This window comes from Podarcis melisellensis (assembly GCF_964234715.1).
Source record: "Podarcis melisellensis genome assembly, chromosome: 13".
In the NCBI taxonomy this organism is placed as follows: domain Eukaryota; kingdom Metazoa; phylum Chordata; class Lepidosauria; order Squamata; family Lacertidae; genus Podarcis; species Podarcis melisellensis.
In genome coordinates, this window is record NC_138545.1 from 23,939,699 (window position 1) to 24,041,665 (window position 101,967).

General features: G+C 46.6%; 5 protein-coding genes and 1 long non-coding RNA gene across 14 annotated transcripts; 1 reads left to right on the forward strand and 5 right to left on the reverse strand.

The window, feature by feature from the left end:
* Window positions 1-2,939: 2,939 nt before the first annotated feature.
* On the reverse strand, window positions 2,940-6,321 carry LOC309355965 (tubulin polymerization-promoting protein family member 2-like). Of its 2 annotated transcripts, none has more exons than XM_081887156.1 (4): window positions 6,216-6,321; window positions 5,419-5,596; window positions 4,439-4,592; window positions 2,940-3,198 (listed from the first exon to the last, which is right to left on the reverse strand). In XM_081887156.1, the coding sequence occupies exons 2-4, from the start codon at window positions 5,589-5,591 to the stop codon at window positions 3,016-3,018; spliced, it is 510 nt and encodes a 169-aa protein (XP_081743282.1). In that variant the 5' UTR covers window positions 5,592-5,596; window positions 6,216-6,321; the 3' UTR covers window positions 2,940-3,015. The 2 variants fall into 2 exon arrangements, with proteins under 2 accessions (XP_081743282.1, XP_081743283.1); XM_081887157.1 differs by lacking the exon at window positions 6,216-6,321 and adding an exon at window positions 6,013-6,116.
* On the forward strand, window positions 6,012-7,789 carry LOC309355972. Of its 2 annotated transcripts, none has more exons than XR_014162668.1 (3): window positions 6,012-6,116; window positions 6,151-6,497; window positions 7,407-7,789. It is a non-coding gene; the product is annotated as an uncharacterized lncRNA (long non-coding RNA). The 2 variants fall into 2 exon arrangements; XR_014162669.1 differs by having other exon boundaries at window positions 7,410-7,789.
* A 317-nt stretch (window positions 7,790-8,106) lies between these two features.
* LOC309355047 (tubulin polymerization-promoting protein family member 2-like) lies at window positions 8,107-25,459 on the reverse strand. 3 transcript variants are annotated; one of them, XM_081885433.1, is made up of 5 exons: window positions 25,320-25,437; window positions 21,252-21,341; window positions 11,069-11,249; window positions 9,175-9,325; window positions 8,107-8,372 (listed from the first exon to the last, which is right to left on the reverse strand). In XM_081885433.1, the coding sequence occupies exons 3-5, from the start codon at window positions 11,236-11,238 to the stop codon at window positions 8,187-8,189; spliced, it is 507 nt and encodes a 168-aa protein (XP_081741559.1). In that variant the 5' UTR covers window positions 11,239-11,249; window positions 21,252-21,341; window positions 25,320-25,437; the 3' UTR covers window positions 8,107-8,186. The 3 variants fall into 3 exon arrangements, with proteins under 3 accessions (XP_081741559.1, XP_081741558.1, XP_081741557.1); XM_081885432.1 differs by lacking the exons at window positions 21,252-21,341; window positions 25,320-25,437 and adding an exon at window positions 16,481-16,599; XM_081885431.1 differs by lacking the exons at window positions 8,107-8,372; window positions 9,175-9,325; window positions 11,069-11,249 and adding an exon at window positions 17,126-20,286 and having other exon boundaries at window positions 25,320-25,459.
* A 3,151-nt stretch (window positions 25,460-28,610) lies between these two features.
* On the reverse strand, window positions 28,611-47,680 carry ZNF219 (zinc finger protein 219). Its single transcript, XM_081885816.1, has 5 exons — window positions 47,098-47,680; window positions 38,214-38,322; window positions 35,358-36,759; window positions 32,061-32,180; window positions 28,611-30,802 (listed from the first exon to the last, which is right to left on the reverse strand). Exons 2-5 carry the CDS (start codon window positions 38,217-38,219, stop codon window positions 29,979-29,981), a joined length of 2,352 nt encoding a protein of 783 aa, XP_081741942.1. The 5' UTR covers window positions 38,220-38,322; window positions 47,098-47,680; the 3' UTR covers window positions 28,611-29,978.
* A 1,554-nt stretch (window positions 47,681-49,234) lies between these two features.
* On the reverse strand, window positions 49,235-88,025 carry ARHGEF40 (Rho guanine nucleotide exchange factor 40). Of its 3 annotated transcripts, XM_081885815.1 has the most exons (20): window positions 87,787-88,025; window positions 75,587-75,784; window positions 73,068-74,856; window positions 67,742-67,862; window positions 66,639-66,744; window positions 65,663-65,761; window positions 64,579-64,695; window positions 64,012-64,110; window positions 62,524-62,651; window positions 61,436-61,553; window positions 59,910-60,511; window positions 58,740-58,986; window positions 58,166-58,252; window positions 57,048-57,272; window positions 56,585-56,746; window positions 55,600-55,762; window positions 54,306-54,458; window positions 54,107-54,213; window positions 53,503-53,556; window positions 49,235-52,754 (listed from the first exon to the last, which is right to left on the reverse strand). In XM_081885815.1, the coding sequence occupies exons 1-19, from the start codon at window positions 87,787-87,789 to the stop codon at window positions 53,518-53,520; spliced, it is 4,563 nt and encodes a 1,520-aa protein (XP_081741941.1). In that variant the 5' UTR covers window positions 87,790-88,025; the 3' UTR covers window positions 49,235-52,754; window positions 53,503-53,517. The 3 variants fall into 3 exon arrangements, 2 of the variants coding, with proteins under 2 accessions (XP_081741941.1, XP_081741940.1); XM_081885814.1 differs by lacking the exon at window positions 53,503-53,556; XR_014162459.1 differs by lacking the exons at window positions 49,235-52,754; window positions 53,503-53,556; window positions 54,107-54,213; window positions 54,306-54,458 and having other exon boundaries at window positions 55,625-55,762; window positions 57,182-57,272.
* Window positions 88,026-90,512: 2,487 nt separating this feature from the next.
* On the reverse strand, window positions 90,513-98,519 carry SULT2A1 (sulfotransferase family 2A member 1). 3 transcript variants are annotated; one of them, XM_081885820.1, is made up of 7 exons: window positions 97,613-98,519; window positions 96,252-96,387; window positions 95,225-95,433; window positions 94,499-94,625; window positions 93,559-93,653; window positions 92,040-92,220; window positions 90,513-91,247 (listed from the first exon to the last, which is right to left on the reverse strand). In XM_081885820.1, exons 2-7 carry the CDS (start codon window positions 96,385-96,387, stop codon window positions 91,096-91,098), a joined length of 900 nt encoding a protein of 299 aa, XP_081741946.1. In that variant the 5' UTR covers window positions 97,613-98,519; the 3' UTR covers window positions 90,513-91,095. The 3 variants fall into 3 exon arrangements, with proteins under 3 accessions (XP_081741946.1, XP_081741944.1, XP_081741945.1); XM_081885818.1 differs by having other exon boundaries at window positions 96,252-96,390; window positions 97,613-98,518; XM_081885819.1 differs by lacking the exon at window positions 97,613-98,519 and having other exon boundaries at window positions 96,252-97,419.
* Between the last annotated feature and the right edge of the window lie 3,448 nt (window positions 98,520-101,967).

Below are 101,967 nucleotides of genomic sequence, written 5' to 3' on the forward strand. Positions count from 1 at the left end.
AGCTGACATTCCTCTTTGCAGGGCTAACCTTTCACCAAGAGCCAAAAGTGTAAATCTTTTCCCTCTGCCATTGTGCTCCAGCAAGCAGCTCCAAGACCAAAACACCACTCATGCTGCCAAGTGCTCCCTCTCCCCCACTGCTTCCAAAAAGAGAGGGGAGGAGAGGGTCAAAGCCTTTGTTAGTTGTTAGTTTCAAGGAACAAAAGGAGTATCCATCATTGTGGAATGGGGAAGTTTTGAACCTGTCTCCGCAAAGGCCTGGGCCTTCATCCCAGCTCAAGGCCATGTGACTGTGTCCAATGTTTTCACTAAAAACTGAATTTGGGCCCCATCTCCGCTTCCAGCAAGAAGGCTGGAAGGCCTTTTGTTTAAAAAGGCAGCGGCGCAAAAAAAGTTGAGATTGGAATGCCAAACAACGTCCTCTAAGGCTGAAGCCATGGTACCTTGGGGGGGGGGGCAAGCAGTCCTGTTGGAGACCTTTGAATTAGGCCATGGGTGAAAAACAAGCCACTTTCAGCTTCTTCCCTGACTCTTAGGCTCAATCCATTTCAAGTCAGGCACAATTTCCTTGTGACTAGCAAACCCATAATTTGGGTGTCTGCAAGTGGAAGGAATGAGGGGTGGGGGAAACAATCCTCATTGATCTGCATCGGGCTGCTGTGCACTTGATTCAGGTCTGCGGAAGCACAAAGGATTGCAGGTGTCCTCTTATCTGCATTATATTATCACACAACTATTCCCATTTAACTATGTGCAACTAGAGTTGGCTTGGGCCCCACGCTTCCCCGACTCCCACCATCTGAGTCAAAAAGTGGCACTTCAATATATTTGAGGGGAAATCAGCCATAGAGTTATGTTCTCTTTTAGATGTATTGGCTTGCTCCAGATCCTAGCTGCTCCCCCCCATTAATGTAAGTGGGAGATTATTTCTGCCAATTTCCTTCTTCTCTGCACCTTCCTGCCTAATTCACAAGGGTCCCTCAGCTTCCCAAAAAGCAGGGAAGGAAGGAAGGAAGGGGAAGGTGGGAATGTAATGTTCTGTCAGAGATCAAGCCACTGCAATTCAAAGATGTTTGTGCTTGAAGCCATTGAAATCCATGAGCTTAAACATGCTTAACACTGTATAGGATGGTGGCCTTGATGTTACAGCATTTGTCTCTCATCTGCAGCTGTGCTCAAATCAAGCTAAAGTATCAGCTCAACAAAGTGAAAAGAAATATCATACTCCTCCATGCTCTATCTCCAAATAGGTAGCCTAAGGTAAAGGTAAAGGGACCCCTGACCATTAGGTCCAGTCGTGCCCGACTCTGGGGTTGCAGCGCTCATCTCGCTTTATTGGCCGAGGGAGCCGGCATACAGCTTCCAGGTCTTGTGGCCAGCATGACTAAGCTGCTTCTGGCGAACCAGAGCAGCACACAGAAACGTAGGTAGCCTACATGTGTGTAAATACCACGAGATGAGCTCCAACATGCTTTGCATGACATGTGGAAGTTATGCTATTAACTAATTTTTAATTGATTCATCATCCATTTTCTAAACCACTCAGTTGTTCCTATCTCAAAATAGGTATCTCAAAACTTCAGTATCAATACCTCTGAGATACATATATGAAAGGAAATGTAACCTACAAAGAAACAGCTGTATCTCCCATTCTCATTGAATCTAGCAAACACCTCAGAATAGCTTTATCTTCAAAATATGAACAAGTCCAATTATGGCTAAACATCTAGCCACACTTACATCATGAGACTAAGCCTCTTGGCACTTCTAGTGGTGTTTACTTCTGAGTATTCATGGACAACCATTGACTGTATCCAATGTCAATTCTACTGAGTATACCCACTGAAATTAATGGACTTTACTAATTTAGGCCCCTTAATCCCAATGACTCTAACACTAGATACAACTCATAGCATTTAACCGTAACGGTGCTAGCCCCTTTAGAAAGTCCTCTACTCTTCATTCCCTAGTTTCCATCTTTTCTTGACCTTTTCCATCTTTTCTTTAAGCAATGCTGGCACTCGCTTATATATCTGTTTGAACGGTAAATGTTCTGTCAGTGCAGGAAAAAGCAATTTCCTTATTAAAAATGCTAATCACATTATTGGGGTGGTGGATGATGAGCTGCAGAAGAAATCGAGCTCTAATTAGGGACAGAGGAACTAAAGACTGGACCAGCTGTTCCATGGAAAACAGCTGCTGCAGACACACCCTATGGAGATGAGAGACCAGCACTGGCATGTTTTTTACTTGAGCGCCTATTGCCTAGGGTTATTGATGGTAGGCTGCTGCTCTCTGCTGGCCATGATGGAAACGGCACAGCAAAAAAGGGCAGAGGGACCCCCACAATTGCAGCATAACATGCAGAAAGTTTTATTTGCTGGTGTCTGCTGCACACAGCTTCAGAAAAAGTGACAAGTGTGGTGCCACAGGGTTCTGTCCTGGGCCCTTTGTTGTTCAACGTCTTTATAAACAACTTGGAAGAAGGAATTGAGGAGATGCTGATCAAATTCACAGGTGACACCCAACTGGGAAGGGTTGGAAGGATCAGGACAGAAAGTACTTTTTCATTCAGTGCATAGTTAAACTACAGAACTCACTCCCACAGGATGGATTTGGTAAATTCATGGCTGTTGATGGCTACTAGCCATGATCACTGTGCTCTGTCACCACAGTTGGGAGGCAGTGATGCTTCGGAATACCAGCAACCAGAAATCACAGAAGACGAGAGTGCTCTTGTGGTTGACTCCTGCTTTTTGGTTTTCCCTCCAGCATCTGGCTGTCCACTGTAAGAACAGGATGCAGGCTCAGATGGGCCATTGGCCTCATCCAGCAGGCTCTCCTTAAGTTCTTATGCTCTTAAGATTGGGAGAAGGGAGTTTTAACACTCTCCTCTTTCAGGCACCAGAGGCACACATAAGACGCAGGAGAGCAACAGATCAGGCCAGATGTTTATTGTCTACCCTTCCAAGGCAGTGGGAACAGGCAGAGTTTTCAGAAGGCTGTGCCCCACATCTAGTGGGACTTGTCATAGGTTCCAGCCCCCTTGTAGTTACCCACATAGCCGCTGTTACTGACCAGGTCAGCACGTCCTGCGATGCCCTTGCCCTTGCCGCTTTCGTCAAAACGTTCCTTGTGGGAGCCTGTGTATTTGCTGGTGTCTGTCAGCCGGTCCACTGCACCAGCCGCAACGGTTTTCTGCAAGACAAGCAAGCAGAACACTTAAGTGGTGATGGTTGTGGTGGGTGCTGATTAGTCATGGCATAGGTGCTGGGTGGGCTGGGTGCTCCAGCCCCCACAACACTGGACCAAGCCAGCGGGCCTGAGTCATGGGATTATTCCAGCCTATGGAAAGTTTAGGGATGGGGCAGCACAAACTGTACAGCAAAGGCTCATGGGTAGGATGAAACTATATCCCTAAAGTGGTTAGGCTCTAAGGATTGCATTGAGTCCATTCCTGCTCTATATTGGGAAGAGGTCTAATAGTGGGGAAGAGGTCTGGTGAGGGCCAATTGGCCTGGCTGTTGTGGCAGTGACCCTAGCAGCACCAAGGCATTGGAAGTAGCCATCTGTTCAATTTCCTTTTGTGCCACATATAATGCTTGCTGAGAAGCATTGTGGAAAATTTAAAGAATGGCCGGGGGGGGGGGAATAGAGGTGAATTAGGACACACAACAGTGGGGCCCTGGCAGCTGCCCGATGATAACATGTGTGCTGACACCTGCCAATGTGGAGATAGTAAAGCAGGGTGAATTCAGCCTGAGGGCCATATTACCACCTGGGAAACTTTCTGAGGGCCACATGCCAATGGTTGGCCAAACCAGAGGTAAATGTGGGCACCACAACAAATGTAATTATTTCTTTAAATATTCATGAACCGCACTTTCATCTAAAATATATGGATGAGAAACAAAGCATTACAACAAAAGCAAGAACAATGTTAAGCACATCAGGAGGAGCTGGCTGGCAAATCTGAAAGGTCCGTCTGAATGATACACAGTTTTTAGAAGAAGTCCAAAAATGAGCAGGGATGACTCCTGCCAGATTTCCATTGGCAAGGTGTTCTGCAGGGCAGGGCCTGCCACAATAACAGTTTGGCTGCTGGTAAAGGTCAGCTGGACCTCAGGGTCCCCATCGGGAGAGCTCTGTGATAGTGCAGTTGACTAGTTTCTACACCCACTGCTGCCTGTCCTCTATTCCTATAAGCAAGAGGCATTATCAAAGTTCAAGGGCACAGTCCAGCCACGTTTGACTCCTGGAGCTGAGGTTCCCAGTCCTGCTTCATAGCAACTTGGTTTTGTAGACAGGTCCTTAGGGTCCACCCTTGGCAGTTTGTGTGGTGGTTTTGCCCAAAAGAGCCCAATAATTTTTGGGGGGGGATGGAAGCAGGACAGTTTGGATGTGCTCTTCCTTCGCAGGGGAGCTCTTTGTCACTCACCGTTACCCCCACATTGCCTGGTTCTTTGCCTTCCAGCATCTGGTGTGTAGCTGCCAAAGCATCTTCGGGTGACTTTCCTTTGAAGCGTTTTGTGCTCAGCTCCTTCAGGGCTTCCTGGAACTCTGGAAATGTGATGTTGCGGGCACCCTTGCTCCTGGAGACAAGAGAACGGCATCATCTTTGAGCCACACTTACAGCAGACCCTCCCAATTGCTCACAGATCCACACACAGTGTCACGCCCACAGCTGACATGAATCTTGGTGTAGATTTGCACCACTTTACATTGCAGGTGGGAGAAACCATTTTTAATGGCAACCCAAGTTTGGGGGGGGGGACAAAAAAACCAGCCAGCTCCCTGAATGTAGGAACCAGTAAATCCATGAGGAAAGTTCCAGGCTGGCAGTTTTCCTTATGTGCTCATTTTCTACTTGCATAGTAATTTAAAAAACCAAAAAAACATCAACCCAGAAGCATTCAAAGATCTGTCCAGCTCAGGACTCTGCCGCCTCATTATACTTCTTGTGTAGGATTGCTTATGGGATGTATCCAATGCCAGTCCTACTCAGAATAGACTCACTGGAGTTATTGGGCCTGGCTAACTTAGATTCATTAATTTCAATGGGTCAGCTTTGAGTAGGGTTAACCCTATGGGTTTCCTGCCAAATTCAGGGCCTGATTTTGGGATCCCATAAGCATCTGATCAGCCACTGTGAGAACAGGATGGTGGACTAGGTGGGTCACTGGCCTGATTCAGCAGATTCTTATGATCTTACTGAAGGGTAAGGCAAGTGCTGTTATCTCCATAACAGCATATGGAAAAGGTTGAACTGATTTTGCTTGCAGGATTGTTGAGCCGTTCCACAGTAGAGAGGACACAGGGCTTGGATCAGGACAACCTTCCAGTGGCCCTTAGCTATGGGGTTGGCCCAAAGCGCCTGTCCAAAGACAAATCCACCCAGCCCTCACACCCTCAGCTCACTTGACTTTGTTGAAGAGGATATCCACATCAGTGCTGGTTACGAGCTTCCCATCCATCACGCCACACTCCTTCAACATCTTGGAGAAGTTCTTGCCCGTCATGTCAGTTCCAGTGGCAGCTGTGTCTCCATACACAGCATATCTGTGGAAGGCCTTTTCCAGCTCAGATGCCATGCCTTCTGCAATAGTGGGAAATGGGAATGAAAAGGGACGTGGGTTTCTGGTTCCCTCCAGCAAGACTATCTCGAAAGCCCTCTTTGAGCTATTAAAAAAGGCAGAGGGTGAGCAGTGTTGTAGTGATGGTGTCATTGTTTTATGCTGTGCTTCCTTGGCAGCTGTGTAAGAAGGTCCAGGGGTAAACATTTTGGAGCGAAATCTCCCTCTCTCATGCACACATAGGTCTATCAAACCACACACATGGTTATTCCTTAAAAGAACCTATTTTTCTGAGGTATATTAGGAGGTACAAATGCTGTTGAAATGTACCACTTGTATACAAGGGTTGGCCTTTCGCCCTTGCCCTGAATCTTACTCCCAACAACTGAAACTTGAAGTAGCACCCAAAGCAAAACAAAACAAATAAAATCATGCATACCAATCAAGGATGGAGAACCTGTGGCTCTCTGGATATTGTTGGCCACCAACGCCCATCAGTTCCAGTCGGAAAAGTCAATGATGAATGAAGGGTGGTGGGAGTTGGTGGGAGTATACCAATAGTGGTGGGTGGTGGGAGTATACCAATAGTTTCTAGAAGTCCACATTTTTACCACCCCTGCTCTAATTTGAGCTTGGGCTTACCTGAGTTAGATGTTCTGCTCCTGCCCTGTTCCTCCTAGGAAGGATAGCCTGCTCTGAGCCAGAAGCACCACTGGCTTGATGGTGCAAGTTGTGGTGGTCATTGTGACTGTGTCAAGTTCTCTATGACATCATAGTTTGCTCTGCATTGCAGATTGGCAGGTTGCTGGTTGTTTTTCCATGTAAAATGAAAGCCTTCTAGCTTCCGGATCATCTTATCAACTCTGGCCCAACATCACAGTATTTTGGAGCAAGAAATACAGAGAGGCGTGACCAGAAAGGAAGGTATTTCACATAGCTGTTCTTGTACATACTTGAAATTGAGTTGGCACCCAGAGAGTTGCTGGTTACACAGAGATTCACAAGCTGGTTTACAGACTCTTGAAATTTAGGTACATTTTAGAGCAACAGCTATCAATTTGTTTGTTTGTTTGTTGTTGTTGTTATTTTATTCCATTTAGAAAACTCCTTAATCATTTTAGATTCTAAATAATTTCAGATTGGTGTGCAGAAAATATAAATCATATGTAACAGTTTCAGAACATGATACAACTTGGAGGTCCAGTACTTTACAAAAGCCTGTCAAAACAATGTGCAAAATGGGGACCAAATCTCAAACAAACAAGATCTCAAAATCAACACAGGCATCTTCCCCACTTGCGTGCAATCAGCACACGCTCTCCTGCCAACACGCGTGCCTTTTCGTCATTGAAAGGGGACAGGGCGGGAGCAGAAGAAGGGAATCCCTTATGCGTGTCTTCCGGAAACAGAACCCCTGCGTAAATTGAGATTGCCGTGTGCATGACATAAAAATCAAATACAGTAGAAAGGAATCTCAAAGCAATATGCGAAGTGTAGGTCAATATTAAAAAAATCAAACAATATACCATGTTGGGTTTATAGATGAGAAAATGATGGGATGGTAAACCTTTTGGCCAGGTGGGACAGATCTTAATATCCAACCACCCTGTGGGCCAAATTTGATAACTGGGTACAGCCACCCACATATTAATCATCTGAGATCGTGATGACACCAGGAGATTGATAGGTGGGTGGTCTTGCTTTGCCAGCACACCAGTGGGAATGTTTTGGGGGAAGTGGCATCATTGGCCAAATTGGCCCCCTGACAGGGGTGCTGGATTTACATTGGCAGTGCTGGATTTACATTGCCTTGCTAACAATTTCATTTCCCAGAAGATGGAAAAAGCAACAAGGAGATCACCTATCTTGGACCTGGTACTCACCAACAGGGAGGAGCTGATCAAAGAAGTGGAAGTATTCAGAAACTTGGGAGGAAGTGATCATGTTATCCTGGGTTTCAGGATACAGAGGCAAGGGAAAGCTGAGTGTAGTTGGACATGCACTCTGGACTTTAAGAAGGCCAATTCCAAAAAGCTGAAGGAGCTACTGGGTGAGATCCCATGGTCAGAAATACTCAAAGAGAAGGAAGTCCAAGATAGATGGGAGTTTCTTAAAGATGAAATTTTGAAGGCCCAAACGCAGACAATTCTAACAAGAAAAAAGCAGAAAGCATCTAAGGAAACAAGCTTTTTATCAATGCTAACATTTTGGCAGCATTCTAATTTCATTGAGTAGATAAAGAGACAAGGTTTTGTTTCTCATGAGCAGATGCTACTAAGTTTTGGGCTTCCCGAGATCTCATAGCCCTGGGCCTCCAAGTAGCTTTAATCTGGGCCTGTTGATTGTGGCCAACATTGGCCAGTGCCCTAGAAGTTCTCTACTCCTAATTTGGGGGGCATTACCTTGCAGGCCTTTCCCCTTCCCCCCACTCTCTTTCTGACACCCCTTCCTCCATTCCAGTTTTTTCACTTCTTGTCACCTGCATGAAATTAGGCCTGGACACAGCCAAAAACACACCCAGGGGCAAGCAACATATCAGAGCAGATGTTTATTGCCTTCCCCTCCCAAGGCAAGTGGGAACAGGCAGGGTTTTCAGGAGGCTGTGCCCCACATCTAGTGGTACTTGTCGTAGGTTCCAGCCCCCTTGTAGGCAGAGACATAGCCTGTGTGGCTTTCAACCGGGTCCGTACGTCCAGCCAGCCCTTTGCCCTTGCCAGTTGCATCGAACCGTTCCTTGTGGGAGCCTGTGTATTTGCTGGTGTCTGTCAGTCTCTCCACAACACTAGCCGCGGTTGATTTCTGCAAGACAAGCAAGTGGAAAGTCAGTGGTGGTGCTTGGAAGGAGGGGTTAGCGCTGAGCTGATGCTTAAAAATGCAAAATAATGAGGTGGGGGAATGCATGGATGTGTTTGTTGCCTCGTCCCTCAAAGATAGTGTCTAAAGTCTAAGCCTTTCGCATTTGTGTAGGGCACTGAAAGCGGGATGGCATGCGATGCGCAAAAATAAAAACAGGTACAAGCTATTCAAAATCTGCAGCAAAATTTGCGAGGTCCAAATCATTTCAGGATAAACCCCTCTTCAGCGGCACTTTTGAAGAAGTTCCCATGCTGGTCAGTAGGCCAATGCTTCAGCTTCCTTCCTATCCAAATTCTGCACCATGAGGTGAATTCTGCAGCCTTTATGAATTAGGCAAATCAAGTGGAATTTGAATATTCTCTCATTTTGAATTATTTCTGCTACGGACTTGCGATTTTACATAAATTATTTTGATTTATGCGGAGCGCTGAAGCCTTGTTCCCCATCTTAATTCCTTCTGAGATTGTAGGAGTTATTGTTCCTACAGTTTTTGGCCATACATTCCCAGCCATAAGGATTGTAAACTTTTTTTTTCTTAAAAAAATAAAAATAAAGCTAGGATTCTCAGTACTGCATTCTGTACATTTCCCCTGCCCCCACAGAAATGCAGAGTGTGTATATGTGTATGTATGTGTGTGTGTGTGTATTCCCTAAATGACTTAATTAATTTAAATGCATTATTTATTTATTTATTTATTTATTTAAAAAGTGGTTGCCTCCCATTTCATAGGAGAGCCACACTCACTGTTCCCGTGCTGGCTGGTTCTTTGCCCTCCATCAGCTGGTATGTGGCCAATAAAGCCTCCTCTGGGGACTTTGCCTGGAAGCGCTTTCTGCTCAGTTCCTTAACGGCTTGCTGGAACTCGATGTAGTTCATGTTGCGGGCCCCTTTGGTCCTTAAGGTTGCAGAGGGAGAACGCTGTTAGCTCCTAGCCCCTGCGGCTATTTGATTTGTTCAACTACATTTGTGCCCCACGCTTTCTCTAAGGCTCTTGGAGCAGTTCCTTATCTCATTTCATCTTCACAACAACTCTGCGAGGCGAGTTAAAGAGTCAAAGACCCTTAGATGCTTTGTGGCTGAGAGGGCTGCCTCAGCTCTGCTCAAAACAGTTTCTTCGTACCACAAATCAGAATGGAGGGTGAAAATATTGCCATAACTGGGTTCTGTGTGAAATGGCCTAATAATTTTATATAGTACATTTCAAGTGTGCAAAGTGTTTTGCACAGGAGATTACCTCAGTAATCCTCTCAACGGCCCATTATTCTCATCCCCATATTGCAGTAGTAGGGATGAGGCTGAAAAGCAGAGTGACTTGATTATGCCTGAGGTGATATTTTAACCTAGAACTACCCAAACCATACTGCACATTCTTTGCCACTATATCAGACTATGGAGGAACAAGTGGGCGCTACAACAAAATGTTGCTGCATAGAGTGTTCCTATATGCTGGTCTATCTGTAATAAAGATTTGGATTGGATTAAGAGTGTTCCTGTTCAGTTCAGGGTTCCAGCAAGCTAGCCCACCTTTTCCTAGGATATTCCATTCCATTATTTCCTCTACACAGGGAATTCCACCCTTTTAATAATAATAAATAACAACAACAACAACAACAACAACTTACTTATACACCACGCATCTGGCTGGGCTTTCCCAGCCACTCTAGGTGGCTTCCAACAAATTAAAATACAGTAATGCATCAAACATTAAAAGCTTCCCTAAACAGGGCTGCCTTCAGATGTCTTTTTCCAAAGAGAAACAGCATTTTGTGGCCTCTGAGTGTGCTCAATCTTCAGTGGGCTGGGGTTGTTTGGGGGGGGTAGTTTAACCTCCTAAGGCAGGGATCCCCAGACTACAGCCCAAGGGCTGGATCCAGCCTGCCGGGCTCATAAATCCGGCCCTCAGCACACGGGGACTGACTGAGCAGACCCCGTGCACTGAGGAATTCTGACAAGAGGAATTGAAGAAGAAAGGATTTTCCTCCAGAGCGCATGAGAACTTTGGTACTTTACCCAAGTGGGTTGGGTGGTGCTGTCACCATGTACAAGTCAGTTAAGTATGGGACAAGGCAGAAGAAAAGGCTGATGTGAGAGAGGAGCAATGAGTCCAGCTGCTATGCTACCCGGTAGAGCTGGTTTATCAGCAGAGGCATACCTAGGCTCCCTTGTGCCCTTGGCAAGAAGCTGTATCGGTCCCTTGCATCCTTACCAGAGATGAGCCAGAATAGAGGGGTGCAATTTTTGTGCTCCCATGGGTCTGCGCCTTTTACTGGAGCCAATCCCTGGGTACACTCCTGCTTTTCAGGCAACATAAAAGGGAAGGAATGGTCTCATTGGTTTTGTGCACTGCAAATAAAATATGTGCAGTGTGCATAGGAATTTGTTCATATTTTTTTCAAATTATAGTCCGGTCCCCAACGGTGTCTGAGGGACAGTGAACTCGCCCACTGTTTAAAAAGTTTGGGTACTCCTGTCCTAAGATTTAATACACTGACTTTTTACTTGCAGAGTTTAAAGGCTTGGTGCCTGAGAAAGTGCAGTTTCTGGGCCAGAGCCTTGCAGTGACCACTTAATATAGTGTCCTTGCCCTGTGGTCTCAGCATTCCTCACCAGACACTGCCTCTCCCACCCCATGGCTCACTTGACTTTGTTGAAGACAATGTCCACGTCAGTGCTGGTCACAAACTTCCCGTCCATCACATCACACTCCTTCAACATCTTGGAGAAATTCTTGCCCGTTATTTCATTGCCGCTGTTGCTCGTTTCCCCGTACACGGCAAATTTGCGGAAAGTTTTTTCCAGCTCTGACATGTTTCCAACAACTGCAGAGGAAGGGGGTTGAAGACAGTGGGGTGTTTAGAGGTCTGCACTTATTTCTGCCTCTATATTGCTGGTAGAAGAACTATACCTTCTCAATATGGGACTGGAGGTCCTTGTAGTATATGAAGGTAATGGGAGCCACGGGTAATAAATGGAAGTGACCCAGAATTCTCAGAATTGACTGTTTAGGAATCCCAAACTGATTCAATATACCGTATTTTTTGCTCTATAAGACTCATTTTTTCCATCCTAAAAAGTAAGGGGAAATGTCTGTGCATCTTATGGAGCGAATGCAGACTGCGCAACTATCCCAGAAGCCAGAACAGCAAGAGGGATTGCTGCTTTCACTGCGCAGCGATCCCTCTTGCTGTTCTGGCTTCTGAGATTCAGAATATATTTTTTTCTTGTTTTCTTCCTCCAAAAACTAGGTGCGTCTTGTGGTCTTATAGTGCAAAAAATACTGTATTACCAGATGGTCTCACAACTAGGGGACACACTTTGTTACACCTGCACAGCTTTATAGGTAAATAAATACACCTGTTCCCCAAATGGTTACTTGGTGTGGAAATATTTTATGGTATCTGGTAATCTGTTGCACCTGGCTACCTACTGCAGGTTATCACAGTCCGGCTCCCTCACATTTCTTGTGAGCATGTGGTAAAATGCATCTCAAGATGCAGCCAGATACTAGAGATGACCAGTTCCCTGAACCAACTAAAACTGTGTTCCCAAACCTGAATTCACATAATTTTAAAGTCAGAAGGTATCTTGGAGATCATCTACTCCAGTCCCACATTCAATTAGACATCTTACAACTACAGCTTCCCTGACAGATGGCCACACAGTCTCTACTTGAAGGACAGCTTGCCACCTTCTGCACTGTATGTCACTATTCAGTAGCTCGTGGTATTTGGAAGTTTCTTCTAATCCTCAGCTAGAATCGGCTACCTTGAAAAGATGTCCACCCTCTGCCTTCTGCAGCAACAGAAAGCAAGTCTGCTCCATCTTCTGAGATAGCCCCTTTCCTCCAGATAGTTGAATACATCTGTGAAAGATGCTTGAACAGGAAGATCCCACAATACCAGATAAAGCTTAAATCTGGCCTCTCTCTGTTGAGTATCAGCAGTTATTGGCAGGGCTGTTTTAGTTAAGCACACCTGCATACATTTACAACAAAGATGTATTACGGCATCAGCTTTCACAGCATGTAGGCAGTCAGGTCATGTATTCATAGCAGTGACCAGAGGAGGAATAACCACGTGGAGGAGCGCAGAGAGAAGAAACGCCATGGGGCACCTGCAGCAGCAGAACTGGAAGCCTCAATCTCCCCCAGCTGCAACAAATCATGCATCCCCTCCAACATTTCTCTAATGAAAATAGGGACATCCCATTTCATAATGGTAAGTTTACCACACATTTTACTGGGTTGCCCCAGCCACTCTGAGCAGCTTCCAACATATATAAAAACAAAATAAAACACTCAGAAACTTCCCTATACAGGATTGCCTTCAGAAGGCTTGGGGGCTGGATAACTCCAACATTTCTCCAATGAAAATAGGGACAACCAGGTAGGGGGCTTTCTTGGTGGTGGCGCCCGCCCTTTGGAATGCTCTCCCATCAGATGTCAAGGGAAAAAACAACTATCCGACTTTTAGAAGGCATCTGAAGGTAGCCCTGTTCAGGGATGTTTTTAATGTTTGAAGTTTTATTCTGTTTCTAATGTTCTGTGTAAAGCCGCCAAGAGTGGGGCTTATCATCATCATCATCATCATCATCAAAATGGGACATTCCAGGATCAAATCAGAAACAGGGACAGGGCTTCTCTAAATCAAGGACGTCCCTGGAAAATAGGGACACTTGGAGGGACTGAACATGTCTTTCCAGCATAGGTCTCTGCAACCACAGCAGGTGCTATAACTCTCCCAATGGTTTGACATAATCCCCAAAAGTGCACTCCTCCATTGTCTCACAAGACAGACGGATGCCAACAATTATTGAATAAGCTTCCATGTGGCATTAGGCCTTTGACCACTAGTTCATTTGGGGGGGTCATGTTCAGGTCCTGCTTGCAGGCTTCCCTGGGAATCTGACTGGTCACTATGAGAATGAAGTCCTGGACTAACTGGTTCTTTGGCCTGATCCAGCAAGGGGCTTCTTCTGGTCTCATGACTGAAGTCTACAGTGGTACCTCGGGTTACATATGCTTCAGGTTACAGACTCCGCTAACCCAGAAATAGTACCTGGGGTTAAGAACTTTGCTTCAGGATGAGAACAGAAATCGTGCTCCGGCGGCGTGGCAGCAGCAGGAGGCCCCATTAGCTAAAGTGGTGCTTCAGGTTAAGAACAGTTTCAGGATAAGAACGGAACTCCAGAACGAATTAAGTACTTAACCCGAGGTACCACTGTACTTCATCAGATGCACCAGGAATATATGCACATGATAGTGGGTTGGAACTGTAAGCAAAATAAAAGGAAATGAAATGCTGAAAAGTCCAGTAATGACTGCACAATTAACTGTGGTCAGTCACAAAACATTCACAACTGCTTTGTTTTATTGACCACAGTTAATTATATAAGTCAGTGTTTCCCAACCTTGTGCCTCCAGCTGTTTTTGAACTACAACTCCCATCATCCCTGACTAGCAAGACCAGTGGCAAGGGATGATGGGAATTGTAGTCCAAAAACAGCTGGAGGCACAAGGTTGGGAAACACTGATATAAGTCCCCTTCACAGATCACTGCCTTGCCGTGGCAAAGGGGCTTGAATAACCTGAATAACTCACCTCCTGGCAAATAGAAGGGGAAGAAATGGAGGCAGTGAGATTTTACTTGCTTGGGCTCCATGATCACTGCTGGTGACAGCAGTCATGAAATTAAAAGAAGCCTCCTTCTTGGGAGAAAAGCAATGACAAACCTAGATGGCATCTTAAAAAGCAGACACATCACCTTGCCAACAAAGGTTCGTATAGTTAAAGCCATGGTTTTCCCAGTAGTGGATGTATGGAAGTGAGAGCTGGACCATAAAGAAGGCTGATCACCAAAGAATTGATGCTTTGAATTATGGTGCTGGAGGAGACTCTTGAGAGTCCCATGGACTGCAAGAAGATCAAACCTATCCATTCTTAAGGAAATCAGCCCTGAGTGCTCACTGGATGGACAGATCGTGAAGCTGAGGCTCCAATACTTTGGCCACCTCATGAGAAGAGAAGGCTCCCTGGAAAAGACCCCGATGTTGGGAAAGATTGAGGGCACAAGGAGAAGGGGACGACAGAGGACAAGATGGTTGGACAGTGTTCTTGAAGCTACCAGCATGAGTTTGACCAAACTGTGAGAGGAAGTGGAAGACAGGGGTGCCTGGCATGCTCTGGTCCATGGGGTCACGAAGAGTTGGACATGACTAAATGACTAAACAACAATTATATAAATCACCATCTGTACTTTTCTGTATTCCATTTCACTTTGACCTCACTGCTTGCAATTCCCCCAGCCCTCCAAAAAATACTGTTTGCATCTAACTCTAGCTCAGCATAATGCACATATTCAATGGACTGAAGTCCATGTGCTACAAGAGGTGCATTTAACACCTGCATCTGTGTCCAGAACCCATGTTGTCTAATGGGCACACTTAATATTAAGCCAAGAGACTTTGGGGATCTTTTGCTATTTACAACATGTGTTTATTATTAGGGTGTTTAACCTTAACCTTATACCCACAAGAAGTTCTCACGCCAGAGGAAGGAGAATTGGTTTATTACATAAAATGAAAGCGACAGAATAAATGGGTGCTGCTTTGGACAGCAAAGTTACAAAATAAGCAGGCAGCAAATCTCACAACACAAACACACCATGATCTAAAGTGTAAAATAATCCCTATTCCCAAAAAATTAGAGGAAGTGATGCAAAGTATGTGCTAGTTTCTTGGAGACACTGTGTAAAGTGGAGCTCCTTTATCAACAAACCACTGAAAAATCTAATGTTCTGTACTAATTTTAGCCAATGCATCCTAACAGAAAGGGGAAGGGGTCTTTGAGATGAGTAATTTCTTAGAATACCTATATTTCTTTGTTCCTATCACCCATTTGCTATTAAGTTCCTGCCCAATTCCTATTTCATGGACTCTGCTAAATTGGTAGTTGAAAAGGTATAATTCTAGTGAGCCATGATTAAAATGGTTATAATCTATGGAATCCATTATTTTACAGGAAGCATTGCTTAAATTTTGCTGGCAACTAGTGCATTACTTGTGCTGACCTTTACATAAAAGTCTTAGGAGCTCAGGAAGTCTCCTCGTGAGTGGCTTCCAGGACATGTTTGCACTAAGAACTAGACCAAGCTCAGGAAAGATCATTTAGGGGTATATTTCATATTGAATGATACCAACTGTACTAATGCCATGAGCTGCCAGTAATAAAGCATGTCAAAAGTTCAGATTGGCACTCCTGTTTATACCTAGAAGTGTATAACATATTAAATGATTTTAAGGTACCAAAGGCTCTTAGTTTTTGTTGCAATAGACCAACACAGCTACCACTCTGGAGGTCATGGGGGTGGGGGAGGCATTTTGAAATAATGAAATCTCACACTAGACTCTTGCTAGATATGAATCCTATCTACAATCCTATATGTGTTTATGTAGAATGCCTACTTTGTCCAAAGGGCATACGGCAAGGGAGGTGTGCACAGGATTGCTGCCAAAGTGTATCCGTTGTAATGCATTATTTGTAAACTGCCCTTCAGGAGGCAAGATGGCAAACACCTCAATAATAAACATGTTTTAAAGCATTATAAGAACAGCATTTTCTCAACCTGTCAACAGACACATTACAAATAGCTTGCAGTTTCAGTTCAGCTGCAACACCATTTGGTTTCTCCTCCAAAACGCTTTGTATTACTGTACTTCATACCTATGCCAAAGTAGGAGACTGCCCTATAACAAAGGATGATTAAGCAGCATAAGTCTTAGAGTCTCCAAGATCCATTTGTATGTTCGTCACTTTCTGCAAAGTAAACCCAGAAAGCTCTTGATCCCAAAGTGTCCCTTTAAACTTTGGATCATCTCTTGCCTCAGAGCCATTGCACTGGAGCCCAATCACTACGAGGATTTTTCAGGTCTTTCCCCCTTGAATTTTCAGCTTTCATTTTAAAAAAGAAAAAAAATATTCCTGTATCCATAGAACATAGAAACCAGAAAGTTGAGCTCTTTCTCTCCAACCCTAGCCAGAAGCTGGGTTTACCTGGGCTTGCAGATGGTCGAGGCCCTGTATGTTCTGTTTATGTATTGCCTGGGAGAGGAAGGGCTGCTCTGTTTCAGCAAACCAAAAGGTTGAAGCATATATTTTAAGGTGACGATTATGACTTGTCAATGATGCCAGTGGTGACATCTTCTTGGCCCTGTAGTTTTGAGGACCAGGTTATGAAGAGAAGGAGACAACTTGCTGAAACTAGAGTACCAGAGATGGTACTTTTTAAAATAATGACACTTCTTTTGTATTGATGAACATTCCACATACCAAAATGGAATGGAGTGGGCACTAATCAACTTGGTCTTTCCTTCTGACAGTCCGTAATAAGTCTTTACACCGGGGTAAGCAACCTAAGGCCCATGGGCTGGATGCGGCCCAATCACCTTCTCAATCCGGCCCACGGATTGAGTGTTTTTTACATCAGCATGTTTTTACCTGAGTAGAATGTGTCCTTTTATTTAAAATGCATATCTGGGTTATTTGTGGGGTCTGCCTGGTATTTTTACATGAGTAGAATGTGTGCTTTTACGTATTTAAAATGCATCTCTGGGTGATTTGTGGGGCATAGGAATTTGTTCATTTTTTCCTTCAAAATATAGTATGGCCCACCACATGGTCTGAGGGACCGGCCCACGGCTGAAAAAGGTTGCTGAGCCCTGCTTTACACTGTCAAGTTATCTCACACCTAAAATAAGCTGTCTCCTGCCTTCAGAATCCTCACAAAGGCATCCTTGGTTTTTTGTGGTATGCAATTAATCTGAAGTCAATTAACTTAAGCAGTCCTCAAAGCGGCTGCTTGCTTGCCTCTGTTCCATCTCATCCCTAGTTTGACGGAGGCAAAGAACCCCAACATACTGGGCATGAGTCTGAGGTTTCTCTAATATCCCTCAAGGGGGCTTCAGGGCCATGAAAACAAGGACATATCTATTGACCCTCAGCTGACCCAATCAAGCTCAGGACATGTGTGTTTTCGACCTACTCAGCCAATCACAATGCACCAACAGCGAAGGGAGAGCGTTAGCACACTGCACACACAAAAAATACAATGCACATACTTAGGAGGAGGAGGAGATGAGGCCTGAAATGTTCTGGTGCATCCAAAAGGGGGCCTGCCACAGCTGTAAAGCTGTACTAATTAATTTGCTGCCCTTTAATGATCGCCTGCCACCTAAGAATCGGGCTGGCCCGACCTCCTGTGCCTGCGCATGTGCTTCTTCAGATACGAAGACCGTGTGAAGAAGCTTCCGCAAACGAGGCATTCATGCTCCAAGCTCGCTGTGTGCACCTCCTGGTGCCTGGTCAGATACGAACGCTGGGCAAAGACCTTACCGCAGGTGGAACATTTATATGGCTTCCCCGCCCGGTGGGTGAGCAGGTGCTTTGACAGGTATGAAGTCAAGCTGAACTGCTTTGGGCACTTGGGACAAGCATAAGGCTTGTCCCCTTCCACTAGTGAGGAAGCTCCCTCCATCAACAGGCTTGGAGTGCTCAGGAATCGGGGCACCTTAGGGTGTTGACTGGCCACAGCTTGTGGTTGCCCAGTAGAACTGGTGATGCTTTCAGTTGAAGCCTTCCTCTGTAGTCCCCTTGAGGCGCTTGGGACAGTGCACTCCACAGAGACTGCCTCACGGGAACTCAAAATGGGGGTCAACTCAGTGCTGGGTTTGATGTCAACATGGAAGGGAGACAGCTCGGTGGGCTGTGGGCTGACATCATCATCAGTCCCACAGTACCCACTCTCAGAAGGCTGCATTTGGAACAGGGGATGAGGCAAGCCCTCGACCCCAATTTCCCACACAATGTTTGGTGGAAGCACTTTGGGGTCACTGTGTGCTCTAAAATGGCATTTGCCACACTCACAGGCATTCTGACAGGCAAAAGGTTTGCAAGGTTCCCCAGAACCCAGGGGGGAAAGGCGTTGCAGATACTCTCCAGATATGTTCTCCACAGGGGCATCTTCCTCACAATTACTCTGGCGTTCCTCCTTATTGTTTTCCTGATGTGATTCATTGTTCTTTATCGGTTGCAAGTGGGAAATGTCACAGCCATAAAGTTGCTCTCCAGGATGGACCATCAAATGTTGAATGAGGTCAGAAAGCCATGGAAAGCCTTGCCCACACTGGTCACAAAGAAAGGGCTTATGGATACTGGTGCTCTGTTCTGTTGTCTGGCTGTTGTGCCTGGGTGCTTCAACCTGTTGTTCCCCCCTAGGGTGACTGAGTTTATGTTGGGCAAGACTGTCAAGGCCTTTCCCAGTATGATCACAAATGTCAGGCTCCTTGGAGGCTGTGCTCTGCTCTGTTAACACCTTTCCAGAGTGCGTGTTCGCATGTCGAGTAAGGTCTGAAGGCCACCGGAAATTCTTCCCACATATACAACAGGCGTAGGAAGCCTTGGAGGGGCTGTTCTGGTCAGTCTTTACCTTTTCTCCACAGCAAGAGCGTTTATGATGAGCAAGTTTAGTAATTGACTGGACATTTTTCCCACACTTCTCACAAACGTAGGACTTCTGGGACTGGGTGCTCTTGCCTGCCCTTAATGTTCTCCTGTGGCAAATGAGTTCATGTCTAGCAAGGTCTGAAGGCCACCGGAAGTTCCTCCCACATAGACTACAGGTGTGGGATGCCTTGGAGGGGCTGTTCTGGTCAGTCTTAACCTTTTCTCCACAGCAAGAGCGTTTATGATGAGCAGGTTTAGTAACTGACTGGACGTTTTTCCCACACTTCTCACAAGCGTAGGACTTCTGGGACTGGGTGCTCTTGCCTGCCCGTAACATTCTCCTATGGCAAACGAGCTCATGTCTAGCACGGTCTGAAGGCCACCGGAAGTTCCTCCCACATAGACTACAGATGTGGGATGCCTTGGAGGGGCTGTTCTGGCCAGTCTTAACCTTTTCTCCACAGCAAGAGCGTTTATGATGAGCAAGTTTAGTAACTGACTGGACGTTTTTCCCACACTTCTCACGAACGCAGGACTTCTGGGACTGGGTGCTCTCGCCTGCCCTTAATGTTTTCCTGCGGCAAGTGAGTTCATGTCTAGCAAGGTCTGAAGGCCACCGGAAGTTCCTCCCACATAGACTACAGGTGTAGGATGCCTTGGAGGGGCTGTTCTGATAAGTCTTTACGTTTTCCCCACAGCAAGAGCATTTATGACGGGCAAGGTCAGTAGATGACTGGAAGTTTTCCCCACACTTCTCACAGACATAGGACTTCTTGCTTGTCCTTAACATTCTCCTATGGCAAGGGGGTTTATGTCTAGCAAGGTCTGAAGGCCACCGGAAGTTCTTCCCACATAGACCACAGATGTAGGATGCCTTGGAGGGAGTGTTCTGGTCAGTCTTTATCTTTCCTCCACTGCGAGAGCATTTATGATGAGCAAGGTTAGTAGATGACTGGATGTTTTCCCCACATGTCTCACAGACGTAGGACTTCTGGGATTGGGTGCTCTTGTCTGTCCTTAATCTCCTACGGCAAGCGAGTTCATGTCTAGCAAGGTCGGAAGGCCACCGGAAGCTCTTCCTGCAATTCTCACAGCTGAAGGACTTCTTGGACTGGGTGTGTTGATTCATCACCAACTGGGAACTGTTAGCTGCTGTATTCCTAAAATGTACATGCAGGTGTCGGGCAAGGTCAGAGGGCCATCAGAACTCCTTCCCACAAGGCCTTGGAATAGTTCTTCTGATTAGTGATTGGCTATGAGTTTCACAAAAATTTGAATCTGCCTACAAAGGAATGAGTACTAACAGATTTGGACTGCTTGCTTCTAATTGGCTTCGGCCTTGCGTAGTCTCTTTACCCCTGTAATAATAATAATAATAATAATAATAATAATAATAATAATAATAATAATAATTGTACCCCATCCATCTGATTGGGCTGCCCCAGCCACTCCGGGCGGCTTCCAACAAATATAAAAGCATAAAACATTAAACTCTGTATAAACTTCCTTATACAGGGCTGCCTTCAAATGTCTTCTAAAAGTTATATAGTTCTTTATCTCTTTAACATCTGATGGGAGGGCATTCCACAGGGCGGGCACCACTACCAAGAAGGCTCTCTGCCTCGTTCCCTGTAACCTCACTTCTCACAGTGAGGGAACAGTCAGAAGGCCCTCAGAGCTGGACATCAGTGTCAGGGCTGAACGATGCGTGTGGAGACGCTCCTTCAGGTACACACTTTAAAGGTCAGTGCCAACACTTTGAATTCTGCTTGGAAACGTATTGGAAGCCAATATAGGTCTTTCAGGACTGGTGTTTTATGGTCCCAGTGGCTGCTGCCAATCACCAGTCTGGCAGCCACATTCTGGATTAATTGTATTCATAAATATTTTTTATTTGATTTTACAAATGTAGAATTATAACAATATCAAATACATACTCAAATTTAGAGATTCCTCTGAATCTCATGACTTCCCTCCATCCCTTCCATGGGTCCTATTGTCAACTGCATATTATTTCATCATCCATATTTTAAGTCTCTCTCTATTGTCCAAAGTATTTGTTATGTTACAAGTGTTATTAAAGTCCTGCTAATGTTTTTATTTGTTTACAGTGGTCTCTTAAATACTTTATAAATCTTTCCCATTCTTTGGATTAGTTACAGTTTCAAAGTCACCTTCAAAGGTGGCCCCATGTAGAGCACATTGCAGTAGTCCAAGCAGGAGATAACCAGTGCATGTACCACTCCAATGAGACAGTGTGTAGGAAGGGTCTCAGCCAGCATACCAAATGGAGCTGGTAGACAACCACCCTGGACAAACTCACCTTTTGTTGGTTCAACCTCTTTTTCTCACTGTAGACAGGCCACTGGGGGCAGATTATGCTCCTGATCCTCAAAAGCCTTGGAGTTCAGGTCTGTTGAAGAAATTTCAGGGGGCATTAGAAGGGGGTAATTTAAAGTTAGCATGCTGGTCTACTGATCAGCCACCAGGTATTGCCAACTGAAAGTCTACTATTTGACTTATGAAGAGAAGAATATCTTTGTACTTGTCAGCCTACCTTTATTTTTATTTTATTTTTTTGGTGTCATTAGTTAGCAAGATCAGAAGGGAAGTCTACTCCCTTTGTCATATCATTATGTTTTTATATGTGCTGGAAATCGAGTCAGATGGACAGGGAACAACAACAACATGTCCCACTCAGTAGTCAGGGGGCAAATTTAGCACATTAGCTTTAAAAAGTACACCCTACCTGAAGGAGTGTCTCCACACCTATCATTCAGATAGGGGTCTAGCTCCAAGGACCTTACGGCAGTTCCCTCACTGTGAGAAGTGAGGTTACAGGGAACCTGGCAAAGGGCCTTCTCAGTAGTAGCACCCTCCCTGTGGAATGCCCTCCCATCAGATGTATAGGAGGTAAATAACTATACAACTTTTAAAAGACATCTCAAGGCAGCCCTGTATCGGGACATTTTTAATGTTTGAGGTTTTGTTATTTATGTGTGTGTGTGTGCGCGCGTGTGTGTGTGTAGATGCCTAAAGTGCCTGCGGTAACCCAGTCAGATGCACGGGGCAATAAATTATTATCATCCTACTGGTAAACTGCCATAACTACAGGCATTTCCAAACAAGAGGGAAGCTGTCAGCAATGGCAAACATCACTGGTGACCCCTGTAGGTCACTGTAGGACCCACGAAATTACTTTTTTAACAAATACTTCCTTTTAAAATTTATTTTAAAGAATTCTTTAAAATTCTGTAGCTACTGTGCTTGGTTTTTAATTAATCAGTTAGTTGAAGCTCTTCCATTTTCAAAAGAAATCACAGCTCTTCAGGATTAGCATGGCATTCCATGAGTAAAATGAAAAGAGCTGTTTAGTGAATCATTTCACTTACATAAACCTTACCAAAGATTGTTAAAAATTAAGAACTTAAAAAAGTATTATATAAGTTAATTTCCTTGCCCCACAATAAAATAACATTTTAAAAAGAAATTTTGTTGTTGACAAAGTTAATAAGGTAGTTGATAATAACCTTTAATGGGGTTCTAACAATGTCAATGCTTTAACAATTCTTGGCCAATACAGTGGTACCTCAGGTTACAAACGCTTCGGTTTACAAATGCTTCGGGTTATGAACTCCGCTAACCCGGAAGTAGTTGCTCTGGGTTGCAAATTTTGGCCCAGGATGAGAACAGAAATTGCACGCTGGGAGGCCCCATTTGTGAAAGCACGCCTCAGGTTAAGAACAGTTTTGGGTTAAGAACGGACCTCCAGAACAAATTCAGTTCCTAACCCGAGATACCACTGTATGTCACCCATTTTACCCCAAAAAAAATTCCAATAAAATACCCAACCCAAACACAACCGGGGCCTCCTGAAAAGGTGGCAGTAATAAATATTTTAAATGTTTAATTGCTTACATTGTTATTCTGCTGACCTGGCAACAAATATCACTATCTATTCTGCTGTTTTAATATGGTTTCTACCTTTGCATTTTATGGTAGTATTTCAATGTAATACTCCAAGTCCTATAAGTCATGTTCAGGTTTTTTAAAATGGAAAAGTAGAATAAAAAATATTATACAGTAATGGAAGTAAAATGATAGCACAAACCTTGTGCAAGGATCTGCATGGGAGGTTAAGTTCTGTGGCTGAAGTACCTTAAAAGTTCAGTTTGTCAGCCTGTAATAAGCCTGTATCATATTGATAGCTTGGGGTAGAATGGTGGGGTCCCCTCTGTTAGCCCCAGCTTCACTAGCCCAATAAAGTTCTGGGGGGCAGGAGGCACCCCTTACTGATGATGCATCTTAATTAAGCCCCACAGTTCCTCTACAAGGAAGTGTTGTAAACAAAAATTGCCCTTTTCCCTTATGGGGTATCCAAGAGCCCATATAGAGTCCTTACGTAGGTTCCCTATTGGTAGGAGAAAATAACAGAGGCCAACCAGAGAATATTGAGAAGCAAAGCAGCTACTAAGCTTGATCTTTATTGATCTGTTGCAACAGGGTGCTCCCCTCACACGCAGGAAAAGAGGAACCACCCAGAACAATGGCACGCAAAGCCTTATAAAGACTTTTGAGATTGCCACCCTGTAGATCAAGACCACCCCCAGAAACATCATACATACATCATAGAAGGGGTGTAACCTAAGACCACCCCCCAGATACATCATACCTACATCACAGAAAAAGGTGGTCTAAAACAGAAATTTGAATGTTGTTTTTCCTGTTTGCCAGGTTATCTGATTTCCTTTCCTGGTTGTCTTTCCTGATAGTCTGTTATGCATTAAAATGCTGATTACTCAATTCCTGAGACAATGTGAAGGCTCTCTGACCCCCCTCCCTCCTTGCAGGTAAAACTTTTAGTCAGTTTGGGAATCAAAATGGTTTCAGGTCGGTTTTCCTGTGCTGATCTGTGTACGTGCTTGGTTGGTACACTTATGAACCGCAAAAAGACCTCAAAATTCCTATCACAGAAGCTAGGCCAAGCCAGCATGGAACTGGCATAGCAAAAGAAGAAGAAAAATGTTCCCCCACCGTCTGCCTTGGCCAGTGCAATCTGGCAAGTCTTTGACTGCTAATCTTACATGCATCTACCCGGAATTATTAAATTCAGTCTTACTCCCATGTATGTGTAAGACTGCCACCTGAATTTGAATGTACTCTCAAAACGTCAATAGAAGTTCCTTTTCTTTTGCATAAAATATGCAGACGCATCAATATAATCAATATAAATATGAACAGGTAAAGATTGCTTATTAGATCAAAGCTACCACTTCCTGCTAGGCTACTTGTTTCAATAAAAGGTTGAGAAAGAGGTGAGTGGCTTGTTGATACCATTGTTCAGAGGGTGTAAAAATAAAACAACTACAACGAACCCTCTTTAAAAGGCCCAGCACTTTTGCAAGTTGCATCTTGGCTGAGAGAAGGCCTTTCTTTGGCTGCTGGCTGTACCCACAGTGAAAACTCTTTGTTCTCTACAACTGAAATCTTCCTGTGGAAGAACATGAGCAGGCAGGACAAAAAAAAAACCTTTTCCTTCAACAATGATTCTTTGTGTGATCGCCACAATGAATATTTCATCCATCAAAAAAAGCCAATGAGCCTAATTACACCTTTTCCAAGGAAGGAAGGAAAATTTAGACACTGCCACTAAGGTGAGAAGGGTGGGCCTTGAATGCAGTCACACATCCCTGCTTCCATTTTGTCCCTGGACTGTGAAGGGAAAACCTCCTTTATGGCGCTCAAACAAAAGAACAGGAAGGCAATTGAAGGATATTAAGGCATGGTAATCTCCTCTGATTTATGGACCTTAGTCCAAAATTCAGAATAATAAAAGCAGAGTAAAGCGACTGTGGCATTAAGAAAGATGCGCTGCGCAAAAGGAAGGTTGCCTCTGAAACAACTTCAGCTACTCTGTTATATTTTTAATCAAGGCGATGGGAGTACACAAAGTATTTAAGGCGGATTGATCTTGCATGCATGGCTCTAGAATAAAACACACGTGTATAGTGTGGACAGTCCCAAGAATCACGGGTGTGATCCAGTGGTCTCCTAACCCAACCTCCTGGCTGCCAGGGAGGCGCAGCTATCCCTCACGCCAACAGACCTTTAAAAAATATGCCAACGAATAAATATTAGCAGCCCTATACATTTGTGCACCACGGAAGTAAGAGCTTCAAAGAGAGAAAAACCCTAAGCCTCGCCTCCCCTTCCCCAGAAAAAAACTACGCTACAAATTGACGCAAATCATCAGATCCCAACCAAAAATAGCCCCCTCAGGGGGTGATCATGTCCCCGTCTCTACCTTGAAGATGATCTATAATCAGCATCATCATCATCCGCCCATCTGGCTGGGTTTCCCCAAGAGAATATTATAAAAAACACTCCTCACATGTTCTGTCCAAATGGGTGCATCATGGAAGTTCCTGAATTCAACCGGGAAAGGAGAGGAAGGGGCGGACCAAGATCCTGCTTTCTAACCTCCTCCTCTCGCACGCCCTCTCTCTGCTTGAACCAAGCCCGAGGCTTCCTTCTAAAATCTAAATCACTTCTTCAGCCGAAAGGAGGCCGCTTCCTGGCCGCGCTGCAGTTTAAAAGGCCTGCGGCCACGCCCCCGGCGTGACGCGCCAGGAATCCCCATGACGTAGAGGCATCCCTCCTCCCCCAAGCCGGGTCGCTGGGGGTCCCGGATGCTGGTCCGCAACACAGCCCCCCAGAGAAGGGGAGCGAATTAATTGAACACCGGGTTTCCATTGTTTGCATGCAATATAGGGCGTACCTATGCTGAGCTGTCGTTTTTGCATACCCGCAGTTTATTTCTTCCTTTATTATAACACTATTTCTTAGCATTTCCGTTGCACTTTTAAGGGAAGGAGGTACTTTGCACTCGCCGTTTCACTGCTCCTTACAGCAACCCTGTAAGGTAGGCAAACATTATTATCCCCATTTGCAGAAGTTAAAGCACAGAGGGATTATGATGACTTTTCTAAAATTACTGAGTGAGTCCAAGGCTGAGTGGATATTTTGAACTGGGAACTCCCCTCTCTTAGTCCCTGCTCAGACTGTATTTAAAAGAACAGTGTATTGTAATCACTTGAGCTCTTTGGCAGGCTTTCAATAACTTCTGCAATGTTACAAAGACTTTGGTTATTTTGGAGGACTATAGTGCAGATGAACTAGAATATGCAGTTTTTTAGATATATAAAGGACTCACAGAGGGGAGGAGGGAAGTCCTAAGATTTGGAAGACTCTTGTTTGATTTTAAAATTTAAATGTGATAAATGTGTGATTTGTTTTGTAAAACCAATAAAAATTATTGGAGAGTCTTGGAAATGGCCTTTTTCTTTTTCTCAAAACATGGAGTCCACAGTCAGTTTCTGCATTTTGAACATGTTATTCCCAATACAGTACAGTAAAAGGTTTGGTGTTGTGTCCTCTATGTTTCTTGTTCATTGAGGCCCACATAGCTGATTTGAGGTAGGCATGTGTATGGTCAAGGCTAAGCTGTTAGGACTTAGGAGCACACCTTTCAATTATTATTCCAAGAAAATCCCCATTGTCCTCTCAATTACTCAAGGCTGTAAATAATACTGACACACCATTATTCTAAAACAAAAACAAAAAAACCCAACAATCCCATACTGTGTATCTTGTATCGCCATTGGCCATTTGAGGAAGTTTTGTATTTGGCTTTTATGTGTGCTTATGAGTGCTCACTGGAAGGACAGATTGTGAAGCTGAGGCTCCAGTACTTTGGCCACCTCATGAGAAGAGAAGACTCCCTGGAGAAGACCCTGATGTTGGGAAAGATGGAGGGCACAAGGAGAAGGGGGCGACAGAGAACGAGATGGTTGGATAGTGTTTTCGAGGCTACCAGCATGAGTTTGACCAAACTGCGGGAGGCAGTAGAGGACAGAGGTGCCTGGCGTTCTCTGGTCCATGGGGTCACGAAGAGTCGGACACGACTAAACGACTAAACAACAACAATGGTTTGTTTGCTTTGTATGCTGCTTAAATAATCTATTTTATGAGGCATTCACTCCATAAATCTCAAAGGAATCGTCTCTCACGCTTCATCATAGTTAGCAAGCCTCGAGGGGAGGAAAAGCCGCTGACCATTTTCATGTGTTTCCAAGGCCAAGCCAGAACAGTTGCTCACTGCAATCATGGAGGGCAAGATGTTAAAGGCAAGTTCATAGATCCGCTTTTGGCCTCCATTTGCTGTGCCAATGGAATTCAACAGAAATGGAATAAGGATATAAAATCTTTGGACAAATTGATTCCCTCCCCAATAGACGCTTGTGCTAAAAAGTAATAATTATGGTGAATTGTGGACTTATAGAGATATATTAAGTTATACTGAAAATGGGTATAATCTTTTTTCTTTTCTTTTTTTTTTTGAAGAAAAAGAAATTCAAGAAAGACCTGGTATCAGGTTGGTTTCAGTATCACCATTATATGACTCCTAAAATGACTCTTACTATATAGAACTCCAGCCTATATAGAATAGAAGGGAGGTTTAGAAGGAGTTTTTCAACCTTTCCAGATTGTGCTATTTAGCTAGGAGAGAAGGAACACATTGGGAAAGGGTAGGAAGGAAAAACTTTGCCCTCAGTCACTTCTAGATTGTATTTTTGCAGAAGGGATTCAATTGCACACTGGAAATTTAGGTTTTCAGAGTTACAATGGATTACAGTGCTCTGTAGCTCTGATTATTATTATTATTAATAATAATAATAATACATGAGACACACAAAATGTGGTTAGGAGACTGTCAGTGACGTGCACTAAAAAGTGTGAGTATGGGGACAAATGACTGACAGGAAGGCATGTAAATGAGCACAAACAAATGAGGATGCTTATTCTTGCACTTCCCTGCAAACAAATCAGATCAGATGCTCAATAAATAAAGATCAGACATCACCATAACCTCCTCATATGCTTTGTTCAAGCAAATTAATGCTCAATAAACAGGTCGTAAGGAGCCCAGTGTAGTTTTTTTAAAAAAGAAAAAATCATTGCATGCATCCCCCACCCTCACCCCTTGCTCCTGAATACTGTACATTTTTATTTATTCAAGCAGATTAATCCTCTTCCCACCTTCTTTCTTTTTTTATATAAAAAAAGCCTGACACCTCCAGCATTTGGTGGTGGTTGTTTTTAAGCTGACACCTTCATTCTGTAGGTCCTGGAAAGCACGGACCACAGATCTTTTTTCAGGCTATTTTAAAAAAATGCATACAAATATACTTCTGCATACCTTAGAAATATATTGAAGATGTAGAAACTACTACCGTATTATTTGGTGGCTCTGTTCCTCCTCTAAACTTAGAGGCATCAAGCCACCCAAGAAAGTTTATGCTATAGTAAAATTGTTAAGTCTTCAAGGCGCCATGAGATTCTTTAATATGATTTAGTTGAGCTCAAACCCAGGAACACACAATTTTAGGAATTAGTTTCCAGTTCTCAGATGTTCAGAAACAGAAAATCTGGTAAAACTTATTTTTGCACCATTTAAAGGACAGTCAGCTTACAGCAGTACTACAGTTGTTCTAGGGGATTTTTCTTTTTTCTTTTTTTTTTTAAAAAGGGGGTATGTGAAGTTGCAGCTTTTAAATCTGTTGACAGGGATTGCATTGAGAACACTGATCACAACTCACACAAGCACTGAATGAAGCGTTAGTTGATTCTCATTTTAATTTTTATTTCCAGTTTCAAATTTTCTACAAGAAAAACAATAAAAAAATAGAAAACTCTAGAAGTTGTCAAGCTCCCTGACATGCCAGTTCACTACAGAAACAGGGCTCTGTTCCTGGGTCACTACAGAGATAACATACTGGCACTGGGTTTGCTTGCTTGCTACGCACACAAGAGACTGTAGCACCTGGTTGTTATGGAGACAAGGCCCCAACACAGGTGCTTGAAGTCCCCTTAGGCCAAGAGTGGCTGGTGCGGCCTGCCCTGCCTCTGTGGCACTCGACAGGGTAAACAGGCTAATGGAGACAGGGCCCCTGTGTTATTAAAGGGGGGATTTTGAAAGGGCCAGCTTCTCCCGCCATAGCAGCAGCACCACGGAGAGGGAAAGCTGTGCCCGCAGAAATGCTCCCCTTTTTTTACAAAAACGGTATACACCACAGGTGTCTTGTTCCCTACGGGGCCCATCAACCCTATGTTTGTGCCAACAATGAGGTCCTGAAAGGGCCCAATTTCTCATACAATGGCACTGATAGGAAGCAGCATCAAGCCCAGAACTGAGGCGAGAACAAGGCATTGGAATCCAATGGACTCCAGCCACCTCACCCCAAAACCCTGTTTGACTAAAAAAGACTTTTAACAGCATCGCTGCCCCTTAACCAATTCCACACCCCAGCCGTTATCACAGCTTCTCCCTTCTACATCCCAAGGTTGGCACTTTTCCTGACAGGTCTTCTGTACCATTAACAGCTCCATGACAGAGAAGATCTGCACCTCTTGAATTTCTGCCTGCCTCGCTGCTGTTAAAGACACAGAAACCTGTTTCCAAAAAGACAACCCTACTACTTTCTATTTTGACGCCTCTCAACAGATGGGTGCATGACCCTGTCATTTGTGGAGTGGCATCTTACTAGCTGCCTCTTCTGGTCTCTGCACGTCTATACTACAAATGTAAACAGGTCTGAAATTGGTTCAACTGTCTTGTGAAGCTGCCTTTTATTGCGCAGGACTATTTATTGATCCATCGAGCCCCATGTTTTCTGCTTTAATTGGCCGTGTCCGTTCAAGGTTTCTGGCAGCGGCCTTTCCGAGCCTTGCCTCTTTTGGCTAAAGATACGAGGGACTGAACCTGGGACCTTAATGCATGCAAAGCATGGGCTCTACCACTAAGCTAGGGGCTATCCAAGACCCTCCCCGTGAACTCTGGGAAGTGTAGATTCGTAGGGTGCTTGAGAATTCTTTATTAGAGATTGCTGCTTCATAGAAAGGAGCTACAGTTCCCAGGGTCCCTTGCTTGAGAGCCGCCATGACAGTTAAACAGGCTCGAAACTGGTTTATATATGCAGAGTAGACATACTCAGGCCTGCACTGGCTCCAGCTGCAATTCCATGAGGCCTTGGCCTGTCTTAGATGTCTCCTGGTGTGGGCCCTTTTGGACCTTGGGGGCAGGCAATTCCTCCTCTCCTCTTGGCTCTTCAGAGTCTTGCGACAGGTTCTCCCAATCTTGGTTAGCTGGTGCGGCTCCAGGAGAGAGGCTGGCAACTATTGCTCGATCGGGCGTCCTCTTCCCGCGGGGCAACTCAGGCCGGGGAAGTTCTCCCTGGTCTTCCGAATGCCAGAGGTTCTGAGGTTTGGTCATCTCCCCCTTTGGACTTAGAGACTCGGGTGCTTTCAGCTGGGGGCTCTGGGGTTCGGGCAGCTCCTCCTCCGCCACCCCCCGGGGTTTAGGGGCAGTGTGAGAGCAGCGGCGGGTTCGGGCTTTCCGGCTGTGGTGGACTTGGAGATGTAACTCCATGAGCTCAGGAGCCGAGGTGGCGAAGGGGCAGAACTGGCAGCGGTGGAGGGCTCCTCCCGCCAAAGCCGGGCGCAGCGACAGGTCCAGGGGCTGGAAGTCGGTCTTCCCGTTGAGCAGCGGCTTGCGGCGGGATGGGCGGGACCGAGCTGCACCCAAGCTCCCGAGAGACAGGAAGGGCCCGTGGCTCTTGGCGAGCTGCGTGGCGGGAAAGGCAGGGACTGCGGTGGGAGCGAGGGGAATGTGGCACCGTTCCAGCGTTCCTGCCGCAGCAGCTGCTGCAGCCGCAGCACTCTTCTGCTCCCGGTGATGGCGCTGCAAGTGGTACTTGAGAGAGCCAGACTGTGTGCCAGCATAGTCACAGTGAGGGCATTTGTACGGCCGCTCGCCTGCAAGGAGAAATGGCAGAGGCAAATTGGAAAGGCAGCAAACAAATGCAGTTTCCTGTTTCCTAGACAGTTGACTTTGGACCTGGCAGCCCTTGGTTCAAGCTCCACCTCTGAGGCAAACTAACCGAGGGACTTTGGGTGAATCATTCTCTCCCTGTTTCCCCAAACTATAAAACAGGAATAAAGGCAACCTTGCAGAGTTGTGCAAAAAGCATCAACCATCTACAGTGTGATCTTCAGATCGGAATATTACTATTCACCCAGTGTTTAAGACACATGGGGAACGCCCCACTTCAAGTTCTACCTGTTGAGGAGCTTAAATCAATGAACAGGCAGAGCAGGGCCTTTGGGTTGTGGCACCACAACTTTGCATTTCCTCTCTAAGGTAGAGAGCCTCGCAAGAAAACCAACAGACAAAATATGAAACATCCTTGCAAACAAGTCGGTCTGGTGTAGTGAGTGTTTTCAATCCCCTGCAAGGAAGCTCCCACGGACCAGCCACTGTCTCTTAGCCTAACCTACCCCGCAAGGTTGTCGGGAGAATAAAATGGAGACGACAACTATGTGAGTTACCTTGAGCTCCTTGAAGGAAAGGTGGGATATAAAGTGTAATAATAAATAAATAAATAAATGCCCCCCAAAATTGTTAGCTCAAAAAAAACATTTTATCAGCCTACTAATCTAGTTTACCATTTTAATTGGTAGTTTTATACATAATATATATTTCTTTGTGCTGGCTTTTTGTAACCAGTTTTGAGTTTCCATACGGAAAGGAAAGGCAGCCTAAACTGAGATCAGCAGAGAATGCTGCTCCATGTCTGCACTTGTGTCACTGCTTTGCATGTCTGGTGAAAGCAAAGGAACAGGCAGTATAGTTGCACCTCTGAAGTCGAACGGAATCCGTTCAGGAAGTCCATTCGACTTCCAAAACGTTCGGAAGTCAAGTCACGGCTTCCAATTGGCTGCAGGAAGCCCTGTCGCCCGTTCTGGTTCCAAAGAACATTCACAAACCAGAACACCCACTTCCAGGTTTGCGGCGTTCGGGAGCCAAAAGGTTTGACTCGCAAGGCGTTCTTCAACCAAAGTACAACTGTACAGAGGTCTGAGCTGCCTCAGATGGTATCAGGTTCCACCCGTGTGGTATGCCTCTGCAAGATACAGAACTTGGGGGGACGGGACCTAGCAGGTACCAGCCTTATTGCACATTTCCACCGGTTTAGGCAAACCCTACCCCACTTTTGCAGCATCTTGATCTTACCTGTGTGGACGCGGAGGTGCACCTTTAGATGGTGGGAGGATCTGAAGGACTTCCCACAGAACGGACAGTCTTTCCCAGTGCCCCGCCGGGATCCGTCCAGGCGCGACTGCCCTTGCATGTCTGGGGAAAACACAGCAAGGAGGGAAGATTTTTAGTATGAGGGGACTACAAGGTTTCTTGACCCTTCTCTATATGCTTTACATATGGATTCTCTGCCCGCTTTGCTCTTCTTTAGAGCTATAGAAACATAGTTTTTACCCCACCCACCACATCCATAAGTGCCACAGGTGTCTCACTTTTTCACCCCAACACAGATCATGCCTTCGAAGACAACCATGACAGCTACATTGCAAGGTCTGGATCTGTAGCTAATTTGTCACCTTTGTTTCAAAATGTAGCCCAACATAGTAGCTGCAAAAAATGATGACTGCTCTAAACGGGGGTGGTTGGGTTGTGAATTGAAAATAAACACCAATGACAGAAGATTGGCTGCCTTGGGTAAAGATTACACGGAATGCTTTAGAATAAAAAAAAAAAAATCATTGCAACTGTTCACAAACATCACACACACCATGCAGTGATGTGTCAAAAAAATTGTGATTTTTTTATGTTTTTAGAGATGGAAATAGAAAAATAATAATTTGTGACAACAGAAGTTGACTTTGATAGGTTGGTTTGATTTTTAAAAAAGAGATATTCTGTTTGTTATATTAACATCTGACCGTGTTGTCATCTTTTCCACTTCTTTTTTCTTAGTCATATGGCGCGCATATATATATATATATATATATATATATATATATATATATATATATGCAGGTTTTGGTGTCCTCGGGTGTCTTCCCGTGTAAAAGTTGGGGTGTCTAGGCGACGTTTCGACGAGGTCTCACTCGTCATCTTCTTTGAAGATGACGAGTGAGACCTCGTCGAAACGTCGCCTAGACACCCCAACTTTTACACGGGAAGACACCCGAGGACACCAAAACCTGCATTCCTGTACCCGTGAAAATCTACGAAAGCAAATATATATATATATATATATATATATATATATATATATATATATATAAAAATTGACTGGAAAAATTGATACTGCACCCTCATACACCAAGTCTAAAATAAAAGCCATTTGGTCAGCAACATGGTTTCACATTGGCTTGCTTCAAACAAACCATAATCAACATTAACCACAGCTTGTCAGTTTAGATGACAAGTGTGGTTAGGCAAAAGCTTTCAAACTCATCCTAATGGAAGAGCAGGAGAGGGAGAGCACAGCCACAAGACCCTGAGGCTCACTTCAGCTCATTCACATCACTCCAAACTATGGTTTAGCTCAAACTTTTGCATGAAGAAGCGAGGGGTGGAAAGCACAATTGCTAGTTATTCCATTCCAAGTTGCTAGGCAACCTCACCATGCTTCCTTCCCTCCTCTTTCCTGTAAAAGGTTCTGCCAAAGGACAGAAGAAGTAATATTTGTGGGTAGCTGAAAGTGAGAATGATGGAAGTATTGGGTACTTGTTAGTACTGAGGCCCAAGTTAGCTGCCTGAGTGTTGGTTCATGCTGGTCTTGTGGGGAAGAAGAAATGCACACACAAAGCAAAAAATGAGGCCATTATATTTTTGGAATGGTGAACATGTTTTAATGCACCCTCAGGTGGAAAGAGATGGAATTTACTACACTAAACATAATAACCTCAAAGCCTAGTTTCCAATTATTCTAACCAGTGTGGTAAATCCCAGCTTTCGCCACCTGAGGGCATATTTAAGCAACACATCCACCATACAAAAATGACATGGTAAAAAATCACCTCATGGCGGTGACACAGCATGTGATTCATGCCTTACGGTTTTTTTTAAAGAGCTAAACAATGTGGCAGACTTGAGAATTAGGACATTTCTACATCATAGGCTTAAAATGGCTTAATAGCCCTTTTCTCTAATCAGGAATTGGTAGGAACTGCTGTTCTGTGGAGGGAGGAGTTACAGGTTCCAGAAAAGTTCTCAGCACAATATCACAGCTCCCCAGGTTTACTGGGAGAACAGCAAAACAGTATGGCTTCTAGAACAGTGGAACAGTATAAAACAGATATGCATTTGTTGTGCGGATATGTGCTTTGAAGGAATGTTGTAAAACCACTTGGGGAAGTATTTATTTGCATCAATGCAGTTTATTTCCTTCAAGACACAGAGTTTGAATTTTCCTCATGCAGAATCTGGGTGTGGGTGCATGTGGGTGCTTATGCAGAAAGCTACAAGGTCTCATGACACCAACATCCCCTTGCCCAAACTTGTTTTAACTGGGAGGCAGAGGTGAGACACCGTACAATCATGCAAAACTGTGCAGAGCAATGCAGAAATGTTTCAGTTACACCAACTAATATTTTGAATACTGAGAGCTATTGTTTGGGTATCACAGAACTCTTGCTCATTCTGAGGTAAAATTTGTAGATAACTGCATGCCAGGCTTGTTGCCCTTCCCAGAATTCCAGGCATGGTAGCTTTACAAGGTTTTTGTTAGTTGGTTTATTTTGTATTTTATATTATAAGCACTCCGTTGTTTAGACCAAAGTGGTGTCCTGTAGATATTTAAGGACTACAGTTCCCATCACGCCTGGCCACTGGGCCATGCTGGATGGGGCTGATGGGAACTGGTGTCCAAAAGCAACTGGTCAACTCCATGTTGGCTATCCCTTTAGGCTAGTTACTTAAATGTTTTAAAGAATTTAGTAGTATCCTATTTGGTGGGATGTGCTCTGATATCCAGTGGCATCATCAGCCTCCTGTGCAGTCCTGTTAGAGGGCTGAAGGAAAGGTGGGCATCAGTAAGTACATGGGTCTTGCCCTGCTTCTGCCTTGGCTGCTACCCAATAGTGGCAACCATGTCCCACCACACAGGCCGCTGCTAAACATCATTATTGTAAACATATGGTTTTGTTAAGCATTTTCCATCCAGTATGTTGCTTCCTTTGCTGGGTTTGGCCTACCGATACAATTCTATTAGTTTATTCCTGACCTTTATTCATATCCATCAACTGGACATATCCTTCCACCCCTCACACATATCCTTTTGTAAAACAAAGGGGGAAAGCAGTTTTCAGTTAAAACCAGCCTAGCTATGGAATGTAACCCACCCACATCCTCATTTTTTTATTTTGCTAGAGGAAGCAGCTCAAAAGCACGGGTTGATCTAGAATCTGAGATTGCTTTGTGATATGTGAGACCCACTTTGGCAGCCCCCACAGAAAAACAACCACCCCCAAATCCCAAAGCAGCTATGCTCTGCTTGTCCATACTTGCCCTTTTCCTCCTGGGTCAGCAGAGACGGACTGGTGTTGGCTGCTGTGGAGGCTCTGACATTTGTGGGGAGCCAGTGTCCTGCGAGAAGGTGAGAGCCCAACGACTGCCCCTTGCTCCACTCCCTCTCTCGAGACAGGTGGCTCTGTCGGTGCAAGGCCATCTGTTGGAATGTGCCGAAGGTCCGGGAGCAATCTGGGCAGCGGTGGCTCCCTCCTGGGTCCTCTCTCACCAGCTTGGAACCTCCTGCATAGGAGCGCTCCCTCCACTGCTGGCCACTCTCCACCGCCCGAGCCGTGGCCTGCAGCCGCTCGGCGCAGCTGCCATCGCCATAGCCCAAGAAATTGCCCGTGCTGGCCTTATCCGTGGGCCGAGGGGAGAGGAGGGAAGGGTAGAGGGCCTCGCAGCCGACGAGTAAGCTTTGGGCAGACCGGCCTGGGCCGGGCCCTCTTTGTTCACTCTGGAGGCCTAGCTTGCTGAGATGAACCTTCATGTGGTTCTTGAGGAACCACGGCTCCTTGAAGCCACGCCCACACACCTGGCACTTGTGGTCGAAGGAGTCTTTGTGCTTCCGCATGTGACCCTTGAGGAACCAGGACTGGGTGAAGGCCTGGCCGCAAACCTGGCAGCGGAACTCAGTGGGTGCAGCGGCTGAGGGAGCGGCAGGGGCAGAGGCCGGAGGGGCAGGCGGGGCAGCTGTGGCGGGGACAGGGGCAGGAGGGGTGGGCAGCCGGGCGGCCGGGAGCCCATGGGCTTGCTGGTTGTGCCACTGGAGTTCCACCTCCTGGGCGGCGGCAAAGGAGCACTGTCCACACTTGTAGGGCTGGTGGAGGATGCGGAGGTGGCGGTCCCGCTCGCCGGCGGTACGGAACTTGCCCTTGCAGAAAGGGCAGCGGAAGGTGGGCAGGGGTGGAGGTGGAGCAGGGGCAGCTTGTTCTTCTTCCTCTTCCTCTTCATCTTCCTCCTCCTCCTCTTCCTCCTCCTCCTTCTCCTCCTCCTCCTCTTGCCCCCGCAAAAGCGCCCGCTCCTCCAGCTCAAGCAGCAGGCGGCTCTGGTGGCTGAGGCGGGCGCGGGCCTCGGGGCAGTGGGAGCGCAAGTGGAGGCGCAGGCTGGCACGCTGCCCCGCCCGGTGGCCGCAGTAGGGGCAGGTGAGAGGGGAAGAGCTGGTGTGGATGCGCGTGTGCAGGGCCAGGATGCTGTTGAAGCGGAACCGCTTGCCGCAGATGGGGCACGGGTAAGGGCGGGCTTCACCCCCAGGTCCCCCCGGCCCGTTGGAGTAGCGTTGCAGATCCAGCTCCCCGTTGAAAGCCAGGGTGTCCGCTCCATCACAGGAAGAGGGGGAGGAGGATGGGGAAGAGAGGGTCACACTGGCTGAGTGGGCAGAAGGCAACTGGTAATCTGCACCCTGCAGGAACGAGAAGGAGGGGAAAGGCAGTGGAAGCCTCAGCATGGAATGACACACACACACACACTGCCCAAAAAAATCCTCTTTCACACCACTGCTGTTCCAGTGTAACTAAACAGTTCACTGCTGGAGGAAGGAGTAAATGATCTTTACGCAGCGTAGCGCTGGCCAGGCAGGAGGCCTGCAGACACCCTTCCCTGCTACTGCTTCTCCATGCAAGCTCCTAGGGGAAGCAGACAAGGCCATCTACGTTGCTACAAGAGCAGCTTGCAAACGAGCAGCTGATAACACAGCCACGTGGTATTCCCTCATATGAAGGCCAAGCTCTGCTTGTATGGGCAAGGGGTGACTCAAGCATCTCTTCCAGCAGGGATTAGGTGCCCAAACCTAATCCTTTGCAAAAACAGTGGAGGTTGCAGAACCATAGGCTGAAAGCCAATCAATCTATAGGTTTGCTGCAAAGGGAAATCATGCTGAGGGAGCTTTGCTGGGAACCCAACAAGGGGAAGAGCAGTAAGACCCATTGCTGAGACTAGAGATAAAGGCAACATTCTCCAGAGCTAGGCTAGTAAAAGCCTGGCCCATAGGCACCAAAGGAGAAATGACCTTTACAACCCCAGAATCTTTCTCCACATTTTACCCCAATTGCTGGCTTCCTGTGCCCCAGGAGGGAACAGTTTTTCCCTCTTGAATGTGATGGAAAAATGGGGCTTCATTACATTCCAAAGGACTCTTTGACGGGAGATGAGCTTCCTCCACCTTTCAGTTTTTGCCCATTCTCCTGTTCCTGCTCCAACTGGAATGTGTCCCACCCCCATGCCAATTGACACCAACTGCCCTGTGGGAAGGAACAAGAGCTTATGAGGCAGGTGTAAGAACCTCCTCTCATAGTTGGCCATGGGAAGCCCGTAAGAATGAAGATGAAGGCTTCTCCTGTCCCAGATGGGCCGTCCTTCACCACCCTAAACAAAAAAATCGTACCAAATGACACCAGCTGCCCTGTGGGAAGCATCCTGATGAACTGATATGCTAGGATACTATTTGGCTGTAATTTCATTGCTATATTTTGATTTGAATGTAGCCTGCCTGGCAAGGATTTGTATCAAAGGTGGAAAAGAAAACAAAAAAAACCAATGCAACAATGTGTGTGTGTGTGTGTATAGCCTCCCCTATTAAAAGTAATTAAGTCATGTAATTCCATTACAGTACATCCATTAGAGGGCGAATGGAAGTAATTTTTCTAGGCTTTGACTTTCAGCTTGGAAAAAATTATACAAGATCTTCCCATTTGAAGGGGGGCAGAGATTGGAGAAAGAAGATCCTACTTTCCAAACTAATTCATGATAAGCCTGGGAGAGCTTACCCATCTCTAGCTGAGACAGTGTGGCTGACATGCAAGGGCATTTAAGTCCCTCTCCTAGACAGCCACACCTAACCCTGGTCTTCTGGCTTACCTCCATGATGCTCCTGATCACATGCTTCAGTCGTTGATTGGTGAAAGGGCAGCACGTAGGATGTGACCTGACATCTCACACCTGATAGGCAGGTAGGCGGGAGCATGAGCTGCAGGAAAGGGGAGAAAGGGAAGGGCTTTAGCTCAGAGGTCAAACATCTGATTTGCATGCAGCAGGTCTCAGGTTTAATCCTCCACATATCCAGATAGGGAGAGGAAACACTCCCTTGTCTGAAACCCTGGAAACCAGCTGCCAGCCAATTCTGAGCTAGATAGAACTTGGTATATCAGGCAGCTTTTCATGCTTCTACTACAAAAAGAATTTCAACAAGGAAAGCTCAGGCCTTCTGCCCACAGTTGCCATTTTGCAGTGCTCACTATTTGACGAATACCATTAATTCTTCATTCACAAGGACTTAATCTGTGCCACATCCTGAGAGCTATCTTGGCCCATTTCTGCTGCCGAGGCTTAACCCTGGAACTTATACAGTGTAGGACTGAAGTACCCCTGGATTTGCCCAGGGTGCATTTTGCTCACCACTGAATACGTAAGAGCAGGGAAGGGAACTCTGCAAGTTGGGACTCCCAACTCCCATTGACCGCAGCCAGCATGACCAATGGACAGTTGGGAGTTTTAGCCCACAGCGTCGGCAAGACCACCATCATGCTCCCCAATCCTGACATAAAAGACCCCAAACATCAGGGGAAGTCGTTCAAGTGCAGAGAGATTTGTTGACATGAGTTTGAGTATATTGTTGTTGTTGTTGTTTAGTCGTTTAGTCATGTCCGACTCTTCGTGACCCCATGGACCAGAGCACGCCAGGCACTTCTGTCTTCCACTGCCTCCTGCAGTTTAGTCAAACTCATGCTGGTAGCTTTGAGAACACTACCCATCCTAATTTCCACATGCAATGTGCATGATTTAAGTTGGATTTAACCTGTTTTAGGAACCAGAGAGTGAGGTGAGAAAGTTGTAAACTTTGAACTGACAGCACAGTGGTCCTTATTCTATCTCTATGGAACAGAGCCTTTGGAACCTTGCAAGTATTTTGCCCATGTTGTGTCTCAGACCAACATTCCTGGGGATGCTAAAGCAGGACTGGTCCAGCAGTAAGATGAAGGAAGGAAGCCAAGCCAGATAATACACTGCCAGGTTGCAATGGAGATTTTTGTCTGCCACGCAGCTTAGTGTCTCTGAAGTAAAAAACAGGGCGTAGCCATGGCTTCTCTTCACTGCTGCCCCTCCCTTGGCCCTGCCCAACCTCTCTTTTCCCACCTTCTGCAGCAGGAAATTATTTCACCACCCTGCAAGCCAAAAGAGAGAGTGAGTGGCAGGAGAAGTGTGGGAAAAGCCTCAACTGCATCTTCTTTCACTGCAGAGTTTGTACAAAGTCTGACAAGAATGCAGGGAAGGGCAAAACATCCCTGGGGGAAATTTATTTCCTGATCTGACTGCCTGTCGAATCCGTCAAATCTTACCCTAATGAATCATCCAAAGGAAAATTTGTGGGGTAAAGGTAAGGGTGCTTGGTTTGGCTCAATGGATGACCTCAGTGGAGTCTCTAGCTCACAGGCTGGGTGCATCCCTTTGAGACCTCCCATGCAGCCTCTCCTTCTGGGCCCCACACCCTCAACTTCTATGCTGACTGTGGAGAGCTCATTGGAGGAAGGAGTGGGATACAAACAGGCAAAGTGTGTGTTAACAACTCTCATACCATGAAATGTCTCTCAATGCTTCACGGTACAAGTGCTTGCACGTAAAACATCCCATTGTTTTTGCAGAGTTCAGCAGAACATGCACCCACGGCTCCGAATAACAGAAAACCTACGCTTCCACAGAAGCTAATAAAAACAGAAACACTTGGCTCTGCCGTTCATGAAATTGAAACAAAAATGCATAACTCTATAGGGTGTTCTTCGGGCTTCTACGAGCACCATTTCAAGATATTCCAGCTCTAAAGGAATAAATTGGGATCATGCTCATAAGAGACAGGGGAAAAACAAAACAGCTGTGCTCTGCACCCTACTCCTTTCCCGACAACCATTAGTTGACCTACTGTGATGTCAGAGAATGTTCACAAACATTCAAGTGTCCAGGGGTGTCCGCTTCTGTGAGGGCAATTAAACTTTGGCTGTGAGGAACATTTTGTACAGAGCAAAGGACAGTAGGGGCAAAAAGCTCTTGAAGGGTGGGGGAATACAAGACAGAGTGGCTAAAGGAAAGGAAATTGGGGGCTACGAAGCACAGCTCTAAGGGAGAGAGAAGAAGAGACAGAGATGTGAGAAGACAATGCCAGAAGTTGAGGAGAAAGATCAAGCAAAACTGGGTGGGGATAGAGGAACTGACACAGTGCTGGTTGCCACCTTTTTTTTAATGACAAGAAGCTCCATAGTTTAATAGCTTTATTTTACCTCAAATCTGAAATCCTGATGATGCAGAAGACAAATGCCAGGGAACTAACTGCACACCAAGATACAGACATGTGATATGCCCCAATACCATAAGCAGGTGTGGTCTGATCAACATGTTTACCCAAACCTCGCTCCCACTCTGCCTGAGGCAAGGCTGTCATCTTCTACAATTCTATGCATGTGGAACTCAAGCTATAATTTATGGCAAAAAACACCCCACAATATATGGATTCTTTGGAACCTCCTTTCTCCTGAAGCAGATGCAAACAAGCACAGCCCTCCTATCCTATTCCTCTCTCTTTCTCTTTCCACCAGAAGACAATAACTGGAGAAAAGGGGAGAGAAAATATGGTTACTTTCAGAGGGTTGCCTCCCAAAGTACTGTATCAGGAACCACTGGAAGGAGGTGCATTGAAATCCAGCCATCCTTCAGTTTTTCTCACTCTGGCCTACATCAGGCTTTGAATGGTCACTTACTGGGCCTGTTTCCTGTGTGGGTTCACCTCCCCTTCTCTTGCCTTCTTCCTTCAATCGACACAGTAGCTGAAAAGCTGAACAGGCAGCAATGCTTAGGAGGAGCATCAGTGGTAAACCAGGGGGCTCTAGGGGCTGGCAGTGGGCTCCCTGCTGGGGTGTGGGCTTTGTGAGTGCCCGGCAATCCGCCTCCTGATGCAGGGCCTACGTGTCAGGTCTGGATGTGGCCTTGTCTCAGGAGTAGGGGACCTTCCTCAGGCTCACATTCTCCTCTTTGCAACCTCAGAGTTCAAGGACACATTCCAGTCACACAAAGCCACTCAAGGAGGGTGTGAAGCAGGGCTGGTGCCAGGTGTGGCCTGAGAAGAGGGGATGTGGTTCAGGAGGAAGAGTCCCAAAGGGCCAGACTGACACATGGAGGGCCACATTTGACCCTGAGGCCTACGGCTCTCCACCCCTGTAGACTGCAGCAAGTGATGGCAGTGGCAGTGGGGTAAGGCTAGCTGGTGATGGAGGTTGTGTGTTTGTGGGTGTTCTCCTCTCATTCCCTGCAATAGTTTCCTCCCTGGAAAAGGAAAGAGAAGACTGACAAAATCCTTGAAAAACTGGCTCTGTCAGAGCCCAACTATTTAAAATATTTTACCAAGCTCAGAATGTATGGATGCATTCAGGCAGCCAAGTATTCAACGTGATGACTGTAAATATCATGTTAGGAATCCAGGAAACAGGATGAGCGGCTGGCTCTTCCTACTACTTATTCCCTCGCTCTGCAATGGGCCCTCTACACAGTTTTCAGGCATGCTCTGCTCCTACAAATCCCACAACCCTAATTCAGGAGGAGCCGAGAGAGAGAGACTTACAAGTGCATTTATGAAACAGTTGGATTAACAAGTCATTTTATTTTATTTTTATTGCACTTTTGTTGCCCTCCTCCTCAACTTCAAAGAAGCTCGCAGGCAGAGAGTACCTGGATTTCTTCCTGCCTTTTTATGAAAACAAGTCCTATTGGCTGAGAAATGGTACATAGCCCAGAGCCAAGCAGTAAGTTCCACAACTGAATGAAGAGCTGAACCCAGGTCTCCACAAGCCTAACTCTTTAAACACTGCACCACAGCAATTATCCCATTCCCTCCTCCCCAAAGCCTGTAGTTTTGTGAGGGAAGTGAGGGATCTCTTAAAAAAGAAAACAAAAAGCATCTTTTGCACCCTCACCCAACTCGCAACTCCCAGATTTTTTAGCAGTCCTAACTATTATAATGACATAAATCCTAGTGTCTTCAGGATCTGACTCATCCAGTCTGATTTGGAATTAGAGCTGGGCTTCAGGGCTAATTTGATTATAAAGGGGTTGGAGCTGGTAGTAGGTTTGATCTGGGATCTTCATTACACAGTGATTGGCTTGGGATATGACCTTTCTCTTTCCCCAAAGCAGTAGCCTTCAATGGGATGTAGGACTGGTATGGTGAAACAATCCCTGTGGGTTAGCAGCTCACCAGACTCCACTGTCCTTAGAAGAGCAGGGATGGGACAAAGAGGGCCAAGCCCCCTCCATGATGTCATTGCTCTTGCCGCCCTCCACATGTTGAGGGGCTGAACCTCCGCAGCAGGGAGCCTATTCTGTTTCTGTTGGTTCCCCACAGAATTCAGATTTCTGATCTTCCAGGGACTCCCAATCACACAAGGGAGCCTTCACATGTTCAACAGGCTCCCCCCACTGCAGGGTGCAGCACTCTCTTGCTCTTCCCCTCATTTGATGGTGGGGGGGGGAGTGTTTGAAGAGGCCTATTTTCTGTGTGTAATAAATAACAATCCTTTGCCTGTGAACCAAAGTGCCTTCATGCTGTGTTCTCTGGTCAAGCCCAGCAAATTGATATTGTGACCCACACTCTTAAAAAGGTGTTCCTCACCTCTGCTTTAGGTCACATCACTACTAAAACACTGTACAAATACTCAAGGCTGCAAGGATTTCTGATGAACTAAGCACAATTGATGCATCCCAGCTGGCTCTTAAGCCTCCCAGTTCTAGGTAACAAAACACCGGCAGAATCGCAAGATAGCATCCTGCATTAATTAATCTGAAATGAACAACCACCTCTTGGTTCTGTACTCACAATTACAAGCAGGAACTGGAATCTTCACTTCAACCATAAAAATGAAAAACCAGCCCGTTAATCACACTGATTTACAGAAACAATAGGTTGGTTAAATCGTGTAAAGAGGTAGCAAGTCCCAAGTACATCACTTTAAGTGTGTGTGCCTTAAAACCCCCGCATTCTAAGGAAAATGTCCAAATGCAATTTTACAGCTTGCAAGCACCTTCTTAGAAAAGGAAGCAGCTTTGATTTGTGCAGAAGCCAGCAAAAAAAAAGGACTATAACAAGAAGCAAGGTGGTCCAAGGCCTGCAGATTCAAAACAGTCGGCTTTGGTGAAGGGGAGGGGGGTAGAAACCTTAGATGACATTCGCTGTAGGTTTGGCATGTGTGAATCAGAGCTGTGAATTCATAGTTATCATGTGACACCCCTCCTCCCCTCCGGAAGGGCAACAGACCTCACAGAAGAAAAGAGAGCAACTATGAGAAACGTCTGTCTGGAGTTGATAGTCACACTGGAAAGGCAATACCTTTCACAGAACTGGCTTCCTGTGCACGTGGTTGAATGCTTCCTGCACCTACAAAAGCCAGCAGATCAGGGAGGTTCGGCTTGAGCTCTTCATATCTAGTTCCCTTGCTGAAAGAAATATTTTCCTATGGATGGGCATTCAGTCTTGCCACCTACAATCTGGAGTGATAGAGCCCAGGAGCAGTTTTGTCAACACACCTGCTGTTTATAGAAATAATTCACAGCTAAAGACATGTGCCATAGCACCTGGTAGAAAAAAAAGGAGATTATAACCTTTAACAAATAAAATTTAACCACAGCATTCATACAGCATCATAAGATTATGCATGTGAACAGCACTTCTTCCTTAATCCTGCAACCATCACCATCATTAGTAGCAGAGGTAGTACTAATAACTATAGTAATATTTCTAGAATCCCTTTAAAGGCTACACATTTTACATAAAAGTAAGCCATAGGCTCTACCCTCAGGTTTAGTTAAGTCTTCTCTGGGAATGCACTTTACTTCTGATGGCAACTGTGTACGTATGTATCTTTCACAGCTTTTACACTCTCTGTAACACAGATGGCAATTCTTATCCCAAAGGAACCATGGTATCCTTAAAGCTTCTTAGGGGACCTCTATGCTACTGCAAATTCCTATTTGTTTTATCCCAGTTTAGCTGTCAAAGCTCTCCAACTCCAGGAATCATGGGAACTGCAGTCTAACAAGAATACAGACTTCTGTTAGAGAGCCCTAGCATTCCTAACAGAACTACAGTTTCCAAGGTTTCTGGGACAGGTGGGGAATAGCATGGCTATTTTTAACAGTTTAAGGCTGTGCTGGAGAAATGTCCTCATTACTCAAGGACAGCAACCCTTCAACTCTCCATAAACACTGGCCTGTTACAGGTTCAAGGGGTGAATCAGGGGTTGAAGGAATTGAAATGAGATTTGACAACCTGTGGCAAAATCAGAGACTCTTTGGCTCCCATGTCAACCTGGGCTAAGAGGTCATGTAAACTTATATAGTGTCGTGATAGCTGCTAGATGGAGTTCAGTGTGCCTCAGAGCAAATTTAGCAATCTTTGAATGAACTGAGACAGTAAGCAAGAGTGAGTAGAGACTCCCTGGAATTCTTTGCTTGTATAGACATAGAATATTATTTCAGAGTAACAAACTCGGGATAACATAACCTTGTATGAACAAGCCCTAAAATGGTTCATATAGGCTGAGTAAGGCAGCAATCATGAGAAGCATAGAAACATTTCTCAGACGGAAAAAAAGACTCTGCCTTGCCCAACTTTTTATTATTGTCTGCAAGTGTTCTATGCAACCTGAAAGCTTGCCATCTAGAAAGGCACGCAGTCTTATAGTTTACCATACTAATTATTTCCTTGTGAACGCTCTTCAAAAGAGGGGACACTTGCCCAATGGGCAGGCCTTAATCTTGTTTGTAAGTCAGCCTCTGATAAGGCAGGTCTGCCCTGTATTCTCATGTGGTGGCACGGAGGGAGAGCTGAGGGTAGCTTGCTGTGGCTAGTGTAATAGGCACTCTGCACATCCTCTGAGGCACTCTTTTCTTTGTTATTAAGAACTAATAACAGAGTGCCTTGGACGATGTGCAGTGTATCTTACACATGATTGTGCCCAGAGGCATATAAAAACAGGTTCTAACACTAAGCCGTGATTTTGAAACAGCACACCAGGTACTATCCTGACACCTCTATTATAGAACATTCTGTTGCTTATAATGGTGGGTCTAGTTTGCAGAGAGAGTATTACGGGCCTGTTCTTCCCCTAGGTATTGCCAAAATCAAGCAGGAGGCCTTGTTCTCTTGCAGCAATGCAAGGCTGGTGGTATTCATAAGCCTGCATAAAAGATAGCTGATTCATTTTGGCACCTTGCCATGCTGGGCCTATAGCAGTACCCAAATGACTAATCTTTTTTTTAAAACACACACACACCATGAAGTCTTTTGGGCCTACTCAGTATTAGGGAGGCAGACAGTCCTGTCTTGCTTGTTTGTGCATACTATGGGGAGGGAGAGGTACAACTGTACCTAACGGTGGTGTGTGTGTGTTGGGTGCCCATTTAGTCTTATTCAGAAACAAACAAGATGGCTGCTTCTTAGGGGAAGGCACCCTAAGGAAAAACGGGGCAGCTTTTCAAGGTTCCCCTGGGTCCCAGGAATAGGAATGGCGGCTGCCAGGCCTCAAGCCAACTCCCGCCAACTTCGAGGCCACGATGGAGTATAGGGGGAGGAGAGGGGGAAATATATCCATGGGAGCAGGCCAGTCCCCTCACTCACACCACAGCCCCGCTTTGGCGTGTGAGAAGAGACAAGAGAGTGACTGTCCCAGCAAGACACAGAGCTGACCCCCCCTTCCCGCCCCACACACCCTGAACAAAGGGAGCAGCTGCCTGAGCAAATGCTCCAGTGCACATTCCAGTGGGGGGGTTAGGATGAGTAAAGGGGGCTGTTCCAGTGATTAAGGGCTACAGAGTCATCACCCTTTAGACACCCCTCTCCCCACTTAAGTTTCAAGCTTCTGAGAGTCATAACTTAATAATCTTGGGTCATTACATCGGAGGACAGCCCCCCCCCCCGCGTGCGCATTCCATTTAGTGCCACTGAAAGGGTACAGAAATGTGGGATTGTGGGACAGCTCGAAACAACCCTTACAAAGTATGTGGGGCAGGGAGGGGGGTTGAGGGAGAGGGGGATGCCCTAGAGATGGAATGAGAGCATGGCCCTCTGGCCCTCGTCGCTGCAGCACCAGCCGCGATACACTCCCGCCCCACCGCACCCCACCCCGCCAACCCTCATGGCTCCGAGCCACCTGCTATAGGAACCCCCCTCCCTTCCTCCCGCAGAAGCGACTTCACCCCAAATGGCCCCAACGGGCCCACCCCCACCCCCCGCCCCCCGCGCCACATTTCCCCCTACTCCGATTTCTGAAGCAGAGCCCCCTTCTAAGTTCCAATCACAGTCACGTGGCTGGGGAGTTGCGGGGGGGGGGGAGAGAGACGACGAGGAATAGTGGGGCTGGGGGTGGGGAGAGAAGGATCTATTAGAGAAAGACATGGAGGAAATCGACCGGGTCATTCGGGGATAACGAAGCCTGAGGCCGAGGCCGGGCGGTTTCCGTGCGCCGCCCAGGCGGTGCGCAACCCCGCAGCTTGGCCCGGTTGCAGCCCCGCGGCCGGGTGACTTGCCCCCCACCCCACCCCGCCACGAAGATCGGAGCCCGGGCCTCGCTTCCCCTGCTGCCATGCACCTGCTCTGGGAGCCCCGGGGGTGGGGGGGAGAGAGGAGAGCCGAGTGGTCGGGCGGGTTTTCTGGGGAGGGGGGCGCACGGTGGGCGGGCGGACGGCGCGGCGCAGCGCAGCTACTCACCAAGGCGCACGGCGAGGCGGCGCGGAGGAGGAGGGGGGCGCTCCGGGGACCCGCCGCGTCGTCGGGGCTGGGCCGGGGCGAGCAGCCTCCCCGCCAGTGGGGCTCCCCCCTCTCCTCTTCTCTCCTCTTCGCCTTCCCTCTCTCTCTCACTCTCTCACTCTCTCTCCCTTCCTTCCTCCCTCCCTCTCTCTCGCTCCCTTCCTCCCTCCCTTCCATTGTACGGAGCCGCAGGCAGCGGCGGCGATTTGCATTTCTGAGCCTTGCGCGGCGAGGGATTGCCCGGCTCCATTGTGCGCTCTCGCTCGGCCGGGCGCGGAGGGGGCAGCCCTTCCCCGAGGGAGGGGGGCACTCTATGGGGACAGAGAGAGAGAGGAATATGGGGAAAGAGGCACGCTGGGGCTAGGGTTGCCACTGCTGCCTCTCTTCGCTCTGCTAGGCCGTGAATTGCAAAACGGAACGAAAATCGCCACTGGAGTGGAAGCAAGCGCTGCCCTGGCACGGCGAAGGGCAATCTGGATCTCCCTTGCCATGGTGGCAGGGAATAAGTAGGAAGAAGGGGCACTGTCTCAACGCGGGGGGGGGGGGACAGCGGGAAGGGAACAGTGTGGGATTAAACCTACCCCATTAAGCCCCTAGGAAGATTGCGCCACGAGGATGGGTGGCACTGCCCTGGCACAACCCAAGTTGCCTGTGCATCCTAGTGGCCTGCGGAGGGACACAGCCTGCTCTGTGGGCAATGTTTAACGGGGGGGACGGGCGGGTCAGTGATAGTAAAAATTTGCTGCCTGTGGCAGAGCCAAGGACACAGGGGCCGTAATGGAAGTAGATTAAGAGCCACTGTATTGTGGTAGCAGGATGCTGCTTTGCTGAGCCAGGGAGGGGGGAGAGCAGGGCACCATCTTGGCACAGACAAGTATTGTCTGCTCTGCTGTACACTGGTGGGTGGGCGGGAAGCCTGACGCAGTCTGCTCTTTTTGGTTGATGGAGTGTCATTGGCAGGGGTGGGTGGGGAGTAGCACACTGGCCTGGCACTAGCTAGACACAGCCTAGCTTTGTTCTGTGATGCCATGATAGAAAAGGGATGCTGGGTTGGCATGGCCAGCTTGGCAGAGCCTGTCCCTATCTATACAGCAGTGCCATGGCAGAGGAAGGTACTGTCTAGATTAGAAGCTTTTACAGATGTACAGCTAGCTGTTAAGAGTTGAGATCCTGGCACTGTGAACCATTTTGTGGCGAGGGCATGTGACCAGTGGCATCGCCTGCTTTGTTGGATTGTGGTGATGCCAGGAGACAGGGAAGGGCAAAATGCTAACCTCTCTCCATCACCAAACCATAGAGGAAAAAGCAAGGTCTATGGGCACTGACAAGGAGAGGAAGAGCCGGGCTCTGTCAGGCTGCGTTTGCAGATAGGCACGCCTGGAATATTGGTCTCAGGCATGAGGCCTGCTAGATGGGCCTCTCACTGTTTAGCCACTCAGGTCAGTTCAGGGAAAGCGGGTAGGAACAGGAACACTCTGGTTGCCTAGCAACTACAGGTCAGGTTTTTATCCACCTCCTGTGTAGGCCTCAGAGAGAGTGGGAACAGGAGCACACAAGCCAAATACTTATAAGGACAGGAAAGCAGATGGGGGAGGGGGCTGTTTCAGCCTGGCATTGTTTCCCTCCCTGTATCAGGGTATGGGTGGGGGGAGGCTCCAGCTAGGGCAGGCTAAAGGGTAAATGGCAGTATGGTGAAAAGGACCCTTGTGGGGAGGGAGCATGGGGATGAATGAAGGACCTCACTAAGCACGCACTGGTGTAAATACACAAACAAGCTAACCCTCCTTCCTCAGTTCTATTAACTTCAGTGAGATATATGCCCACATGCGTATATCTGCAAGCTTAAGCAAGTAGTCATTGCTTTTAAAGGAGTTGGTTGAAGAAAGCCTTTTCTCCAGAATAACCTCCTCCAAATCAAGGAAAAAACAGAGAATAGTGGGAGTAAGATGTTGAACCAATATTAAGCACCTCAAGGGCAAGTGAAATTGGCCCTAGAGATAAATACGTTCTGCCTTAAGCTGACAGAAAACCCAAGTTAAAAGTAGTGGGAAAGCAATTAATAGGGTAGCCCCTGCAACGGAAGAACAGAAATGACTAATACAGTTCAGCATGCTTTTTATATAAAATAAGGTCTTGTTAGACAAACCTGACTGATTATTTTGACAAGATTACATGTTTGGCAAAGGTAACCATTAATTTACAGAGACCCAAGGGGTTTGCTTAGTACCTTACATGGCTTAGGTTCATGGGCAGCAGTAGCTAAAAATCATTCTTCAAATGGGTTAAAAATTAGTTTGTTCCCATCGTATTTTAATTTTCCTATGAACACCTGTGCAGCTTGCACAATTTTTACTTCTTTGAACCAGCATAGCTAGAACACCATATCTTCCCAGCCAGCAGAGCAGCCATTTGGAGAACCCTTTCAATGGGAACACTTGCAGTACCCGTACTTTCTACTTTCCTTGGGCTTCTACCTTCCCCAGGACCAACCTCAACTCCAACTTACTGTTGGCCCTTCCTCACCTTTTCCATTTCATAACACTTAAAACAATGTTGGTAATTTGAGGCCAGCACAGGTAAAGAGTTGCAGATGCCGCAAAACTCAGGGCTGGAGCTTTGGTTTTTGAACCCACACAGAAAATGCTTCTAATTGTGAAAACAGTCCCCTACCATAATACCTTGAATTTTGAACCCACATCAGTTTACAGTAGCTAGACTTCACATACAGCAGATGTGCTAAACTTATGTATGGATTGTACTGCTTCAGACTGGTGCAGGCAGGTGCTCATGTGACTAAATGTTCATCCAAATACAATTCCCTGTGCTTTGAGAACTAGTTTCTGAGAATGCCTACCCTTCTTCCTGTCACGTCAAGTTTTCTGTGTGCAGGGAATGTTAGCGTGGAATAACAGTCATGTAATCCGGACGCTACATATGATGATGACAGTGCCGTGTACAAACATGAAGCTGCCCAGTAATGTGAGAAGCACATGATTTCAACAGCAAAAGGAGTGAATGGGTTAGGATTGCCAAGCGTTCAGGGAGATAAACCACAGTCAGGGGAGGGTTCTGCACTTCTTACCCACTGACCACTTTTGCGATTAAACTCAACATGTACACCTTTTCAAACATAACAAGAGCAGTTCCGTGTTAAAACACATGGACCATTCATCATGTCTAGTTGGTCAAATGGTCCACCCCAGACACAGATTTACTACCGTACATATTCTTTTTCAAGAACTAAGTCTCATTTGTGCCTGCTTTGCATATTTGAAGCTGCATTATATTTTACTTTAGTGGTTAGGTCAAAGCACAAGCTAGCACCAGCCTCATCAAAAAGTGGTTGTAAATAGAGACATTCATTCCAATCCAACTGGAGGAGAGGGGGTTGTAGAGCCACAGCTCTATAGTGGCAAGTTGGACAAAGGCATATATATATCAGTGCTCTTAACATACATGGGGCTGATGAGGATTGGTAGGCCAGTATTTGAAGAGGTTGGGAGAAGAGGTTGTAGTTAGCAGCCACTTTCAGTGTTCTGTGTGAAAGAATTCCTACATTTCCTTACAAATCTCAAGAACTGCCTGACCTGTGCACCATTCTGACATTACAAACATGTCTTCCATTATTACTGCTTATCTTTAGCATTTTTTCTGGTCCCCTGTTTTTGAAGCAGTATAGTCCACACACAGTTAGTTGGACTGAGGCCACCTTAGTATCATAATTATTTATTAAATTTCTATACTGCCCTTCATCTGAAGCTCACAGGGTGGTTTTGCACTTAGTTACTGTTGAAATCAATGTGAAAAGTTGGTTACGACTCCTGCTGATTTCAGTGGGAACTAAGTGCCACTAACTTAGTCTCTATACACCCAAGTGAGTTTACTAAATCTTTTTCATGTGGGCAGGAGAAGTGTGTGTGATTTCTATATGAGAGGCCCCAGGTTTAAATCCAGCACAAGACCTGCCAAAGAGAACAAGTTAGCTGAGCAACTCATGTTACCAAAATCAGACCAAAGGTAGGCCATTTGTATCCAATAGAAGAGTCTGAATGAACAAAAACACCACATATTCAGCCACCTAACACAAAATATAGCACCAATTGTTAGAGATCAGTTCCTACAGTTCAGATTCCAAAATGTCACAGACATTGCAGAAGGGTGTTTGCAGACCTCCAACAAGTAATCTAAAAGAGAGGCAAAACACTTTTTCACAGCCCCTGTGTCTTTTTCATTTGACTTTTTCCTCGTACAGTAAGCCTGCAACTTAACCACATTTAACTTGTGCGCATTCAGCTTCACACGCTTGGTAATATTTTTTTAAAAAAAATTAAAGGGAGGCGGAAAGAGGATAGGCATCTAGGAAAAAAGACTTTGGCAATTCCACCCACCATTGCACTCAAATGTGTTTTGACTATACATGACTTTGGCTTTAAATGCGATCCCTGGAATGTAACCCCCACATAAGTTGTAGGCTTACTGTATTCATAACAATGTGGTAACAATACTGTGTGCAGAGACTTATCATCTCAGAAACAAACAAAAGCAATCAAGGGAGGGGGGAAACTTCCCCAGGTACAGAAGAATCATGATACAGCCCTCCTTGGATTCTGTGTTCTCAGACTGCAAACACATGAGTGTGGGGAAGTAAACTTGACCAAGTATTCTTACTTATCAAAACTCTTCACATATTTTAAGAAAACAGCACACCAGGGAGATGACTTAAGTTAGAGCCTTTCTCCTTGGAATACTAGTTTTCTTTATGTGGGAGTATGCAAACACGCTACCCATCTGCAATCTAACGTGGTACAGTCCTAGGAGAGCTGTATTATGTGAACCTCCATAACATTATGTATATTGCTGTATCATGCCTTTCCTTTTGGCTGGGGCTGCCTCTGAACTCCCTCTCTGGATGAAGGTGGTTTTGTGTCTTATAGTGATTCACCATGCAATCCAGACCCACCTTCTCCTTTTCCTCTTGGGCTAACCTGGACATGGTTTGGGGAGTGCATACTGTAGTTGCCTAGCAACTGCAGCCCAGATCCTTCCTTCCATCTCCCATCAAAATGATCAGAATACCACTTGGGCAAGAGATTGAAGCTGTGATCAGAGGTAGGGCACCAGGCAAATGTGTGGTTCAACACTGTCTGGAAACCACCCCACTTGGTCAGTGACTCCACTGAGTTTCCTCCTAGTCTGCACTTTAGTTTGGGTCAGCCCAGAGCTCATTGGTTTGGCCTTCCTTGCCTAATACACAACCATTTCACTACCAACCACATCAGCTTGGTCAAGAATCTCCAGTATTTTGCAGCCCAAAAAAATGGTGGAAAAGGCACTGGATGCGTACTGCCAGGGATAGGACAGAGCCATCCCAAGGTAGACTGCAGCCCATGTCTGGGTGTTCCTGTGGGATGATAGCAGATCGGGGTGAATGGGACAGCCATCAGGAGTCTTGGTAGGAGCAGGTCATAGGACTGCTTGACATTAGTGCCCATTCATGCCCCATCTCCAAGGTTTGGTGGGGCTCAGACAGTTCTGTTCCCAGAGTTCCTGGGGTTTGAGTCCTGCCTTCCACGGCTGCCTGGGGAGAACAGCTTCCGGTGTAGACTCCACACCCAGTGCTGCAAAAGAAACAGATGGGTGAGTGTCTAGATACAAAGAAAGACACCAAGCCTCTTAGTTTTTCTGGCTACCCAATACTCGACAAGTTTCTAGTCCTCAGGAGCCAAATTTATACATGATTCTCTGCAACCCATCCTGGTCTAGTTAAATACAATGCATTATAACCTCTGATAGGGACAACATAAAGGTCCTACTTCCCTGTAAAAATAAAACTTAGCATTTTGTAGCTTGATTTTTTAAGTATTTAAAGCACTTCAGCTAGATTATCTCCAGGTTTGTTACAACAACCCTGCAAGGTAGGTCAATATTATTTTCCCCCAATTCTCACAGGTGGGGGGATGAGGCTGATAAACGGCAGTCACCCAGTAAGTCCATGCTTGAGGCAAAGTTTAAATCAGTGACTTGCCAGTTCACACTGTTAGCCATTAAATTATGCCAGCTCTGTAGGGATTAGATTAATTTAAAACAATTGTAGTAGCATTAAGACAACTGGATAGCCAGTGAGAACAGCACACAAGACAAAGAGAAGCTGCAGGATGGTGAAACACAGATAAACCTGGACAGTACAGTCATACATGTAACATGGATGGAGTGAACTTGAGCAAGTATTGTGCCTGGAAATAAAGGCTCAGAGAAAGACATGGGGAAGTGCCATGTGCTGCACTTTGGGAAAAAGGTGACAGTAGTTAGGTAAAGAGGTGGGAAGGGGTTGCACAAAGGCAGAGAAGTTTGGCAGGGGCTCTGTACCTGGCCGCCATGGCCTCAGAGTGGGGTCACTGGTTCGTCGGCAACGCCAGAGCTCTGGCAAATAAAGAAAACATATGAAAGCCATCAGGGATGGCGTGGTGAATCCTGGTGGGGAAGGGAGGGGGGCAAGGGTGGGACAGGAGGATTGCACTACCACACACAAAAAAGCACACAAGACTTCTGCCCAGGCGCACACAGCCACAGCATGCCCATGACCCTTCTCACAGCAAGGAGAGATTTGGTAGAGCCCCACTGACACTCTTTCACATAAGATGCTTCCCAAACTTAGTGCCTATTTATACAATCGGCAGAATCAAGTGATAAAAGTGGGTGGGTGGGTGTGTTGGCGGGGGGAGTAATGAGCCTAGGGTGTGGATACCTTATTTCTATAGGAAGTTAGCATAAATGGGGCTGAATTCTTCCTGGGTGCGCTCATTTTGTCTGGGTAAGGCGAACCATTTGAACACGTGGCTGTTTCCCTGCTGGCAGCCTGAACTTGTGCACTCCAGGAAAGGCTTTACCACATGATTCTCTCAATTGTATAAATGGACCCATAATAACAGACACCCTTGTCAAAGAGCCTTTGGTTGTTGTGTCCACTCACCGACTGGGGGTGCCCCAAAGCAGTGCTGCTGCCAGGCAACGATCCTCTTCCTTGCCTAGGTAGCTCTTGGTGGCTTGGGGAGGGTCCATCGGACTCGGACGTCTCGGCTAAGGGGAGCAGCAGAGAAAGGTAGGGTTGAGTGCAAATTTGAGCAGCAATGCTTTATGAGAAGGCAGGGAGAACAGCAGTGTGCACTCACCCCTTGGGATGGGCTTGACATCCAGGTCCCATTCCTCTTCCTCAAAGTGGCCGGGTAACGACAGCCCGGGAGGGGCCCCAGGACTAAGGCCGAGAGGGGCCAGGCGCTGGGCAGGGCAGGAGGATATGCTCATTGAGACAGACGGATGGGCAGCTGAAGAGGGAGAGAAAAACATCCAAGGCATTCTTCTTAAAAACTGCTCCGAGTGCTATCAGTACCCTCGGCATTCTCCCATCTCACCAAACAGAAACATCTTTCTGGCCTTTCTCTATGCTAAGCATTAGGTATAGCATGGAATATTCAAAGGGCTATGCCCTACTTTCATACTATTCACACACATATTATGCACATGAGTTCATTTTCCATTTTTTTTCTCCACAAAGAGAGGATAGTGCTCAATGAGGTTATGTGTTGATACCTGACTTTTCTTCCAGTGGAGGCTGGCTCATTATCGCAAGTGGGGTACTGCACCATGAATCTCAGCCTGCCCACACCCACCTGTCTGCCGCCTGATAACCAGCCCAGGGAATTAGTGGCACAATCCACCAGCCATCAACGATCCCTTCTTTCTTTTTCATACAGAAAACAGGTCTTCATTACAGTAAATGACAGAAGCACCTCAGAGGAGTGGGGCAGGCCCTGCTGTTATACCTGGGCAGGACCCTTCTCCACTTCTCCCTAGTTTGCTCAGGAATATTAACTGAAGTGCCCACGAGACCATCTGTTTACATGTGTCCATCTGTACACCGAGATCTCCACCAGAGAGTCTTCTAAGGGCTCCCCTGCCATCTGAGGCACAGCAAGTGGCTGTCAGGGAAAGGGCTTTTTCAGTGGTGGCATCCTTGGTATTGAAATTCCCACCCCAGAGCAGCTTTTCTGTTGCTCATGCCAGTGTCATTCTGGTAGCACACAGAGACCTTTTTATTTCCCCAGATGTCTAGTGCTGTTAATTCTTGCTGGACTGTTTTATTTTGTGCTATATTGCTTCTTTCTTGCCTTTAGCTTATTTAGATGTTGAGAATGTATTATTCTCTGTGTGTTTTAACCCTTTTTTATTGTAAACTACTCTGATCATTCTAACTACAGGAAGGCAGACAACATTTCATAATAAAATAAATAACCATTCCTCTTTGGAGAGCAGTCTGTGCTCTTGGCCCTTTAACTATTTTCACTGAGAGAGGAAGAAAGTGAGGAAGAAGATTAAGAGCTTGTTAAAGTGAAGTAACTGTCTGCATAAACATTGCCCTGATACAATTCTCATCCTGCTGGGACAATCTCTTAGGTAGCCACATACCCTGTCTCCATAGCAGTTGGGCTATAACATTTGTCCATTGATGCTTGACTTCAGCAGAGGCTGCTTGCAGTGTGTAGGCCTGTCGGCCTGGTCCACGTCCAAACCATAGCTCAAAGCGTAGCCCACTAGGCCCCACACTCTCTGTCAGCCCCATGGATGCTGTCTGTGGAAGAAAAAGAGAGGATAATGAAAAGTTAGGATAGGGCCACCTGCAACAAGAAGTAGGAAGTCTATGTTCAAGACTGACCTGGTTCAGACATAACATTAAGCCAAACCGTTACTTTCTGAGTACAGAGAGCGGTTGTGCCCACTCTGTGGAATGCCCTCCCGTCAGATGTCAAGGAAATAATCAACTATCTGACTTTAAGAAGACACCTGAAAGTAGCTCAATATAGGGAAGCTTTTAAGTTTTACTGTGGTTTTATAATTTGTTGGAAGATGCCCACAGTGACTGGGGCAACCCAGTGAGATGGGTGGCATATATGTAAATAAAGTAGAAGTAGTAGTACTAATAATAATAATAGCAGCAGCGTAAATAATAATAGCAGTGTATAGGTTTCCAGAAGGGAAACAGCTACTGCTGTACTCCTCCTCTAGTCCTGCTGCACTGCTGTGAGCTAAGCAATGGTTAGGCTTAGCATGTTGTCTGAACCCAAGCTTCTGGCTTGTCTTGCTTCAGACAAACCATGGTTAATAATCCAGGCTTGTTCTTGGTGTATTATGTAATGCCGAACACCTGTCTTTGCTAAATGTAGCTTTCTTGAATTTTAATCCCATTCATTGTTGCACTGGCAGCTCCTTCCCGCTTTGTGCCCTATGCAAATCAGGGGTGGGGATGTATATTCCACCAAACAGGTCCAGCAATTCCATTATTCTATCCATTTATGCCGCAGGAGCCTGTCTTGTGTGCCAGCGCCCTCCTTCCCAAACCACGCAGCTCACGACTCAAGGAAAGGAGCTCTCCATCGTAGACACACTTGCGCACCTGCAAGGCCTGTTTGCAGACGTAGCCGCTCTCGGGTCCCTTGCACTTGGTGAAGAGCAGCAGCCGCTCAAAGAGGAAGACATGCCGCTGGCACTTACGACGCCCACACACCACGATGAGCTCGCCACGCTGCAGCAGTGGCCCTTGTTCTGATAGTTTCATCTGCAAGGAAACAGGAGGGCTGATCAGAGTCATCTGGCTAAGGTCTCCCACCCCCCACCCCCAATCTCAGAAGTGGTCAAAGGTGTCACTTGTCCAGTTTCCTCGTGTGTGTTCCCACTCAGTGTCCTGCACAGAGATCCCAGAGTGCAGCAAGGGCAAAACCTGGCCATGGGCAAGCACCGGAAGACGGGGATACCTGGTTTGAGTGAGGGACAGGCAGTAGGGGAGGGAGCAGCGCATGCACAGGGAAGCAGCAGGGAGGATGCAGCGCTGCATGCCAGGGGAGCGCCCATGCGCTCACCTCGCAGCCCCGGATCTGCTCTGCGGCCAGCAGGTCCCTGCCTCGCTGCTCCAGGGCCTCCAGCAGCTGCTGGGCCTCCTGCAGGGCTTGGCGGTCAGGCCCCCGCTCCAGCTCACATTCGCGCAGCAGCTCACCCAGGAAGCGCCGGTACCGCTCCAGCTGCTCCAGGGGCACACACAACGTGTGTGCCGTTTGCCCATCCTCACGCAGCTCTGCCGGGCTCTTCTGCATGGAGGAAGGGGAAAGAAAAGGCAGCTGAGCTGGGAGCAGGGCAACAAGATCATCTGCAGAAGTGATGGAACTCAAGGCACTCAATCTCTTGCCCTTCCTTCACCCACCTGCCACAATACCCTGGACTCCTGGATGATGAGGGGTGGTGGGAGGCACCAGGCAGGGAGCCCCCAGGGGAGATCCCAGAGGAGGAAGGCTCATAGCCTGGGAACTGGTGATGGGACGCTGAGGAGAGGTCAGAGGGGGAAGCTTGGGAAGAGAGGCTGGATGCTGAAGGGGCAACAGGGTTTAGTGAACAGGAGGAACCTGTGACAGGGAGCAGTTCAGACTCCAAGGCTGAAGCATCCCAGGAGTCTCCCTCTCCGGCTATCACAAACTTCCCTTCTCCCTGGTCTCCAAGAACTCACAGGATAATGATGAGGGCACAACAGAGACCAGAGGTGCGCATCTGGGAGAGGAGGAGCCCTAGGAGGGGGTGGAACACTGGGATCTTCAGTCCTAACTGCTCTATAGGGGCAAGACCTGCGGGGAAGTGTTACTGAGTTGTATGCAATTTCCTTGAACAAAGAGTTAACTTCACTGACAGCTGACTGTCTCTTTACTCTGACCTGCATCTAACTCCAGCCTTGACAATTGTCTCACCCAGAGTCAGAGAGAGACTGAAAGGTGCACAAAGTTTTCAAAACACCCACATACAGAGGCCAAGCTCCTCACATATCAGATGGCTGCCTAGTTGAACATCAAACTCCCACTAAAGATTAGTGCAATGGAAGGATTTCCAATAAGTGGGTCAAAAGAATCTATTATAAGAGAAAGCTATTCTATCAGCAACCCACCCACACAAAGGTCAAAGTTAAAACTTGGTCCCCTGCGGCCACAGATCTTACCTTGCTGGTGGTTCGAAGCAAAGCCAGGGCAGCCTGGAACTTATGGTGCTCTTTGGCATACGTGGCATAAATTTGAAGCTTCTCTCCCTACAGAAGAAAAGAGAGAGAGAGAAATCCCTCATTCATCCAGCTGAGCAGGAGGCCAGACATCAGGCTGCTGCAATGAAACAATGTGAAATCTAGCTCATGTGAGGGGGATTATTCCTTCTCATCCCCAACCCACCCCCATTTCCTTTAATGGGAAAATATGCCCCAGAGGCGAGCTCAAAGGACAGGATTGTTATCTCTCCTTCTTTTCCACTGGCCCTGTTCTTGCTTCTTTCAACAGAGGTCCAATAGGCATTAATTGGGCAATTAAATTCCCCATCATTTTATCTCTGTGCCAGGAAAGGCTTCAGCTGCTACATTCCTATGTGCCAGAATGGTTAAAAAAAACAGGAGCAGAGCTAGTTTGGTTTTTAAGGTTGTTTTCATTCATCAAAAGAAGCAGGCACAAAGGGAAGAAGGATTTTTCTGTAAGGGAACAACACCAGTGTGCAAGAACAAAATGATATTAGTTTGGGGGGGCACTCACATGTCGCAGGAAGCAGCCCCCAGCACGTGACGGGTGGTTCATGCACCCCTCCAACTCGCCAAGGAAGTAGTTGGTATGGAAAGCCAGCAACTGGTCCCGCAGGGTCCGGAGAGCACTGCCCAAGCACCTCAGTTCGGCTGGCCAGGCCTGTCCCCCAGGTTCTTGGGACAGAGAGAGGGGCTGAGCAAGGGCAGTCAAATACTCCCGCTCACACTCCAGCAGCTCAGCCAGAAGTTGCTGTTGGACCCTGAGGAGAAAGGGGGAGGTTGGAAAAGAATCACACACCCCTCCCTGTGGCTCTGATACAAGGCCCATTTTTACATCCGCCGCTAGAGACTTTGGTAAATAAGCAGTGTGTGCGATATATATATATATATTCGCCAGTTATTTACCAAACACTCTGTGCATAGAAATGATAAAAAGTACACACATATATTTCTACATATACACAAACATGCACATAAAATAAAACGCAATACCAGTACCATCCACTCAGCCCTTCCTAAACAATATAGGGTAGGTGGGTCCTGTGAAGTGAACAATGTTTGTGGGGTGTTGGTGGTGCAATACAGCTGGTGATATAGTGCTAGCAGCTTGGCTAGTGTTGTTGTTGTTATTTTATTAAATTTATTGGTCGCTTTTTCTTTGCCAAAGGCAACTCAAAGCAACTTACAACCAAAACAAACAAACTAACATCCATATAGATACATTTTTTAAAAACCCATTAAAATAATACATTAAAATGCATTAAAAAACGCCCCACCCACTCCTAAGAGGCCACAGAAAGATGGAGACCAAAGACCTGGTTAAAGAGAAAAGCTTTTGCCTGGCACCTAAAGATATATAATGATGGCATCAGGCTAGCCTTCCTGGGGAGAAGATTTGGGTGTCACAGAGGGAGATAGCAGATCAAATGGCAGACACAGGAGGCCTAGCACACAAGCAGCTTCTCTGTACATTTTGATACACTTACAAAGAAAAGCTTGACCATACCACACATTAATTCACAGGAAAAGGGGAGGGTGCAATTTACATTTTCTTGAGCTGGGCCTGGTTGCAAATCTAAGTTTGACAGGTTCAGACTACTATCTTCTCAGCCTCAATCATACCCCTGGGGTAACACAAAGACCGTGGATGGAAAACCTCCCACATGTACCCTCCGCTACTCACCCAAGGCAGCGTCTTCTTTCCGTGCGAGGCGTGGCCCCCCAAGGTGCTTCTGCAACATGGGTCCCGCTACGGCTCAGCAGCACATGCTCACGGGGAGAACAGCTCCTATCTGCCAGCTCACGGCTGCTCACCTCCAGGCCGCGGATGTGCACGCTGGGGCGGCCAGGGTCACTCAAGGCCCGGAAAGCCAGCTGGGAGATGGGGGACAGAGATGATTTGGGGCTGCTGGGAAGGCCCTGCCTCTTCTTGCCACTCTCCAGGACGCCGCTTCGAGTGGGAGAACAGCAAGGCGAGGCCTTGGGGCTGGGGTGCGGCTGGAAGAGGGAGGTCAGGCTGCAAGAGGAGCCAAATCTGGACCCCAGGCCCCAGCCATGCTTGGGTGAGGAGGAGGCACTGATGCTGCAGGCCCGGGGCCGTGGGGCACAGCCAGCTTCTGGCATGAGCTGCATCCTCCCTGGGGACTTGGGGCTCTGCAGCAGTGTCCTCTCCAGTGATGCCCCCTCAGCCAACCCTTCGACAGGCCTCTTTGCTTCCCTCTTCTCTTCTACACAGTTGCCAGTAGATTCAAGATGGGCCTTGTTTTCCAGAGCTTGTTCCTGAACCTGTATAGAAGTGGGAGAAAAAGAGAGAAGTAGCAAAAGCTTGGCCAATCCCAGGAGGCTGCTCTCTGTTGACCTCACTGTTTCATATATCGCCAGTGTACAAATTCCACTGTAATTTAGGATCTTTGATAGCTCCTGAGCATTGCAGTCCCATTCCGCGCCCGCAAAATGTGGAGGTGGCAGGGCAAACAGAAATCTCTCCAGCTGCATCTGATCTTGGAGCTGTGCAAAGTGGAAATACTATCAGTGGGTCAATCCAGCCACCCTCTAGAGCTGGCCCTGGTTGCCATTTCAAAGGCCCAAAGTCTTTAGCTTCTGCACAAAGAGAGGTGAAATTCTGAACAAGAGATTTTATCATCACAGCATCTCTATAGTCTCACCACACCTCTACCACTTCCACAGTTGGTATACCTATCCTGTTTCTGTAACCCCTGCATTTCTTTCGCCATAATGCCTCCTCAGAGCTCCTTCAGACATGGTGCCTACATTTATCCCCTTCTTCCATCACCTGCCTGAGGAAAACTGAGCCCTATAAAGCAATGATCTGTGAAGCTCCTCTCATCCCTTTCAACAACTCCCAGCAGGATCAAGACTCATGCTTCAGACATGACTGTTTGTAGGTGCATTGTAGGTTTTTAGGCCTAGCATCTCTCCCGAACGTCCTCTGCAGAATTCCTCCAGCTTGATTTGTATAGTTCAGTTCTAGGAACAGTAATAATGAGCTTCAGAGGTAAGGCCCAACTTGGCCAATGGTTAGGGATATCAGGAGTTGTAGTCCCAGTGATGTCTTTAAGGCTCCTTCAGCTCAGTTGCCAAACACTAAGAAAAAGAAGGGAAACTTCTCTTCGCTGGTACCAGCTCTTCCAAAGCCCCGAAGGCTGCAGCTTTCCCCAAGGACACATAATGAGGGACTTCAGGAATTACCTGTGTGTTTTCCCGTTCCTGTTGCAGCACCTCCAGGCGCCGGTTGCTGAGCTGGACCAGGCCATGAAGGGCCTCATCCACCTCTTGGTAGAGCCTGGTAGCAGCCACAGCCTCTGTACTGCAGGGGGAAAGGACACACACAGTTACTCTGAGCCTTGCGGTATGAAGCTGCTGCATGAAGCGAGGAAGGAAGAAACTGGTGTGGGCCAGGCTAATGCCAGTGAAGGCCAAACTGAACGTGACCCACTTACGGCCATTCTGGGGAACAATCCCCTTCCGCTCGGCTATTTTGCTTTACATAACAGAAGGTTCTGTCTGCTTCAATGGAAGATGCCAACGTGTACAAAAAGAGGGTTTGAGGAAAGTTTGGATAAAAATCTGTTGAAAATTCTTTACATGGGACATTCTCCCTGGGCGGAGAGGGACAGGAATCAGCCCTCACAGGCCAATGGCTGCATACTGCTGCAAGTCTTTTCACTGCTCCAGATCAGCTAAAATGTTGCTGCCTTCCCACCCCCACCTTGTGTTTCAGAGATCTTAGGAACAAGCTACACGCTACATATATCAGGGACTGTTTGTGACCCAATGGCCACATTTCAAATGTTAAGGGAGTGCTGGGGGGCACCAGTCACAAAATGGCTGCCATGGAAGATGGGGTGTCATAGTGCAAAACAGATGCCATTGCGCAGCATGACATAAAGTTAGAGAGAGAGCCAAGAACAACTTCATGCTTACAATGGGAAATCAGCTATGTCTAGCTGGTCCTGGTGGTGCAGATCACACAATATTGATTACACACACACACACACACACACACACACACAATGGAAATCAGGCTGCTAAGCTACCTTCCCTGCCACCCACTCACACACCAATTAAGCATCCCCTCCAGATACGTAAGCACATAACTGCAGGATTACTCCAACAGGCAGGAAGGTTAATTGAACAGCAGTGAAGTGTATTATACAATAGCTTTAAAAGCTATGCATAAGTGCTGTTGTTATTTTACATAACTCTGCTACAGAACAAATGGGAACAGGGGACAAAGAGAACTTTCTGCTATGATGCCCTGCAGCCCTGATCCTCACCTGCAGGACCCCAGGGGAGGCAGCCGTGCCAGCAAGGCCCCCCCACGGCGCTGGAGTTCCAGCAGGCGCGGCTCTGAGAGGAGCTTCTGCATGGTCTCTTGGTGCAAGGTGATCTGGGCCGACAGTTCCTACAGGGGTGAGATCCTAGCAGTTAGGACAAGGCAAAGGGAATGGGTTGGGGGATAGTGGAATGGGAATTCTGACTTCAACGACAAAAAAGAAACTATGGCAACGTGGTAATGCTGCATACCAGCGCTGACATGACTATCATAATAACTAGCATAGAACAAAACAGCACAGCAACACAACCAGTCCTGACTCCTCCACGCAACATGTTTATTCAGAATTCATCCTGATATGTTTGCACCAAGCTAATACAGAGGTTAGATTGCATCCAGTCTTTATTGAGCATTCATGCTGATTTGTTTACGGAGCAGTTAGAGATACAGTCAAACCTCGGATCCCGAACACCTCCATTTTGGAATGTTTCGGCTTCCAAATGCAGAAAACCTGGAAGTAAATGCTCTGGTTTTCAAACGTTTTTCGGAAGCCGGACATCCAACGCAGCTCCACTAAGTGCAGGAAGCTCCTGCAACCAATCGGAAGCCGCGCCTCAGTTGTCAAACATTTCGGAAGCCAAACGGGCTTCCAGAATGGATTACGTTCGACAACTGAGGTTTGACTGTACTGGAAAAAAATCACTAAAGTCATGCACATTCTGTGCTTTAAAAACTGGGGGGGACCCCATTCAGATCCTCAGTAACCCAAATACTGCAGCAAAAACCCTGGATTCTACAATGGCCAAATAATCAAGCAATATTGTTGATATTCACCTTACTTTGAATAATTTTTACAGCCGCTACTCATCAAAGGGAAGAGCAAAGAGATACACAAAGTGGTGAAACCTCACTTCCTGACCACTAGACCCTCCACAGTTACCCCAACCCTCCACAGAAAACTAAGCAGCCTGCACTCTGAAGTGGTACAACCAAGATGTAGGTTTATTTAGTCACTGTCTTAATTTTCTCACTCTTATTACTGTAGCAGTACACAAGGGAGTATCTGCAAAAAGATTCCAGTCTTTTTTAGCATGCCATGCTGGCGTTTCTCCACACTATATGATTCTTTCTAGGACTAATGCAAAATACATGAATTACATGCAGGCCTGTGGCCAACTGAACCAAAGTTCAGTCCCATCTTAGTGTCCCCAGAGGAATGGTTATGCTGATGTTTTCACAGTAGGTAAGTTTGCATTCCTATGCACACTTACCTGAGAGTAAGCCCCATTGTACTCAATCGGGCTTACTTCTGAGCAGACATGTCCGTATCTTATTTAAGACTGTAAGTCGTAACAACTATAGAACCACAAGTGAACCAGAGAAACGTACAAGTCCATAAACAGAAGTATCACACATCACAAAAACAAACCAATTACTTGCTATGTTCCTGCACCCTCATAGTCTCTGGAGAACCACCACATGAGTTTACCTCTTGACTTGACGCTGTTCCCACTGCTTCAAGGTGGGCACTGGCCTCGCACACAGCCTGTAGGACACTACGACAGAGTGACTGCAGTTGCTCAAGAGCCTGTACAGAGAGAAGAGGTGGGGCAGAGGAAGATAAGTACCACAGAAGTGCCGAGCAGGAATATACATGAAGGTCACCCAGAGAAAATGCCTTGTGAGAGAAGGAGGAGTCACAGTGGCCCGTTGTCATTTGTGGTTAGTGGTCTGTGGGCCCACACGAGACCCAAGTTAACACAGAGTCTGAATGCAGCTGGAGTGGGGTGAGAAGGTTCAAGGATATGCTGAAAGCCAGTAAGGAAAAGGCTACCTGTGGACACGACGCCAAAATTTGTGGGTGCCCAGCTCCTTCATGGGAAGTTTTGTGGGTGATGTGGCACCCAGGGAGCCGGCGCCTATGACATTAACCGTATACCACTAGGAAGGAAAGGCAGGGGGATTCTGTGCAGGGCTGCGGGGAGGCTGCCTTGGTTCCATGGATGAACCATGTGCAGAAGCGCACAAGGTCCATTTCCTTGTTAATCTCTCTTACCTGGTGTTCCTCAACCCATTTGCGTGCTGAGTAGTTCAGGGTCCCTCCTAGTGTCGGAGTCAGCTGGTCCAAAGCCACATAATGTGGCAGTTCAGGAAGAGAGAGAACTCTGACCTCCTGTGGGGAAAGGAGTCTATTAGGTCAGAGGCAATCCTGCCTCCTTGCATCAGTGCCTAACCCCAGTCCCTTCACCACCCATCTTCTGCTCCAGTCGTGAACCCTAGGTTCAAGTTAGGCCCAAACTAACATTAGAGAAGAGAGGGGCAGTCCTTAGCTATTTATAATTATCACACACACACACACACACACACACACACACAGATATATATATATGTACACACACACACACACACACACACACACACACATATATCTTGGAAGTACAGTTATGTACGACAAAGTACAAATTATGTTGTCTCTTTCAGTGTTCTCTCTGCAGTATTTTGTCATGTTTATAGTCCACTATTTTTATTCTGCAAATAGAGTGCTGGCTGGGGCTTAGGAGGCCTGGATTAAAATCCAATAACCTCCAACTTGTTCTTCAAGATGAGGCTCTACTCATTGTTCCCATGAGCATTCCTGGTACAGGGGCATGCAATGGGGCCTTCTCTGTGGTGACACCCCAACACTAGAATGCTCTCCATTTGGCGGTACATTTTCCCTCCTTCCTTTATACATTGAGACACTAGCCGAAGATGCTTCTGCTAGGCTTTTACAAAACGAGTAAAGTTGCTTCAATACCTAACAACTACAGGTAAGGTTTTTTGTGTTTTAATGGTTCTGATATTTTAAAATCATATTTGGCTATCTGTTGTGCTTTATTTATTGGAAGTACTTTTTTATTGTGCATTGCACTGGGATCCCTTGGGAAGAAAGGTGATTCAGAAATGCAGTCAATAAGTGACCTTTCCCCCTTAGCCATGAAGGTCACTGGGTGACCTTGGGCCAGTCACAGTCTCTCAGCATAAGCTACCTTACAGGGTTGTTGTGATGGTAAAATGGGAAGAGAGGGGGCTATGTACACTACCTTGAGCACCTTGGAGGAAAAAGTGGTATATAAATAATAATAAATAGGAGAACTTACCACAGCAGGTTCCAAAGCCAGCTCCTCTTCATGGGGTACAAAACGGTCATCAGGTGGCAATATCACCAGCAGCTGACGGATGGGGGCTGGAGAACTCTCCTAAAAAGATAAAGGATTTTGCTTTATGGAGGCGTATTTGCATAAGGCTCTCATAGAGTAGGAAGAAAAGATGGGAGGTGGTTCTGAGATACAGGCAGAGGGAGAAAAAGTTGTGGATTGGGGAAGAGGAGGGGGCCTTGGACATGGGGCATAGCCACAAGAGCTGCAATATTCTGTGGTATGCAAGAGGCAACAAGGGGTCACAGAAAGGGCTTCTTAGTAGTGGCTCTCAGACAACGAAATGGAAAAGCCAAAGCTTTACCGTATTGCTACCCCATCCCTCCTCTGGGTGGGATAGAAATTTAATTAATAAATTAATATATTGTCAAAAGGGTGGAAAGCTTTGTTGTTGTTTTAATCCAGTACAGTGGTACCTCGGGTTAAGTACTTAATTCGTTCCGGAGGTCCGTTCTTAACCTGAAACTGTTCTTAACCTGAAGCACCACTTTAGCTAATGGGGCCTCCTGCTGCTGCCGCACCGCCGGAGCACAATTTCTGTTCTCATCCTGAAGCAAAGTTCTTAACCTGAAGCAATATTTCTGGGTTAGCGGAGTCTGTAACCTGAAGAGTATGTAACCTGAGGTACCACTGTACCATTTTGATGTCCAGGGCAGAAGGGTTGGTGATCACTTTTCATTATGTAATCGTAATCATCGCCATGATCATTACTGTTATTATGCCATTATACATACCTATCCTAAATATGGAAGGCTGTGACAGTGAGCACCTTCTCGTCCCCCTCCCCTTTACATTCTGAAGATATTGCCATAATAAATTATTGCTGCATCAGTAAAACCCACAGCCTGTCTACTGAGAACAGGAGCAGAAAACACGAGGACACAGATACAGAGCTCCTACAGTCGAGTCAGGAAGATACCTGGAATGTCCTAATGGCCGGCAGCAGCACAGGGGCCTGGAGGGCCCAGTCATCCACCTGGCTCAGGTCCAACAATAGTGTCAACCCACGGGCCTTCAGCTCTTGCCTGGAACAATTGTGGAGAGAAAAGGGAGAAATGGAGCTGCAAAGTCATCAAAGGGGCAGCAAAGTCAGTGTACAAAAGCTGGTCAGCATATTTCACTTGTGAAAGGCTTCATGGAAGCATAAGGCTTATATTACCCTCACAATAACCCCACTCTAGGCCACAGTTGTACAGATGAGAAAACTAAAGAAATTTCTGTGTATATATATATATATTTGCTTTCTGTGTACTATCATTAGTACACACTAGGCACAGGAGGAAATTCTTTGTTGTTAACAATTCCAAATTAAGAAGTAGAGAACTGACAGCAACTGTGCACTGAATGGTATTAATTAACATCATGGTGTTCAGAGTGCTCCACATACATTATATCAGCACAGTTTACTGGCCCTTATTAGGTAGGCCTGCATTATTATCTCCACAGATGAGGAGAGGGCGGTGGGATCTAGTGGCTTATTTAAAGCAGGGATGGGGAACCCGAGGTCCTCTGAATGCAAGCTGGGGCTGACGGGAGTCAGGAGTCAAAGAGCAACAGGAAGGCCACAGGTTCCCTATCCCTGGCTTAAAGCCATGAAATGAATTCATGGTAAGATATGAACTGAGGGGTTTTTTCTAGCTCACTGCTCATGCCCTTAACCATGATGCCACACTAGCTCATGAAAACACTCACACTTGGTGCAAACAGTGCCTCAAAGGCACTTTTTAGCATCATGTGTCAAAGCAGCTTTAAGTTACAAATTTAAGCCAATTTGACTGTTAATGGCTTTCCAAAGTGGTTTCTGTTAGCTTGCTATTTTATGACGATGCTGAGGAGAATTTACTGAATTTTCAACCTTTCTTGATGAATTTATTTTATGTTTCTTTGGAAAGAAATCCTGACAATCAGCCTCACTCCAAGACTATTTACATCTTTGTTAGCACAGCTGTTTACTCAAGCCGACACACTTTATCTCCTGCTAGGTCACCTTGGGAGGAGCAGCATCTTGAGGTAAAAGTTTACCTGAGAAGGGAGTACAGGTATCTCATGGTATTGACTAGATCAGTTTGTCCTGGTGGCAGCTCATCCCGAAGAGGCTGAGGCACCACAATCAGCAAGGGCCGTCCTGACCTGTCCATTCCTCCTGTGGAGGGAGCATCAGAAGAAAAAACATAAGGTACATTTGTCCTGGAACCTGGGAAAGCTTCCGGTCCTGATTTAAACAAACGAACAGGTTAGCCACTCAAAATCCAAATTTCATTGACTCCAAACTTCCTTTTCTTGCGTTGCCACCCAACCCCAGCTGCTCAGTTACTGGGAAACAGCAAACAGCAGGAGGGAGAGAGAGAGAGGGGGGGGGTTGCGGCTTCAAGAACCTATCAAGAAAGTTGAGGGGCAAAAAAAGCATTTGGGCCCATGGCTTCAAGGCAAGCAGGAACTTGGAGCGAGGTCTGACAGAGCCTTTCTTCTTAACAGCCACTTTTTTCACTGGGAATAGCAAGGGATAGAAGCCTTTAAAACCACTACTCTAAAGTGCACAGTTTTAAATTAAGACCTTAGCAAGCATTTGAGGATATCGGGAAGCATACATTCTGATGGTTCCTGAACCCTTTTGATGCCATTCGAACAAAATGATGGCAGGCATTATAGTGAAGAAGAGCTGGGAAGGGGGGATGAGGCTTGTGAAATGTTCTTTCCAGTGGCGTAGCGTGGGTTGTCAGCACCTGGGGCAAGCCAAGTAATTTGCACCCCCTAACCCATGGATTTGCGCCCCCTAACCCATGGATTTACGCCCCCTAACCCCCAGACGGTGCAGCCGGCCCCCCGTGCACCCCCCACGCTACGCCACTGGTTCTTTCTAAGGGCTGGTTAGAAAGGATCTGTGGGCAAGATCTTCCCTTACTTGCCAAAAGGCTGTGGAACAGCCAAGAGGTCTGATCCACTTTAGTCCTGACTCACAGTTAATCCTTATTCCTTCCTCTGAAATCACACTGAGCTTAGATGCCACTCAAATCCCCACCATATAATTAAATTGTTCACACATTGCAGTTCTAAAGGGTACACCTTAAGGTTTAAGTATACATCTCAAAACGCAGCCTGTGAATGAGACAAAACACATGCTTCCCTCAGAGAAGTAAACTTGGCTGCAGCACTTTGCCAAGTATACAGATGGTTGCAAACCTTGTTTTTGCTGCATGTTAAGAGTGTGGAAAAGCCCAGATGCAACTATATCAATGAAGAAGTTTGATATGCTTGCATGCTAAAGCAGAGATAATACAAGATTAAAGAGGACAGATTTTAGCCATTGCCATATGCAAGCCATGCCTATTTACCAAACCAACACAAAACGCTTTTTAAAAATAGACTATAACAGAAAAGAACCCCTGAGCTCATGCTCCATAAAATAGTTACTGCACTATCTTCCCAGGGTTATGTTGCCTTTTGGGGTTGGGAAAAAGTGGTAATTTCCTACTGATTGAAAAAAAAATCCATTTCCTACCAGTTCCTATAATTTATTTGCTCCATAACAGCAAACACACAGCACAAAGGCCTAGATCCTAAGATGTTAGCATAAGACAGTTCACAGAAGGAAAGTTTCTAATTCCTGCCTTCGCAGAAGAGCTACATAAAACCCTCCAAAAAGCCTAAATGGAAGCTCAGCCCCCCTCCCCAACAATGTAAGGATAGAGCTTGAATCCTAAGATAATTTCACTTAAAGAAGTTCACATAGAGAAAGTTTTTCCATTCCTTCCTCCCTTCTGAAGAGGGAGCACACACACACAAGAGACCCTCAATGAAGCCTTTGTGAGGGTGGCAGGTGGCTGCAGGTAAGAGGAAGGGACAGAAAATTTTATTTCTATGAGCTTCCATAAGTTAACTAAGGATCCATCAAAGCCATAGCATGCATTGTTCTTTTTGGGTAGAGGGGAAGGAGGGATCCATCTAGATACCTAGACCCTGAATGTTCCGTACCCTGCAACATTTATCCAATGAAAATAGGGACGACCTATTCCATAATAATAATAATTTTACTTTTTATACCCCACCAATTTGACTGGGTTGCTGCAGCCACTCTGGGCAACTTCCAACATATATAAAAACATAATAAACATTAAACATTAAAAAACTTCCCTATACAGGGCTGCCTTCAGATGGCTCAGGGGTCAGATAACTCCATACCCTGCAAAAATTTCTCTGATGAGAATAGGAACATCCTAAGGAAAAGCAGGACATTCTAGGATCAAATCAGAAACTGGGACAGCTTTTGTAAATCAGGGGCTGTCCCTGGGAAATAGGGACACTTGGAAGGTCTGATGTTTGGTCAGAAATAGTGTAAGTACTCTACTTTTGTGACTTGCAATTACTTTGCAGATATGGAAGTTGTATCACTCTTAACTGACAAAATTAAGGCTGTTTAAAAGACACTCCCCACCCACCTTTCATTGTTTTCCTTTAGGAAAATCTTGCCAAGCGAGTTACCTTTTTCTTTAAGTTACCTGTTCTTATAAACACACACCCAGATGGTGACACACTGTCATTGTAATGAAAATTCTTCCGTTTCCCCTGCTGCTGTATTGTGTGCTGGGATATATTGCCCTACACCACAGATGGGGAACACATGCCACCCTCCAGGTGTTGCTGGATCACAACTCCCATCATCCATGATCTTTGGCCATGCTCGCTGGGACTGATGGGAGTTGTAGTTCAGCAACACCTAGCGGGCCAAGGGTTCTCCATCCCTGCCCTATACAAATGTAAGCTCGCCCTACAGGTCTTTTTCAAAGCACTGTTGTGTTGCATGGAGGAACGCATTGTCATCACTAAGTTGATGTGCTGTGGGAAAGGGCAGCAATCAGATCCCAAAGTTCTCGGCCTTTGCTTCCTCCGAGTCTTCTGCCAATGGAAGTTCTTCTATCGAAGGAAAAATCTTTCCAACAGAGGAAGCGAGAACCTTTGGATCCAGCCCCAAAGGTCTCTACCACATCAGTTGAAAGGAAACAGCCTTTCCCCCCTAACCTCAGTTTAGATGGCTCTTAAAATGGATTAGATGAATGCAGGGGGAAACAGGTCAATCAAAGGTTATTAGCCATGAAAGCGAAATGGAACCTCCATGCTAGTGGAGCAATTTAGCTCTGAATACCGGATGCTGGGAACAGATTTTTTTGGGGGGGTGGGGAGAGTTATTGCCTAGCACACCCTGTTTTTGAGCTCCCAAAGGCATCTGATTGGCTGCTGCTGAACATGGGACTAATTGCTGCTCTGATCTGTTCTGATAGGGTTGTTCTTCAGACAGTTCAAATAACCGCCCCCCACACACACACTGGAAAAAGATGTGGGGGGAGGTCTCTGCCCACTTCCACTGATGTACCAAGTGGTCATGCCCCGCCCCTCAACTCATTCAGAGTGTGTCAGAAGGAGGCCTAGGAATACCTCAAGCGAGTTCTCCCTTGCTTGGAGAAGTTTTATGCACGTATAGCAGTGCACATACAGAGTTCCTTTCAACATGCTCTAAACATATATGGATGGCATGGTAAACAGAATGTGAAGCTAACCCACATGGCCCCTGCCCCATGTTCTTTCTGTGTGTGGAGGGTCCTCTGATCCCCCTCTTATCATCTCACCAAAAAGCTAAATTGGGAGAGGGAAAAGAATGAGACAAATTCAAAGAAAATAATGGCGCTTAACCACACGTTCAGATGCACTGTTACTTCTGATGACCAGTTTGTTAAATATAGAGGGACCCTAAAGAGTGCCACTAATATTATGCCTTTTTGAAGCAGCTCCTCCCTTTGTCCTCCCCTGTAACATTCCAGTTTTCCCCTTCCTTTCTGTCCTGCCTTTGTTTACGCTTCCCTTTAGTGACTGCCCTCAGGGAGGTCTGCCTCCCATTTTGCAAGCCACAGGCCTCTGGTAACGTGATCAGGCTCTGGTGTTATTTTGGGTCGTGTCTTGTGGCTTTGGGTTAGGGAGTGGTTTTTGCAAACTGCTGTGATGTGGCATGTGAGGAGGTTTGTTTTGCTCAGACCTTGTGATGTTGAGGAAGATGGCAAAATGTGGGCGAAAGGACAGTCGGTTTGGGAAGCCCAAGGAGACTAGTTTTGCAGAGATCTTACGCACAGTCAGACACAGGCTGCAGTGTGCAATGGCCCCTTGGGTTTCCCACTTGCCAGAGTACCTCCATTCTAATCCATGCTTCCCAAGCCTATGCATATTTACTGGGAAGTTAAGCAGTACTGCATTTGATGGGATTTGCTCTCACGCAGTGCGCACAGAATTCCAGACTTGGTGTTGGAATCCCATCCCAAGTTCCCATGGTGCACTTCCACTGTTCTGCACTCTGGTTAATATGGGGCACAATCCACTGGAGAATTCTTCTGCACACGCCCCACTGAAATTAAAAGAAGCTGTATAATGGGCTCTCGCACAGCTCCTACTAATTTCAGCCAGGAGGACCAGTTGGTCGATTGCGCCCTGTGGGCCACACTTGCCTGCCTCCCACTCCACCATTTTCAATGGCAACCAAAATCTACGTCCCCAGGTGGCCTTTCCTCACCTTAATGCACCTCTCGGTTAAGGGCAGCTCTGAACCAATTTTGTACCTGTTTATGGTTTTCTCTTAGCACTAGCCTCACCCAGCATCTCTGGCACTACTTCCCCATCCCTGCGTAGTGGAGAAGGGCAGAAGAGAGACAGAGGGAATAAACATTCCAGGGACAGGAATGTGCTCCAACAACTTGGGAGTGCACAGCCTCCAAAGTAGAAAAATGATAACAAAAGGGAAAAGCCTATCCATAGTGGAAAGCCATTTCTTAAAATAGAAAAGGTAGAAGCAGGGGGGATCTATGGGACTCGCCGCAGAGATGTCACAAGCATCATCCAAGAGGTGGATCCTCGCAATCCATAATTACATTTAACACATAGATGGTGCTTTAATTGCAATAATCTTTGCAACAGCCCTGTAAGAGAAAGCAGTTTTATTTTACCTGTAGGACAGATGGGAGTGGGCAAAAGCTGAAAGCTGATGGCTTGTCTACCCTTACCCAGTGAGTTTGTGGGATCCTTTGCAACAGCTATGACTTCCTCATGCAAAAGCAGCATTTAAGCCTCAACTGGCTTAAAACCAGCTTTTGATTGTAGTGTGAGTGGATAAGCTAACCAAAGCCTGTTTTCCCATTTATAAAATGAATATAATCCCGACACTGTATTCCCACACTGTTGTGAATACAGAAGCATAGGGGTCCAAAGTTTTCTGCACATCCTAAGGGTTACAAGAAGGACAAAACAAGGCAGTTTCAAATCCTGAAAAGATGACTATCTGGACCCAAGACAGCCTTGCTTTGTCACTTACCTGTTAGAGCAAAGACACCCGAAAGCACAAGCGCCCAGTCTACAGCTTGCCCGAGATGAACTGCAGCAAGGTGAGGCGAATTCTGTGTTTCCTCTGCGCCCTGCTCAGCTGCAGTACTTAGGGCATCCTCTCTCCCATCAGCACTTGGCTCCTTCTTCTTTGGCAATGGGATCAACGTTGCTTCTTCGGTACTAATGGGGAGGCCCTGTTCTCCCATACAAGGCCCTTCAGTACCATCCACCCCTTGCCCTGGGGGGCTGATGCTCTGCTCCTCTCTGCCAACTGCAGGTCCGTCAGCCTCCGCAAAAGCAGCTGGGTCTTCGGCACAAAGGCTTGGGCCTTCTCTGCTAATGCCCCTTCCACTGGTGCCAATGCCACCATCGCCGACAGAAAGAGAGCACTTTTCTGCATCACCCTCTGGCTCCCTGGTGTCAACAGTACATTCTCCAGTGCCAGCAGCCAACTCACTGGCACTGACAACCTCCTCTCTGGCGACAAGGCTTCGATCCCCAGGGACGCTACTTCTCTCCTGGGTGCTGCCGCAAACTGCGATGCTGACACAGCAGTCCTCGATGCTAGCTGCTTGCTCTTGGGTGCTAATTACAGCTTCTGCATTCCTCGAATCCTGTTCCCTTGTACCAACAGAAATTTCCTCTTTCCTGGGCTCTTTTATATCGGTAGAAGCTGCTTCTTCTTTGCTAGCCGAATCGACCCCCTGTCTAATTCGTCCGCCGCCGCCTCTCCCGGCCCCCTTTTTCTTCCTGCGGTTTCCCTTGGAGTTGCGTTTTGGTGTGGCTGCAGCCGGAGAGTGGTTCTCATTGCTGTCCTCCTTGGAATGAGCAGGATCGTGGTGGACAGTTCCTGGCACCTCAGCTTTCCCTTGTCCTGTGTCCTCAGTGGTGGCGGCAGCAGCAGCAGCAACAACATCAAAAATGGCCGCCCGTGCCTCAGTTCCAGAGGGGCTCTGGTTTTGCTCTTGTTGCCCAGGACTCAAGCTTGCCACTTCCTGAGAGGCTTCTGATGCTAAACCCAGGACTAGAGTAGGATTTCCTCTCTGCTGCTCAACCCTATCCCCCCGAGCACTGCTTTCTCGGCTGCACCTCTCCGCCTCCTGGGTTTTGCAGGCCTGGCGCAAGGCAAAGTTCTCCCCACACCCAGACTTGTGGTGGAGCCAGGCCCGATGGCGCCGGCTCCTGCTCTTATTGTGCCCCTTGCGAGTAGGCATTGTCTGAATTTGGGTACCACAAGGCTGTGGGATCCTGGGGGCTTGGTGCAGGGTGGGGCTGACCTCCAGGAGGTGAACGTATTCCCCCTCAGATTCCCGGTTCTCGCCGCCGGAATGGCGACCGTCTCCAGGGCTCCGGGCCCCCAGGACCTCAGGAGGCAAATCCGCAGGGCACCGCTGGCCCACAATGAACCCGTCCTTGTGCACAAACTGGGGGTAGACCAGTTCTGGCCAGGGCAGGCTCAGCACCTTCTCTCCAGCAGCCAGGAGGCAACGCTCCAGGCGCCCAGCTCGGCGTTCCTTGTTGATGCCATTGAGCCACTCGACGGTGAAAAGGAAGGGGTAGGAGTCAGAGGACACAGGCAGCTCCTGGACACCACGGCCCTCTGGGGACAGACATTTCAGCACCAGACGCGGAGAGCACTCCCGGTGAGGCACCACTTGCAGGTAAAAATCGCCAGGGCAGAGGTGCTGCCAGGGCAGCGAGCCCAGCTGCACTAGGACCTTCTCACGGAGGCACAGTGGCCAACCCTCGTGGCAGAACACAAAGCCACTATACTGAGCCTGCAACAGTGGGAAAGAGAGGCACAGAATTATATATGCAGCACTGCCTTGGGAGAAAAGAAAATTGTGCATCAAGAAATGCTAAGTCCCGTGACAATGAATATACTGAAGATTTGTTTATTTTGCACCATCTATTTTGCTTCTGCCAACCTCGCAGAGGGGCAAAGAGCCACTCCCTGATCATGAGAAATCCTGTCCCACCCTCCTTTGGCAGCTGGCATTTCACCAGTCAAAGGATTTATAAGAATCCCTCCAGCATCTTACGGGCTAAAAACTTGGTTTCTGCACCAAAGCTGAGATTTCCATGATGCACACAGTTCCTGCTTTTGCATGGCACCATCATGGAATCCACACAACTGATGGGGAGGGGAGGGGGAAGCCCAGTGCACGGCTTAACATTTCAAAGAGCCCTAAAGCTGAAGAAAATGTACACTCCTTCTCTAAACTGCCACCCACCCACATCTGCCAACAGCCAAATGGGGGTACAAGGTTGATGTGTTTGGAACTTATTGTCTGGAGCAAGGGGGATGCTGAAGTTAATAAGACTCGGCCTGACTCTTGGAGCGAGCTCTAGCGCAGAAGGGGAACTCCACCAGCTGTGGTTCTACAGGTCTGTAATGGGATTCCAGCATCAGAACAGAATGCTTTTATACTGCCCCTGTGCTGAGCTAGATTTCCCACTCAGAGGGATACTCCGGAGGAACAGAGCCAAACCGATGCAGCAGCTCACACAGGCTTCACTCTGGATGCGAGCCAGGATGTGCTTGGCAGGAACAAGGAAGTCGAGGGTGTAGCGCAGGGCGTCGTGCTGGTACGTCCGCTCCAGCACCTCGAAGACCTGGCTCAGCAGGGTGGGGGCAGTGGCTTCGAAGGGGGGGTACAAGGCGGCCAGCGTACTCTGGACGCATTCTTCAACCGGCTCAGGCTCCTGCAAAGAGAGAGAGCATAGTGAGGGGAAAACAGCATCCAACAGTAGCCTCCCCTGCACCTTCCCTTTCTGCCCCATCGCCAGCTCCCTGGCTCTTTAATGCCCATACAATCACCAGGGAATCTATGCCAATTCCCAGACCATTAAATACTCCAGGACAAACTCCACCACTGCTAGATCCAACCAGTTGCACCAGTGCCTTCTCAGCACAAACGCAATGTCCTTTGCTGTTTTGCATGACACGGGACTTGCTGCACTGCTGCCAAGGGCCTCTTGTACTTGATCTTGTCCATATATTTTTTTAAAGCACATTTTTATTTGTTTTAGCAAACTCACAGAAGAGATGCAGCGGTCGTGGCTACCTGCAAGCATTGGCTGAAGCCTCACGCCAGATCACTGCCCCCTAGCGGCGAGCCAAATGGGACAGGGCAGCAAGGGAGCTGGCGGCGGCGGCGGCGGCGCATCGCGCAGAGATTGGCAGCGTGTAAAAAGAACAGGGGGCAAGAGGGGGCAGCAGGGAAGAAAGAGTCTGGGAAGGTGCCAAAGTCTGAGAACAGAGCAGCCGAGGTTCCATCTGGAATACATTAGCAGCTGTGAGCTCATTCCTTCCGCAGCTCCACCCAGCAAAGGAAATGGGGGTGGGGGGAGAGAGAGAGAGAGAGAAAGAGGCTGCGAGGGAAAGGGGCCAACAGCAAGAGGCAGCCATTGTGCCAGACCTTGCAAATGCACCTAATCACGAGTCGCAAGAACCCTTTCCGTACCACTTGCAAGCACATTGAATCAGATGCAAACCTTTAAATTCTTTTAAATTGCTTTCCTGCATTGGTTTCAGAATCCAGATCAAACGACTTTGCAAACCTATTGCAATTTATTTATTTATTTTGCTTTGTTTTCAAAAAATCCCAAAAACTGCAGAATCAGGTGGTGGTGGGCTTGATTTACAGGGCACATGCTAGAAACTACCCTATACCAAGCAAGGCACTGGCCTATCTAGCTGAGTATTACCTGCACTGACTGGCAGCACCCCTCTGGGGGGTTTTGACAGAGGGTGACTCCCACCTTTACCTAGAGAGGCCAGGGACTGAAGCTGAGACCTTTGGCGTGCAAAGCAGATGCTCTTATCACTGAACTGCGACTCTTCCCCTTTGTGTAGTCCTGTACATTTACAGAGGGGTAGTCCTTGTTAGTCTTCTGCATTAGAAAACAACAGAGTCTTTTGGCACCTAGGCAGCTTAATTTATTAAGGAACAAGTTTTCTTGAAGTGCTCCAAAGTCTATGAAAGCTTATGCTTGTTAGTTGTTAAGGTGCTAAAAGTTTCTTTCTTGGTTTTTAATCCCTTCCATGTCTATTCAGAAGTGGAATGAAACACATGTCCAAAAAAAGAGGGTATTCTGCAATCCAAATCCTCATACCTAGAGGCAAGCTCCACTGACATAGGAACACACTGCTGGGTACTGAAATGTGAAAATTCTGGAGGGGTCCATGGAACTAAACCATCAATTGAACCAGGGTGGATAAAAATCAATGATTTTAAAATAAAAAAATAAAAATTGGATTTTTTTAATTTAAATTGGATTTTTAAAATAAAATGCTTTTGGAGGAAATAGTATTTCTAAAGATAGTTTTCTATTTAAGTTACGTTATAGTCCAAAAGCCATCAGGAAATAAGGATTTGTTTTAAGTTTTGCATGCATGTTAAAACTCAGTCTAAGTATATATATAAACATTTAACCACTAAAGTTAACAAACATGGATACATATGCTACAATGTTATTGTTTTAGTTAAATAAATTGTTTAAATTGTTATTAAGGAAATGATTGTTTTTCTCCTTCCAATAAAGTATAGCAGAAAAGTTGTCCAAATATAAACAGTTAACTTACTAAACCTCACAATAATTTCATAATAATCTGTCTATGTATTTCTAATAGTATAATCAAATCATTAACTTTTGATATAGCTGTAATAACTATTCTGAAAATTTATTATTCCAAAAAATGAAACCTTCATCTCATTGTAAATATGAAGATTATACCAGCAGGAATGCCTTTCTGTAAAAAAAGGGGGGGAAATTAAATCAAGTCTTACTGATTAGTGATTTAAATTGTGATTTTAATCGATTTGATTTAAATCAAATCCACCCTGAATTGAGCCTTTTTTAAAAAAAACAACCTGTAGCAGACAACCCTTTAGAATTGACTTATTTGTACCACTAGCTCTTGTATTTATTTCCAAAGGGGGTAACAGTGTTACTCTGTCACAGCAAAAACAATTTAAGAGTCTTGTAGCACACCCAAAATGTCATGAGACATTTGTTAGGGTTGTATCCAATGTGTTAGTCATACTCAAATAGACCCGTTGAAATTAATGACCTGAGTCACATTCATTCATTTCAATGAGCCTACTCTAAATAGGACTAAGTTGGGATGCAGCCCTTCGTCTTTAAAACGCCACAAGATTTTGAGACTTTTTGTTCTTTTTATTTCCGCGTTTCTTCAAATGGTTTACAGACCATGCAGTTTTCTGCCCAAAACATTTTGCTGCCTGAGGTGAAGGACAAGATACAGACCCCCGCCTCCTAAAATTGCATATGAATCTTGTTTTCTGCAGTGGCAAAAGGACAATGTGCCAAAGGACATCAGGCTCCCTTAGGGAATACGGGGAGCTGTGCAAGACACACACAGAGAATTGCTATCATCATCTGCTGCAGCAACCTTATTCTCCCTAACGGTAGGGCCAGGTCTGCAGGGTGGCTTATAAAAACCTCACAGTGAAAAGCTCAGTGCTCACATACAACTGATGAAGAAGTTGGAGTGCCTTGAAACCTATCACAGCATTACGTGGATACAGAGCACATCTGCAACGACAGTTAATCAGGGCTGCACTTTTAGGTTGCCTTTGTGCAAGCAACCATCTGTTGGGTGTAGCTGTCTATGGGGGGGGACACACCAAATGCAAGAGCACATATTCATGTGTTTTGCGTAAACAGGGCTTTATTTTACATTTCTAAAAAGGAGAGGGTATGCTACTATGTCTTAAAAAATCAGTTCTCCTAATCCCAGATATAGGAGAGGCTGCCTAAGATTGCACAATGGTAGGGAAAACAGGATTTGGTGCTTTTTCTCCTTCTTTCGGCGCCAGAACGGTGATGTCACCTGCCAGAGAGGGGCCCAGAGAAGAAGAAGCACTGCGACATCATCTGCATCTCCCCACCCTCAGCTTTCCCGCTTCCCCCTGCCTCACACACCTTTCTTCCTTGTCCCCCCCACCATCACAGCTGCTGCCTGCTGCACCTCCTCTCAGCTCACTGTTCTCCCCTCTCTTGCTGACTCTTCCACCAGGCAAAGGAAGAAACAATGAATCTTATTTAAGGGGGGGGGGGACGGAAGACCAGGCTGAAGTATATGGTCCAGCTGGGCACAAGGCAAGAGATGTATGAATACATCTCTCTGGCAGTGTGCTGAGAGTGTTAGTCTTACCTGCCTTTTCACTCTACCCTACTCTTTCTTTAAGAGCCCCCCTTGTGGAGCTAGGGCTCTCCCAGAAACACACGTCTTCTGCCAGCACTCTCTATTATTTTTCTTGCGCTTCTTTGTTCTCCTGCCTCTCCCTACATTCTTGCACCTGCTTACCTGCTTGGCAGGATAACTTTAATGGCACCGGAGGGCAAACTTTGAAAACGCAGCTAATGTCCCACTGATGGAATACTCTGCTTTCCTCTACACCATCAGCAATTCTTCCGCCTCATATACACCATATGAAGTGGTATATATGGACAGGATGCTTTGGAAACAAGATGGAGCACTATGCTTTAGCTTAGTGGTGAGGAACTCAGGCCTGGGGGCCATTAGGCATCTCTGTCCACCCCTTGGGACTCTCTCTCATGGATACTGCTCCACCCTCTTCTGGAGAGCTTTAGGCCGATTGGACTGTGTCCTTGAACTGTGATAAGGCCTCTTGCTTGCCTTAGAAACCTCCAAGCTTTGTGTGACTTGAATGTGGCCTACTGCACAAAGACAAGAGTAACACCTGTTGTTTCACTCATGTTTTGCCTCTGGCTACACCCACCACTGGGTTCCCCCAGAAGGTTGTCTGGAAAAGTACATGGCCTGTGGGCTTTAAAAGTTTCCCCACTCATGCTTTAAGCCAAACTCAATGTGCACCAAGTCTAGATCCTTCCAGCCATGTGCCAGTACTTGTCATCAATACAGCAAACATCCCTGCTGAGGTAGTTCGCAAGGCCTGCTGGAGGAACTTCCACCTACAAAACTGGATGTCAGAGAAGTGTCATCTGGCTACCCTTATCCTCACACGTTTCATCACCACTTCCACCAAGAGATACTTCAGGAGTGCTCCTTCCATGACACATCAAGGAAGACACCACTGGTCACCTCTGGGGCCTGTAAGGAAAGTGCCAGGAGGTAACATGCACTGGTGCACATGTCAGGAGAAGGGATTGTGTCAGGATGATGCCCGAGAGCCAGAAAGATGTGGTGGCCAACAGAGGCTCCCTGGAAAAAGCCACATACCACTTCCGACAGGAGTATATAAACTAATAATAATAATAATAATAATGAAATCCCATCTTTGTGGTTATCAGCAGGTGGAATATAGTTTAAGCAAAACATGAATGTCTTCAGGTGCGGTATGCTCATTTTGCTGGAGATAGGCAAAATCTCTAGGGAATAATTTTGTCCTCTCTCTTTGCAACCGCACAATAATGACCATCAGGGCATCGGGGCCAGCTACCTGGTTGCTGGGGGAACAGTCTACCTGGCCAACTATACCCTTCAAGCTTCCACTTCCATAAGATCTTCAGTCCCACTCTAGCCTGCCTTTTCCTTTCCTGGATTGATTGGGATCCCAGTTTCACCTCTGCTGCATAAGTAACTTGCCAAGTCATCTGTGCCCAAGGGGTCAAAACGAAGAAAGCTTTTAAAAATAATAATTTCCTGGCGATAATAAATTTGAATCGATCTCTTAACTTTGAATCAGATCCTTCTCTTTGAAGAGGTGGGTTTGTTATTGTATCATTTAACTGCCCTTGCTTCTTCTCTAGTGAGTATAATTAGCCAATCTATGAAATCACTGAGCTTAAAGGATATTCTCCATGCATTTTTCCTCTTTGGCATAAGTAGTGAGGAATTTGTCTTCTGTTCTTTTGTAAAGCACATCCCGCTGCATATCCATTAACATCTCTACCCGTTTCCATTCAATTTCCGTCTACTCCAGATCCTGCGTACTATTGCTGCCTTCACCCTTTGGGACAATGGTGAGGAACCTCTGGCTCTCCAGTGGTGCCCTGGGCAATGCCAAAACCAGGTGCCTCTTGCCTTCCATTCTACATCACAGCTGTGCCACCCCCGAGGCTCTGCACCCAGTGCGACCAAACCAGTCATGCTCCTCTAAATCCGCCTCTGAAACCAGCATCCCAAATCACCCAGTAAACTCGTTGCCCTTGTGTGGTGGTGGCTTCCCAACGGAGAACTTTTCATGCCTACTATTCAATATCATTTAACAGGGGACAGCAGGGATTGAACCTGGAACCTTTTCACTGGTGAGAGGAAGCTCACGGGCAGAGTTGTGTAGTGGTTAGAATGCTGGACCATAGCCTGGGAGACCTGGGTTCAAATCCCCACTCCGCCATGAAGCTTACTTGGTGGCCTTGGGCCTGTCACTCTCTCAACGTAACAGTATCTTGCAGGATTGTTGTGCGGGGGGAGGAAGAGCCAGGAATGCTACCTTGAGTTCTTTGAAAGGCAGGTGGGATATAAATAAAATAAACAAACAAACAAACCTTCCAGGCACATGTGAGAGGTAGAAGCAAACTTAAGCAGAGAGATAGATGTGACTCTTACCTTTGTACAGCAGGTTGCATTCCAGCCACACAGAGGTCAAGAGGTTTCCTTCTAAACACACCCAATGCACATACAAGCCTCCATTCTGGCAAGCAGCAGTTATCACTGCTCAAGGACGCATTCCAGGCAGGCCAAAGCACTCAAGAGGGCGAGTGACAAAGAGTCCCAAGGGCTTGATAAAGAGAACCAGGCGGTGGCACTCATATCCCCAAGGCCAAGGTACTACACCCTTGTTTTACATTCAAAGCAGGTGCTGTATAACCAGGACCAGCCCAAGCCGTTTTGCCACCTGAAGCGAGGCAGGACCACCCCTCATCCCCAGCCGCTGCAACCAACAAGACGGGCAACTGCTACTTACTGCAAGCACAGCAGTGAAGGTGTCCCAAGTCTCACAGCACCGTGTCAAACGTCTAGCCAAGGCAGCTGCCGGAAACGAGAGCTCAAGCAGCGGCTGGCAAGGGGGCAAGCTCATTCTAGCAGCCGGGGGTGGGGGGTGGCTTAGCAAGGCAGTGGGGGGTGGCATTCATTTCACTGCCTCCCTTCAATCTGACACCTGAGACAAGTGACTCAGCGCGTCTCATAATAGGGCCGGCCCCAGCCCTCTTCCCACAAGGAAGGCTCAAACTGGCAACCTGGCTACTTTTCAGGGACTAGTCCTCACCAGGCCTCAGTTCAAGTTTTTAGGCGCACGGTACTTTGTAGAATAGTGGAAAGTATGTCTGTTTTACATTCCTCCTTCGCCCCCCCCCCAAGCTTTTTGCCACTTTCTGGAAGAGAGGCAGGAAAGTAGAGACTCGGAGCCAGCCAAGCTTAAGGGAGAAGTTCTACATCCCCGACAGGAAGAGGCAACCCCCCCTTCCCCCACAGACACTGGCAGGAGGCAGGAAGGAGTGGGGAGGCCCCTTTTTGGCTCGACGTCCTGGAGGGTGTGCAAGGCAGATGGTTCCAGGGAGAACAGTGGCTGGCAAAAAAACAGAAAGCCGTCCTCCTCCAGAAATATTGCTGGTGGAGTATATATATTTTCTCTCTCTCTTTCTCATAAATGCAAATTGGAGTCTCCGCATCTCCATCCTACGTACTAATACCAAACCCAAACTCCTTCTCAAAGTGTGGATCTTTCTGCAATGAAAACAGCACCATCCATGCACAAAGGAGAATTATCAGCAGACTCGGGGAAACCCCAAGGTTTGCAGAAGTACAAAAAGGGGGAAACCTTCTATTTTAAAAATCCTAAGATGGGAGATCCCAAAATCGCTCATTGAACACTGAGCATGCTCAGTGGGCACAAAATACTGACTGACGGGGTGGGGAAGAGGGGGAAACGTGAGGTGAGAATGGAACAGATTTGGCTGGCTAGCTGGAACCCTGAACCAGGTCATTCTACATTGCCGCCTAAGGCAACCCAGCTCACTCTATGTAATGGTAGGACTGGCCCTATCGGAGAAAAATATTCAAATCTGAAGTCAGCCATCAAGCTCACTGTGACAGTATCTCAGCCTAACATACCTCATAGGCTTGCTTTGTGAATAAAATGGGGGGGGGGACACCACATAAACCCACTACAGTGGTACCCCGGGTTAAGAACTTAATTCATTCCGGAGGTCCATTCTCAACCTGAAACTGTTCTTAACCTGAGGTACTACTTTAGCTAATGGGGCCTCCTGCTGCTGCCGCGCCGCCGCCACGCGATTTCTGTTCTCATCCTGAAGCAAAGTTCTTAACCCAAGGTACTATTTCTGGGTTAGCGGAGTCTGTAACCTGAAGCATCTGTAACCTGAGGTACCACTGTATAAGCTTCTGGGAGGAAGTGTAAGATTAATGCAATTAATGTACAGCAACCTAGTTAGGATTGCCCAGTGGCCCTCCAGGATTTCAGACAGCATTCTCTCCCAGCCCTACCTAGAGATACCAGGAATTGAACCTGGAACCTTTCCCAAGCAAAGCAGATGTTCTGCCACTATGCAACAGCCCTTCCGGCAAGGAAATACATTCTGCACTAGGTCATCATCAGATTTAGCATTCATATAGTGTTTTTAGCAGACTCTAGAAGCTTCACATACTCAACATCACCAATCCTTAGGGAAAACTCTGTGAGTTATTATCCCCATATTGCAGGTGAGGCACAGAGAGAGCAGCTTACCTAAGATCACGTACAGAAATCCAGACTGGAACTGAGGAGCGCTTAGTGCACAACACCGTCTCTTGGACACTATGCAACATTTCACAGGGGCTGAACCCTGGTCAGATTATGCCCTGTTTTGGGGCAAGTTCACACATGCATGCATGCACACAAACAGCACTCAGTAATTGCACAAATTATGTCTTAGCGTTGGTGGAAAAGCCATCGTCTCACATCAAACACCAGAGGCAGATCTCCGTCTTTCATCTAATTCTACAGTGGTGGTTTTCAATGGGTCAAAGTAAACTTTCAAAGATTGCTCAAAGGGGTTCACTGCTCAGTGTATGAACTGCCTCCATATCTAAAAGTGAACAAGTCTTCTCTCTTACTATCGTCAGGTACGGCCAGCCCTACCATTAGGCAATGAGGCAGCCCCCTCAGGCAGTTGATTTTGGGTGTCATGGAAGCTCAGCAAATTGCTACTTATCTAATCTATTATTACAGTGTGAGGGAACAGCAGCAGAGAGGTGCTCATGGAATTTTCTGCCTCGGGCGCTAAAATAACTTGGCTGGCTTTAGGTACTCAGCACCTGGGGGGACTGCTCCGCCTCAGGTAGCAGAATGTCTTGGGATGGCCTGCCCAGCAATATACTGTGTAAGCCAGGAACTCGGTCCATATATAATTCAGCAGCATTTTTTTATGATCAGGGAAGTTATAGAAAGTCTAAAGAAGTGGTTCCATGTATGACTAAGATGTTACAGGCTGTTCTTTATCTCTTTAGGTCCAGAGGAGCCAATATCATGCTCTTCAGATATTGTTGGGCTGCAGCTCCCATCAGGCTCAGCCAACATGGCCAACATCCCAGGATGATGGGAACTGCAGTTCAGCATCATCTCTGGAAGGCTCCATGTTGGCACCCCCTGCATTAAGAAAATTAAATGCCAGAGTTAAATTCTGCTTCTTCCTAGCCGGATTGCTGAGGACTAGTTTTTGTATGGCTTTTAAAATAGAGAATGTAGAAAAAATGTTTAAACTCATTACTTATCATCATTGTCCTTACTTATGTGGCACACATTGGTGCATCTATTCTTTCCAAGCAAGTACACTTATTTTTTAAAATCACTTTTATGACAGATATTAATATTAGCAATATTTATGATATGATTTTATATACGGACTTTCTAAATTCTTCTCTCTTTAATTTTTGTGTAAATATTACTATTGCAGAGCTGTGCCTATGTTTAGTGGTTATGCCGCAACCCCAGAGTCTTTTGCGACTGGACTTAATTGTCAGGGGTTCCTTTACCTTTTTACAGATATTCCCCAGTGAAAAGAGTCTTGGATTGAAGTACATCAAGAACTGATAACTTTCTATTTAAAAACACAGTGGATACCCACTTTTTGAATATGTGGAGGGAGGGGGGAAATCACATCATTTAGAAAACGTCACCTTGATCTCAGAAATCGCTGCTGGGCACCACTGACTGCCATGATTATGTTTCTGCAGACATTTGTGTGTACCAGGGGAATGGTTTCCATGGAGAAAATAAGAAGCTGAAAAAATTACCTACGAACCACCCTGCTGAATAAGTGCAGTGCCTTTCCCTACCGGAGAAGACTTCACAATCAACTCTAGCCCTCACACACCTGGGATTACAGGAGTCTGCCTTATGCCAAGCCAGCTCATTTGCCCATCTAGCCCAGAGATGTTTCCTTTGAGTAGCACTGAGCAGTTTCAGCAGAAGGCCGGCTCCACCATGAGTCAGGGTGGAGGCAACTGGTCTCGGTTGCCACGAAAGAGCAGAAAACTCTTATTTATTTTATTTTGCTTATTTATTACATACTCCTAGGGGTCCTATGCACCGTGGCTTGTGGGAGGGGCTGCTTCCTGTTCTGCCTCAGGTAGAAAAATGCTCTGGTTTGTGGCAAACATTCTTCCCATCACCTGCTATCCTCCAATTCACAGAAGTATTTCTACACTGCCCTCTCATAGGAGATCAGGAGGATGGTGTACAACATTATGAAAACATTAAAAAAAAAAAACAACAACACTGTAAGTGGTACAAAACAATAATGAAAATGACCATCTGCTCAAGAAAATGTTAAACAATTTGCGTAGGCCTATCAGCTGCCTGGTCCTTTTTATCTGAAGACGCCACAGACTGAACTTGGGGTTTCTTCTTTGCGAAGCATGTGTTATACAGTCCCACCTGACAAAGAGGGGGCTTCCAGTTTACACTTCCAGGATTAAAGCTCTGGTGCCTTTTGTTTTTAACCCTGAGCACTGAGAGGAGGCACATGAAGCACACCAGTCGGTGTCCTTACTGGTACTCCCCTAGACCACACAGCCATTATGGAGGTTATGGGACAGACCCTCTGCCACACTGTCAACTTGCAAAAGCAAAAAAAGAGTGCAAGGCCCATCAAAGTCAAATTACACATAAACATGTGAAATAAAAGCTGCTGCTTCTAAAGACAAGCAGTTCTGGGAGGGAGATAATAAGGAGGGAAGGGGCTATTTGGCACTTTTCAGTGGCAGTTACCTCTGCCCAAGCCACAGTCCTATTTCTTCCTTGCTCTACAGGTTTCCAAATGTGTTCCACCTATTTAAACCCATACCTAGTAGCTGAGGAGTAGCAACTAGCATGTGTTTGTGTTTTAGGGTGGGGTGGGGGAATAGAGTTGCAATGGGAAACTGGCAAGCAAGGTTATAAGGCAGCAAACAAATGCCTAAAAAAAGTATCAAACTAGCCATTTTTCCTTTGAAGAACCACCTACTGTGGTTTTGTGGCATGCATTCACAGATCATGTGCAGTTTGGCGCTCACAATTCTTTGCATGTGTGAGCACACCAAAGATTGCTCTTCTACAACGGAGCCAGGAACCAGGTCAACCTTTTCTGGGGTTTCTTTGGATCTCTAAATGACAACCATACAATAAGATACTAAAATATGTTCCCCTTTGCTGACCTCCCACACAGATCGTAGGACTTTGTTTAAATCCGGAAGAAAAGGTATCTTGCCACCACCTCCAGCTTGGAGCAACCAGCCTGAGCCCAGCTAGAACAAATGCCTGGTCCACACACGCAGTGAGATCAGGTGTCTCCTTCAGAGCCAACTTTCAGCTAGCTATGCTGCTCTTAATCCCCGCTCCAAAATGTAAGGTTCCCCCCCCCCCACCCAATAATATACTCTATCAATGCCTTTTTTGTCCAAAAACATTTGAGAGTGTTGTTAATGAGGGAGGGAGGGAGGGAAGCAGGATAGAAGAGTAGGCTAGTAAGCAGAATGAAGACACACAATTCTAAACCAAAAGGAGTGTTCTGGTTAGTGTAGATTCTAGTTCGAATTACAGATGCAGGAAACGTCAAAGGAAACTCTCTGTTTGAGCATCCCTTGGAAAGAGAGACTCCTGCCAGGTGCTGAAAACCACACTCTTGAACTGCACGGCCAGAAATCAGTAACCACCACCACCACAGTACCGGGGTTCCCCACCCAGAATCACAAATCTTAGGCTGGGATCCCTCACATCAGCAGGCATTCAGGAGGGGAGGCGCGGTTGAGGGAGAGACACACCATCTCTTTTAACTACTGTACTCGGAATTAAAGAGCAGGCTTGGAAGTCCTGCGTGCGCACAGCGAGGTTGGCCAGTAGTATTTACTCCCGAGTAAACACGGTTGCGATTCGGCTGCAAGCCCCAGTTACACCCCTGACAGTAACTCTTGCCCCGCCCCCGCCTGCCCCCCCGCTCCAGTGCTGTGGGCAACCTCCAGCGGCGAGCCACCCTGATCCCCATCACCCTCTCCCCCTCCAGTATCGCAATGCCCTCTCTGATGCCCAGCACCTCATTCCCGCAGTTAGTGCGCTTCCTTCAAGGGAGGGGGCGGTCAGGTTAGAATACCTCTCCCGACGTGGCCCACCTCCCCACTGCCCTTAGCAACCCACCCACCTACCCCCGGAGGCCGAGTTACCTGCCCAGCCCGGACCCCCACCCGCCGCCCCCCAGCAGAGCGCACAGCGGCTCACCATGGCGCAGACAGGCGGGCTCACCGACGGGACGGGCTCGCCTGATCTATTGCTGTGGCGGCTGCTTCTGTCGCTGCCGCCGCCGCCTCGGAACTCCGCGCTGCGCCCCCGCCCCCGCCCCCCGCCTTGGCCGGCTCTAGCCCAGCCTGGAGCCACCCCCTGGAAGAAATCCCGGCCCCCGACGCCACGGCTGCCTGCAGCTGCAGTCCCCGCCGGAGCCCGGCCAAGGGCACGTGGAGGCGCGACTGCGGCAGCGCCGAGTGAGCGGGGAGGGGAAGGGGAGGGGAGGCAGGCAGGCAGGCGAGGGGAGGGGAAGGGAGGGAGGGACCGAGGGGGAGCAGGCTCGGCCGACGCCTCCGCTCTCCGCCTACGAGTGCCCTTGAGAGCCGAGCCACAAGTTCCCCCAGCCGGATGATCGCGCCTCGACTTGCAGCTCAAGGCAGCTCAGTCCCTCGAGCCCGCTTTGCAGCGGCGGGGCTCGGCCGGCGATGTCAGAAAGTCTGCGGATCGAGAGGCGAGGCTGCTTCTGAGCGTGTGCAGAGCGCGCTTGTGTTTAACGCAGGGGAGGAGGAGGCGGCTCATTAGACCGCGAGGCTGCCCGGTAAAAGGGCTCGCACTCCCCGGGCAGATTTGGCGTTTAAGCCAAGGCTTTTCTTGCTTGCATACACACACACACACACACACACACACACACGAGATCCTCTGGAGAAAAATGAATTAAGCAAATGATGCTGAGACAGTTTAAGAAATGCGAACTCGCAGTTTAAGAAATGCGAACTGTGCTTGGACCACAGCGGAGACAGAGGGATCCTTAGTTTATGTGCTGTTGTCCCCCACGTAGCTACTGTTTTTAGAAGGCTGGGCGGGATCGTGATTTGTGGAAAATTGGGAGAAGTCACATGGACCTTATGGATTTCATTAAGAGCCTTCTCTCTCTCTCTCTCTCTCTCCCTCCCTCCCTCCCTCCCTCCCTCCCGCCCTTCCCAATTCAGGAACTGCTTGTTTGGCTTAACTTAAACCAGATGCTTGGCCATAAACAAGGGCGGGGAACCTGTGGCCCTCCAGATGTTGCTGGAGTCCAGTTCCCATCAGCCCAAGCCGGCATGGCCAGGTGACCCGAGTTATAGTCCAATAGATTCACTACCCTTGTCTTGGGACAATAGAAATGTCAGAGTCCAAGCAGGTTGCTATAGAAGAGAATGGCTATTGACCGCATGCAGAGTGCCACAGCCAGCACGCACACTTTGGGGCATCTAGGGGTGCAATTCCCAGGCAGAGTTTAGCCCCAGCACCTCTCCGGTTCAGAAATGGAACGTTGTCTTTGGGCTATGAGCTTCAAACCACGAAAACAGAATCATTTTGATGGAGGCCTACAGGCATAAGGACGGGTCCTTATGTACCCAACAACATAACATTAATTAATCCAAGGAAACTACTATCTACTAGTTCCACATTCAAAATTCTCTCTCTCACCAATAATATCTAAAGAACCATGCTGCATCTAAACAACAGTCCACGAAAACCTACTAACGAGCCAGATGCCGCTATAAAGCTCTTGAGAATGGCAGGAAGGCAGATCTCAGCATGTGGCACTCGGATTAATGTGAATACACCTATTAGAATGGATTGGAAATTGTGTGTGTGTGTTTGTGTGCAAGGGAGGGGGTGGAGTTCTTCTCCTGCACCAATTCTATACTTTTGAGCCATGCCACTTATGAGTATACCATACGGTTTCCTTGCCAGTGCGTAACCGCAACCAACCCTCATACTTTGGGGATGTGAGATTCCAAGAATGTGAGTTCCAAGCGGGTTTTTGTATCCCCCCCCCCGCCACTCCCCAGTTTATAGGAGCTGGGCCACACACAAACGCACACATAACAGACTGACATTGTATCAGCAGTATTTCATATGCCAGCTAGGGGGAGGGTCTACTTTCTTCTAGGTTTCCCTTTCAGAACAAGTTTAAATTCCAGGAAAAACTTTAAACACACACACACACACACACACACACACACACACACACACTTTCCAGGCTTTTCGACTGAGCAGAGCTAATAAGCCTGAAAGCAAAGGAGGACAAGGCAGGATGGAGATGCCTATACTCAGAAAAGCTGGCAATAGAGAAGGAGTGGGAGTCAAGTGACTTAACTTTGATCAGGTTTCAGATTTGCAGCCAAAAAGAACAAATAAATTTAATCCGTTTTTATTTATTTATTTATTTTTAAAAACTGTTTAGTTAGGAAAGGCATCTGATTAGCTCAAAACAAAATGCTGCCCCCCAACCACATGCTTTTTCAGGCCTCTCTGCCTTTGCCACCTATCCTTCCCTCAAGTTTATTTTATGGGGTTCGGAAGCCCTTTGCCACAAACGTTCTAGAATAATAACTTTCTGAAATCCACACTGTTGATTCTAAAATATTATCTCTGTTGTGGTTGTCTGCAAAACTGGTGGTGTTTGTTAAAATTATTATTATCAGTGCTTTTTTTCTGTGGGGACGCTGGGGGACACATACCCCTAAACATTTTGAGAATTTTGTACTTTTGTCCATTCACTGCATTTATTTTTTCCCTATTTGAATTATAAAATGGTGATTTTCTTGAGTCAAAATGAGAGTACAGTGGTACCTCAGGTTAAGTACTTAATTCGTTCCAGAGGTCCGTTCTTAACCTGAAACTGTTCTTAACCTGAAGCACCACTTTAGCTAATGGGGCCTCCTGCTTCATCCTGAAGCAAAGTTCTTAACCTGAAGCACTATTTCTCGGTTAGCAGAGTCTGTAACCTGAAGCATATGTAACCTGAAGCGTATGTAACCTGAGGTACCACTGTACCCCTAAACATTTTTTAGAAAAAAAGCACTGATTATTATTATTTTAAAAATTGCCTTTCTTTTGCTATTTACCATCTTGAGATTAATAGTGTGTTGCATCGCTATATTCAGTTTCTGTTCGTTGCTTGCCTTAATGATATTTCTTTTGAAAAAGAAACATGATTAGATCCCCGTTTTCTTCTGTGCAACTTAAGGCAGCCTCTGTCAGTTTCCCCCTGCTAATTCCAATGCAGCCCAGCTTCAGCCAGATGACTGCAGTAGATGCCTTCACATGATACATCATGTGCTACTCTGTGCCCTGAAGCATAACATGTGTTCACATCCAGCACCCTGAAGCATGTGAAATTATAAAAAATGTTATGAATTGCTCCGAGCTCATACATTTTCCCCTACAAAAAAGTGCCTGTACTTTAGGGTTTAGGATTAAGGAAGGGCTTTCTTGGTAACAGATAGACAAGCTTTAGCTGCGGCATCTTTCAGTTCAGAAATTAAGGCCTTTTCCCAAGTGGTTCTCTTGCCTAGTGTATTCCCAAGGGAATATTCCTTTCAGGCCCTCCATCTTCTCCTGGTAAACCTTGTCAAAGTATTCAGACTGTGCCACCGTGAAGTGAGTTTTCCAGTCTCCACAGATGCCTAGAAAATGAGGACACGGGCAACAATTAAATTCAAACTACCTTTGATTAAACTTCTCTGGAGCTGAACTTCCCAGCACTTTGAAAGTCAGCTCCTTTGCCCGCCAGAAAAAATAAGCATTGTAAACGCCAGTGCTACTAGATCAAAGGGTGCCTGTAATTGCCAATGAAATTGTGCAGGACAGCAAAGGGAAAAGTGACCGGTGCAAAGGAAGAGTCAGGAGGTCAGAGGTCAAAGTAGAAGCCTTCAGATCTCTCTCTCTCCCATGGAGCTGGTGTGCCAGAAGACTTATTTAGACTCTCTGTTATGACCAGCCAGCCAAGATCTTCTCAAGTTGCTTAACTTCCCCCTTCTATTTTGTCACTGCCTGCCTCTTAGGCAATGGCGAAGATACTACATTGCTCTCTCCCACTCCATTAACAACCTAATGCTCTACTGTTGCACTAATGCATGCTAATTACCGCCTGGTTTTTAATTTAGGGCTATGGGCCTCAGCACTGATTAATATAAATGGTTTTTGGGTGGCGTGTCTCTGGTCTTGCTGACATGGAGAGGATTCTGCTATGTCAGCAGATTCTGCTGTGTCACCACACACACATCCCACTCCTGTCCTCACTCTATCTTCGCCCCAGCCATATTTGATTGTGCAAGGTCACTGGTGGTGCCACCCAAATTCTCTCACCTTTGTTGGCACTGTGGCTGGATTGTTCCTTTATCCGTGATCTGTCTGCCGTGCCCCTTTCCCCCCATCTCCTATGAAACTACAGAAAAAGCTACTGGAGCTAGCCTCACCCTTCCTCAGGAAGGTCCCTTTCTCTTGGTCCATAAATTCCTTGGGAAGCATTGTTGAGTTGCACATGTCGTTTCTCCTCATGGCTTCGAAGGAAGTGTTCGCCACCACTGATGTAATCGCTGCCTCATCGAGCTCTTTCCCTAGGAAATGGCAGAGGCGTTCCACAATACCAAACAGGTCCTGAACAGATATAGAGGGGACTAGTGTTCTAGGCAGCAGAAAAAGTAAGACCTATGTTCTTTGATACCTAACTACAGTCTTAAGGTTTTGTATCCTGAAGTGTGTGTTTTAATGAAATTTGAGATGCTCATGGTGATGAATTGTGCACTCATCCTTCATCATGTCAGAAAACTGCAGAATATACAAAACCCTATTTATCCTGAGCACAGCCAGAGAATCAGTTTCCCAGTTAACCCCAAGTCCCTCTGTTATCATTCCCTGGGTTCTAATTTTTGCACAAAACTTGAGACGTAATCACAGCCAAGACAAAAGACTAGAGACAGCTTCTAGAGGTTTCACCATATATTAATAATGGTGTCTGCCTGTTTATGATACTGCAATATCCAATGCAACAACCCCGGGGGAAATGAGTAGGAGGTAGCGCTTTAAATAAAGAACAACACGATCCTGTACATGTCTACTCCGGGGACTTGCTCCAAGGAAAGTGTGCCCATGACTGCAGCTCAAGTGATGTTTAAGATGCAGTTTAAGAACTGATAACAATGGAAAAGGAATACAGGTTGTGACTCGTGGGATGAATGAAATAAAAATGGGAGGCAGCATAGGGCAACTGGAAAAGCACATGCTTTGCTCAGAATAGGTCCCTAGCATCACTAGGTTGGGCTGGGAAAGGCTCTTGTATGAAACCTGTGAGACAGTTCAGTAGGCTGAGCTAGATGGAGCAATGATCTGGCTTGGTGTATGGGAGGTTCCTGTGTAAATTGTCTTTCCCCTCCATCACCTAGCAGACATTTTTGAATTCTGGGTTGCATCCAACACCTAGGGCTGCCATACATCCGGAATTTCCCAGACATAGTCAGGATTTGGCTGTCTGAAACAGTGTCCAGATGCATTGTAACCCATGTTGGAAGTGTAGATTTTGGCAAATTTCCTTAAAAATAGCTCAAAAACTACTTTTGTGTCTGACGGCCAACCCTACCAGCATGGCCATTCTGCTTGGTCTATAAACCTCCATTGGGACAGTGGAATCTCCCCCTCCTCTCTCTTGCAGCCCCCTGCTCCCCATTGCAACTTCAAAATCTGCTCTATTAAGTTGGGGGACCATCTGGAACAGATTGGGGGTGAGGTACAAGGAGAAGAACAGTAAGTCCTGCTGTGAGGGTGGAACTACATGTGTGTAGCGTTGAATTCAACCCTGATTTTCGCTTTGCTAAAACATTGTCTCATTTGTCTTACCAATGAAGAACGCATGGAATAGGTTTGCGTTCATTTTTCTACCAATGGGGAGGATGCTTTACAGAAACCTTGGAAAAGGTCCTATCTGCCCCATGCTCTCACCTGCTTCAGCTCCTCATAGCTGATGAAAAGGAGGTTGCTTTTGCCTTTCAGCTTCATCCAACCTGTGACGTGGTCAAACCATGATCCAAAAGGTACTGCACCAAGGAATACACGGAGATAGAGACATCAGCAATGGGTGGTGGAAATACTTTTTACAGAAACCCCCCTTTTTTTTTACAAGGAAGGGATGTAGCTCTCTGGTAGAGCATCTGCTTTGCAGGCAGAAGGTGCCAGGTTCAATCTTTGGCATCTTCAGGTAGGCCTGGGAATTTCCCTTCCTTGAAACCCTGGAGAGCCACTGCCAGTCATTGTAGACTAGTACTGGGCTAGGCAGACCAATGGTCTGACTCAGAATAAGGAAGCTTCCTATGTTCTCTCCATGACTAAAGATAATGCACAGAAGGGGGAATGGGACCAAGACTGCTGGCCTGGCCCCAATGTCACTGCACCTTGCTGGTCCTGACCCTGACTGCCACACATGCATCCAAGGGTCCGAAAAGGCACGTCTCTGCACATACAGATAGATTTATGCAGGTAAGCAGCCACACAACAGGAACCCATATGAGGGTCACGCCATACATGGAGCCACAATTCCCAGCACCCTTAACAAATAACGATTTCTTTGATTTGATTCCTTGCGGGAAGGCATGACTGTTAATGCAAAAGTGCTTTAAATATATGGTGTGGGTGTCCAACAATATCTGGAGGGCCATAGGCATAAGGAGTTTCCCTTGTGGCTACCACAGCTCAAACCATATAGATAAACCATGCCCTATAAATTTGTCTCAGCTGTTATTTTGAAAGCCACCTGAGCGAGTGGATCCTCATTGCATCTTGTGGCAATGAACTGCTGGGCGCGTGAACTGGATTTCCACCAAGGACACCCAAATGTCCCAGCCTCTTCCTCCTCCTCCAGCCACCCACCCTCAATCCAACTCACCATCCCCACTCAGGAAACTCTCCAGGAAGTGGTTGAAGGATTCCGGGTTCTCAAAGGGGACACACATCTTGGAGAAATGATAGTAAGAAACAAGTACATCCCTGGGGTCCCTCAATGTGTACACCACCTAAGGGAGAAACTTTTGTTAATTGGTGGGGGTGGGGCATTATCAGTGGGTGAACACTGTCTTAGGGTGACTACAAGGAAACCACCTGGGCATTATGCTGTAACATTTGGAACTTTGCATGATCCAAGGCTGAACCTCTGAAAAATAGCTTTTGCCATTCAGAGTGATAACAGTGAGATGCCAAGGGCAGGTACAGATGAGACCTGGAATATGGTTCACTGGTGAATATGGCAACACCAACACTGATCACTTTAACTCAACTATACTATGTAGTTATAATTTTGGTTTTTGAGTCCTTGCAATGAAAATAGCTTAAGGTACTTGAAGCAAAAAAAAAGTCTGGCCTGGAGTTATAACCACAACTTTAATGACAAAATTTCCCCCCACCTCTGTAAATAAGCTGCACACCCAGCATGGAACCCATTCGTGCTGAATGGGCTAGACCCCCAGTACTACAAAATGGTTTGTTTTTCTCCTTCAATCCTTCACTTTCAAAGATGTCCTTCCCTTCACGCACAAGCAATCACCATGGCAGTGCCCCTAGGCTCTTTGATAGGACCCCAGGCAACTCCATATTCAGCTCCTCACCATTTACTCACCTTAGCTTTGGAGCTGAAGAAGGCTTTGGGGAAGATATGAATGGGGAGGTGACAGGTGAGCAGCCGTGGAGGTGGGAGGAGATGCGCAGCCTCCAGGCCTAGCTGGGTGGTGAACCAGGGGGCACGACAGGAATTAAGCACAGATTGATTCCAGCTTGGATTACCTCCATTGAGGATCAAGCTGAGAATCTCAATCATCCACACTGTTCCTTGATGAAGGAAAAAAGAAATCCACAGGTTTAACGAGGATTGTTATTTTGTCGGTACCCACAAATTCATTTTACTTTAAGCCAAGCACACCATCATTTTCTAACAGTGGCTGGCCCAAAACCATTTGCAAAGCAATCCACCACAATTCCTACATCTACATCTGGTTCAAAATTTGGGAGTGGGAGTGGTGAAGAGGAAAACCAGGCTTTGAATTTGATTTCAAAATATGCGGTGCAAACCTTCCTGTACATGCCAACTCATAAGTGCATCCCTTTGAGTTCAATGGGGTTTACTCTCAGGAAAGTGGATAGAGGATTACATGCTTAATAACATTTCCCAAACATTCAAATTCAAGCAACATTTGAATCTCAATCAGTTCTGAATCAAGCAAGTTTGATTTTGGATTTTGAGCGATGCCATGTTTCTTTTTTGAAATTCGGTGTTTAAGGCTGCGATTACAGAATTTAAAACCTTAAGTCTTTCTAAAAAATGTTAAGGCCATCGTCTTAATTATCCAGTTTCCAGATTCAGTTATGCTGTCCTTTAATTCCCCCGCCTAAAAACTAAACAACTACAAATGTTTCCAGGGGTGGGAAGTAAATTACAGAAGCACATAAAAACAGCTACATTTTTGCAAGTGCACGAGAAAAGATGGCATTGTAATAATTTGTTTAGGACAAAGCTGGCCTGAATTCGTAATAGGTCCAAAAATAATGGGCAGGGCTGTGCATTCTGTGATTCTATACAAATGTAGAATGTCTTTCCGTTTTGAAATCCCGCTCCCCACCCGATTCCCGAGCAGGAATCCCACTCCTACCAGACTTGGGGTAAGTCACATTGAAGATGTCATCATCTCGCACTTCAAACTCATTCTCAGCAAAGCAAAGGTTCTCCACAGAATTATATCCAGGGGGGAACTTTATCCCCTTATAATGGACATACTGGACAGCCATCTCCTATGGAGCAAAAAAAAGAGAGTTCAACATGGGGACAAAGCACCAGTGAAACTGTGGTTTCTTGATGCAGACGGGTGGGTCTACTATAGAGTGTGTTCAGGTGTCAGGATCCAAGCACACAACAGTTTTGAATGGAGGTTTGCCGTCACTGTGCCCTGGCCAATGGAGGGAACTGCAGGGAGGTCAGCCATAAAAGTCTCCTTGCTCCACTAAGCTGTGGCCAGTCATGAAAGCCCTTGAGCCAAGCTAGGTGTACGTCAGTGAGGAGAGCTTTCCATAGATGTGGAGCTGCCACTGAACAAGTTCTTCATAGGCCCCAGCTCTACATACTTCTTTCCTGTGTGGGGCAACCAGCAAACCTCATCCACAGATCCATATTCGAAGAAGACATTCTCTTCTATCTTTGGGCCCCACACTGTCCAGGACTGTAAGTGTAAGCACATTGAATTGGGCCTAGAAAACAACTGGTAACCAGGAAAGCTGTTTTAAAATGGCCAGCCTGTCACTCCCATAAGCATCCTGACTGTGGCACTAGTTGCAATTCCTGAACCAACTTAAAGGACAGATCATAGTAGTCAAACTTGGAGGTTACAAGGGCATGGCTACCTTTGGTGCACCAGCTAATGTCAGGCATTAGTATTCCTAGCTGCTGCACAATGATGGTTCAGTGAAGTGATTGTCATGATTTGGGAAGCAACTCAAATTATGCACCTCCTTCTTTTTCTATATTTTTGCAGGTGTTGGTATTTTCTGTTAGCAACAACAATATTGTCTCACACTGTTCCTTCTCTCTCCAAAAGTAAAAAAAGAAAGAAAAAAGGTCAGGTTGTTGTTGTTTTAATAAGAGGTGACAATCAGGAAGCAGGCCTGGAATATTCCTGAATGAGCCAGATGGCTCTTTGCCCCTCATATCTGGGAATGTGAACTAGGGCCTATGTGGAACCAGGAACCAGACTGCTGAACGGAACCCGATAGTAGGCGTTTCCTTGTGTGGGCCCTGCTTTAATGCTGTTTCTATGTACTGTGAAGTACTGATACACAAGCCCTCTTTGCCCCACAGCATGTAGAAACTGTAAGGGCCACGGGCGAACCAGCCAATGTCCAACAGGAGGTGGAGCATAGCAACCTTCTTGAGATGGTAAGCTTGATGTCGCATTTGCAGGAGCACACACACACACACACACACACACACACACAATTTCCTCTAAATCTGCTTACTCACCTGTGTAATAATATGGCTTCCTTGGATGTGTGGGGAGCAGGAAAAGTTCCAGGAGACCGCAGCAAAATTGCAGGGATGGGTGGGATAACGTGGTAACGTCTACTGCCAAAGAGTAGCGGGCAGCTAAATCTCCCACCTGCTTACCCCAAGCTCAGCCTGCCTCCTTCTTCTTCAGAAGGTCTTTATTAATCTTCTCATGTGCCTAAGCAGCAGCAGCAGCGACCCAAAGGCAAATCATTAACAGAATGTCCCGCACAGTCTATACAGCCCTCGCTGACCCTGGCTTTAAACAAAAAAGAAATGTGCATGGGTGGAAATAATGTGAATCAGATGTTGTGAGTCTCATTCATAAGCAGGCCTTGTTGCTGTGAGCGTTGCTTTGTCCCACTCGCTGCGGCTGGAATGCTTGTTGTTGTTAACTCCATCACCTGACACCCCCTCCTCAGCCTTTCCTTGTCTACTTGAATTCAAAAGATGAAGATATTTGCATCATCCTAAAGTATTTCCCCCCCTGCTTTTGCTACGAACCGAGTTGCTAATTCAATGGATAAGCTTATCCCATCTCCGTCGATGGAGCAAAAAATCAGAAAGAAACACAAAGCATGCTTATTTGCATGAAAGTACTGGTGGCTGAGGCCCATTGGGACTGCTGGAGCAGAAGGCCGGCAGACCCACAGGTGGTGGAGGGGGCTAAGGAGCAGGAAGCTGATAGGCAACGCTACCCCCCGGACTGGTTGCAAGATGACAGGCAAGCTGGTGGTTGGTTGAGGGCACACTGAGCTTGGTGAAGCAGTGCCCCATTCATTGTAATTGACTACTCACCACTGGCTTAGAATCTGCTTAAATATGACGCCCCCCAAAGCCCTTAACCTTTATGGTTGTGGATGTTTTATCCACAAGCAAAGCTGGCATGAGGGGGTGGCAGTGGCGTAGCGTGGGCTGTCAGCACCCGGGGCAAGGCAAGTAATTTGTGCCCCCTAACCTGTGGATTTGCACCCCCTAACCCTAACCCCCAGATGTTGCACCCGGTGTGGCCAGCCCCCCTGCACCCCCCACGCTACGCCACTGGGGGGTGGAGAAGGGGAAAGACCACAGTTGGCAGTTTAGAAGATGCAAGCTCAACCTGGCATTTTGGGCAGCAGCCAGGCCTCAACCTCCTTGCAAGTCCCACCTGCCCTGAGCCCTGCTTGCTTTTTTAAAAAAGATTCAGCCTGGTGCTCTGAGCAGCTAATTCCAGCTGACATTTTAATTCGCCACAATGTCTCTGATGTAGCATCACTCTCTCTGGGTCCAGAAACAGTGGCTAGATCCAGCTGCTTGGGTACTGCATGCACATACATGGATGGCTCAGTTGGTAGCGCATGGGACTCTTCAGCTCAGGGCCACGGGTTCAAGAGTTTCAACTTTCTAGCTGGAACTGAAACTGTATCTTTGGGAGCTCACCAGCACCCTCTTTTCAGACCCCTCTGAGCTTCAGGTATGCCTCTTTGCTTCCATTTACTTCTACATTTATCAATGAATACTGCAGACATCTTAAATCCCCAAGGAATGTTTCATTCAAAAAGCAGCGGGGGGGGGGCCCAGAGGCAGTACCCCAGTACTCCTCAGCCCTCAGGAAAGTGCAGAGTGCAGAATAACACATTACATCTCTGAAGGTTAGAACCTTCTATCTTATTTTCTCAGTGTATTTATGACATATATGTATCCTTATTCTTCCTCAGCCAAGCTGAAATATCCACTTTGGTAATGAATTGCCAGACTGAATAATGACTGTGATTATGCAAGAGGCAGCCTTGATAGTAGGTTCCCATCCGATAGAATATGTATTTTAAGAAAGTACTGTAGATATTTTCAGCTTGGCTGTGAAATGCTTTGCCCTTGGGAGTTAGTTACTGCGTGAATTACAGAGGAGAGAGAGAGACAGAGAGGGAGAGAGAGAGAAACATTGTTACATGTTCTAAAGGGGTTTCCCTTGATGATGTAATTTTTTCTTTTCCCCATCAACTCTTAACAGGCTACATGTTTGTGTGTAAAGTGGGATCTTGATGAGGAAGAAAATGGTTTGAAATGTCAGTGAGCCAACTTCCCAAGGGAAAGACGTTGTGTTTTATAAATTGGATGGTTGACACGCTTTGCGGTAGAATCCTAGACCAATGCATGAAGTCCCATTGAATTCAATGGGCCTTATTTTACGCTGGTGGGTATAGGAACGTGGCCTCACAGTTCAAGTACTTGAAAGTAAAACCTGTTATGCACAATAGGACTTCCTGCCCAGCGAGTGACTACAGAATTGCAGTCTTAAGGCCCTTGATAGACACCATTACATTTGAAAAGTATCATGTTTGGAATAAATAGACAGTATTTTTATATTGTTTCTCTGACTCCTTATCATATCTCTCCCCCGCCCGCCCTGTCCAATTTTGTCATGTTTTGGCACATGTTGTTTTGATACTATTTTATTATTGTTGATGTCAATTCATTATAGAATTGTAGAGTTGGAAGGGACCGCAAGGATCAAGCCCAGCCTGCTGCAGTATAGGAAAATTTCTGCTCAACGGGGGACTCAAACCCTTGACCTTGAGACTGAGTCTCATGCTTTACCAACTGAGTTACGGTAATTTGTAATATATATACCTAAGCATTTTTGTGATGGCGTATATAAAGTATGCTTTACATATCTGAATTGCCAGGTTTTATAGGACTATGTCCAGAATAGGTGGTACCAGCTAGCTTCCATGAGATGGGCTTTGTTTACAACACTTTTTACATGTCACATAAATGGGGGCTAGCCTAGGGGTGCTGTTTCTGATTTTTATGCCTCATGAGAATAGCCATTTTGTCAGCATAGGCCAGTATGTGTATGTGTGAATAAGATACTTTTGATGTTCAGGCTGTGTTGTTGCTTATGTAGTCAAAAGAGCTCTATACACTCAGAAAAGTTAACTAAGGTTGACCTACGTCCAGAATTTACCAGACATATCCAGAATACTGCAGTCAAAAGCAGAGTCTGGGCATAAAATCCGCAAGTATGGCAATTCGTATCAGCAGTATCATCTTTGCCAATTTCCCTTAAAAATAGCCGTGGGGGAGTGTACATTTTTTGTGTGTGTGTGTGTGTTGACCTACGTCCAGAATTTACCAGACATATCCAGAATACTGCAGTCAAAAGCAGAGTCTGGGCATAAAATCCGCAAGTATGGCAATTCGTATCAGCAGTATCATCTTTGCCAATTTCCCTTAAAAATAGCCATGGGGGGGTGTACATTTTTTTTTGTTTGTGTGTGTGGAAAAAAACCTCAACAACTTTGGGCAAAACTGAAAAAAGCTCAACATTGCCAAAAAAACAGCAACTTTTGTGTCCCAATTTTCACTTTCTGAAATATGACAACCCCAAGTTAATGGCAGAATGTTTGCAGAAGTACAGAAAAGTTTCAAAACCTTTCTCCCCATCAACAAAAAAAGAGGGGTGTGCAATGAAGACTTTGTGCACTGTGGCCAAAGAAATGTTCCCCGTTGTGAGGGGGTGTGTGAAAAATGAGGGAGAATAGAGTATTCTCAACAGAAACACTCAACCTTGCAACTTTTTTCTTACTCACAAAAATCATAAAAGTATATAATTGGGGAAAGATCCACAATAGTTTCCCAGATTATGGATGGTCTCCACCTTTTCTGAAGTAACTTTCAACCATAACACCTGTTTGCACCAAGGCAGGACCCTTCCCTTCCTTGCTTCTCTGCACAGGTGTCCTCTGTTACCTCTGGACTCCCATCCCGTTTTTTAGTTGGGGGTGAAATCTGAATTTGGCAAAGGGAGCCCAGTCTCTTACTCCTCAATGCCCTCTAGTGGAAGAGCCCTGAACATGCAGGATCTGTGCTGATCTGTAGAGCTTAAATAGGCAAAGTCAGAGATCAATTTGTTTCCACAAGAATGACCGGCCTATTTTGATTGTATGGTTTAAATTTGGTTTTAACAGGTAATTCCAAATGTATCCAAGAGGAAAGTATTTCAGCCTTGGTCAATTCTATCTCTCCACAACTGATGAGGTGTCTCCAGGGCACATTAAGAGTGTCATAAAACTGAGACCAAACTTGTTGTTATCTCTCATTCTGGGCTCTGAGGTCCGAATTGCTTTCATAACATCACCTTTAAAAAAGGCATCTCAGCAACTTATTAAATTAACATTGTTATGGGCAGGTAGAGTCTTCTTGTTGTTAGGTTGTTCAAGAGGTTTGGACTTTATGGATTTCTAGGTTCTGAATTCAAATCACTGTAAAAGATGGAACAGTGAGGTTCTAGTCAAGATCAAGATGGCAGTCAGCAACAACCACCAAATGAAAACTTTGTGGCAGGTCAC

Coding starts and splice junctions, on each gene's coding strand:
- LOC309355965 (XM_081887156.1), bottom strand. CDS start 5,591: ATGGCATCTGAGCTGGAAAAGGCCTTCCACAGATATGCTGTGTATGGA. Junction 4,593..5,418: donor ATCCTCTTCAACAAAGTCAA/GTGAGCTGAGGG, acceptor TCTTGTCTCCAG/GAGCAAGGGTGCCCGCAACA. Junction 3,199..4,438: donor CAGGCAATGTGGGGGTAACG/GTGAGTGACAAA, acceptor CTTGTCTTGCAG/AAAACCGTTGCGGCTGGTGC.
- LOC309355047 (XM_081885431.1), bottom strand. CDS start 20,057: ATGAATCAACACACCCAGTCCAAGAAGTCCTTCAGCTGTGAGAATTGC.
- ZNF219 (XM_081885816.1), bottom strand. Junction 32,181..35,357: donor GCTGACCCAGGAGGAAAAGG/GCAAGTATGGAC, acceptor TGTTTTCCCCAG/ACATGCAAGGGCAGTCGCGC. Junction 30,803..32,060: donor GCACCTCCGCGTCCACACAG/GTAAGATCAAGA, acceptor TTCTCCTTGCAG/GCGAGCGGCCGTACAAATGC.
- ARHGEF40 (XM_081885814.1), bottom strand. Junction 67,863..73,067: donor GGGTGTCTTTGCTCTAACAG/GTAAGTGACAAA, acceptor CTCCCTCCACAG/GAGGAATGGACAGGTCAGGA. Junction 57,273..58,165: donor TGCTTCGAACCACCAGCAAG/GTAAGATCTGTG, acceptor TCCTCCATGCAG/AAGAGCCCGGCAGAGCTGCG.
- SULT2A1 (XM_081885820.1), bottom strand. CDS start 96,387: ATGGCTGTCCAGTATGTCCATTATAAGGGGATAAAGTTCCCCCCTGGA. Junction 93,654..94,498: donor GAGTTTCCTGAGTGGGGATG/GTGAGTTGGATT, acceptor TCCTTGGTGCAG/TACCTTTTGGATCATGGTTT. Junction 91,248..92,039: donor AGGGACCTTCCTGAGGAAGG/GTGAGGCTAGCT, acceptor CTCATTTTCTAG/GCATCTGTGGAGACTGGAAA.